The sequence below is a fragment of the Condylostylus longicornis genome, unplaced genomic scaffold, assembly GCF_029603195.1.
Source record: "Condylostylus longicornis isolate FDR11 unplaced genomic scaffold, ASM2960319v2 ptg000144l, whole genome shotgun sequence".
Classification (NCBI taxonomy): Eukaryota; Metazoa; Arthropoda; class Insecta; order Diptera; family Dolichopodidae; genus Condylostylus; species Condylostylus longicornis.
Window position 1 is genome coordinate 238,937 of NW_026578112.1, and position 144,179 is coordinate 383,115.

The following is a 144,179-nucleotide window of genomic DNA, read 5'->3' on the forward strand; positions in this document are numbered from 1 at the left end:
TTATTATTCAAAGATTTTCTTCTTTTCTTCTTTGGTTATTATTGTTATTTTTGTTGTAAGCAAAAGTGCATCATTTGATTTATTACATCAAAACCTTTTCATCTCTCATCTTATCCAGTTCATGAATTTTAAAATATAAATCAAAAATTTCAAATATAATAAGAAAAAGAAAAAGCAAACAAAAAAAAAACACTTTTTTTATTTTAATTTTTGTTTTTTTTTTCTGATTTTAAAACCAAATTGTAATTGACATACAATAAAATAAGAGTTTAAAAACTTAAACGGCTGTATAAGTAATATGGAGTAAGCATAAAATAAAATAATAAATTTATTTGGTTTGGTTAAATTTATTCGGTACAACTATAAGATAATACTTAAAAGGTGTTCTAAAATGAAAATTTTCAAAATTGCAATAGGTTATTCAACACGAATAGTCGAATACCTTCTCAAAAGAATTCTCAATTAAGAAAACAATAAAATTCTCAAATTAATTTCAAAAGACACTCATTTTTCGTTTCGGAGATGAGAAAAAATTTTATAAAAAAAAGAAATTTGTTTTGATTTCTCTCTTGGAAAACATGCTTTTCAGACGTTCGTTCAATTTCTGCAACGCAATAATTCAATTTTCTCCCCATCCCTGTTTATTATTGGAGACCAATATTTTCAAATTAAATTATTTTACTTTATGTCAAAATTAGATCCCGGTAAAAGTAACCATTTTCATTTGAGTAGTTTTATTAGTTTCAAAAGAACTTATTCAAAAATTCAACTCAAATGCAATATTTAAAAGTTTCAAATGAATTTCACTTAAATCTCAATTTTTTCAGTTAGATCGTTCTGACTCTATGATACTGTATGAGCCGATGATACTTCAACTTATGTATGTGAAAATTTTGGAAGAGAATCAGTGCTTTTGTAAGATGAAATCAAAATATTTAATTAAAATATTTTCCAATACAGACAAAATGATTTTAATTCCCGATTTAAAATCTGGGAAATTAAATTTCGAAATTGTACAGCAAGGTATTTTAAATATTATAAACGTAAAATATTATTTTGAATATTTTTGTTACCAAATAAAATATTTTATTAATAAAAGAAAAAATTTCAAAAAAAAAAATATTTTTTTTTTTGTTTTTTGCATTTTACTGAACAACAGACTTTTTAATTTTTTTTTGTTTTTTAGTTTGCTTTGTTTTCGTTTTGGAACGATTCAATGAGAGCTAAATTTCCATTTGACCTCACAAAACCTTAAACTTGGCCTCTTCATGCATTCCAAAATGTTTTGGCAGATTTTCTTTTAAAGTAATTTTTTTTTTTTTTCTTTTTTCAAGAAAACTATGCTACGTTTGTTGCATGAGATTTTTCTTATGATTTTTGTCTTCTCTTATATTTGCGCGAATATTTTGTTTGCTTTTTAAATGAATTTTTTAACAATTTTTTTTATGCGCTATGTTTTATTCAAAAAATATTTAATTTTTTTTTTCCATATTTTTCTATGTTTCCTTTTGTTTTGGAAGATTTTAATTTCCATATTGTTTTTCGCGTCTTATCCAATTACTTTAAAACTTCACAGCCAATCAGGTATTTAACAATTTAACAATAGAGTCAAAGTTAGAAAAAAGCAAAATAGAAAAAAAAGGCAAAGAAGAAATTTAAGAACAAGAAGAAGAAGGGTGTGCGATGATTTGTAAGAGATATTTTTGCTATAGTAGATGTAAAATTATTCATTGTTGCTATTTTGGCCTGTAATGAGAGACATTTAATCACAAAAAAAAAACAAAATGGCAATAAAAGAATGAAAAACCGATTAGCTTTGTTTTGTATCGGATTTGCATTATGTACAAGTGTACATACTTATTATTTTGAGGTTATACCGTTAAAGTTTAGCAGTTACAAGATAAGTAAAAAAAATTGTTTTTGTTTTTTTTTAACATTAAATATGTTATTATGAATTGAAATAAAATATCAAATAAAAAAAAAATTTAATAGATTCCAAAATTTTTACAGTAAATTGTAATTAAATTTAATGTTAAGTTATAAAAATTAATCCTTAATATTTACGGGTAACACCGCAGTGTTTGCCTATTCAAAATTTTTATTCCCGAAAATTATCATTTCAAAAAATTAAATAGGCTGAATTTATTAGATGTAAATGATAAATTCCCTGTTTCCATTAGTAGAAAAAATTACCAACGGGAGGCGTTGATTGAAAATTTTGCAACTTATTTCGAGGAAATTTCACTCCAAATAGTTTAGACTCGAATTCACTCCATAGTTTCAGATTCAATTCCTATAATATTGTGAGTAGTTTTCTTCATCCTAATAAAATTGTTCTGAATTCAAACTTGGATATCTGTACATATGCAATTCAAGATAAAATTTTATAATCCGCATTGCTGCAAAGATCCTATTTTTTTCCAAACATTTTTTTAATTACTTATCCATTGGAACAATAATTGATAATTTATAATGCATACAACAGCGAGACTTGCACATATCAAACTATCAAACCAAAGAGATCAGAGACTATACATTTGAATGCGTTTAATATAACTAAAATTGAAAATTCCGAACTTTCTTATAATATTATTTCTTAAACATTATTCTCAATATATGCATAACTTAAACAATATGTAAATTTTGCACCTATATTCACCTATATCACATACAATTTAAATTTATTATATTTTAACATTAATATTTTAAAATTAAATACAAAAAAAATTATACACATTCATTTATGTGTGTATATCTTAAATTTATGCATACATATTGATTATTATCACCTCCTTTACATTTTAAAATTTTTAAATTTTCATCATACTCATATGTACATACATATGTAGATTCTTGTATAAGTCATACATATAGCATATTACACGTAAATTTCAACAAATTCTTGACAATATATTAAAAAAACTATGATAGCTAGTCGGCTAGTATTACAAACTCGATTTGAAATTTGAATAAGTAATAAATCATATTTTTTTCAAAAAAAAACAAAAAAAACAAAAATATAAATAATAATAAAACTACAAGAACAAAAAAAAGCACCACCTACCACCCATTCCTGTACCAATAACAACAGAATCTCATCAAATATCACGTTTTTGCAGATGTTTAATTCGATTGTTGTTATTGTTGTTATTCTCCTGTTGTGTTTCTCTTTTTCCTTTTCTTATTTTTATTCAGAAATAGCTTAGATATGAAAAGTCGTAACTCTTAACAAAAATGAAGTTTTGTATAATACTTCAGTATCGTCAAAAGAAATAAAACTCAAAAATAAAAAATTAAACAGGAAAGCCTGCAGAACTACAAAAAAAAAAATAATAAAATAAAACAGCGGCATGCATATTAGAACAACGTGTATGAGTATACTGCTGAGTTCCTCTATATATTGCGGTTTAAAAGCGCGCGAATTTCACGATTAAAAATAATAGCGTAATTTTGTTGTTAGTTTTTTTTTTACAAATTTTAAATTTTACATTTTTTCAAATTTACCCATTTTTTTATTTTCCCGCTTTACATTGTAGAAAACCATTCAATATTATTCCTCTATTGTGAATTCCAGATTAATAATATGCTCTCTCTATTGTGAATTAAATATAACATTTTTTATAAAACTTTAAAATTTCATTGCTTCAATTCTATTACTACCAGTTAATAATATAGTATTTAGGATTCGATTGTATGGTTCCATTAATTTTGACAATGTTGTTATTTGGAAAACTTTAAAACTCCGATTTCGGCTCAATTTTGCTGTTAGTGATACTAATTTCTGAAAAATTTTATACTTAATTTTTTTAATTTAACAATTATTAATTTCCTGCATAAATATGCGGTAGACGTCAATGTGTAGCCTATATAAACAATATGTAAACGGTATCTCCATATTTGTTTTCAAAAACGAAAATTATTGACTGATCGGGAGAATTGCACACAATTTGTTTTTCAAATTGTTTTTTATTTTATTTATTAAATGTAAAAAAAAAGGCACATTAATCTTATCATATAATGTCGTGAAGCAGTAATGACCCACAGATATTAGAGATTCAATGAATATTTGAAAAAAAAAACTATAATAAAAAACGGTTCTTATAGTAAATTGATATTTTATTTTGGAATGGTAGTAACTGTGAGTATTTGTATATACAAGTATATATGTAAGTAGTACTAAATTTTTAGTTCATTCATAGCGTTTCTTCAATATTGACTATCATTATGTGTTTACAAAAGTTTGTGAAACCAGAGAGCAAAAAATTCAAATAAATGTGCACAGGAAAGCTTAAATTAAATAAAAGATGTTGGGAGATAAATAAAAAATGTACTATTTTTTTCTCTCTCTCTCCGTGTACATGCAAATACAATGTTGTATATGAGATGACGATAAATTCAAGAGACATTGTTATAAACATGAATATTTTGACACAATTTTTTTTTTCATCTTTTATTTCTAAAATTATTAACATTATTCTCATTTAGTGTGTAGATTTTTTTACCTATAAAAAATTAAATGCTAAAACTGATTGAGCTAATTAAAATTTTTGGCATATTCGACACCGATTTTATTCACAAGATATACTTTCTATATACCCGTACTGTGAGTATAGAACACTTTAATTTTGACAATTTTGTATTCAAAATATTTCAACTAAAAAACCAAGAGTTATTCCTATGAAATAATTGAAAAATAAATAATCGAAAAGGATTCAATAAAATTTAAAATATTTAAATAAGTTTTCCTGAGGATCTAACGCCTCAAGATGAAATTTGTAAACTAGAATATTCTTGGGCTAATAAATGTTAGCAAAACAATGTTAAAATGGATGGTTCGTAACTTTGATAAAACATTTTGAGAAAGCTTGAAGATTTTTAATGCCAATTACAGCAAGTATAGCCTAAACAGCTGTCAATATAACACATTTGTAAACTAAATTTCATACTTGTATATTTTGACTAAACTCTTAAATTTTTAAACTCTCGACAATCCCTTAGTACGAAAAACAATTTGAAAAAATTGCATATTTTTCTTTTGTGTGCAGAATGAAAAAAAATCTGATGTGAGCAGCGTATAATCGACTGCATTGCGTATTTTTTTTTTAATAAAAATTTTAATAAATCAATTTTTATGAGTTTAGCCAAAAGTTTTTGAATCGTCATATTATATTAGTTGGCTACATACTAGACTGGTCGGATATCTAAAAACTACATTGATTATGAGAATAACCAAAGGAATTTCTTTTATACAATTATTGCAGAATAGTTGGATAAATAAGAAATTAATTATAAAGATGAAAAGACTGCACATTGTATTAGTAATTAGTAATATGTTGATTATCTTAAAGATGATCAGAAAAGTGAATTCACAAAAAAACTCCATATATTTGAAAAATGGAGTTAAGAACATGAATCCACGTTTGAGACTTAATTCAACCAAAAAAGTGAATAAATTCACTTAACTCATAAAGATACCATTTTGAGTTTTCTAAAAAAGAACTCAAGTAAGTATTAATCCCATTCCTCCTAAAATTCAAATACCTTAGTGTTCAGTTAGGATCAATAGATCAACCGAACAAGATACTGATATCAATCTGAAATCAGTTTCTTTACAACAGCATAAAGAAACGCGTTGCCATAGAAAACATGACATTTTGTAGACCTTACAATTACAATACTTCCCATACGTTATACAATACAAGCGGTAAACAGAAAACAAATCAAAAGAAGTAAAATGAAAAAGGTGGAAGTGGCATTAAAAGTTTCATTGTTTTTTTTTTTGTTTGTTTTTTGTTTACAAATGCTGGTCTAAATTTTCCATTATGATACTTTTTTTTGAATAGATTTTTGAATAGATTATTCTGTATAGAACAAAGCCAATTCAAACAGTTTAACTGTAAATCACTGAAATGACACACAATTAATATCTTTTGTTTTAAAAGAAGTTCAAGTTTAGGAAATTGCATGTACTTATTCTTTACTTAACAAAAACAAAAAAAAAACCAACAACAAGAATCATAATAAAAGATAAGACAAAAACTTTGCTATGATTTCATCTCTAAATGCTCTAAAAAATGACGTTTTATAAAAGAAATATTTTTATGCTTATATGAATACGAAAAAATAAATTTTTTCTTTGAAATTTATACAAAAATTTTATATGAATGCATTAAAATTAGAGTATAGACACTTAAGACGTTGCATTTACATAATATTGGGCTGATAATTTAAGTATGTATTCTGCCTGTCCACATATAGTATATAAGATCAGTTCGTTCGGCTATAGAGAGAGAAGAATAATAGATCAAAGAGACACTAGGGGGAAATTGTGTCAAATCATTCCACTATGACTCGTGCTGTATACTCAATTTACAATTTCATATTGTTTAGCAACAATTAAACAAACCTAGTTTCAATTCATGTAAATACAAAATTACATAATTAGACATCAATTATAAAATATTTGATATAAAACCATCAACATTTTCATTTCCTATTTTTAGCATAAATATTATATGACCGCCCTCAATTTTCAATTATAAAAAAAAAATTGAAAAATTAATAGAGATTAACAATAACTTTTCCATAAGATTTAGGACTAAATGTTTCAAGGTTTTTAGTTTTGAAGGTAAAAAAATATTTATGCATAGAGAATTTCTATGTAAATTTTCTATGGGTAACCTAAAACAGCTGGTATTTTATTGATGTTAAAAATATTCTTTGTATTCTAAATTAAATTTATACCTATAAATTATTCATTATTTAAGAAAAAGAACAAAATGAGAAAATTAAAATCAAAATACAAGGGACCCACTTTTAGTCTATCTTCACTTTTTTTTTTCTTTTAAATTCTTATAGTACCTATACATTGCTTTTAATGACCATCATTGTTAATTGTTGTGCTTTTTATTTTTCTTCGTTTAATATTAAAAAATATTCTTAAACATCTTTTTGTTATTTATAATGGGTATTTGACTTTTGTGTTAATAATCACCAGTTTTTCAGTGTTACATGGAAACGAAGAAAAACAAGAATGCATAATTGATTTTTTTTTCTACATAGAAACTATAGGATATTTTAAGAGAAACAGAGAAAAAGAAATGAATTTTGTTCATAAATAAAAATTTATTTATTTCTTCTATTTGAGAATCACTACGGAAAAGTTGTTCTAATTTTTAAATGACATTCAAGAATTGATTGAAGTTTTGTCTATGATTGTGCTCAATTTTTTTTTTTCTAATTCTTTATATAATACTGCATCTTTTAAGAGAAGTAATAATTTTACTGAACAATTTCACCATAGTGAATAACTGAAATATTCAGAAAAACTAGTTATTTTGTTAAAATTTGAAAAAATAATTAGAATTACGATTTATTATTAACTGTTAATGGAAATACAACAGCAGACCAGTTGGATGACGTAAACAAAGGACCGAGTTGAAGAGAAAAAAATTAAAAAATTTTTCTCCTCGAATTGTACTTGAACGAGTATCCTACCTCATTCTAAGCGGACGCTATACCAACTGAACTATTAAGAATCTATTTTAAAGTAGTTGTAGGCTATTTTTCCTCTCTTTTCCGTTATACACGTATAATAATTTATCTTCTTATTACAAACACCCCAGAGAGAGTGTTATTCAGTAAACGATGATATATGACATATACCATCATTTAAGGCATAAAAAATGAGTAAAATTTTTGTTAAGAACTAGGTGTCAAATCTCATTTCCGAAACACTTTCCGAAGATCAGCGATTTTAAAAGAATTTTCACGAAATTTTTACTTGTCAAAGTGTCTTTGCTTGTAACTTCCTCTGTGAAAAAGATATAAGCTTGAAGTAAACAGTTTTTGAAAGGGCTAATACAAGGCTTTAAAACAACATATTATTTTATTTCTAATTTTATGTTTTTTTTTCGGAATACCAAGCATGCGAACTATAAAAAAAAATATTTAGTTTTTTCATTTTTTGGTTTTTTAGTTTTCTCTAACCCGATAAATTCGTACAAAATTTTTTTGTAATTTTGATTTTTTTTTACAGAACTTTGCACAGAAGCTTAAGCTTTAATTTAGGCCACTAAATATTAAAAAATCAGGCATAGTACAGGAGATATAGTACAAGAACCATTTCGATGTCATGAATTTTAAGGAATTATAGTAAAACGTAGAAATTCAAATAAATTGCCACTCTTGTTTAATTTTTTATTGATTTTAAAAAGCTATAATTACATATATTGATTAGTGACACACCCTGTATATGTGAGTATGTACCATTTTAAATATATTTTACATAAATTTAATAAGAATATTTACTAATATTATTTACGAAAATTATTTTAATACAATATTTAAGGCTATAAAATTATGAATATTATTTTCATCCTAAAAGTATGCAATATTTTCTTTAATATAGTTACTTGGTGTAAAATAATTGCTATTGTACCCAATAAAATAAATTTGAATTAAGAATAATGAATAGCTTTTATTTAAGTATGTAAATTAGAAATTTATTCTAAATTTATAATAAATTAATTTCTAGAAAATACTAAAACTAGTTATAGCATATAAAACGTAACGGCAATATTTTAAGATATTTAAAAATTAAATTTCTTCCTGAATATTAACAAAAAAACAAGCAATCAAAGCAATATCTAGCTAATTTAAATAAAAATCACTAAGTATATAAAAATATATTATGCAATTTATATAAATATAATTATAATTATTAACATGCTCATAAGTACATAGACTAACTATCAAAATGTATGTATATGTAGACAAACAAAAAACAAATAAAACGTCGAAAAGATAAATATCTAGCGGTGTTGAATCAAATTGTAATCATTATTTTAATGATATTGATGTCATGAAAATGAGCAAAACAGTAAAAGAAAACAAACAAATTTTAGAACTGGGTCGACTTCTTATACATATATTCATATTAAACATACACACATACCTACCTATGAAAATAAAGTGTACGTTTCTTGTATACAAAGTTTTAAATATACAAGTAAAGTTCTTTAATATGAAATAAAAATAAAACAAAAAAAAAAAACTGATTTCGCTTATTTTTGAATCAATAACAAGCCTTGACCATCATACCTAAATCTTTGTATGTGCGATGTAACAAAACTCACTTTAATGATTTTAAAATATACAAAGAAAAAAACAACACTTTTCAACACGTCCGCATTGTATACAATAAGGGAGGTGTTGTGATGGCATCAAATTTCGCATGTCCACTACATAATAGGAAAGCGTAAATAAAATTATTTTTAGAGAGATGTCGTTTTGTTGCACCGCTGCTTCGATCAGTCTGTCTATGAAATGCACTCATATAATATCTCGATTTCAACCAAGGCCCGGTAAACATTTAGTAATGTTTGTATAGGCACATCTTGTCAAGGTTTGCTATAAATAAAGAGAAAAGTGGAAAAAATTATTAATTTTTTTATTATACTCGTAAGTTTTAAATTCCGCCCCCATTTTTCGGCGTCTATTGTAAATGCTTAATTTGCATATTTATGAAAGATTCGGCACTGATTTCGACTGAACTGACTTCGGTTAAACCGATTACAATAAAAATTTTACTTTTGGTTATGACAAGAATTGATCAACTGTGTTAGAATATTTTATGTCCCCGGAACTTTTTACCATATTTTTTCATTTTTGACAATTTTTAAGAAAATATTCAATTCAAAATTATTCAAAGTAAATTTTTAAAGTAAAATTTTTTTTTGGGAAGTATTAGGTTTTCGAAGTCGAACTTTTACTATAGGGACTGATTTTACAATACCATATTTGAGGAACTAATTGGAACTTACTCAGAAATTTTTCATGGAACTCAAATAGTATAAAGTGAACCTGTTCTAAGAAGGAAATATCAATTTTTCAAGGTATTTTAATTAAAAGCTTAATAACGTCCTTAAAATTTGAAACAAGGGTTTAAAGCACTTATCTTATCACTATCTTGTTTAAAATTTTCAAAAAACCAGAAAATTAACTTTGGAGTCGGCTATGTGCTGACCACATCAGATTGTTTTTTTTGTTAAATTTTTCTTTTTATTTTCATTCTTTATCACTTCTTTAACACAAGAAGATTAAAATCTTAAACGACCGACATAGTCGTCGTCAGCCATTTACGTTCTTGTTCAACTGCTTTGCTGCTGTTGTTTTTCTTCTATTTTTAGTTTTCCATCTTAATGATGAACAAAAAAATATAAGAAAAGCATAAAAAAAAAAAATTCTAAATGCTTTGTTTTCCCTCATTTTGCCAAATGGAAAATGCTTTTCCTCTTTACTTTGGTATTTATTGGGACTGTAAGAAAATGGCAATAAAAAAAAAAAAGTAAAAAATTTTAAAACAAAAGAAAAAACATAAATATTACGACCATCACCAATAATAACAATAAAAGTATGTTAAAGCACTAGCATGCTTATATCTTTTACTCTTCTGTATACAATCCGCATAGCATTGGCATTATTAAGATTCCTTCCAACTCCTCCGATATATGCGAATATTATACGAATATTTTTTTTTTTTTATTGTATGGTAGATTAAACTCGCCACGATTTTAGATTAACCGTACAATGAAAACAAATAACAAAATTTTTGACGATCATCAAAACAACGAGAAGCATATTGTAAGAAGTTAAAATTCTTTACTGACTTTTGATACATAAAATAAAAAAAAAGAAGTAGAAAAGAAAATCTGTAAAAAATTAAAAATTTTTTTTAAGCTCAGTCTACTCATACTTACACGTACATATTATATTTTGTGTAGACCATGTACAAATAAATTTGTGCCTATTTCTATAGGTGAGAATCCTATAGGTGTACAAGTGAGTATACGGGTAGATATTGTAAAAGTAAAATAAAAAAATGTATAGTGTTTTAATAGCATAATAATATACGCCTGTATAATATTTGCTCTTTTAAATAAAGACGCCTTCACAATCTTGTAATTGAGTTTTATAGTCGAATAAAATGCAATCATTCAACATATGTACATATACATATAGTATATATACATACATATATATTATAGAGAGTCATATTTTATGAGATTTGATTTTTGGTTATGTTTTCAAATTGAATTGAAGAGAAAGAAAATGAAAGAAAATATTCATTATTTGGGAGCAAAACTCTTTAGTTTTTCTTGCTTTTTTTTCTATAATGATTTTGTGTAATCATAAATTGAGAGATTTAAATTTAAATTTTATGGAAGCCAAAAATTATTATGGAAAAAGAAAGGAATATTTACATACAAGTACGTACTCGTATATAAAGAATGACTTAGAATATGAATTTTTAATAAAAATATCAAAATTTTATAATTTTATTTGAAATAAGAAAATATTGTATTGAATTCACAGCCGAAGGTGTTAAGATTAAAATATTGGAAATGAATTTATGATTTTACAAGCAAACAAACACAAACACAATGGGTGACAAACACAACCATAATTGCATAATTTATATTAAATTTTCCTCAATAGAATTAAATTTATCTTAAGTGTAAGAATCAAACAATTATTGAATAAATAAATTTAGTTATTAAAAATATAGAATCACAATTGCGGTGAAATTTGAAATTAATTTTAATTTTGCAATGTGAGCAACAGTGATAGTACTAAAACAGTAACATTGGTGAAAAAGATGAATATAGTACTTCTCAATAATCTGAAGAATTTTAAAATATTTAAGTTAAAAACTCGAATGCAATATGAAAATAATTGTTTTTAAAATTAATGCAAATGTTATTCTCTGTTATTGAATTAATACCGTGTGTCACACTAAAGCATAGTGAAAAACATAGTACTGTTTTGCCATAAAGTCTAATGTCATTGCACAGGGCATAATTAACATAAAAATCAGAAAAATAAAAAAAATACGATAGAACTACCCAAAAAAAAAAAATTAAAATTAAATATTTGAAAATATTGCATAAAATTAGGATTTACGATTTTCTTTACCGTTTCGTTTGCTTATTTCACTTTCGAAATCTAGATGTCTCTAACACAATTCCAAAAATTAAAAATACACAAAATTTTCATCTGATAATATTGAACTGATTGCATAAATTTAGGATTTTAATTAAATTAAAATTAAATAAAATAATTCAATCCACAGATGTCGCTAAAATGAGAATTAAATGAACTGAATGAATTAAAATAAAAATTTGCATACATTCAGGATATTTTAAAAAATCTATTTTTAATTATATTGCTTCTGTTAAAATTAAAATCAATTAAAAGTAATTTAATGGTAGTCATGAGTTTGAGTTTTGTTCCCATCGTCTTTTACATTAACTCATATTTCTGTAAGTGCCTTTGGGATTCTTTATAATTATTGTAAATAATATGTACATGATATTTCAAAAAAACAAAAATAGTTTTACAAAAATTAATAAAAAGATTTATGGGCATAATTAAAATTTATCTTCTAAATGAATAACAATTTTAGAGCGAAATTTAAAAAAAAATTTATAAAAATCTAACTACAGTATGAAAGTACCAATAAATTTTGGACAATCAAATTATTGAATAATTTTAAAATGAGCAATATTTTTAATTTTGATTAAATAAATAATGATTTTTAAGATATTGCGTATTAGTGTGGTACAAAGTGTCGCTCATTCAATTTTTAGATAATTAAACAAAGTGTAAATATAAGACTTAAGAAGATTTAAGTTAAGATAAGACTTAAGAAGACTTAAGTAAGATTTAAGACAGGAAGCTCATGAATAAATTTCAGTTTTCTTTACCAAAAATCTAATATTAACTAATTTTGAGTTTGATAAGATTGAGCCATCTTTGACTCTGATTTACAGTTCTGTATTTAAGTTAATTACGATATTTGAGTAAATAATAAGTAAAACTCTTTATTTTTTTTTCCAATTTTTATTTTTAAAAACTAATTTTATGTTATACCTTTTCTATACATTTAAAAATTTCATTAAATTTATGTAATATTTGTAGGGTTTTTTTTTTTTCAATAATTTCATATAATTATTCTTAAAATATTTATAAAATTTCTATTATAACGTATAAGAATTTATGATCTTATTTTAAAGGTACAATTTTATAGGTATTTTTTTTTTTAACTAGGAAATTTTTCTTTATATTTATGTAATTTCTTATTTGTTTTAATATTTTTTGTAATTATTTTCAATAAACCTACAATATCTAATACTTACATAGTACAATTATTAATATTATACATTTGTTATTAATGCATTTTAGTTTTATTTATTTACAAAACGAAACAGAGAGTAAGTATTTTCTTAATACTTAAAATTTTTTTTTAAAATCTTGAATTGAATTATCAAAATTAGTATGATTTTTCATATTTTTATAATAAAATTTTGTTCATATTTTGTAAATTTAGCACAATTATTAATATTATTCATATTTTTTACTATATTTCCTAATACAATGAATAGAATTTGTTTCATTTATTTTATTATTATTTAAAATATTCGTTTTTGAACTTGTTTCATAATTATGACTTCTTTAGTTTTGATTTTCTTTATCATTTTTTTCTTCAATTTCTATAAATTATAGTTTAATAATTAAAATCTAATTCTCTTTGAATGCATTCATTTATTTTATACATATTATATTCCTTGATAATATAATAAAAAAATAATATTTTGAAATGACTATCAATGCACAATAATTATTAAAATTTCAAATTAATATTAATAAAAATTAAACAAAAAATATGAAAAAAAAAAAAAGATAAAAAATAAAAAATAAACAATCAATAACCTCAAAAAATAATTAATAATAAAATATTAGTTATTTTTGGTTTTGAAGCTGCAAAAAAAAAAAAAAAAAAACAAAACAACCAAGATTTTGGTTGAAAATTTTCCTGAGTTTTGTTTCTTTTTTTCTTAATTTAGTGAATTAAACCATTAATTTTTTTTATTACTACTATTATTATTAGTATATTGATTTGTTGTTGTTATCATTGATGCTGTTGATGATGATGTTGATGATGTTGATAATGATAAATGCTGATTATGATGATATTCATTTTCAGATTTCCTTTTTGGTATAATTTGATCTTGAAATTCTACATAACCGGATTCATCACTAAATTCTGAATCTGAAATATCACCATTTCCGTTTGTTGTTGCTGTTGTTGTTGTTGTTGTTGTTGTATTTGCAGTCATTAATTTCCTAGATGAAAAATTCTTTCTTGAATGATAATTAGAAATTTGATTATTTGTTTGCCCCTTCATAATATTTGTTCCATTACAATCATTTGAATAATGATTGTTTATAAATTTTGGTGATTTTAAATGATTTGCTCTCATAAATGTTAATGTTTTGTTACTTATTTTTACTTCAGTAATTTTATTATCATTTGAAAGTGAATCTTGTATTTGATTATTACTGTTATTGTTACTATTATTGCTGTTACTCTTATTATTAATTGTTAATTCATCTGATGTATTAGTAATTTGTTGTTTATCATCATTAATATATTTTAATGATGTATCTTCACAATTAGCAGTAACTGTACTTGCAGTTTCACAACCACTTGATATTGAACCTTCATCGCTATCCATATTGTGTTGTTGATGACGGTGATGATGATGATGATGGTGATGATTATGATTTGATTTTTCAATACTATCACCGCTATCATCACTACTCATTGATAAATTTGCTAATTTACGCATTGAATTTCTATGTAATAAATTAAGAATAGCTGTTTGCCGATAATATAATTCATCTTCTTCATCATCGAAATCAATATGAATATTACAATCACTTTCACAACCATCACAACAATTATCTAAATTTTCTAAACTTAATGTAGCTCTTGGTCTTGGACATGGATCTGTTGTTAATGATGCTTCATATAATATTTGATCATCTGATGTATTGTTACCATTACTATTATCATTATTATTAATATAATTATTTGGTAAATTATCATCGTTATCATCATTATTGATACTCTCAGATAAATCAGTTAAACTAGATGTTTTTGCATTCAATTTCATATCGAAATATGATAAAAGTTCTCCAGCCAGCGGAGATGATGTATCATAATTATTGTGACTTAATAATTTTTCTAAATCATCATCATCTGAACCAAGACTAGTTGTTGATTTTGATTTAATTGCATTATTATGATCATCATTATTATTTTCATTATGACAATATCTTCTTAAGTATACTTCATTATCCAATGTTTTCTTATCATCATTATTCATTACTAAGTCTTTTGTTCTATCACCAATCACATCTAAACAGTTATTATTTGATAAATTTATCATTTTTCCATTATCACCAAATGATATTTTATATGCTTTACCAGTACGACGTATTGAATGTCCACGTCTACATCTTCGACGTCCCAATGTCATTGCTGGATATAATGAATCTTTTTGACAGCATGATGGCATTTCTGGTTCATTTGTTTGTTCAATTTCTTCACCTTCTTCTTCACCAATTGCTTCTTCAATTGCCATTAATTTTGGGGCTGATTTTGAACGTTCCATTGGTGGACGATAATTATTACCACCGACACTTAAAAGAATTTTTCTACGTGGTAAACTTGGATTTTCATATACGGAATTAGCTAAACTAAGACGTGCATTCTGTTTAAGAATCTTTTCCCTTTTGAAATCATGTAGAGCTCGATCGAGATTCTCCTAAAAAAAAATTATAAATAAAATATGAAATTAATTATCTGGAAACCGTAATACACTATAGTAGATTATATAAAATAAAAAAAAACTTACTCTTAATGTATTGCATATCTCTTGTGCAATTGATTCTTTACTACATAAAATTGCATGACATCTTAATTCATGTTTTAATTTTCTACCTTCATGTCTATAAATCCAACAAAAAACTTTTGGATAATTCTTTGGGGAACAACAATGTGTTATACGATTTGCCCAATATTCTGTTAAACCATGTTGTCTTGTTGTTGCTTTCAAACCAGATGCACAAACTCGAACACGCATTATAACATCGGGCTTATGATTTTGTGAATAATTTCTCCAAAGTGTATTTAATGGTTTTTCAACACAACCTTCACCTGTAAAATATCAATAAAGAAAAAATAATGTTAATTATAATTATGAATGAATTTTAAAATGTTTTAATAATATTCAATAATAAATGTAAATAGATTAAAAGATTTTTTTTTTTCACTTAAAAAATGTTAAAAGAAATTATTTTGTTTGAAAAATAAATATTAGATGAATAATTATGGCTGCGGCATAATAAATATCTACGCCTTTCTTTAAATATTTTAACACATTTTCAGTATAATTTAAAAATTTCTATGTATTTAACAATACAAACATAATAAATAGCAAGAAAATTCCGCCAAATAAACGATTTAGTTGATATTTTTGCTAAATATTGAAAAAAGTTTTAGAAAATTTGCAAGTATTAACTTAGATTTAAGTACGAAACTGTAATAATGCACAGTTTAAATATGGTGAGAATAGATTCAAACTAAAATTTGAAGACATATTTTAAGTTTTCGGAAAAATAACAGAATTAGGAGTTAAACTCATTGTAATTACTCAATTAATGAGTGACCTTAAAATTTTAATTATTAAAAAAAAATTACCCTTTCAAAGAATAAGTGAATCTCTTTCGAGAATTTCTCTTAAATTCCAGTGCTCTGAATTCTTTTTTGTGCATCATTCACAATAGTAACAAGTTAAAAATAAGACGGTAAGATTTAGAACAATAAAAACTAAATTATGATCGTAACACGAATTTTATAATACAAAATTATTAATAAAAATACAAAAAATAAAAATTAATAATAAAATAAATTTTCTTTTAGGAATTTCGCTCAATACTCTTTTAATAAAGTACAAAATATGCAATACAACACCTAAAATTTGCTCTTTGTGTAAAGAGATCAACTTAATTGCTCGCAAATATTTGTTTTGAATAAAAATGTGTAAATAATAATTACATATGTATGTACGTAGATAGAAATATCTATGTATATTGTAAGAGATTAATTTTTATGTAAATATTGAGATGGGAGTGGATTTTTGAAGGCATAAAATAATACCAAAAAGAAAAAAAATTATTAATATTCAACAATATTCGGAATTTATTACAATTAAAAAAGAAAAAACAATAAATATTTGGAGAGAACGATTTGGCAGTATAAGAATTTAGAATGAAACAGGCACATAAAATTAAAGTTAAGATTTGAAAAAGAGAACATTTTTCATAAAAAAGACAAACGCGCGTACTTATTGTCTAAGTGTACAATAAATTTTAAGTACTGTCCATTGCAGTTTCATTCTTGGTTTTGTTGCTGAAAGATCAGTTTAATGTAAATTTATTATGCCTCTGTAGCTCAGTTGGTAGAGCGTCCGCCTAGAAAGCTGTAGGTCCAGTTCGAGGAGAAAAATTTTTTAATTAATTTTTCTGCCTTTAACTCGTTCCTTTGATTACGTCATCCATCTGTTCTGCAATTGCATGAAGAAATTTCCATTAAGTTAAATTATTAGTGTAATAAGCACATACTTATTAATTTCACAACTATGATGTTGCATTAGTAAAATTCATAATAAGTAAATTTATTGTCTTCGCCAAATATCAATAAATATGGAGGAGATATAAAAATCAATTTTAATTTTTCTACAAGAACTCGACAAGAATTTCGATCCAAGCAGAAGGCAGTGGCAACGCTAAAACAAAAGTAGCAATTAAAAAGGACAAGATAAAATTAATACTCGTAAGCACATTCAATTTATTTAATTTTATTGAAATGTTCTAAGTATGTATAAGAAAATAAGGTAAATTTGTATACATATATGTAAGTAAACTGGTTCAAACTGATTTTTATTATTCTTTCTCTTTTAATATTTTATATACGGATAATGCATAATAATAATAATCCAATATATGTACTTATCGAATTTTTTTTTTTTTTTGATGATGATCTCGTTTTTTGTTTTCATATTAACAAAAACGAATTCATAAATATTCTACACATAAGTATATAGGATAATTTGTAACATTCTTTTGAATAATTTTAGGTGTGGTGAATTTAATTTAAGTACAAAATCAAAATATGTAATCAAAATTTTCATACATACACGTACATACATCTGTGTATAGAATTATTTGGTAGATACGTTTTCAATATTTTATTTAAGAAAAACAAAAAAAAAATTTTCAAATATCGTAAGTATTATTGGAATATTAAAGATTTTAAAGCAAGATTATAATGATTAAGAAAATATTGTGCATGTGAAATGAAGAACATGGACTCATATTTGTAACATAAGTATATTAAATTGTGTTTTCAAATTTTTTTTTTAAGGCTCTTATAAAAAAAATTATTAATCAATATGTATTTCATATACAGTTTCACCCACACAATATTACAAATTATTTTCCTGTTTTGAATATAATTTTTAAAATATTTTAAGAACTAATTTTAAAGTATTTATGTAAATCTGTTAAAAAAAGATATAAAATCTCTTACTTAGGAATAATTTGTTAAAAAAAAATCTCTTTAAAATATTTAAATTTTATTCACTCAAAATAACACTAATCCAGACTTAACCAGTTTTGTATTTTTGCTACAGAAAATTCTGTTACATATATTTGTTCGAAAAAACTTTCTACTGCGCAAAAATTGAAAATAAACAATAGGGAAGCCATGATTAAAAATTATTTTAGAAAATTTTGATATCACCTAAATAAAATATTTATTTTTACACATAACTTGTAAAATTAGTCGCAATTTCTGCAAAATATCACATAAACCTATTGAGAATACGAAAAGTAATTATTATAAGTTAAAATCAATTGATTTATACGATTAATGCCCGAAAAAATAACAATTTTATTTTTTATTCTGCCAAATTATTTATTGAAATTTCTTCAACTTATTTTTATATCATAATCATAAATGATTAAATTTCTATTATATTTATATACTTAATATGAAGAATAATTTAATTGTTTTACTAATTTTTTTAATAACTTGTTATCATTTAGCATGTACTCAATAGCAAATAAATTCGGAATTCGTTATCATTTTATTATACCACTTATATTTAATCCAAAATAATATTGGATTTTTTTATTTTTGTTTTCAAAAGAAAAAAGTAAATTATTATCTCAAACCTATAACATACACATAAGTATATACCTTAATTTTTAGGTCTAAAGAATTTCTGTATAATTGCTTAAGTTATGTTACAATTTCTGAAAAATATTCCGAATAGAAACAAAATTTTCTCATATTTCAAAATTCATAGCTATTAATAATTTTTAATCAATTGCTATAAGTACAAACTAACAACATGTAACCATGTTAGGTACTCAATTTCTAGAAATACTGGTATTTTTTATTATAAATGATTTTTTTAACTACTTATATACATAGTTTGTTACTATAGTAATTAAAATAAAATTATAAACAATTTTGTTAATTAAATTTCAATAAAAAACAAGAGGAATATAACTATTAATTTATAGTGAGTTTTTGAAAAAAAAAATAAATACTCATTAAAAAATTACTTGAATATAGAAGAACTAAAAATTTTTTAAGAAGATTTTAAAAAATCATGTAAATATTGTAAATGCCAATAATAAAACCAGAATATTCGTAAATCAATTAATATTTAATTCTTGTTCAATTAAAGGATTTGAGCGAAATAGAGAGTATGAGCAGTGAAATTTCAACATCCTCTAGGGATTTTAAGAAAATTTTAAAATATTAAATAAGTTTTAAGTATATAGTTTGATTAGAATCTCTTTAAAATTTTAATTGTTTACAAAAATGCAATTATATACTGTTATATACACAAAAATGACTACATTTTCCTAAAGCGGTCTAGTACAATATAACAATATTAATAATAACTGGTCATATTATAATATTTAGCTTATTAACTGCTAATTAACTAATCTATATGCTTGTAACCGGTTATTAACTAATAAATAAACAAAAAACTAAAAATAAAACTAAAAAATTCTAATCTTACTCAAACATTATTTTTTTTTATCTATAATAAGCTTATAATATACAAAAAATAATTTTTTTTTTTGCTATTATAACCAATGGTATAATTAAAGGTAATAAAAAAGTTAAATATTTTTTTCCCTAAACAGCTGTTTTTTATTTTTTTTTGCGGTGTATAATAGCAATTTACTTACACAGTGTACAACTTTTTTTTTTAAGTAAAAATTAAAAAGTGAGGCATAAATAGTTTTTTATGTACTTAATATTTGTTTTTGATAATTAATAGGCTTTTAATAGAATAATTTAAATAATAATAGTGTTAATTGAAATTTAGAAAAAAAAAAAAAAATTTTCAAATTTTTCGAGATATAAAATAAGTACCTATAGCTAATTGTATACAAAACAACAATGATGTCGAATTATTTATCTAAAAAATGGTTAATTATAGAAATGTGAAAAAATTGACTGCATTAAATTCAAAATCATGAAATGAAAATATTAAAAAAATTTTAATTAAAGATGATTAAGAAGTAAATTAAAATTGGGATCAATTATTATCTATAGAGAATTATGATTTATGTCACACCTACACGCTATGGCTTTTCATAAAATTAATGTACGTGAACAAGTTGTTGTAAATCTATTCTGTTAGTCATATCACTTGACGTGATGGTTTGTCACTCAAAAATCTTGTAATTTTCCAAATAAAGTCAATTCCGAAATTCGAAATTCTTTACAGAAACACAAAATTCTTTTTAATAATAACCAATCATCTCAAGTTAATGGGACTAACAACTGAATATGAATGATGGTCTTTTATCAGTATTTGAAAATCATTTACTTAAGTATAGGGCGGAGCATTCAAGCCCTGTGTATATTAATTTCGAAATCAAAACAGAATTTTTAAGCACATTTGGTCTCTACAGCATTAATATATCCCATTTTTTTAAACAAATACAATTTTTGATAAAAAACATAATTTTTTTATTCAAAATACTATAATAATATTTAGCTTTGTTGTTATATTTTAAAAAACATGTGTAGTACATGTAAATAAATATAATTATATTAACAATGTATACATATGTAAGTATGTATACATATGTATACATATGTAAATAAAATATGTATATGTATGTAAATATGAAAGAAAAATCACCGCAAATGGTGCAAAATATTAAAAATCTTATAGAAAAACAAAAAAGAAAAATTCAAAATTATCACCCAAAGGTCATCTTACAAACAAAAAAGTAAGTAAATTACACTGAAAACAAAATTTTATTTTTTCTATTTTAAACTTCATTTTGTATTATTTCGTGTATTAAAAAAAATATTGAAATAAATTGAAATTACAAAGAGTTTACATAATAAATTCTGTTTTAATGTACATAAATATATGTATACATACATACATATGTACACAAATGCAATATACTTATTTAGAATTGTCAAAAATTAGTATTAAGGAATAACTAAAGAATATTTTCAAACTTAAAAAGTAAAAGGGCATTTCCTTAAAAAATAAAAAATTTTAAATATAAAATCATAAATTTACTTTATTTTTTATTTAAAAATCAATTTTAATTGAATTTTCACATTTAATAGCTTATTTTTATTATTTATACATGTATGTAGCTTTATATTAAACTCTATATTTTCAAATAATGTATATTTAAAGGGCCAGGTACAAGAATGATAAGAAAAATAAATTCCCTAAATCGTATTTGTGGTGGTATTCGAATTATTTTTTATAAAGTCTTTAATCAATATTAAAGCTAATAAATGTTACGAGAAGAATTCAAAAGTAAGAGTTTGATTTGAATTTAATTGCAAAAATAAGTGATCAAAACTCATTCATAGACAGAATGACAAACAATTGAGATTATTTTTAAATATTAGTATTAATGCAAATATGAACTGGTTTCAGTAAGTTCTAAAGAATTTTTTTTGAATCATAAAACACATAAAATATTGTTAATGAATTTTGTTTGATGATAATTGGATAGTAACCAAAAAGTCTAAGGAAGCGTTTATATATATCCGATTTTCATCAAATTTTCCTCTTTTACTTATTGTTGAATATGGATTTTTCCTCAAAAATTCATAAATCAACAATAAGTTTTATAAAAATATATTATACACAGAATATAGACTTAAAAATTCAAATTTTAATAACAAGAAAAATGTTATTTTGGACTATATACGTATCAGTGACTTCCAAAAATGGTAGGTTAAACACTCTCTAAGTACAATTTAAGAAATGCAAAAGCACGACGGTAGAAACAAACCAATTAACCAAAATATTAATTATTTTTTTCTTTTTGTTAAAATATAAATACTAAAAAGGAGTTTATCATCGGTCTTACATACTTATTTTTCTTTATGTATATTCATATAAAATGCATACCTTACTTATGTTTATATATACACATGCATACATACAAGTATGTATTTACTTTTGTTTAGTCATTTATCAACCCTTTCACGTTTTTTTTTTCTATTATTTTCTTATATTTTTTTTTTCCTAATAATTTATTACCCTCAGGACAAATATCTACCTCAGACTCGCAATTATTTCAAATAAACGAAGAAAAAAAAGCAAAAAATAAATAAAAAAAAATAAAAAATAATGAAAATAAATCAGGCGAAAAACTATTGCAATTCCTTACATTTACCAATTTTTTTTTTTATACTCTCAATATTTATTAATAATAGAGTTGAACCTATATAGTGTAATAATAGCAAAAAACAAAAAAAAAATATTGAAAAATAAAGTCGAAAATTAAAGATTTCACATAGCCTTTGGCGGCGTCAAATAGTCTCTTCTTTTTATTTTATACTGACTTATTTGTAGTCACATAACATGTATATGGCAATACTTACATAGCTGCTTTCCTTATACTACATATGGAGTAACATTTTTACTTTTAGTAATTAGGTACATATATTTATATACATACATACATATATTCATGTAATATTATGAAAGCGCTATTACAAAATTAAACTGAATCGAATTCCAGTTTACACTTATTTTATAAAATAATATAGTTACTAAATTATTTAGTTAGTTAGTTAGTTAGTTAGGTGGTTAGTTGGTTTACTCAATTCAATTTTATAGACTTATTATATTCGCTTACATTTTTATAGGTTTTCTTTCCTCTTGGTTAAATAAGTATTTATCAGGAGAATTTTTCATTATATAATTATAATAATTTTGTAATACTAGCAAATATCTGTAGAATATTAGTGATAATAAAATATTGTATATATACTTAGTTATTTACATGGATATATGTGTGTTTATTTATTTACATGTATATTGTATATTGATATGTACATATATGCACATAATAGTAGATACATAAATAGATAATTGTATTGTTTTGTTGTTTTTTTTTTATCTAAATTATATTATTTAAAATGACTATTGAAGAAATAGTTATGAGCACAAAATTGTATTTGGACATGCAAACAATAATATAAATATAAGTATATCTGAGATGATCAGAGAAGTTAGTACTAAAAAACAAATTATACTAAAAAAATTTGGCTAAAGTCGAAATTATTTTTACGTAGCATTCTACATCAATCTATATAAGCACTATTTTGTGAAGATTTCAATTAATTACTATTATTTTTAGACCCACTCCAATAGCTACAGACACAGCATTCCCCCTGATATAATGATTTACTTAATATACATTTATTTCGGCAGATGAGGTTTATATTTTTATAGGGAAAACAAATAGGTTCCTTTTTTTAAGTTTTTTATACAGGAGTCATATATCATCGGCAGACTCAAATCGTTTTCAGACCCATTAAAACTTTAACCCAACCCAAAACGCATCTGATAACAACTTCCATATCTTCCAAAAACTAATTAAGCTGACTAACAATTAGATTTGCTTTATTGTGTTTTTGTGTCAATACTACGCGGAGAGTATTTGCAATTGCAGAAGTGTCGTATCAACACTTTAGGCTAAATCGAGTTTTTGCAATTGTTATACATATATGTACTTATATAAATGTACTACTATTGCCAATGAGCCTCTACTTATTTCTGACAAAAGTACATAATTATAGTAATAAAATTGTAAAATATCAGAGTAAAACAAAAATAAATACAAACTTAAAGTACCAGCTCTGGTATATACATATATAGAAAATACGTATTGAAAATTTCATGTTTTACATTATAATTATACGTAAATGTACTTATATATATTCTAAATTTTATAAAAAAAAGTGTTATATATGTTCTTTTGATGGAGATAAATTAATGTATTAAAATGAAATAAGAGCGTGTATAATATCTCGAATATCCTTTTGAGTTTATTATATATAAGTATATACTTAATATATATATTTTATTTTTTCCCGCAAGTCCTTTAATAATTTCTTGATTTCTTTCTTTTATATATATAATTATTAGTAATTAAATTTATAAGATCTTATATATAAGTATAAAATAAAAATTGGATTACGTAAATTTCATTTTGCTTTTAAAGATTAATCATGATTATAGGCTCTGTGTGTAATATTATCAGGGGTCATACTACAATTATACTTACATACATATACATAAATATTTGATAGTTATTTATTTATAGTTAATGTGTGTGTGTGGGTATAAATTTATTCAGAATGAATTTTATTGAAAAAGTAAACTTGATTTTTAATAAATCTGGTTTACCATATAATCTTTTAGAAAATGAAAAAATGAGGAAAATTTATATAAGATAAATAAAAATAATAAATGATATGAATATTAAATCGGTTCTATCAATCATTTTATACTTTTATCAATTGTATAACACTTATATTTTACATACCTAAGTATATATAAATATAACGTGGGTTTTCTTGCTAGAAATTTACCTACATGAAAATTGTGAACTGATTTTGTTACATACAACAGTTGAACTTTTAGAAATTATCCCATAAAGTGTACAGGGTGTTTAAAAATTACATATATATATAATCTCCTGAAGTAATGTTTTTGCTTTATTGACATATTATTCCTAATTATTTCGCTATATTTTTACTATGAACATGAGGAGTCACGGTACAATTTTTATTTAAACCAAAAAATTTTGAAATCTTTGTTATGTACATATTGATTTTTTCATAACTTGTCCTAATTTGGGTTATGTTTAAAACAAAACTCTTCGAAAATTCTGAAATGCTCATATTTTTTTAAACAAAAATATTTAGTAGACTTACAACAATTTGATTTTATGTAAAATTTTTATGTAAGTATAAATAAATACTAATAAAAAAATATGCACTTACATTATGTGCCTATATATACGTACTTGACATACTCTATAAGCGTCATAATAATATAATATTGAATGCCATTTTAATTTCAATTCAAATGTACATACAATATAAAATTATTTAAAAGTATTGAACATTGAGTTTAATTTTTGTTTAAATAAAATTCAAAAAGGTTAAAATATTTAATAATATTAACAAACTATGAGTACAATTTAAAAAAAAAAAAAAAAAACATGTGTTATGTGTACTTGTTAAAGAAGCGAATAACAAGACAGAAAAAAAAATCATTTCAAAAGCAAAGTTTAAGAATTCCATAACAAATTTACTCTAACCCATTCATGAATTATTAATAAAAATGAAAAATGAAAAAATTAAAAGGAAAAAAGAAAAAAATGAGTAAAAAGATTATTGATGATGTTATGATGATGTTATGCTATTTGAAATTGAAGCTTGTGTGAGGTTATGTTATTTATTATTTGAAATAGAAAAAAAATACATATGTGAGTAAGAAAGTATGTATAAAATAAACTTTAATTTTGATAAATTACTCTGAGCTAGATTTTTTTCTTTCTAAGTTACACAAAATGTTAACAACACTATAGATTTATACATAATGCTATTAAAGTATATTTAAACATATTATATACATAAATATGTACAAACAATATTACTGTAGGTTACCAAAAATTATAATGCAATATATCTGTTATATACAATATACATACATGCATATACATAATATGTGTATCGTATTTTCCTTTGATTTTATTAAAAACGTGCAAACATACTGCAATATAGGCTTATAATGTATTCGGTTATGTACATACAATATGTAATTATAACAGATACATGTACCCTATATGTACACATTATATATTTTCAATTTTCAATTGTAATATGAAATTGTGCAAGAATTGTTCATTTGATTTTATATACAAATGAATAAATTGTGTTTGTATTTGTAATTTATTAATGAATAAATTACAAAATTTAAGAGTTTATGGCAAAACTTTTTATAATAAATAAATATTTATGTATTAGGTTGAAAATACGCTTGTAAAGATCCTGTTAAGCTTATAAATTTTTAATAAATGCTTTAAAATATCTAAAATTGTAAATTTCAGCAAATTAATGTATGCCTACAAATATACACACATAATATAATTCTGTATAATTACGTGAAGCTTACTGATACCAAAAAAATTTAAAACCATTTTTAGTTCAATTAAGTTCGATTTTTTATTTTAATAGAATTGAGAATAAAAAGAATTTGACTGTACGTCCAATTTTTCAGAAATAAGTATTTATACTTGTTGTTACTTAAACCTTAATAGAATTAAATACATACATACTTATACACAAATATTTAAGTATAAACCATAAGTGATAAAAAAATTTAATAAGTACTTATGTATCACAAATATGTAAATGAGAAGAAATAATATATGTATAAGTATACAAACATAAGAATCATCAATTTGTAATTTAATCATTACTTATATAGTTGGTTATATAAGTAGTACAGTGCTATTATTCGTACATACATATGTATGTAATATTATTACAATAAAATTTTGAGTTCAATAAAAAAGGTTAAGAAAGAATATGAGTCACGTGTTCTTAATATGTTTTCTCAATGATTTTATATTCTAATATATATACATATGTACATATACATAGATATATAAAATTTTATACACAATAAAAATGAAGGAAAACAAAATTTTTTTCTTATTACTTATACTGCCCTCTTTATTAAACGTAATTTTAGTACTCTGTGTTCGCTGTCATATTTTAATTTCAATTCATCTGACATTTAAATTGAATATTACTTATTGTACATATGTATATAATTATATATACATAATGTATGTTAAAAAATTGCATTGATTTAACATACATATATACAGTATTTATAAATGTAACTATTAAAATATGTATTGTAAGTATGTCTGTATGGTTGTGATTCATAAATTTTTTCTTATGAATTTTTTAATATACACTCTTTTTCCATAAAATACTTAGTCTAATTACATATGTATGTATGTAATTTGCTATTGGATTGATTTTAATTCAATCGATTGCATTGACGTAAGAGAAAGTAATTTTAATTTTTCAATTTTTTCTATTTCAAAATTTACATAGCTACAACACTTGTATGTTCCAACTTGTTTTTTATATTCACTTTTGATGTGATTAATTTTGATTTGATTTTATTGGATTCAATTGTATAATTTAAAAGAAAGCAAAAAAAAAAACAAAAATACTTAATAAATGAATCTTAAATTTCTTAGAATACTAGTTCCAACTTCTTTTTTAAAATAATAATTGTAAGTTTAAATTAAAATATGCATTCATATGTATGTTACTCGTATATGTATGTATGTATAGGTATTAATAAAAAATTTATTTAGTAAATAAGTATACATAAGTAAATTTATTTTAGAATTTTAAAATTATAGTTTAAGTATTAAAATTCAAGAATATATAACAACAATATATATGCACATATACATAATGAGTAAGTTGCACTATGAAATTAAGGACTGAATTTAAAATAAATAGCTTCAAGAATTTTAGTTTATATAATTATTTGTAAATTCGATATCTTTAAATTTTATGAGTTTTCGACTAGAAGTAACTGAGTAATTTCATTAGAAATAATTTTTGAATTAATTATAAAATTGATTTTACTTTGGTTTTTAAGGCATAACAATTTTTTATTACAAGCTGGTATTTGTAATACTTAATTATTTCTTTGCTTTTTGTTATAATTCTAAAATTTATATAGATTTTCATGTAAATCATGTAAAGAAATTATTGTTTAAATGAGTATTTTATGAGATCTAATTTTATAAAAATTAAAAAAAAATTCTTATATATTTTTAAAAATATTTCGAGGAAAAAATTCAAATTATTTACTTAATTACTTATACAATTGAGTTTTGAGTAATTTTGAGTAAAATTTTACTTTAGGACAAATACAAATTTTATAATTTTAATAGTAAACACATACTTGCGGAAATTATATAAATTGGGTTATGCTTAAAATTATAAAATTTAATTCATTATTGGTTTAATATCATTTAATTTTTGATTATATTTGTTGCGACTTTCCTAAAATACATGAAAATAATATAAGAAACTGTTTTTAAAATTAATTACAATTTGAAAATGTATCAAAAGTCTTAATATGTTTGTAAGACAAATATCAGTTTCAAATATCAGAAATTACTCAATAATTAATACTTAATAGCTTGCATGCATAGCTAAACTAATTTGAACTTTTAAAATTAACAAGTTTTTCTTTTTTGATTTTACAACATTCACAAAGCCTTTATGTTGCATTTAATTTATTTGAAAACAATTTGAAATCACAACAAAATTACTAACTTATGTCTTGATTTTTTTTAATTTTGTCTTTATGTAATATAAAATTTTTTATTTCTTTTCTTAATTAAAATATAATATACCATGTTTTACACCACAACATGGTATTAGTGGAAACAAAATTTTGTGTATTTTTCACATTTTTCTTTAATGATTTTATAAAAGTGAAAAATATTACATCACAAATTTTTAGTAACATAAGTTTTTAAATTAAAATAAATTTTATTTAAAAATTAGTTGTTGTACATTAAAAATCAAAGTGAATTTAATTTTTAACATAAGTAAATTATAATATTTAAGACCGCATTATTTTATGATCATTTTTATAAAATTTTACTTTTAAAACTACTAATTATGTATTATGTATGACTATAAAAGTATACTTGCAGTCAAGCAATTCACCATAATTAATTTCACTTATTGTAATTTTGTAAAAGTAAAAAGCAAAAAAAAAAACATTTACAGTAATTTCAAATAATTACTTTGTTATTTAATATAATTATATTCTATGATCGTATATAATGATTAACTGCCGATTATAATATTGGCATGCCTTGATGTAATAAAAAAAATTTGTCTTATGTAAATTTTCATGTAAACTTAATAATTGTGGTAGCATTATTTAGAAAAAGAAAAATCGTGCATTAACAGGAAAGTAAAATGCTTACTTACAAATTGTAAACATTAAGTAAAGTAAAATATTGTCTTGTATCAGTAAACAATTTATTATTAAGTCAACATTATTTCATACACATTCATAAGTAATAATAAGTAATTTATGTTTACTTTAAGCTTAACAAATACTTTCTATTAACAAGTAATAATGGACGAATCTTCCCCTCAAATTGAGTCTTAAAATTATGAACCAAGAAACCTTTAAAAATCAATAGTTTTAGTAATTTCATTTTTATTAATTCATTTAAGAATCTTTTACCACATTAACGATGTTATAAGTACCTATTATAAATATAAAAAATTTCACCAAAAATACTCAGTACTAAACCGGTTTGAAACATTCTACCTAATTATATTTCAATTTAAAATTTTATAAATTCCAATATTAACACCTACATTCCAATTGAATTTTAAAAGGAATCTTATTTCATCATTAATAAACCAATAATAACTCAATTGGTTTAACAAATATTGTATAAGTTTTATTTGATTTTTAATTAATAAATTTCATACATTAAAATATACATATACAGGGTGTGCTTTCATATATGAATTACTATATGTCGCATTGTTCCGAAGTTATAAGCATTTAAATATTTATATTCAGCAAAAATCTGGTACCTTTTTTTCAACAGGTTGTAGCTCGAACACGAGTATATCTAACGTACACCCCATACTAATACAATTTTTTCTTAGAAATTAATCAAAGAATCATCCCTGAAATTGCAAACTTATGTAAATCACCCTATATATGTATATATGTATATATAAACACAATCATGTTTTATTAAAAAAGTGCGAAATTAATTTGTGATTAGTTCATATAACATTCGTTTACAATCGCTTAATAATATTAAACGAAAGTATAATTAAGGTTAATTTATACAAATTCGCAACTCAAAATAAATTAACGTTATACCAGCTTATGTTTATGTGTACATAGATACATATGTACATATGTTGTCTCTTCTTTTCATGTTTATTTATTATTTTTTTGCTATTGATTTCATTTAAAATATTAAAAAATAAAAACCACAAAAATTTTTTTTAAAAATTTCAAAAATGAATTATTATTTTTATTAGGTTCGGTTAACCATAATTAAAACTCATTTTAAAATTTCAAAATAACTATCTACAAATGAAAAAAAAAAAAAAAACAATTAAGCAAAAAAAAATAATATAAGTATAGCGACTTTCAATCGCCGCATACAACCGTAACCGTACTTAAGACGGCCATAATAAAAAAGGAATAATCATCGCTAATATAAAGGCAAAATAATAATAATAATTATTATAAAAAATAAAAATAAAAAAACAAAGAAAAATGAAATTCACAAAAATGTCAATAATTTTTTTTTTTGTGAATAATTAAAAACAAGTTTTGAGCCTGTTGAACCGCAAAAAAAAAAATTTTTCTTTCTTGTTTCAGTACTAATGGAAAACAAATTAGTAGTAGTAACTGGTTGGTAAGCATAAATTTTAGCGGTAGCAAACAAAAATCGAAAATCATGTAACATTATAATATTAATTTGCAGACCTTTGTTAATTATATATATAAGTACAGATATTTATATACATATGTACATATACATACATTATATGTATCTATTATATACTCGTATAACATAATGAGTTGAATACTAATATAGTCTGGACATATATTAGATTTGGTTAGCTAGTAAACAATAAAAAATTAATTTGGTAAAATCATGTAAGAGATTCGATATCAAATGACTTCTAGAAATAGCTTAATCAAAATTCCAATTACATATTGCAAATATTTAATTTGTAATATGTACATTTTTGGATTCGAAAATAAAAATTCATTTACGTACATACATACATATATGTATATATATAACGGCTCTCAAAAATTAAGCTATACTTATAAAAAGAAAACTCGAATTCCATACAGTTCTGATTTACAGGGACAATATTTATTATAAAGAGTTTGCATAATACAAAGTTTTGTCAACAAAAAAGCTACTTACATTCATACATATGTGTTCTCTTTTTCTCAACAATACTCGTTAATAAAGCATCTTATTGTTGTATAAATGGTTTGTTATATGGATATTACTGTGTACATTCATATACATACTATATTAGCCATACATGTTAATTTATGTTATGATCCTTTGCAATCCTTTAAGTATCTTTGAATTCCATACATATTTTTGTTCATATTTTACTAAAATATATACGCATATATGCAGGTATATGTATGTATATTTAATATATGTACATATATGCAAATATTATAAATTTATGATAAGCTATTTTTTTTGCTTTGAAAATATTCACAACTTATTCACTTCAGCAACATTTTTGTATAACAGTTTTAAAAGATTAAATTTTATTGACTTTCATTTAGCTTTATTTTCCTTTTTACCTTAGATACATACATACATATAATCAGTCAATATTTGTCATTTTTATTCTTAATATCTTAAAACTGTCATAAAATACAAAATAAAGTGTCTATGAGCTTTTCTTTTTATCTAATATTATTAAAATTTTATGGTCGATAACCACCTTTTTCCTTCATTTATTATTATCTTTTTGGTTAACCACCTTAAATACTCTATACATACGACAATAAATTTGCTAATTTACTTAACACTATAATTTTTTTGAACAAAACCTCACAAATTAAGTATTATTTACTTTTAGACAAAAGGAAAAAAAGACTTAAATCTCTTTTTCTTTTTGTAGCATTATTTATTGGATTATCAAAAAAAAAATTTCAAATTTGGTAGCGATTTGGTTCAAGTGAATAATTTAAAAAATTTGCTTTTATTAGAGATACAAGAGCATGGTGTGATAAAATTTTGTATTTTTTGTATTTTTTTTTTTTTTGCATAATAATAACCATCATGGTTATACAATCGATTAATGAATCATAAACAGCATTTTTGTAAAGGGAAAAAAAAATAAAGTGACAGACAGAGTAACAGTTAAAATGTTAACAAAACAAAAAAAAAATGGCTAATTATGTAATTTGTATTGAAATTGAAAATGGCAAAAAAAAAAACACAAAAAGTTTTTGCTTTATAACTACGCAAGTTAAGTACAAAAAGAGAATGAATTAAAATAATGAAATCATTAAAATAAAAATATATTTTGTTTTTTTGAAAAATTATGCAAATTAACGCAAAATTCGATTATCAACAGTTGAAGACTTGAAAACTGTGACGACGGATAAAAAATTCCAAATTTATTTGAAATTTAAAATGAATTTTGATTAAAATTGAATTGAAGAGATTTTTTATTTATGAAAAAAATAAATTTAAAATGTTGCATAATTACCAAATCAATGTAAATTATTTTTTTTTCGGGAAAAGCATAAAAATTTAAAAACTTCACAATGATCTCATTTATACAATCATAGCTAATCAAAATCCATATGCTGATGAATATATGTATGTACCTAGGTACTATGTTTATAACATTAAACACTCTTCAATTATATATTATGCGAATGTATACGCGTAAGAATTCATTTTTAGTTTAAACACAGGTTTTTACCTATATTTTCTCTTTCAATGAATACCTACACATTTTAATTTCAAATCTGATTAATATTCATTGTTCTTTTTCATTAATTTTTTAGATTAAGCAGCTATTGCCATAAAATAGAGAATTGCTCTAGATATTTATAATAATTTTGAGCATAACTAAATTTTAATACAAGACAAACCCTATATATACTTCTATAAGTACATATATGTACATAATTTTGTACTCGTAAAATCTTCTGTAATGTTATTAAATATTTTAAAATTCAATTCAATTTAACAGGTGCATAAATTCACAAATATTATCTCTTTTGACAAAATTGTTAAAAATTTTAATTTAAATATTTATTATTTTCAACTTATATATGCACGAGTATGTACATATACGTACATATATAAATATATATACGTAATAACTTTTAATTTAAATTAAACTCAATTCTACTCAATATTTTTCATTTTAAATATGCAAATATATATTAATAAATAAAGTCTTTCTTAATTTCCATATTTTAATAACGTTTTTTAATAATAAGTAAATAAAAAATTCATTATAATTTCAATTAGTTAATCTTATTAAAATTTCTATCACGTTTTCAATTTAACTGAGTACGAATGTATACGTATACGAATATATTTTTAAAAATAATTAATTATTATTTTGAAATTAGTTTACAATAGAATTAATGAAAAAGTTAAAATTTAATATGTACATAGTATAGTATGTACAATATATGTACATATGTATGTAATGAAGTAGAATTATTAGTATAAATAAAATTGTATGTGAATGTTTTGAATTTGAACACAAAATCCAAAATAAAAAAAAAAACTATCAACACTTTTTAAATTTTCATATACCTTTGTTTGATTATTTTATTGTCAATATGTATACGTATGTATGTATGCAAGTGTACATGCACTTTAATATCGTGATAATAATTATATTGAATACACCATATATGCATAACATGAAAATATACCCTCCAATTATGGTTTAAAATCAAATATGTCAGTACCAACTATTGTACACTTAAACTAATTTTTCGTTTGAAAAATTCAAAAATTCACCTGTTGTAATAGCATTCACCTGAGTATAAAATTAAATTATGTAAAAAAAAAAAAAAAGAAAAGGAAAATTGTAAAAAATTGAAAATAAATTGTTAATTTTCGACAATATCATGATCACGATTTTAACTTTGATCGCTTTTCTTTTTTTTTTTTTTTTATGAACTTTACAAAATTATTCAATAAAGAAAATAAGAAGAAGAATTTAACAAATAAGTAAAAATTTTTTTTTTAAAAATTCCATTTGATATTGGTAAAAGAAAAGGTTACAAAATGGTTTTTGTTTCTTTTTTTTTTGAAAATATGATTTGTTGCAAAAAATTGGATTTCATTACAAACATGTAAAAAAATAATTTTTAGTTTTAAAGAAAATTAAAAAGATTTTACTTAAATCAAATTTTAATTAATTATTATCACTGTACTTATGTATTGTATATTAAAACCTCTATTTGGAGTAGGTACGTTCTCGCCTAAATTATGGCATAGCCACTAATTGCAGCACGATCACACTGCTAATTATGCATACAATGCAATTGAAGTGAAAACTATTCACTTGTTAATGTAAAAGAACAATTTGAGAATGATTATGGTTAAATCCTTATTGGATTTGATTTAAAATTAAAATATTATTGTTATGCCATATTCTGATAGCATAAATTAAAAATAATAAAAGTAATAAAACAAAATGTCAAATAAAATAAAATTATTGCGATTGCCTATTTTAAGAATTTTCAAAACGACAATAGAATTCAAATTAGTTGAGTTTCCCCATACATAAAATTTTAGTTGAAAAAAAATTATTTTTAAAGGGGAATTCAATGAAAATATGTTATATATACGATTTACTCAAGTATATGCTTTTAAGTTTTATATGTGTTCAGAACTTGTAAGAGTTACCAAATGGTCATATTAGTATTCAAGAACAACTCTCATATCTCTAATTTTAGTATACGTAATTTTTATTTGTGTTATTTTCTTTTTGAATTTTATTTCAAAACTACATACTTACATTAAATACATATTTTTGGTCTTGCCGAATTTTTTCTAACATAAATTCGAATTGTGACCATCGCCTGAAATTATTTTATTATTCTTTTACTTTTAAGTTTTCGCGACTCGATTTATTCTTATTTGTAAAATATTTCTAGAATATTTCACATTATATTCACTAATTTTTCGGTACTGTTTCTTCTTACTTTAATTTAAAACAATGAATTCAAAGCACTGATAATTTTTCAAATTAAAATTAAAACTATTAAATGTAATTAAATTTACGCTTTGCAGGTTTTTGTTTTTTTTTTTTTTTAAATTACCGCAATAGTGTAATTCTAAGAAATTTTTACTACAAAGAATTCGTAAAAATTCAAAATAACTTATAAAATAATTCATTACTTAGTCGCTCGCTGGTTTTCCAAATAAAAGATAATCTTTGAACAAATAAAGCAAATTTTTCTGTATTTTTCCTGTTTTTTTTTTAATTTAGTACACTTTTAATAAAAAATTCCCAAATTTAATCAGAAATTTGGATACCCACAAGAGTTTAATTATAAATTTAAAAGTGAGCATACCTTTTTTTTATTTGGATTTATGAATATTTGAGCAATAAAAATAAGTAATTAAATTTTAGCGTCTTGAAATTAAGAATGTTTTTTTTCTTTTAAAGATTTACTTATATGAATGTTAAATAAGAAAATAAAAATATTATATTTGCAATCATGTTATCTTATTAAAGAGCTTATATGCATAACATACTCTTGACAAAATAACCGTAGTAGGTGGACTTTGAACAAAAATTTACTTTAATATTATTTGTGCAAAAAAAAAAAAACGACATAAAAATTTGGGTACAGAATGAGTCACATAATGTGTAGTGATAACGTAGGCACTGAAATGACTATAAAAGTAGACTGACTATAAAAATGTATAAAATGTGCTAACTATAAATAAAATAAAAAAAAAATAAAAAATTTTTATATTTCGAAAAGTTCAATGGCATTCCTTTAAGATTTTTTGTTAAAATATTTTTATATGGTTTTATTGAATGTAGAACTATTTATGTATGTGCTTTTACGACCATTTCATATTCGATTTTATTGTTATTGTGGCGTTTTCTTTTCTGGAACATAAAAATTCACAATTCGATTACGGATTTTATAGCACACTTTTAATAGTTTTCATACATTCGAAACTAAGGTAAAGATTCCATATTTAACATGAAAATACAGTTAACATAATATAACATTAAGGTACCGTAAAATGTGATATACATATACATATAGATAGTATAGAAGAGTGAAATGTCGTCAGTGATTTTTAAATAAGTATTTTGTAAAAGGCGATGACATTGCTATAGCGTCTGCATGTACATATGTATATTAAGTATAAGTAAGCACTGTTGCAATTGATTTACAGCTTTACATTTATAAATATGCTATATATACAGGTAGCCCTGGAAATTCTATTTAATTTACAAGTTGAACATTGCAACATTTTGATTTTTCGGATGTAGTCATTAGTAATACCATAAAACTTTTAAAATTATAAAGAAACTAATAAATTTCTTTCAACTTTAACAAACATATTGTAAATTAACATGTGTGTGAACTTGTTAGCGGAAATATTTTCTATATGTATAACAAGTTAATCCTATAATTAAACATGATTTCATAATTGAACAATATATAGGAGTGCCAATAAGTGGATATATCCTAACATTGTGGGATAAAAAATTATTTAATGTACTCATAAATTAATAATATTTGAATTTTAAAGTCATAATAATTGTTTTAAAGATAATTTCAAAGTTTAATATACATAACTAAGTATAAGTATATTGTATGTATTGCAATTTTGAAAAATTCTCATTAAATAGGTTTTGCATTAATTGCTAACATTTATACATATTATAATTTTATTTTATTAAAAATGAATTTATAACTGAGCTTATGTTATTATGCATGTTTTGCAAATGCAGATTTTATATTTAAAACTACCCACACGTAACTTTTGTTAACGGCTATGTTGAATTTATTGTCATTATCATAAGTATGTTGTGTACAAATGTATGCACAAGCGACAATACCTATAGTATTTCTTATATTAAACGATCATTTTAATAACGTATATCTATAGCTTGTATAATTTTTTAAATCCCATAGCTGCATAATCTGTTGTATACCTACAATAATAATTTTCGATTTCGAAATATTAAATTAACATTTTTAATTTTTTATAATAATAAATTTTTATGTTTTTTTTTTATTATTATTGTCTATTATTATAATTTTGCTAATAAGATTTATAACTAAGAATAATTTTTTGTAATTGTTATATGTAATACACACGTACGTATAATAAAGTATATTAAGAAGTAATCATTTTCAATGAGCCCATATAACAGAAAAATTTCAAGGACATTTTAAACTTGAAATATTTAAAAATATTTATTATAAGTAAACAATCATTATTTTATTATTTATCAAAAGCAAAAGAACCATTCTTTAAAAATTAATATTGGAATGTTTACCTATTGATTAAACCTAATTATATACAAGCATGGATATATATATATACATATATATTTATTTATTTAAATGTATCTTTAAAGGTAATTGACTGAAAATAACTGTTATACGGGAATTATAAATAATAATTGTATAAAATTAATGGAATTCGATTTTAATTATAATAACAAAATTAATTTTGGCACACCTTAAGGTGATATAGTACTTATATTGAGTTCGTGAGATGAAAAAATTAAATATGTATAAATAAATAGTGAGAAAAATAATAAAAAAAACATAATCCCTATACTATGCAAATTGTTTGGTCATGTCAAGTGTTTGTTATTTATTTCTTTATTTTTTTTTTTTGCTAATCTTTTAATCTGAATTCCAAGTAAATTCATTTCACATGCTAGATATATGAATGAATTTAATTTAATTAAAATGCTTTCATTTATTTTGCTATAAAGCAATACTTAGTACATGAAACTAAATTGTATACTTACTTCTATATCAATTATTTTCTATAATAAATTGTAATGAAAGAATGTTATTCAGGCAGGAGTTAATATGTAATTGTTACTTCAATAACCAATTACAAATACATATAAATATGTATTTGCATTTAGAATTGATTACTTTTACATATACATAAGTATTCTTAAATGCATTTAACAGTATAAAATACATTTCTTTGGAAAAGAATAGAAATAGAAGCACAACATACAGTGTTATTCTCTTTACTTAATAAAATGAATTTTTGTTGCATTATCGCAGCCACCTTTATATTAATTTCATTATTAGCGAGTAAAACAGTAGTGTTAGTGCAAGTTTATACTGTAAAACTGCGAATATATGATAATTATTACCATATTCTTTAATGAATTATTTATTTAATTAATTTGATATATAAAAACATACTACTACCCACAGTGTCGGCAGTATTATCAGTTGGTGTTTTTATTTATTAGTCACATGTTTAAGAATAAGAAGTTTTTTGCTTTTAGAATAACCAATTTGAAATTTATTTAAATGTACTGTCTTATATTGTAAAGATATTTTAAGCGTGTTGAGATTCTTTACCTTAAAACACTAAATTAGAATTTAAAATGAAAATGTGTGGTCTGTATTGCCACTATTTATTATAATTTCTTAATTACATATTTATATTTTTTTGAATTAATAGCTATTTTTCTATTTTGTTTTATACTAATTTATATGAAAAATAAAATATGTATAAATGTACGTCATATTTCTAAATATAGTCAGTGAAAAGCCCAATATGTAAACAAAGAAAAATAAGCATAAAGAAATAACTGATATCAAAAAAAAAAATTTAATATTATAAAATTGACATAGATTTGATATTAAAAGAGAAACTTTAAAATTAACTTACTTGGTTAGAAATTCTTTAAACTAGAATTTAAAACCCGTTATAGAATTATAAATATTTTAACAAAAAAAAAAAAAATAAGTTCATATTTTTTATGTGTTCTTCTTTTATTTTTTCTCCTTTTTGTTAGAATAATCTAAAGTTGAAAAACCTAAATACCAAACAAAAATAAAAAAAAAAGTTTAATGATTGTAAAATGTGAAAAATATTTATTACGGTAGATTTTATTGTCGTATACGGTATAGTGAATTTATTTAAACGTTTTGTAGTATACCACTATCACTATAAATAAAGGATATAGAAAAACTTATTTTCCTAAAAATTTATAGGATTTTTCAAAAATCACGCCTAGATATTGTTTTAAAATAAAACATGCAAATATTTTCTATAGTGAAAAATTTTATTATTTAAATGCCCACCACGGGCACATTTACAAGCTATCATACAAGAGAATCAAATTGTCAAGGATTTACTCACACAATATTTGCGTTCCATTTACGTAAATGCGTATATTATTGTGATCTGTGCAATTTATCTTATTTTTCTCCGATAGATGGTTTCTAATTTCATAGTATTTCTAATCAACACCAGATGGATTTTGTATTTTCGGAGCTATTTTGGCATATAAAGTCGTCTATAGGTTCGAAAACTAATTCTACATTTAAATATTGCTGCTCAATGTAAATTACTTATCATCATAGATGATAATAAGCACGTATATATTTAAAAATCAATAAAGAACTTTAAAATATTTGATAATTTTATTATAACAATCGTTTTAAAATGATTTTGGCATTTGAGTATTACAGAAATTTTCGCTCTATTTTAATGGAATTCTATAATTTCCAAATTTATCCAATTTTAACTTAATGATCTTAATGTATATTATGTACATAAATGTGGGTATATAATCCAAATAAGTTTCTTTTATGTTTTAGAAAATTGATTGAATCTACTTATATTTAGTATACGGTTGACTAAATAATATTGAGATATGAAAACGCGATTATATCAAATGCATATAGGCATAACATATAGTAAGAGTGAGTATAACAGTTCTAAAACCAATAAATGTACTAATAAGCAAAATATATACATAAGTAAGTAAATATTACCAAAAAAAACTTTTATATGAAACTTTTATATGAAAAATATTTTTATTTTTTGTTTTTTTGCTCTTACACTTTATCTCGTACCTAGTTATTTGTTATTAATATTGTGATTTCATTTAATATTTTATAATAGATGACCTTAATTTTTTGATCGTGAGTAGTTATGAGTTTTTTTTTCTTTTGATTTTTGTTTCTATATAGATTGTACTTTTGTTTCTCATTCATTCTATGCAAGTAATCATATTATATAGAGTTAAGTATTTAAAAAAAAAAAAACAAAAAAATATTTAACAAGTATTCGAAATTATAAGTAAGTATAAAAGAATGTAATATATAAAATACTTAAAAATAAAAATAATTGACAAGATATGTGAAGGTGGTAGGTAACAAATAAAGGTAGAATCGCTATGGAAGTTAACAAATAAGCAACAATAAAAATAAAAAAAAACAAAAATAGTTTGAAAGTTAAATATATTGTGGTTTAATAATAAAAAATAAAAATTAAAAAATAAAATAAAAAAAAACGCCATGATTTTGTTTTTCTTTGATTGAGAAATAGAAAAACAAAAAATTCTTGTTGGTTTTTCTTTTGCAATGTTAAACAAGTAAAGTACGTACATACATATAAACGATTCATATAAGAGTTTTATGCTACAATGACTTGTGAAAAGAATTTAATTTTTTTTCTCTTAATTTTTATTATTTTACTATATTAATTGTACATACTTTAATGTATACATATTCAGCTCGTAAATAAACTCATATGTATACTTATAGGGTGGTTCTATAAACAATGCAACAAAACGTACGTCTATGTACAACCATCGTTTGATTTAAAAAATTGAAAGTAAGTTAAACTTTTGTTAAGAGTTGTTAAAGATAATCCTAAAATTTCGATAAATTAAGCCTAAAATTTCGATAAGTTAACCGTAAAATTTCGATAAATTTTAGGATTAACTTTAGCCACAGGAAATTTTTTCCAATTTTTACAGTTTTGGGCACATTTTTTTAAGAACATATTACTAAAGGTTAAGTTTATGTATACCCATGTTTCTTCAACAAAACTTTAAAATTCTTTTTAAAATTTCAAAATTCGGAACGCGAATGAGCAGAGGTAATGAAGGAAACTGAGCAGACGGTAATGAAATGACAAATTTGTGAAAAAGGCAGGCATGCAATGTTTAGTTTTACAATATTTTTTGATTGCTTATTTTATGTTCCATAGATTTATATATAGAAGCGCGTACACATGCAACTGTATATGATCGCATACAATTAAGCAACAATTTGCAATTTTTTACAAACTGATTTTAGTTTTTAGGTAACACAATCGATTTGAATTGACGTAGTAGATGTGCGAGAGTAGATGTACAAATTTACAATCAAGCAGTAATTGCAAATCTAAAAATTTCATGTCCGTCTGAGCACTAACTTCTGCATCTAAAAAAGAGTTTTAAGTAAATATTCTGAGCATGTCGTACACAATTTTTTATTCTTTCCAAAATCACCCAGTTCATATGTACATTGAATATAAATGATGCATAATGTACTCATACACATACCTATTAGTTATATAATGTTGACATATATGTGTGTACATACATTCATTCTTAAACATACTTGTGCACATGATAAAAGGAAAGAAGTATTATTACTTGGACAAGGTTAAGTCAATTATGTGAGTTTCGTTTTATATTATTTTTTTTTTTTTGGGAATGCCTGCCTATAAGTATGTACACTTACCTTGTTTTTCAAATTGGGTTATAATTGGGATTTTCTTGTATTTGATAAATTTTTAAAAGTATTTTAATTTTTATTTTTTTTTATTTTAATAGTTAAAAAACAAAAAGAAATAAGTATACCTACTTAAATGTAAAACAAAATAGAAAAAAAAAGAGCATACAATTCAATTTACCTATTTGTTGAGAACAAGAAAAACAAAAACAAAATTTTAATTTTCATTCAAGTTTTTTAGGAAGTTCTTGATTTGTATACGTACGGTAAAGTTTTCAATGCATGTTAAAAATATTTTTAAGGTATACATAGAAAATAATATAGGTAAGTATGATTGAATGTAATATATTAGCGATTGTGAGAAACTTTTCGAATACACGTGATTCATACACGAATCTGACAATCTTTTCTGAATTCACATAGATATTTCTATGTAATGTGGGTATGTGTACATAAGATATTCTACTTATGTTTTGTAACCTTAAGAGAATTTGTAAATTTTTTTTTTTTATAATTACATGTATTTGTAATTAAAATGTTTTTTTTTATAAAGTACAATCAATTAAAAGTACAATTTTGATTGATTACAAATATTAAATTTATTTAGTTGTTATACAAACTGACCGGGTATTTATGTGAATAATGTATGAGCAACAACATTTTTGTACAAATTTACAAATCATCAATTGAACTTGAAAGTGTTATTGAAAAATATGTTAATTAATATTGTCTTAAGATAAATCTTTAAAAAATTTGGAAATGCCATTATTTCCTAGGATCATCTTTTTGAAGAGTCTACTAACTTCTAAAGTCCCATAAATCATATAATTTTTTTAAAACATTCAAGATTGTAATCTCAGAGAAGATTTTTAGTCATGAACCTCCCCGTTTTTCCTAACTTCTGCACAGAGAGCAAGTGCTTCAAGTTCGCAGAAAGGTTTTAAACTAAATTCTTACTATTTGTGCAAAACATTTTAGAACTAAAACGCAACCAGTTGTACTCATATTCGATGGCACCTTCTAGGAATATACATTGCAGTTATTCCAGGTTACTTTGCAATTTACTAATTTACTTATGCAAGTACATCTAAAGATAATTAGGGTTGGCCAAGAATAAACTGCAGTTCTCATAAGAGTTATCATATACGAGTAAAATTTAAAAAAAGTTTTGGAATTAAAAATTATTACATTCTTTTTTTGAATATTCCGTAAAAATTCCTTAAAATTTTATAATTTTCCCACGGCAAATTAATGTTTTATTTAATTTTTGTATTTTTGTTTTAAACACCTACGTTTTTACTTCCTGTATTTCCTTAAAATATTTCAAGAAATCACTAATAATTATTTGCTTTTTTCTCATATTATTTGAGTATTTCATGTCGTGTTCATTCCTAATTGTAATACATATATGTATATATGTAACTATATATTACTTGATTAGTAACCCTATGTAGTCAAACTTCTCCCTATAATAAACACATACTGATTTTTCGGGTATTTATTTATGTACTGAAACGACCATACGTGACTATTTCATTACGTACACCATAAACTACAACAAAATTACAAATTATACTTGAAAAAGTAGAAACAAAAAAAAAACATATTTCTGATGAATTTCCTGTGTTCAAAGGAACATGTCTGGGATCTAACTATCACACCTTTCTGTTCCTAATGATAATACAGGTATAAAAAAAAACATGTTATTTTTCCTTATAGCTAACAAGATTTATTTGAGAAATGATTTTATTTATTGTGATTTTTTGTACTTTCTAGAGAAACAATCAAATGCTTCTTTTAGTTTTTTTTTATTTCGGAAGGAAGTGAATTTTACACATACATGGGTTTATGCTTACATTTCAAATTTACTCTATACAGGTAGCAATTTTACTTATAAATGTTGTTTGAATTATTCTGGGAAAATAAAATCAATGTATACGGATCTTTGTACATATTATGAACATTAGGTTTCCAGATGTTTGTACATATACAAGTTTTTTATTAAGGAACTAATTGCTATTGAATTACACTGATACGTTCTTTATACTTGGAAGGAGTTACATTCATTAATTTCGAAGGTATGTACCTTCATACATAAATATTTTTAAAGCACTTTTATGACTTCGAATTATTTTAAAACCTAAAATGTTTTTTTTTTCTAAATTTTCTGCGCACGTTACGATTTTAATATTTTTTTCTCTAGTTCAAAATTTTATCAAAAAAATATTCTACTTTCATTATTTTATTTCTCATCCATAAAGTTAAATAAATATTTAATTTTATGTTGTTATTGTTATACTATATGCATAACCTTAGTTCAGAAAATTTCACGGTCATGATCGTAAGAAAATCATTCTGCAGAAAAAGGTGAAAAATATTCAATAAACTAAATAAAATGTGCTATTTTAGTTAAAACATTTAAACTTAGCAACAATAATAATAATTCAAGGAATGGAATTTCTATATTACGTCGCTTTAGTGCTATTTTCATCCATGCGACATTTTCATTTTCACCTTTCAGAACATGGAATAAATTTTTCTCTCACTCATTTAATTTTAAAGATTCGCAGATCTATTGATACCTATAATCCACTTTAATTGGATTTAGAATAAATTTCGATCCATACCCAAAAAAATAGCAAATGGTACATGTGACATGGAAATTCACATGTACCGGGATCCGAACCCCTCAACGTCTTCTCTCTTTACAAGGAGAACATTTATAAAACTAAAAAGAGTATTAAAAATATTGTAATAATATAAAAATTGTACTTAACATAAGGTTCATAAATCAGTCATATACATAAGTTATTAAAATAAATTTCCGACTTTTTGACCGACAGATCATTTCGTGCCATATTCTCATTTTATTCTTTGAACATAATATACATATATTATGTATATGAAATTAAGTACACATAATATTATTCCAATTACATAGACCGGGTTACTATGCTTACTATGCTTGTGTATATAAGAAACTACATATTTCAATGTTGATTCATTGATGGTGCGAACCAGCAGGTGGCTATACAATATTTTCCCAAAAGTTGATATTCAAAAATTATTAAAAAAAGAAAGAGGAAGTAAACCAATTTTGATTGTTTCTTGTTTTTTTTTTTTTGTATTTGAATCTTTAAATATTTTTCCGTATTTCATTAAATATTTTAAAGAAAACCACCTGAAGAATGAAATAAAAATAAAAGCAACATAATATACAAGTTGCTTGGGTCCATACATTCAAATGTACATATATATTTATAGTATGGGCTTGTAAAAGAATCATTGTCTGCATGAACTAAAATGATTTAAACGTGATGATAATTTGTTAACAAAATACTTATGCACATAGATATTTCAATTTCTTTTCTGTTTTCACAAAATGGTATACATTAGCATTTATATTAGTTTCACGTATACATATAAAATATCACCACAATATTCAATGTTAAAAGTTTTAAGTATTTGGGAAGCACCGGAAGTTGTAATACATATTTATTTTATGATTCCAAAGATATTTGTATAAGGAAGGGTTATAGAAAAAATTAGTTTTCTACCATTATGTTTTTGTATTTTGCTTCAAAATTAAGTACTTATATAGAAAGAAATATTATCTATCGCTTCTATAAAGGTATGTGCAGGAAATAAATATGAAAGCAATGTAGAAATAATTTCTATATTTGTATAAGTACCTACAATGTGAAAAAAAATAAATGAAATTAAATTTTACATAGAATTAATGAAAGCTAAATAATGTCCTGTAAAACTTTACGTTGAAATTTTTGTAATTTATATTTTTTACTATAACAACTGCTGTCTAATCACTAAAATTTCAACATATCATCACATTTCTAATGATAAAACCTTAATTTTGGCTATTTTTTGCGCCCAGTAGCTTGGGCGCCCAGTAGTTTGGGCGCCCAGTAGCTTTTATTAGCCCATGAAATATTTTTAATAATGATGTGCAAAATATTAGCTATTAAGCTCTTCTATCCGTTTAAAAGCCGTCGAAGTTGAATTTTGTAGTTTTTCATTTAATTTGAAATGTAAATATTTAAATTAAATATCGCTTCCCTTAAAAATCAAGTTATACAATTAAAAATTCGAAAACGCAAAAAATTTTATGTATAAATTTTATTAAGTTATTTCTTAAAATTTTGATTTTTCTTTTAAATTAAATCAAAAAAATTACTTTTATCTACAATATTAGTATCTCAAGACTATAGTCTATTTATTAAAAGTTAATTATCAGACCCTTATTTATAATTAAACGAATTAATATTAATCATATAATCATGTATGTACCTATCGAATTTCTTTAACAGTGTCCAACCCAGAATTATCAGAAATTTATTTTAATGTAATAAGAATTTGTAACTAGCTCCTTTAACTTGTATATAACTATAAGTTTCTTCAGCTTTGTATAGGTTAATAGAGATCATTTGTATTTAATTTTTTTATTTGACCTTTTCCTTATTTTGTATCGCAACCGTACAATGAGCTTATAGTATTTGTACTTATTTAAGTGACAAATATGCATATATAGTCATTCTGTTTTTAAAAAACAAAATACTTAAGTATTTAAAAATAAATAAGTTCAAGTACTTTTATTCCAAATTTTATTATATGGTTACTTATCTGTCGGTATTTCTAAATATATTAGCCTTTAAACTTTCTTGCTAACATTATTACATGCATGTGTATACTTTTATACAATAAAATGCATATATGAGTAAAATTGACAGTAAAAGTTATTCCTGAAAGGTCATAGTTTAAAATTTGCATTTTTTTTTTTCTTTTCTATATATGTACATGTATATATATACGTATATATATTTTAAAATTGACTAAATCGATATTTTTATCATTGTTTTTAGTATAAACCAATAATTTCTCTATTAGCAGCGGGTTTTTATTCCTATATATCCAACAATCGTGATTGTATGTAAAAAAAAAAAAAGAACAACATTCAAAATTAGTTAAATTAGTAAGAAAATAGGGAGTTGATTTATTATACTTGAAAATGTTGTTATTCTCCTGTAATTTGTAACCATTATGACTTTTACTTGTTCATATTTAACATTAGACTATGGCTATAACAGAATGATAATTGTAGATAAAAAGAAAAAAAAATTTCTTTTTTTTTTGTTTAAAGAAGAAGCGGGTGGGTACTTGGTACCAATTTTTAAATTTGTTATTTCAGGTAATCATGTATCTTCATTTCTTCTAGGGACTTCTTGCTTTTTGGATTAACTAAGTAATTTTTTTCTTTAAATTCGTGTAACCTTTCATTTTTTCTCTTTGGCCATCTTGATTTTGTATTAAAGAAAATATTTTTTTTGTTTTTTTGGAAAACCATTACAGATTGGTAAATTTTCATTAAGTATAAGAATACGAGCACAAATTTAATTCACTTGTTTAAATTTTTATTTTATTTTTTCGAAAATAAAAATCACACAATTTTTTATGAATAAAATGTAAGTAAAGTGAAACGTGTAATTTTTAGACAATAATAAAAACAATAAAATTACAAGAAAAACACAAAATCTTGTAAAAATATTTAATAATAAAAAGCCAAAGAAAAAAATACTAAATTTGTTGTAAAAATATTAAAAATTCAAAAAAAAAAAAAACAAAAACTGGTTTTTGAATTTATTCACGAATTTTTCTTTTTAATCTTTTTTTCACTACCAAAACCACCCATAAGACAAGTTATTAATAAGTTTGAGATTTTTTTTTTGTCTTATGTGTTAAGCGCATTTTATAAAACAAAAAAAATAAATTGTGTATTTTGATTGGAATTTAATATAAACAAAAAAAAAAAATCATAAAACACAACATTTCATTCATGTCATTTAACAAAAAAAAAGCACAAAAACAAGAAAAAAACAGAAGAGAAAAAAAAACCAATAAAGCAAAACTGTTGCAGCTGTTACTATGTGCTGATGCTGGTAACCAAATATTTAATTATATGGAAAATCTACAAAAATATTTCATTTTTAATTTTCAATAAAAATTTTAAAAGAAAAGTTTAAATAAAAAATTTGAAAATTAAAGTTTTAAAAACAAACTACCAAAAATTTTAACAGCGAACATTTTTGTAAAAAAATTTTTTAAATATTTAATTATAATAAAAAAAAAGAAAAAAAAACAAAAACCTGTAAGATTTTTAAAAACTTTGTGAAAGTTTTTTCTGTAATCATAAAGGTAAGGGTAACCGCTTACAGAATTCATTTTCCTTTTTTTCTTCTTCTTTCGAATTAAAACGACAAGACTTGAATTTAAAACACTCAGGCAACAATTTATCATCAAATATATAGTTTTGGCATAATAAAGATCACATTTTGAATAAAGTAAACAAAAATATAAAATAAATAATCTTCCAGATTTGAATAATAATTTCTTAATATACTTGTAGCTGAACTCATTACTTTTAAACATGCAAACATTTAATTGATATTCAAATATCACTTAAGCAATATTATTGTATGAATTTAAACTTAATTATATATATGTATACATACTTCGAATTACACGTAAATAAATTAATTATATAGTATAATAATTTATATGAATAATAATAAAACTTGTATATTTAAAATAAAAGGATTCTAGGAAAATTGTGTAAAATTATTAATTGCTATTACGTAAGTGATTAAATTTAATTATTTAATTATTTGCAATACGTACATATACGTACATACATACATGTAGGTAAGTGTTACTGATTTTATATTTATAAGTGAATATTTGTATAATGCGAAATGTCAAATGTAAGTCACGTCGACGCGTGATGATTCTGAATAAAATTGTTTATACGGCTGGAATAAACAATTTTGCTTAAATATTTAAAAAAAAATTTGTAAATAATAAAAGACTCTTAAAAATTTCATATTACATCTTGTACGAAAAATAAATTTTGCAAAATATTGATATTAAATGCAAGTACTTTTATATTGCTAGTATATAAATGTAAGTATATAGAGCCTGCCTTCGACTTTGTAGCAAATGGAAGACAAAGATTGACAGTGACAGAACTTTGATAAATCTTATCTTTAGAAATATAAGTACTTGTCGTTTTTCTCATTTGAATGTGATTTCAAAATAAATATGTCGGAATGACGTACATACATAAATGCATTTAACAAATTTATTAAGCTTCTCTACTCCTATGTTTTTTTAATGCATTCATCGTAGCTTCAATTTAAAAATAAGAAATTAAGTAAATAAAAATAAATTTTAAATGTTTGTTTTTCTTCTTTATTTATCGTTATTTTAAAGTGAAAGTAAAACCAATCAGTATTTTATACAAACGTTACTGTGGAAAAGTTCAAAAACCAAAAAAAAATAAAATTTTTTTTTTTATAGTTTTTCCTCTTTGTCGAAAATTTTTGTCTTTTCAACTTCTTTTGTACCAAAATGCGAGCTAAATAATTTTATTTTATATTTTCTTTTTTTGGGGTTTTCAACACAAAATATATGAAGAGAGAAGAAAAAAAATGTGGAGAGAAAAAACAAAACTAACGTGATGGAATTTTTAATTAAATTTTAATATAGCGGTTTTCCTTACCTGTTGTAGCTTTTGTTTTTTTTTTTATATTATTTTTCTTCTTGTTTTTACTTTTCTGCGCTTTGTTTATAAATCTCAATTTTTATCTTATTTTTCGTTTAAATTTTTCATTTATTTTTTCGTTTTTTTCTTTATTTCTATAAAAGGTTCGGTTTAAATGAAATGAAGTAATTCATCAAGTGAATGCAGTAATTTGCAAAAAAAAAACAAAACAAGAAGAATAAAAAAAAAATAATATAAAATTACAAGCATCGCAATAAAATAAACAGAAAATAATAAAAAAAATTAAACAAAATAAATTATAGCGTTTATCAGACCGGTATAACAGGTAACACCTTTCAAAAAAACAAGAAAAAAAAAATATGGCAACAAATTGTAAAGTATAGGATTTAGTTGTGATGTGTTTGTAAGAAGTATGGAATTTCTGTGTAAGTGGAAATTTTAAAACTGATCTGTACCGATTTAAGAAATCAAATATGTAAGTATATACAGTAGAGGAAATAATTAATTAAACTATTTCTTGCTTTTCTGTTACGGATACTACTTTTATATCATATAAAATAATGCTTATAATTTTGTGTTTTCATCCTTTTGCAGTAAAGAAATAAATAATTGTTGATAGAGGAGAAATATTTAAGTTCAAAGTTAGTTATCCTACTATACTTAACTTCAAATCTTACAACAATTTCATGAACTAAATTTTATTTAAGTTTTGCAATACTTTATCAACTATTAAAATCTTTGTCAACTAACAAATTATTTTTTGTTTTTATTCAAATTTTCAATAAAATCAATTAAACTCTATTTTGCCTATTACAAATAAGTACGGCCAGATGTTCACAATTTTACAAAAATCATATTTTAATCTAAAAATTATAATAATCTGCGTAAATGCCATTTAAATGCTTTTGAATTACAAATGATACTTTGAGATGATATTACTTATGATATAGTGTTTATGCAGCTATTTGCTATCAAAAAATTTTTACTCTCCACTGTATATCATCATCATAAACCACTCGTAAAATATTTCACTTAATTTAATAATGTTGGATCTTAACATTTTATATAATATTTATATATGTACATGTAATTTTATAGACATGTATACTTATATATAGATAAAAAAAATGTACAAAAAAATGTAAAAGATTTCAATTTTATTTAAACTATTTTTCTTGTTTCGGTTTGTTTGTTTGTTTGTTTACCATAATTTCCGTAACTTGGTTATTAGGTTAAGGTATTTAAATCATAATTATGTGGATATTGTTTTAGAGAAACGCAATAAAAAAAAACATTTAAATTATAAGTATGTAGGTAAAATTTGTTTAAATTTTTACAATATTTTAAATAGTAAATTATTATATTTATAGAGGAGGAGATGATGATGATGAATTAGCGCATTTTAGATATCTTCCTTTAAAACCAATGCTAAAATTATTTTTTATTAATACTTTATAATAAGTATTTACTTTTTTAAGTTTTTGATGAGGTTTTGTGATTTTTGATTACAAAAATATTTAATTTTTTATTTAAATCAGATTTTCAAGTTCCTCACTACAAAAATAATTTAACAACATAGATTTGTACACAAACTTACACTGTTTTAACATAAAAATTATTCATAATCTACTTTTAATTTATAAAAAAAAAATGCAATACTTAATAATATTGTTCAATTTTTCGGGTTGTTTATTTCAATTTCATAAAATTTGGAATACCGAAATATTTTATGGTGTTATTACATTTCATGATTTGATATAAAATTTAAGGGCTTGAAATTCAAGTATATTAAGTAAAAAATATAAAATACTATTAAAAAATGTATTTAAAATTCAATTAGAAAAAATGTTTAACCAATTTTGTCCCAGTGTGTTCACATTTACACAGATTTTCAAATCGAATTAAAATATTGCTTTTTCAATTAGTGTCCCAATTTGTATAAATTTTCAAATTAATATCGAAATATAATTCTCTTTTATTAAAAAAATATCTTGTTTTTTGTAATCCTTTCTTCCTGAGCTATCTCCGGTAGTGACCCAGGTTGTGGAATAATCAATGCACTACTAAGTGAACACCCCTGGTACACATTTATGATAAAGCTAAAAATTATATTTAAATAAATTGTTACCTTCTCTTTATATGCAATAGAAAATACATAAGTTGGTTTTCTTATAATTTCATAATCAATATCAATAATATTAAATTATTATTGATTAAAATTTTATTTATATAAGTACCTATATACTTATACTACTTATAATCTATAATAACGTATGCATTGAATTTAATAAATGAATGCAAATTGAATTTAATAAATGAATAAAGTTTTGCAAAAAAAAAACTTTGTAATTATTAATTTTAAACTTGGTTAAACAACGTCCAGTTAATTATTAAATATTCATAAGTATTCGGAACAAAAACGTGATAAAATTTCGATATATTAAATATCAAATTCATGCAAAATTGTGATTAAGTGTAACGCAACACTTATAAATAATAAATGATATAAAAATGATAATGATATGGAAACGAAATATTGTTGAGTAAATAAAAAAAAAATAAATAAAATGGCAAACTAATTACTTATGTAAATAAACTGACTAACTATATACATACACATATAAATATATACATGGATATGTACACCTTTATCATAAAAACATAGAAATACTTATGATTATTTATTGTTACCAGATATTAAATGACACAACAGTAAAATCATATAGTAAGAAATATTAAAAATCCTTTGAAATAAATTGTTTTTACGGACAAAATTTATAGAGCCTTTAAATTTTCTATATCATATTAGAAGACCTTATAATAACTGCATAAAACTTGGAAACGAATTTTTTTTTCTTAATAGACCCATATTTCATTTCAATTAAAATTTTGAAGAAACTCAATGAAGAAAGCACAAAATCAGCGAAAATTAATTTTTTTCTCACATTTCTTTTTAGTATTAAAAATGCAATTTAAGCTAAAGGAAACGATCATTTTCATTTAATAAATTTAATATTAAAAAAAATAAAAACCAAAGTAAACAAAATAAAAAAATATACGTTCATTTCTTTCAAAGTCTAAATTTGCATTTAGGATTACGAATTTAAATGCACAAATTCACCTAAAATTATAATTTTATCCCTTAAAACCTCTATGGAAATATTAAACGCCATTACTAAAATTACTGATGATTCTATAATTTTATAATGTTTAATTCATGCTATTTTAAGCAATTAATACTAATTTTGTATATCATTACGTTAAATCTTTTACAAATATCGCATGACAAAATTTTATTTAAAATAATATTAAAGTTAATAACAGTAAGTCTGTTATATGTAAGTCCTTGAAATTAATGAAGGTAGTAATTACGATAGTAAAGTACATGTATTATAATAATGTGTAACGTATATATCAAATGAATTTAGTATGCATATTATTTAAATAAATTTAATTTTATAATTGTACAACGTGCTTTTGAAACACAAAAACCATAAATAAATAAAATTTCAATGGGGAATAATATGAATCCATTGAATTATAGTTTTAATAAACATTTCCTATGTATTTATATTTTATACAAGAATAGTACTTATAAATTAGTAAAAAGCATGAAAATCATTTTGTTATATTGATTTTTGTAAAATGATAACTATTATACAATTGAGTTCGAATTGAAATTTAGAATGCACAGATCATTTGTTATACTTGTTATCATTTGTTCCTATATTTTTATTTATTCATTTTAAAATATTAGGAATCACTTTAATTTATAATTGGAAATTACAATTAAATTCTTAAAAAATGATGTAAGTAATTTTTGTAAATTATAAATTAAAACAACCATGCTACTTTGTCTAGATCCCAGTAATAACTCAACAAATTTATTTATACCCAAAATTTTGACTAACTGTATAAAAAGTTGATACGACTGGGATAGTAAATGAAAAATTTGCAACAGGCTTTAAAAATTCGTTCATTTGCCATAGCATAGAAATTGTTAATAATATGTACTATGATATTTAACTTAGTAATATTGCAACTATTCTCGAAAAATTTAAACTGCCATTTCAAATGCATGACTTAAGTATAACTATACTTGTAGAAAGAAATACAAAAATATTGCAATATTCAAAAAATGTTCAATAAATATCATAAATGAGTGTACCATATATACAATATTTTCTAATTTATATATCTGTGTATATTTATATACATATACTTAAATATTGAAGCGCTCTAAAGTCGCCTAAATCTTTCTTTGTTTCATTCAATCAAAAATTATCTAAATAAGTATCTAAGTACAAAATCAAAACATCTCTATAAATTTCTATGACCATGAAATAATTGTACTCTGAGCTGAGTATTGTATACAAACTTCATACTACATATTTATTATACATGGTGCTATACAGTCTATTTATTATATCTACGAGTATATAAGTATAATATATAAAAATATAAATAAGTATTAAAATCTGTTGATTTTTGCATACAATACTGAATAAAATATCATTTATAATAAAAATGTGCAGATAATTTATAAAAATGTAAGCGATTTTGCTTTTTTTTTCATTTTATTCATCCGCGTCTTATATATGAATTATTATTATTATAAAAATCACCTTAAGCGACAACCATTGAAATAAAAGGAACTGTTTTTAATATAGTTTGTTGTAAAAGTTGAATTCGATACTTAACTATTATAGTTAAATACGTTATAAGTATATGACAACTAAAATACATAGCTACATTATAAGTATATGTAATGTCAGAAATCATGTATAAAATGTATCGATATATGTAAGTATATACATATATTTATAGTTTGTGTTAAAGTGATATGTATGTAGAATTATACATATACTTATTAAGTATTTTTATTATGTGAATACAAAATGCATGAACAATAGGAAGTACTGGATTATTAAATACATTAAGAGAATATTAAAATAAAAATTTTTAAATAATAAATAAAGTTAGTATTATTATACGTATATATATATATACATACAAATATTATAACAACTCAAAATACATTAATTTTGCATTATAACATTTCAGAGAATTTAATTTACAGAGAAGTTATAGATATCGAAGCTCATGGCACAAAATGCTAGAGGTTTTAGTCTTCAAATTATGCTGTTCAGTAGTGCTTTTGGAATTAAATTAAACAGTTTTATATTTATATATATATATATATATATATACAATTCACTAATAAAAAAAACCACCGAAACACACAAGTACTAAATAAGGAAACACCCATGTATTTTCATTTCAAATCTAAGTTATTGTCATACTTAACTTGGAATTCTCGTTTTTTTGTAGTTGCAACAGTTTGGAACTGATCAGTCGTTTAATATTTATATATAACTGTAGAATCCAATAATAACTACTGAGAATATAAATTACAACAAAAACTAAGTAACAAGTTAAAATTAAATACCTAGTTGAATTTTATTCAACCATAACTGTTTTTATAAATATTCAACTAAATTGTAAATGATTATTACTCGTAAGTATAACAATAAAGTTATCTAGTTGCCTTTTTCTCGCAATCGGTAAATATACAATACCAAATACACTTTTGATTACTTAAAGTACATTCTTGTTTAGAATCTTAAAACTTGGTTCTATTTAAATACTTATTGAAATAATAGGTAAATATTCAAATTTTGTTATTAATTAAATATTCAAATTAATTTTTAAGTAAAATTCTTGATAATTACAAACGCAATTCATTTACTAATAATGATTCATTTTAGAACTAATAATGTGAAACCCTAACTAACCCTAAAAAAAATATGTTGTTTTAGTAAAACATTTTGGAATAACTATTTTTGTTAACGTTCCATGTCTGACTACCAGAGATGGAACGTTAACAAAAAAAAATATTTGTTAAATTTTAGAAATAACTGAATAATTAAATATACCACAATTATGTAACCAATTCTTATAATAATTATTGTATGGAGATATATATGTATACATATATGTGCATATGTACATATAAAAGCTTTTGGAATAATAAACCACAAATTATGGAATTTAAATTGGACCTATTTTTTATACCCTGCACTTCGTGAAGGGTATATTAACTTTGGTATGGAGTTTGTAACTACTTGAAGGAGTCATCTGCGGTATGGACATATATATATATTCTTGCTCAGCGTAAAATTCTGCGTCGATTTAGACATGTCCGTCCGTCCGTCCGTCCGTCCGTCCGTCCGTCCGTCCGTCCGTCCGTCCGATCGCACGATAACTCAAAAACGAATAATGCTATCGACACCAAACTTTCACAAGTTTTTTCTTTTGTGCCAAGGACGAACCCTATTGTTACTGGACTAATTCGGACAACGGGTTCGGGTAGCTGCCATACAACTCAAGGAGTTTATTTTAAATATTTCGAAAACTAATAAAGCTATTAATATAAAATTTTGTATACATGTGTCCAATTATATTCTACACATGCTCTAAAAATTATAATGGGATAGCTGCACCGGTTCGGGTGGCTGCCATACAACTCCAACAGCAAATTTTTTATATTTGGCAAAATAATAAAGTCAGATTCGTGAAACTTGGTAGTCATGTGTCCAATTATAGGTCAAATGTATTTCTGAAGTTTTAGAAGAATTGCTTGACAGGTTCGGGTACCTGCCATACAACTCCAGAAGCTAATTTTAAATATTTGGAAAAACAATAAAGTGAGATTCATGAAACTTGGCAGTTGTGTGTCCGATTGTAGATCAGATATATTTGTGAAGTTTTAGTGGAATTGCTTGACAGGTTCGGGTACTTGCCATACAACTCCAAAAGCTTATTTTAAATATTTGTAAAAATAATAAAGTCAGATTCATGAAACTTGGCAGTTGTATGTCGAGTTATAGGTCAGATATATTTCTGAAGTTTTGGTGGGATTGCTTGGCAGGTTCGAGTAGCTCCCATACAAGTCTAAAAGTTTATTCTTAATATTTGGAAAAATAATAAAGTCAGATTAATGAAACTTAGCAGTTGTGTGTCCGATTGTAGATCAGATATATTTGTGAGGTTTTAGTGGAATTGCTTGGCAGGTTCGGGTACTTGCCATACAACTCCAAAAGCTTATTTTAAATATCTGGAAAAATAATAAAGTCAGATTCATGAAACTTGGCAGTCGGATGTCCAATTATAGGTCAGACATATCCGTGAAGTTTCTATAGAATGACTTCACGGGTTCGTGTAATTGCTACATAATAACGAAAGGTGCAGGGTATAATTCAATCGGTTTATACCGACTGAAACGTTTTTACTTGTTTTTATCTGATTTTATTTTCTTTACTGAGTTTATAACTTTAACCCAATTTTTTTTTAAAAATAATCAAATTATTACTTACATATATCAAAACATTTGTATATACCAAAGCAACAAAAAAATCGTTAATACAAACACTATTGCAGAAATTCAGATTAAATTTAGTGATTACTTAAGTACAAATAACTATAACTATTGTATATGTACGTACTTATACTTAATTATTGTTACGGTTTAGTAAAAATAAAGGTAAATACTGATATATGTATATACAACATATGTATATGTTATACTAAGTAGATATTTATAGATGTATGCAATTCCAGTTTAAAAATAAGACTCCGCTTTTTTTAAGTTTTGAAGAAGCTCGTTGCCTAAATTATTTGTAATTTTTACATTGCAAGTACATAAGTATGTACAGTATTAAAATTTAATATTGAAATATGATATACATACATACAACCCATACTTTATGTGGCTAAAAAAAAATTTCATCATAAAAAATATGCTATTTTGATAAATCGAATAAAATTAATAAATATCGAATTGATTAAACAAATAAATTTATTGTGCAATACAGTAAGAATATTTAATTAAAATTCAAACTGATTTTTTTGTCAAATTATTCAAGTAGTAATTATAAGAAAAAATAACTAAAAACTGGTTAAACTAGTTAATAAACAACAAACTAATAAAAACCAATGCTAAACTGTGTAAGTGTTTTGTTAAAAAAAAACTTTTCAAATTTAAAACATAAATCAAAATTTTTAATCAATTTAAATGGCCTAAGTATAACAGTTTACAAACTGTTAAATCAATCAAATCAAATTTATGTGAATTATAAAATTAATATGTGCATATAGATACATATATACATACTATACATAATGTTTTTATCATAGATGGGAATTCGATGTTTTTATACTGTAGGTAAGTATAATAAATCACATATTTGCATCTTCATGGCATACTTAAATTTTTAGCGTTTATCAAAAAACTTAAATTTTTATTTTTTCTTATACAACAAAAACTTAGTCCGAAAAATTTAATAAAATAAAATATTAATGAATAAATTATAATAAATTAAAAATTTTTTATATAAAATTATTGATTATATAAATTTGTCTTTATTTTAAGCCGTATACGACAGCATACTTTTACGAACATATGTAGTTAATGAACACATTGTATTGCAAATTAAGAGTGTTGAATAATTAAATTTTCATTGCACAAAAAAATTATCAAAATAAATACAAAATTTATGGCAGATTATTAAAAAAATTTTCATTAAACTTGATATTTTTCTCACCTGGAGGCAATAGTAGTAGTTTGTAATTCATAATTGATTTCACATGCCAATTGTATTTAAAAGGTCTTGCCAAACTATGAAAATATAATAAGACAAATTGTAAGTTACAGTAATAATTTTGTAAGTGCGTACAAATTCATTATGATCTTTCTGAAATCTCAACAATTTGAATATTTGGCCCTTATTAGCATTTCTCGAATTAGAAAAATCTACAATTATTTTTTATAAAATTAAACATTTTTAACAAGTGTATTAAATTCGGCATTGCAGGACAATGTGCAAGTTACAAAACTTAAGCATAAGAAAATTTAAAGATGAAATATTTAAGTTGATAGTTAATGCCGCTGTAGTTTTCAATTAAGAAAAGTAATTAAGTATGCGAAATCAAATAAATCTATGAAAACAGACCACATAAGTATAAGTGTTCATTATTTCTTAAAATTTGCATTGGCAGAGTATATTACGCTCAATACACGTAGTAAACGTAAAATATTTCAGTGATCTCAATAATAACATAAATATTAAAATATATTTTTTCCCTAAGTCGATAAATTAAATCTATAGAATTTTGCCCTGAAAGATTTATCAATAATCGCAATTATGAACACCATTAAATTAAATTATCCATATAATAATAATTTTTGTATAACTAATTTCATTATAACTTCTATTAATTATTAACTTTTATATATTATGTACTTTATATACATACACATACATGTATGAATGTATATGCAAATTTATAACACTGGTTACATGTAAGTATACTTGCTCATAGTAAAAACAAAATAAGTGACAGAAAAGTTCAACAAATTTATTGGATATAACGATCTGATTTACTTATAAATTTTGAAAGGTTTCCAAAGAGTCTTTTGTATATTTGCAGAGTAACACGTTACACATAAAAAATTTAAAGTGAAGAAAAAAATAACATTAGTTATGTTACCATCATTATAATGGTGAAAGCAATAATTTAACGATATTTCTTTTTTGCTTGTTTTAAACTAATATCTATAGAGAGATGACAAATAAATGCATTTTGTGAATAAATAAAATAGCTAGATACATATTTGTAAATGTACATACTTATATACTATTAAAAAGAAATGACAACGGGCTCACTAACCATCTATAGGATGCCACTATCATAAAATTTCAAAAATATTGCCTACATTATGCACTCGTAAGTAGGCAGTTTTTAAAAATTCCTTTTATAATGAAGGTATTGCAACTATAAGAAAATAAATAAGGAAAAGAAGTAAATGACTAGCTTGGGTTATAAGGTAACAATTAGGAAAAAGAAGTAAATGAAATGGTTTTAAATGAGTATTTGACATTTAATAAGTAAGTAATTTAATAATTTATTAAAAAATTTTTATACTTAAGTCCCAAACACTTTGATTTAAAAATAACAATTAAAAATGTTAATAAGAGAGTTAGTTGCCACTCTGGCACTGAAGATTTTTGTTTTTAACATAAATATGGTATTTCTACCTCAAGCCGAAATTGAATCCCGTGTTCAAGTGACTTTTTGTAAACGACTTTAAAAAAAGTCGAGTAGATTAAAATTTTATCGACTTCCGCGGTTAAATTGCGTGTCTTAAAATTTGAGATCCTTTAATACATTTCACATGTAATTTTCATAATCTTTATACTTGAACTATTGCGTAAAGACCTTGTATTATAATTTTCTAATGATTTTGTAAAGCACCATGTATACAAGTATGTTAACAAAGTTTATATATGTGAACAAAACACAAAAAAAGAGGAAGAGAAAAATAGTACCCAATGAATTCATTAATAATGCCGCTTAAATACCAATAGCCAATATCATAAAATTCAAGCGAATATCCGCACCACAAATAATATTTTGATATTTAAGTTACAGATTTTTTTTTTGTTGTTTAGGCTTAAAGAAATACCAACTCCTATACACGTATATGTAATATGCAATTTTAGTTTTTTACACATTATAATATTTTTTAAAACCATATCATATTTACAATTTCTGCAATATAAAATATAACATAAGTATATATAAGTATACATATCCAGAAAAAATGCGATACTGGTTGGATCATATAGCTGTCGTGTGCCCAAAGATGAAATCATAAATTTCTTAATGTTATGCTTTCCTTTTTTGTAATAAAAAGCATGAAAAAAATTTCTATATGCATATTTGATACATAATCAAGTCCACATACAAGATGTATATAAAAAATTTTAAAATAGTTGCTGCTTTTCCTGCTTTTGTTCAACTTTAACTAGTTGCTATACATAATATGTACTTATAAGTATATCTAAAGAACTGGTGTATATATTTATATAATGTACATAGTACATGTGTTATCTAGTGAGTGAGCTGCTGTTACCATAATCATTACCATCAGTTAGCGTGCGGTTTATATAGATGTATTATAACTGGCCTTTAAAATTTCCTTTTTTTTTTTTCTACTTCTACTTTTCGTATTGTTTTCTTAGACTTTATAATGTTTCCATGTTCTACTCTTATAAAGCTATTATAGATTATAGCTCAGTTCAGTCATTTTTTTTTCTTCTTTTTTATTTCTTTTCAATTTAAATATATTGTATATAATCTATGGTGACGGTCAATTTACAAGATGTGACCAGAGATGGCCTTAATGGCATTTTTCAATAAATTCCGTTTTGTTATACTTTACATTATGTTTCTAGAATTTTTTTTTTCTGTGTAAAATATTCATATTTTTTTGTTTTATTGTAAGTATTTTTTGTTAAAAATATTCATATAAATGTAGTTATATACTTACATATTTGTGTATATGGATATTATACTGTGCAAATTTTTAGATTAAGTATACAGAGCAAATATGCTTCAAGAGAACGTGATAGGCTCATATTTTATGCAAGAATTTTTCTTAACTTGAATATATTTTTTTTTTTATTTCTTTAATATTCAAAAAATATTCATATTATGTGAATATAAAAATTATACCAAATTGTTGTCTGTACCTATGTACCTATATATTTACCTAACATTATTCCTATTTGCATATATACTATAAGCTACTCTTTACAAAAATTATTCTATATACTTAATAAAAAAAAACCACATACAATGTAGAATATTTGGAAATAAACATTTTTTTATGCTTTTGCATAGTTTATTTTTTGCCCTATGTGAATATGGTTCGTATGATTATGATGGTTGGTTGGTGGTGTTCTGTTTCAATCGCGCATATGTTAAGATAACTTTTTGTTTATGATTTCTATTTTTTTTTTTTTTTTTTTGAAAATTATGAGCTCTAGATAACAATATTGTTCTAAAAAAGAAAAAACAAAATATTGTAGAATAGTAAAACTGGATAAAAGAGAAACAAACAAAAAAGAATAAACACTAAATATGAAAAAAAGGAAAAAAAAAAATATTGCTTGTGTATGAAGAGAAGAAAAATCAAACAGAATAGTTGTAGAAGAAGTTTATTGAACTAGTTTTCGAATAGTTACACTTATTCACATATAAGTACGTAGTATGTATATTTATGATATTTTGAATGAATTTATAATTATTTACAAAGATTTTTGTACTTATGTGAATAGCTTATGATCAGTGTCAAACTTCAGAATCATTTTCTTACCTGCGGTTTGCTCAAAAGAATTCTCAAGAACTTTTCAAAACGGGGTTGGTATTAATAATTTATGAGATTTAATTAATAAATAATATTTTAATAATTATAACAATTCATAACAAACTCACAACACAATTTGCTTATGTAAAGAAAATTTTTGAAAATTTAATTAATTACACTTTCAAATTAAAATTATCCTTTAATAAGGCATAAAGAGCTGGTCTCTGTTAGTAAATTAACAAACATTTTTATACTAAACTTTTATTTATACCACTTTTAAGAATTTAGATTAAGTTTAACTTTATTTAAGTACAAATCAAGTAGGTACTTATAGAGATTTAACATTATGCAGTAGATATTTTCGAAATCAGAAAATAAATAAATTTACTTCTGAAAAAAAAAACAATTCTTATGAATTAGCATGACTCGCCACTGATTACAACTTTTGTATTTAAACATATTTTATAATGGCTATATTCATTCAAAAAGAATAGTAAGAAATATTTTTCCATTTTTGTTAAACAATTCAGATTTATTGGAATCTTAGATAAAAAAATCAAAATGGAAAAATAAAAAAAAAAAAAAAGAATTTTTTTAAGACATAAATTTCGTGGTATAAACATAAAAATGTCAAAATTTTTTAATACTTCTTACACAAAATATGGGAACTTTGTAGGAATAAAAAAAATAAGCGTTAATCAAGCTATATTAGAATGTATAGCTAGTTTAACTATAATAGCCTATAGCGTTTAGAACCCTTGAAAATAAATTATGTTTCGATTTTAAATTACACTTGAATTTCGAATAACACTTAGATTTCGAACTATATTTATGGATTACGAGTAAGAGTTCCATTTTAAATTATATTCCAATTTTAGGTTCGAATTCGATTACATACCAATACTCGAAATTCGAATCATATTTCGGTAAAAAAATTATTCGAAATTAAAAAATCCTATCTAGTACATTGTTTGTAGAATTTTTTTAAAAAAATTTCCCAAAATTTATTACGTTCTTATGAAATATTATCTGTGCAATACAATAATCTGCCCTTTGTTTTTTATTTGATTTAACCAAAGTATACCAAAAATTTCCATTAGCCTAATAAGTATGCACATATACGTATATGTACACATATTATGTAGTTGCTTATTTTTGCTTGTAATCAAAATATTCAACCTTTTGGGGATAGTTTTTAAATATAAACATGTAAAATAAACAATAAATAGTTAAAAAGACAAATTAAAAGAAAAAAAAATAAACAAAATAAAAAAGATAAAAAGTATTAGGAAAGTTTTTTAAAAAAAATTAATCTTTTATCTTTTTATCCCAAAGCAATAAAAAATGATCGTCGTTCATTAAATTCCCTTAATTATTTATTTGTACCTTTGTAAGTATACGAATACTAAATTATTGTTTTGTGCATATATGTATCTTTATAATATGTATGTATGTATGTAATATAAATGAGAGAGAAATGAAAAAAACAAAATCATTATAATGCCGAAATGCACTACCCACAATGTGCATGTGTGTAAAAAAATTATACCCAAATATACGTCTTAAGTAATTTAGTACTAGATAAGTATTTATTGAATATTTTTGAATATTTACTTAACTTTACTGCAAAATTGAGGAATATCCAAAATTTTAAGATAACATTCTTTTGAATGAATACTACTTATATGTTTGTATAGGTAATAATTTATTACCAACCAATTTGATTAATGAAATAAATTTTTGTAGAACAAAAAGCTACTTCTCTTGTGCTTCTGCTCTAATTAAAACACGTTTCCTATAATAAATTTATTAATGGAAATTTTATTTTTCTCTTACTAGTCTCTTTTAACATTCATTATGTGGAATATTAATGGAAAAATTCCAAAATTTTATCATTTTACCTATAAATTATACATATACATACACATATATGTATATATATATACAAATATATATACATATATATATATACAAATGCTTTCTTTAATTAGACTAATTTAACATGAACACACACTTTGAATTTTAGTATAGTTTAAATTAAAAATATAAATGTGACGTCGTAAATTTTTAATTAACATAATTAAAAAAACAAAAAAAAAACAGAGCAAATATTTGATAAAAATAAATTATGACTTTTAACACTCGATTACTAATTGCATCTGTATGCCCAAGAAAAATGTAAGTATATATATGCATATGACTATGTCATACTTAATTACATTTATAAGTATGTAGGTAAGTAATAATGTAACACGCTTTTGAATGCTTTGCAAAGTCACATTTGTGATAATAAGTACATTTATAAATTAAAAGGTGTTAGTAAGTATATTGAATGAACCATTTTAATCTAAACATTTATAAAGTATTCAAATATATTTCTAGTTAGAATTACTAGAATTAAAATACTAAGAATATATAATTATTTTGGAATTGCAATTCATAAAAATTTACCAAAATTTAATATTAAGGAAATTTTTTAATGTTACTTTCCTCTACTTTTGCTTATTATTATTGTAAATATATAAATAGAATACCGAAATGACCAATTGAAATCTTTACTCAAAAATATGATCTTCAGGCGTTCAATGTCATTTTGTAAGACTATAAGTAAGAACTTAAGTAAATAAGTACAAAAATATATTCTAACTGCAAAGTATAAGTAATTATTATTGTTCTTAATCCTATATTTTGTAATACCTATGTACTTGCAATATTTTTAAATATAGTTGAACATTCAAAAGTTCCCGTGTATACTTATTTGCGTAACACAACTATAAGTATGTATGAAAAAAATACCAGTTTTTTTATTAAAAAACAAAATATGTACAAAAAAAATTAAAAAACATAATAATTATTTATTTACTTTTAGGTGAGTACATATAAGTACTTATAAATATATATACGAATTACTTTTCATTTACTTACATAAGTATTTAATTCTAAAAGGCAAACATGTGAAGAAGTGAAGTGTAACGAAATGAACTTGTATTTTATTTTTGTTTGTTTCATTCGACTAAATTTATAAACTATAAGTAAGTACATACATGTATTTGAAATAAAAATTCTAAATGTGTCATAAAATTTCTAAAGAAAAACTTAAAAAAAAAAAAAAAGCACTACAACTGCTAATTAAAATTCAACCCCATTAACCTTAGTTGAAATTATAAAAAAGCAAATATATGTATATTGTAGAATTTTTAAATTGAAAACATTTTATTAAAATGTTCTCGAACGAAATGAACATGATAGTGAATAATGATCAGGTATTGAGTAGCAGCAAAAACAAAAACAATAATGCCATGTATTTGCTTATTTGATTGCAAATGAAAGTCAAAAACATTACTTTTCTTTTATTAAGTATTTTAAAAATGTTAAAATATTAAATGTTAAATGTTAAAATATTTTGCCCTAGTCAACGAATTAAGTACCTACACAGTATTAAGCGAAAGTTCGTTTAAAATAAAAAAAACTTTGTTGATGCAATTTTAATGCTTATAGGGTAATAAAATTGTAGTAATTTTTGGCCACACGGTTTTTCACAAATTAAAAGTACTGTGTTACTCTACTTCAGTGGAGTACTTAACTAAGTATCTTCAATGAAGCGTTTCTCAAATCAAATTTGTGCAATATTTAATTTAAAAATTAATTAAAAAAAATATACAAACTTGAATTGTGTTTTTTCTCTCATATTTAAACAAAAAAAAAAATTTATTTTAAACAGAATTCTTATGCATTTATAGAAGGAACAAAAAATTTAATTTTCAATTAATTGAAATATTTAAGTAAGAATATTTTTAATTGACACAAGAATTTTATATTTACTTATGTAACCAAAGAATAAATAAAACCTAAACATATATACAAAGGTATATATACACGTATGTATGTATGTGCACATTCATTCACTGCCGGAAAACAATTCATAACTATTACTACACAAGTAAGAATTTATTTCATGTAGGTACAATAATTTTAATTTAATTTGTTGATGAACTCATGCCACAGCTGCATACTCGTATAGCTTATATGTATTTACTTTAAAAATCTTTTGCATCAGTTTTAAAATAATGAAATTTGCATAAGAAATTTATTCTACATTTCCTATGTAGTCATTCATAGTTAAAGTAGATCTTTTTGAATTATTTTCTCCGACCTTGATGTGTTTTTATATGTTATACATAAGTGTATGTTTTATATACGTACCTATGTATATCATATGCTTAATGTATGAAAAGTCTAGTTTTACATTATATGTACACATATATACATACATATAATTTCAATATACAAATTTGGTATAAATAACCTTCTGATTTCATTACTAATTGAATTCTTATATTGAAAATAAAATAATAATGGGTTAACTATATTTGGAAATAATTACCTATGTGAAAATAATAAGTATATATATATATATATATCTACTTACGATATATATCACAAATATGTAGACATTGATTGTATATAAGTAATTGTTTTGAAAATATCTCAAATTTCTTTGAAATTCTGTAATAATATTACCAACAGCTTTTATATAGAAAGGTAATGAGCAGTATTTGCTTATTTAGTAACAACAATAAGGCATTGCTTATAATTATTAACTTATTAATTTGATTTTTCGAATTTGTTGACTCTTACAAAGGTAAAGATAAAGTAAAATAATTTCTTTTTAAGCCGATCTTGTTCGACAAACTCAAAAATCTTTATAAATTAATTTATTAATTAATTACTAATAAATTTTCATTATGATAAAAAAAAAATTTACCTTTAGCCCATCCAGTTAATACATTTCCTAAATATGATACTTTATATTCTGGATCTGGTGCACTTATTTCAACGCTATGGGTTCTTTTCCACCACAATTTACCTAAACTACGGGAAATTGTACGAAAAGCTTTTGCACTAATATCATTATAATGATCTTCCTGAAAATCTTGTATATTGACTTCATTGTTACCATTACTATTATTATTCATATTATTATTATTATTATTACTAATTTGTGTTTTATTGTTATTATTATCATTATTATTATTATTATTACAATTACATTTGTTATTATTATGACTTTTATTTTCATTAAAATTTGAATTATTTTTATATTCATTTTGACTAATACAATTACAATTTGAATTTATATTATTATTATTATTTATGGAATTTTGTTTCGTTTGATTTAATTTCGTTTTATTTTTCGTATTATAATTATTATAACTAGTACTAGTATTATAATTATTACTATTATTAGTATTGTTATTTGAATGTAAATTTGTTAAATTGATTGCTGTTAAATCATCTTCATTATTTGTGCACATTTGAAAACGTTCAATATTACGATTTTGAGTATTAGTATAATTTGAGGTGTTATTACCGAAATTTGTTTTAAAATTTTTTTTTAATAATTTTTGTTCACATTTATTAATTGAATTAAAATTTGAATGATTACCACCATTTGTTAACATTTCATTATTACAATTAGAATTATTATTTTTATATTTTAATAATTCATTTTCAACTTTTTTTGTATTATATGTATGACCGAGTAAACGTGCTATTGATGCACTTTTACCAAATTTATGCTTAATTGATAACATTTGGTGATCAGAATTTGATTTTTTTAAAGTTGAATGTTGTTTTGTTGAAGAAGTTTTATTATGATTATCAATATCATTATTATTTTCATTATTCAAATTAATATTAATTAAATGATTATTATTATTATTATTATTATTATTAGAATTTTGTTGTTGGTTATTTTGATTTTGATTATTAATATGATGATGATTATTTTTATGATTGCGACCTAATGTAAAAAATGAGAATTTTTCTAAGGTTGATAATGATGATTTAAGACTTGATTTAACTTCACAATCATTATATAAATTTGACATATTTGTTGATGTTAATTTTTTCATTATTGAGCACTTCTGATTATTGGTATTATCATTTTTTGATGTAATAAGCGTTGGTGGTGGATATGTTTTTGTACGAACAAAATCAACTTCGTCTTTGGATTCAATACCATCATTACATGTAGTGGTATTAGTATTATTACAATTATTGTTAATAACATTGCTATTAACATTGATATTATTATTTGAATTATTATTAATTATTGTATCCATTTCTTTATTATTATTTGTTGTATTTTCTAAATTGTTTGTTGTAGTTTCTAATAATACTTGTTGTGCTGTTGCTTGACGTGGTTTTGTAGAATTGCCGGAGGGCAATGAAACTTGTTTTTCGAATTTAGTGCTCATTTTCGAAATAATTTTTTATAATTATTTACTTTAATTAATTTTGTTTCTTAATTCTTTTTATACACAATTTACATACATAATATATATATTTTTATTAAAATTTTTTTAATAATTTTTTTCATACAAACACTTTAATAAAAAAAAAAAACACCTTTTAAAATTTTAATAATTCCAAAAATACTTCTAGCCTTGCGTAAACAAAATTACTTACTTAAATTTCGAAAATCTCAAAATTTACACTTTAAGTTCAGTGTATGTGTATGTGAAATTTAAACCCCGAATTGCAAGTACCAACCTACTTGGAGTTAATATTTAGTTTTAATACTAAAATTCATAAACGTCGAATAGTGCACTTCTTAACTAAGGCACTTAATTTTTTTTTTATTTTAAAAAAATTTTAAATCACTAAAAATAAAATTTTCTAGTGTCTATCTTGATTTTTGTGTATTTAATTTCTGTGCAAAACGCTAAATTTTTCGTTTTTAAATCCACCTTTTATTTTTTTTAAGTCTTTTAAGCATATTTTACTAGCACTAGTATAGACATTTTGTTCTTTTTTTTCTTCTTTTTATTATTTATGAATTCAAAATTTTATCCGCTGTATTTTAAACATTCCGCCGTTTTCAAAGCCGTTTTAATGTTAACTGTTTGTAGTGAAAATATTTTTTTACCTCTTCTAGTCTTCTGTTAGAAAAATTTAAAAATGGATATATTGTATTTTTCAAGAGGTATAAAAAATAAAGGTGATTAATTTAAAACACTTGTAGCGTTATTTACCAATTGTAGTATTGAAGTGTAGTTCCCCGTGTAGTTTTCATAGAAATGTATATGAATGAATTAAAAAAAAAATTAAAAACAAAAATAATCGCAAAGCGACCTTTTATATCCATAATATATACATTTTCATAATACTACAAGTTAAGGAATTTTGTTTTGTGGTCTTGTTAATCTTGATTCTTGTTATTTTTTATAGCTACAGTGCAACAAGCAGAATTACATCTAACATTGTAGCTTTAAAATTTCAAAATTTCTGTACATCAATGCAATACTGTTATCAATCAACATGTTTTTAAAAGAATTTATTTATTTACATAAATTTCTGTTATCCAACGTTATGACTTAAGTTAGTGGATTTTTATTTAACAAAAAAAAAATTAAATTTATGTTATATGTAGTTCGCAATCAAAGATCAGTACCAAATTGTGACTATTGTGAGCTTTAAAGTCGTAATAAGGAATATGATATACGGAATTATAACAGGTATGTTCAGGAAAAACCTAGTCTTTAAACTTAATCAAAAATTTTAAGGGGGTTCCTAACATTTATAACTATCACGTATGTATAATACATTGCTTAATTTGAAAAATATCAAAATTTTACAAAAATTTGTATCTAATGTCATAGAAGTTCTAAATTATGTATGCATGTATATCAAATACGTTCACATATAAATATAATAAAACAATTAATTCAAAAAAATATACAAATAAAATTGCCATTTTTCATGTTACAAGAGAATAATAACAGATTCCAAAATTAATATTGGCTGAAAAATGAAGAGATAAAACAAACGTCATGGCGTTTATTTTTATTATAACATTTTGTTCTGTTAAATTACTAACAGAATACGAGAATGTTGTATTGCGAAAAAAATGTATCGCCATATACTGACTACATGCTCACAATTTTATTATGTTGTGTAGCGCAAAATGTAAAACATTAAGGTATTCAGGTAGACAATTTAAAAGCGGCAACTTATTAGTAAAAGTATTTTCTCATGCACTTACATTACATTGTGTTGCGTATACTGTTTAATGAGTACTTCAGTTATAAATTTAAAAGGTAAAGATGTGAACTAATATTTGTAAAAATATTACATGCAATACTCCAAAAGGTATGTATGTTGTATGTATGTTGTATAACTCAAGTTATATTATATAGAGTACGGTATTTATTACTACAGCAAACTACTATAAAATACCGTAAAATTTTTTTACAGAGAATTGAATGAAAATTTTGTTTCTGTTTTATTTCTTTTCTTCTTTTATTTTTTTAATTTATTTATTATTTTTTTTTCATAGTGGTTTTTATCTAATTTTTATTTTATTTTTATTATTGCAATATTTTTATATTTTATCTTTATATACGTATTTTATTTTTTCTTTTTTATTTTTTCTTTAATAAAACAATTGAAGAATTTACGTTTTTTTTCTCATATTTTCTCGATTTATAATTGTTTATTATATGAATTTATTTCGTATAGAAGGCAAAAGAAAATGTAATTGAATTCCAATTTAATTTTTCCATTGCGAATTCTGGTAATTAAAAAAAATCTTTGTTATTTTAAGTTGAGCACAGTGTTTATTTTTAAATTTTTAAGAGAAATTTTATTGAATTCATTTGTAAAGATACTCAGTTACATAAGTATGTACACATACACTCAAACATTTTTAGTAATTATAGAGATAATCTCAAGAAAATTAAAATAGAATCAACTTAAAATTATTCGAGAAGGATGTAATATAGGACGAATGAAATTAAATGCAAATGAATAAGTGTTTAATACAAAACATTCGAGACTCTTTGCATAGTACCTTTCAATTATAGCGGAGGAGTGAACCTAATCGAGATTCAATTAAGTGCCGAATCTGTTTTACTCATTTAAAATCTTCCTATTTTCGTCTTCTACCATATATGCAACTACAACGAATAATAAACGTGATGCAACAAACAAGGCAGCTTATTATTTACAAATACATTATGGGTTGGTAGACAAATATGCATGTGCTTTAAAATTTTCTCATAACAACACAGTGGCTATCAATTTATATCATATACTTTATGCACTTGCTACAATCGAACTTTTGTTATAAAATAATTTCTTTCCTTAAGTCTTCATGAGGTAGTTTCTTATAGTTTTTTTGAACAACCAATTCTATTAACACTGCAATCACAGTAAATTCTTTACATTTAACTTTATTTTCAAAGTTAAGTTATAAAAATATTTCAACAGTTTCTCTAATTTATTATTATACCGTTTCTCTGAAAGAATCATTTGACTTTATAGTAAAAAAAAATAAAACAAAACTCAAAATTCCCTTAGATATGATTTTTTTTTTCTTAGATATGAACTTTTTATAAAATGTTAAAGTCAATGTAATTATTGTTCCTTCTGAAAAATTGCATTTAGTTCAGTCGGTTTCAATTGATCTCTTTTAACTTTTTGTGTGAAAGAATGAAGAAAATTATTTAATACATTTTTGTTCTTCTTCTAATTTCATTATTATGAATATATACATACATTCATACCTTTTTATTACAATATAAACTTTAATTCATCTATAATAAATATTCTAAAAGAAAAAGAAGAGGTGATACAAAATTCGAAAATTCATTCGTCTGTGATTCCTATATTAAGTACAATAGTTAACATGATTACACAACATATTGTTAATTTGGTATGTTTAGTAATCATATCAATTTTCATTGTTATATACATAAGTATATACATATGTATGCACGCACATGTTACTTCTAACATATGTAAATATAAGTGTGTATAACATATGGATGAAGTAAACGCTGTTGAATTCATTTTTTTTAATTTTTTTCTTTATAGCAAGCATAATATGCAAGCACGTACCCAATGTACATTATGTTACTTATATAGAATACCTACATATGTACGTATAAAAAACCAATAGAAAATTTAGCTTTCTTTCGCATTTTGTGTGCACATATGGAAGAAATTTATGTAATAAAAAAGGAAATGAAAATTCTTTGCAGTTGGGAAACCGTTCCTAATGGAAATGAATAAAATAATTTTAAAGAAACATTTTCTTAATGATTCTTAAATATTTTACCATTTTTGTTAGCCATTTACATTAAAACTTAATGCACATGTACATATGTATATATAAAATGTATATTAAGTAAATCAAGTTAGGTACAATCAGGAAATGTATGACGTTAATCTAATCAACTTGTTTTTTGAAATATATTCAAACAACTTGTGCAGTTATAAGGCAAAAATAACTACATACATATGTACATATTATATTTTGAGAGTTGACATGATTTTCATCAATTTTTTTTTATATTAATTATGGCCTTAAGTATATTATGAAAACTTGAAACTTACCTATTTTTGTTTATAGTTTTATTGAATGCAACAGGTATTTATAGACGAGTGTCATCTCTTTTAGAACACGTAAAAAATATATGGACGATAACTGAAACGTAAACAAAAATAATAAATGTTATTCTTAATATTTTTTACTGAAAAATTACTGAAAGTAGAATTATCAGAAATTTCTTTGATTGGAAATTGTTTTGTTTATGATGTATACAACGCTTTATATTATGCGTATGTATGTAATTATTGATTTCAATCTATTTCTGGGTCCCCTAGTTTTTTATCTGAGTTTATCGGGCACTTAAAAGAGAGCTTTTTTAAAAACTTTAATACCCTAATGAATGAAAGTATACTTTTCTTTTTATGACATTTTGATTGTTAACCATTTGTTATACGCCGAAAGTGCTCTCTTATAAAATGAATAAAATCAAAAATCACAGAGCCACTTTTCAAAATGTCACATGTTACAAAACACATTTCGTGATTTGTGAATAATTTCGCTCTTAATGACTCTGTTGCGATAGTATGACTGTATATTTATTATTTTATTTCGACTAATTTTATAAAAAAAATGCTAAAATTTAAATAACGCGCTGAATGCATTGTTATTACACAAATCAAAAATATCATAAAAATCGTCAAAAACTAATTATGTTATACGAATATTAAGTTCATTTATTAAAAAAATTTAATTTTTGTGTTTTGTGTATGGGGTGTAACCCCTTATATATTGTTTACAAAAATTTTTCTTGCAAAAGTTCAAATAATTAAGTTTGATAATATATAAAAATTATATTAAGTATATTATGTATGTAGGTAGGTATATTACCAATTGTACAATTATAAATGCGAGTCCAAAACAAATACCAATTCAATAATATTAAAATAGCATTTATTTTATCACATAAACACAACTATATTATTATATATACATACATATGTTATCAATTTATTACAAAATTTACATAACATTCATATACATATAATCTTTTCAATATGTATAAATTGTTGGGCTTTAGTTTTAGTATATACAAAAAAATTATACAATAAATTGTTGCTCTGAATTAATTAAAAACAATTTAAAAGCAAAAAAAAAAAAAACATAATGATAGGTGGAATTCACTGGAAATTGTTTAATATTAGACGCATGTTTATCTTTATGCTAATTAGAGTTATTGATATACATGCTATTTTATTTGCTATAATTTTTAATTACACATTATATACATACATATTATGTACATAATGTGTGTTTATGTAATGAATAGTAGATAATATGAAAAAAATAAATTTATAATGCACTTTTTTTTTTTCTATCAAATGCAAAATAATGTATTACTTTATTACACGCAAATGATTTTATCGCGGAGAAAACAAAAAAATCTGAAATGTTCAATATATAAGTACATAATTATGTTAAAAATGTTAAGGTACTTAAAAAGAATTCTTTAGAATTTTATTTATAATTTTAAAATTTATTGAATGAAATTTATATGTGTAAATAATGCGTGCTTATTATATAAAATTATTTCGTGATTAAATTGAGAAATTTAAATTTTAAATAAAAAATAAACGAATCTTTAAAAAGAAATATTAAGAAACATAAAAAATTTAAAAAAAATTTTGGACCTATTTAGGTGTTAAACTAAATTTCAGGACAGAATTGAATGCAGTCAAAAATGTCTTATTTTTTCCCTGAAATACTTTAACCAACTCAAGCTTTTTACTTTTAAATTTGAGCCTACGTTTAGCAAAAGTTAACTTCTTTTTTTATAAATTCCGAAATTTAGTATAATTAGCGTGGCTTCTATTATTACCAATAATTGCCCACAAATTATGTATTAAGAATATTAAGTTTGCAATTCTTTGTTCAAAAATCATGCTAACCTTGTGCCTATACCCTAAATAAAAAATGAAAATCGCAAAAATTTAACGAAATTTTTTAAATACGCCTATATTTATGTTATATTTGTGCATAATGTCTATATATGTGTATTGTGTAAAAAAATAAACCTAATTAAAGCATAATAATTTTTTTTCATTTAATTTTTTTTTAAATTTTGAAATGCTACATCTATTTATGTAGAAAAAATGAATTTCGAAAGCAAAAGTAACAATTTTTTTTTTTTTATAATTATTGTTCAAAAATGATTTTATTAATTACTTTATCCATATATCAAATTCCAAATATTGAAATATGAAATCTTCATTAAAAAATATTTAGTAATGCTAATATTTGTACAGTGATAAAATTTATATGTATGTACATATGTATGAACCTAATTGTGCTACATTTGTTTAAGTTTGAACACATTTTTGAGTTAAAGATGATTTATAAAACGGGTGTAATAAATTTGCTCCTCCATTTGTAATGCTACAATATACTAACACATTAGACAAATATCTAAAGGTATTGAGCAATCATTAATATACGGTAAAAATATATTTGTAAATAAGTTAAGTCCATAAGTTAGATTGAAATTTTGGATAGAGGACCAAAAATTTTGAAATTGTTTTTAATATGTACGTATGTTAATACATATTTTGACTTTCAACTTCAATCATTCAGAACAATAAAACTGATTAGTGCTACATAAATCTAATCTGGCCGGAATAGAAACTAATGAACACACTTTACTTTTATTATTTTTTTTAGAAAAATATTAATAATTATCTCCAAATATTAATTAAATAATTAAATAGAGTGGACTAAATACATAATTCAGCAATATTGCAATTAATAAGCAGGTATATTACAGAATTTAGGTGTATTTTAGGAACAACAAGTTCAGCAGGTGTATTACAAAAAAATTTTGAAATTGAGGTACCTCAGAGCTAACATTAGTATAATTTGAAATTTCTTTCTTTTTTAAAGCCTATTTTCATATATTGTAAATATGCAAGAGTGTCATCATCATCATAATCACTACTACTATCATCATCGTTGTTATAATCAACATCAAGGACAGATAGTCATTTTTAGAATGGTGATATTATCGTTGTAACTAATATGTTTAATATGAAAAAAAAAAAAAAAAAAATGCATAAAAAAGAAAACGTTTTATGTCCAATATACTCATTTGTCTGCCAAATAAAAATATTTTTTTTTTTTATTTCACATTTTTATTATTATTCTTCTTCATTTTTTTTTTGTGTGTGCTGTTATATCCTCACCCATCATTTATAATATTAATTGAGATTCAATCACGGAACTAATTGTTATTCCGAATAAGTAAATCTTACAATAAATAAAGAGAGAAAAAAAAAATTTTGCTTTTCGCGTACGTTATGCAAATAGAAAAAAATCAGAAAATAAAAAATATTTTTTGAGTTTACCTATTACATCTAATTGCACATACATGAGAACATGTGAGTGTATGTATATGTAGTTAAAAATCTTATCACGATTTTTAATTTATTTTTCTTTTTTGTTTTTTGTTTTCAACTTGCCTAAATCTACACTTTTCCACCACCCTCCCTTAGGCCTTGTGTAATTCTTTTCGTTCACCATATCAAAAACAATTTACTGTTTATTGCCTATTTCAATAAAACTGTTTTATTCGATGAATGCATATTGAAACGAATCCAAAAAACAAAAAAAAAATAAGATTGAAACGCGTTTGCGTATAGATGAACTTTTTTTCTTTTGCCATTTTTTATTTTTTAACTTGAGGAGAGCAAGCAGCACAATGAACTCAAATTCTGAATTCCAATAGCCAAATAAATAAATCAAAAAAAAAAAAAATTAAAAATTAAAAGCAAAATTTTTTTTTATTTTATTTTTGGTATTTGATTTCGAAATTCATGTCTTTGCAATTTCATTTCAAATGAACAGGTTGAAGTTAGTTAGACATTTTCAATAAAATGCCAATAATTGAACGTTTTATACAATATAAAGAGAAAGAAAAAAAAAAATTAACAATAAAAGTGTGTAAGGTACCAACTAGTAAGTGAATAGAAAAAAAATTATTTTTCTTTTTCTCTTATTTAATTTTTATTAATACTCGTAACGTAAGGCTGCGCTTACCAAATCATTTTGGAATTATTTGATTATCCCAGCTTTTGTTGCTTTTTAATTCGAATAAAATACCATGTGTTAACTGACAACAATGTTGCAGACCTTTTTAATGACCCGAAAATTTTCATTTACCGCTTAGTTTTAATTAAAATTTATTTTTTTTTTCTTAAAACGCAAATTGAAGTGCACGTATAAGAGAAAAAAAAACAGGAAAATTTTATATGAAAATTTCCTTCAAAGTCAAACCCTATTTTAAATTTTTAAATTATAAATAAATATAATTAGAAATAAAATTTTAGAAAATTAAATTTAAAACGTAAAGGAATTTTATAGTTAATCATGTATACCATAATGATAGTGGACTCGTGCCAAAAGCATGTTTTAAATTACATATTTCAAAATGCTCACATATTTTGTTTAAATATGTATATTTTAATCGACCTTTATTAAAGCATGTTACCTTATATGTACTTATATATGTAATTGTAACTAGTTTAGTTATATGATTACATTGCGCTGATTATTGGCCAATGAATGATGTAGTATGTAAGTACGATTTTAATTAAAAAAACAAATTATGCACTAAATTTGTACCTGCATACGCATGCATTACTTATATGTAATGATTAAGTTAGACAGGCAATTGCTTTCGAAATAATACGTGGTTCCAAGAAAATTGTATAAACCATCTGTAGAATTAGAGGTTTCAATTGTGCAATGGATTTACGCCATAATCTACGCATTCAATTTTTGAAAGCTTTTATAAAAATATGAGCTAAATTCATATAAAAGGATGACTTTATAGAGCATTATTTTTTTAAAAGACGTCAAGACAGAATTTCTTTTAAGTTAAAACACATTGTTGACAATTTATGCATAATGTGTAAATGAAAAGATTCTTCGTCTTTTATTTTCATATTATGTTATGCATAAGTATGTTCATACATTCTGCTTCACATGTGTATGCATGTAATTCCAAATTATTTGTTTAAAATTTGAATTACAAATGGAAAAACAAATTTAATATTCGTACTTTTATTGGTATATATAGAAAATGAAGAAAATATTTAAAAATCATTTAATAAAAAATAAATTATCTTGCATATTGTCTAAGTATAGTGATAAATTTTGCACCTTTTAATAACAATCCAACAACACCTGTTATTTTATGCGAATAGCGTATTTTTTCTATGTTACAAAAATAATAAAAAACTAAAATGATTTTAAAACAAATATCTACTGACATTCGATTGGAGAAAAAAAGAAAAAATTGTTTTTTGTTGTTAAAAAAAAGATTTTTAAAATTTGATTAATGGCTTTTTTCCAAAGTGCGTTGCGCTTGCGTTTACTTTTAAAATTACAAAGAAAAATTATTTATTATTGTAATTTTAATGCAATAAAATTGATTGTTTTTTTTTTTGAAATTTTAAAGATTTTAAAATTTAGATTTGATTTCAACAATGTACAGTTCATCGAAAAATTTTTGATAAAATAAAGTACATACATACAAAATGGTTGGGAAAATTGCTCATTAATCGTATACGTTTGAGCTGTTTTGAAATTCCACAATAATTTCGAGAAATTTAATATCAAGAAAATTTTAAAAAATTAAAAATTTAAATGCATAATTATAAACCTCTTAAGAGTGTCGATTTTAAGAGAGTTCTAGATTTCAATACGACAAAGCATTATACCTAGTTTTCCCCATGGCATAAGATGTTTTATTGTGCGTGTGTAGAAAAAATTGACTTATAAAATGGTGATGCAAGGAAAAAAATTTCCAAAAAACTTATGAGTAATATATTGTAGACCCATGTATGAACTTATTACTGAAAATGCGTCTTGCGATTAAATTTTCAAATCAATATCCTAATTCCATTTTTTCCTATGTATATGAGGTTATGAGGTAATATTATATGATATAAGCTTCTATAGACTAAAGAGATTAAGAAAATTTTTTTATAAAAATTTTATACAATTTTGTTTTTTATTTTATACAATTAATTTCTAGAAATTTCTTTGGTATTATGATGAAATGGACATGTATGAATACATATGAGGAAACAACAAAAAAAACAAATTCCATTTTGGTTTACATATATATATATATATATATATATATGTATGTATATAAATATATGTATTTCATATGCAATATATACAGTTAATTAAAATAAATCACATTATAATTTTCCTTTTCGTCAACAAAAAATAGTATGTAATTAAAGTCTGATGTAATAAGCTCATTGTACAGACTGGGTTGGTCATAATTTAGTTTAACATGTTCTTGTGCAAGTTTAATTTTATCCTCTTAAGTCGGTTATTGAGATAACAATTTTTTTTTTTAGAAATAAATAGTATTTAGCTATAAGATGTACATACATATGTGTAAGTCTGTGAATACATAGAACCAGGCTTGGATAATACTATAAGTAGACTGCTTTTAAATAGTTCCAAGTTGATAGTTTCAAGTACTTTTACACTCAATAGCTAATTTTCTGCTTATATTTAATAACAGTACAAACTTAATAGATTACAATAAATGGCAATTAAAAAATGCTTTGAGATTGAAATGAGTTCAAATAACTGAAATTTGAGCTAAAATAGCAAAATCACCCTAAAATTTATTTCCTCATTTTGTTTTCATAACACTTTTCAGTCCTCTAATTATTTCATTATTTTACATACATAAATATATTGGCACAATAAATAAATAAATTTTTTATGGAAATTTTCTATTACACGTCCAGTTTTACGTAATGATAATCAAACAACAACAGCATGCCTATTACAACAAAGTACATAAATATATGCAAAATGGACTTACATCATTATGCGTTAAATGCATTTGATAAAATTTTTATTTGATTTTTTTTTTTCATTAAGTTTCTTTTTCCATTTTCCACGTATAGGTAGTTATTCACGCAATTTTAATATCAATAGCGTTGCAATAAGGTTGCTAAAATTGCTAAAACAAAAATAAATGAAATATAAACGCTTATATTTTTCTGATTTCAATAATAATAATAATTAATTTAAACAGGTTATCTACGCTTGTATGTACATATGTATACACATACATATAACGGCAACACACATATTTACATACGTAAGATGTTATAGCTTAAATTGATCGCGACAAATCAAAAGAAAATAAGAATTCGAAAATTGTTGTTCGAAAAGAGTTTAGTTTTTTAAGTATTCCACAGTTAATGCAATCAATAAGATATAATTTAAATCTATTTTGAATTGTATGTGGACATACATTAGTATACATACATTAGTATGTTGTTATATCAAATATTTCATTGCATGTATGTATGTATGTCTGTTCATGAAATTGTTGAAGAACCGTTGTTCATTTTTTTTTAAATCTTGTTTTTCCATTTCATTTCTCAAATATTTTAAACTAACTTGTATAAATTATGTGGAGAAAATTGAGTTCAAAAGTGATTGCTCCAATCTTGTTATGCATACTTATTATAATATGTATGTCCATATTATATATGTGTGTATATGTATTTATGTCAACAAAATTGTTGATTTTATTGAGGGAAATATTATAATTTTAAAAAAAATAATGCGTTAACAAAATATTTCAAAAAAAAAAATATAATAAAAGTATATTATGTATGTATATATACTTTTAAATACATTATGTATGTGCGTATATAGAGGGGAAATTGAAAATTGTTAGGTGATACATCATATAATACCAGTTTAAAATAACTTTATTACAATTTTTACTATCCATACAAGTTATGTTTATGTTAAAAGAAAAAAATTATATCATAAAAAAATGTCATTGATTTTTGCATTTTATTTATGTACACATAAACACGTGTATTTATGGTGTTGTCTATTTACATACAGTAATTTATTATATGTATATACATACAAATGATATATTATACAAGTTAAATATAAAAAAATTATTACAAGATATATGTAGGTACATGGACAATTATGATAAAAGTGAAATGTTTTTGTTATCGAAATATTCAAAGTATTGATATTGATTAATTTTATATTTTAAATGGAGCAGGTCATTATTCATTTAGTATAGCAGATATAATAACAAGTTGTATAGGGTAACTGTTATTGTAAAAAATTATTTTTGTATAATATGCGATTTTCAAGTACAAATAATTCTGTTATCCATCCATTCTTCAATTTATTTAGTTTTCCAGAAAAAATTTCATTTTTTATTGAATTTCCATTGCTTTGTATATCAGACAGACATAATTTCAATATTTGTCTCTTTTCAATTATTTTGCATTCCAGACAAGCATGCTTTCATTATTTATCAATTGTGCATAAGTTCCAGGCAGATATGGTTTCATTGTTGATCCGTTTTCTAAACATTTTGCATTCCAAGCAGAAAAAATTTCACTGCTCATCCGTTTTTTAATTATTTTAAATGACAATTAGATAATATGTATGTATAAGCATAATAATATTGTATAAAGGTATATATATATGAAAAGATTGCAAAAATAACTCAATTTCTCGGATATACCATGGCAAAGTAAACGCAACATTTAAGTTTTGATTATATCTATTATATGCATTTACCTTTGAATTATAACCATATAATTTTATTAACGATATTTTTCACACCGCAAATACAAATTTTTAACTTATTCTAATTTTATTCATCATATTATATTTTAATTAATTTATAATGTTTACGTAAAAAAAAAAAAAACAAAACAAGTGAATTAAAATCTCATCAAATAGAAATTAAAATAAATGTTAAACCACTTCCAGATTCATCAAAGTCAAATAAAGTTTATACATACACTTAATGTGTACATGTACTTATGTGCAATTTAATATTTTCCTGGTATAATTAGACGAAAAATTAAATAATTAAATAATATATATATATATACTATGTGTACAAATAGTGATTCAAATATAATAAAGATCATTTTCAAATAGAAAAAATCTTGAACTTATAAACCTGAACTATAAGTGTCATAACTTTTCCCCTAAATTAATTATAATTAAAGTTGATGTTTTTTAATAACAAACCGTATTTGATTAAGTAATAAACTTAAATGATCATGATATAATATAAATGTTCAACTTTTTATAATATTTAAATATTAAATTATAAAACAAGTGTTTTATTATTATACCATTTAACTTTTACATTTCGAAAATTACGTAACATAATAAAGATTTAAAATATATTTTGTAAAACATTTTAGCTAAAATGCTAGATGTATTTGTTTTAGGTACACAAAATGGAACATAGAGAAGAGTGTTTAAAAATTGGAATGATAACATTTTATTAGAAAGAATGTAACTATGTTAAAATCCCAGTTTTATATACGATTCTTGGAAATACTTGAAAATCTTTAGTTCAATCGCATATTTGTGGTTAATTTTTAGTACGTCTAAAACTACGACTCAAATTGCAAAATATTTTTTAAATAAACAATTCAAAAAAGCCTTCGAATTCAAAGCTAAGAAATCTTGTGGGTACAACTCAAGTTGCAATAATAATAAATTCTTTCTTAAAGAAGTTAAATAATTTACCGATAATTTAAAGTGTTTAAAACTAAAATTTGTGAACCAAAGAACCCTTGTTTTAACTAATACATAACTCATGGCAGATTGTGTTTTCAAAAAGAATCCCAAAAACTTTTATACCGTAAAAAACTTATATAGAAATCAAGCTATTTTATCTTATATAGTTTTTCTAAACGCCAGGCTAATAAAAATTAAACAATTTCTGATTTACCACAAGATTTATTAGCTTCGAATTCGGAGGCTTTTTTGAATTGTTTTATTTTTATGTATGTAATACCAAAAAATATTTATTCTGAAATTTTGTTCCAGAAATCAAAAAAATTTGTGAATTTTTATATTTTTAAGACAACAAAAACATTTTACTTAAAATTTTAATTCTATTATAAATTTTATGGTTTGTATTTGTACAAATACTGAGAAAATAAAAATTTTGTATTATGTATGGGCACCTATATGTAATTAAATTTTTTTTTTATCATTTATATTTACACACGCACATTATAATTAAAGCGTTATTGTTCCGGTGATTTAATATTAAATTGACGTAATATCAACCTAATGCAGTTTCTTAACTGTGCATTCACATAAATATAACCAAACGCATTTTATTTTATCTTACATAGAGATCTAATAATATTTCTTAAAGAAATACATAATTAATAAACATAATACTATAACAGCTAATTATTAATTCCGATATACTCTGTTATGACCGTTATAAAACTATTATATGCCAATAATTGCTAATATTACACAATGACATTAAACCTGTCAGATTATAAATGTTATCTTTTGACATTTTTTTGTTTCATTTCTGTATATACCTATTGAAAATATTAAATAAAAGAGTAGATAATTTTTGATTGAAAGCTATAGAATTATGTTCAAATGTTCAACTATGAAAGAAAAATGTTCAACTTCAATATTATAATTGAATGTTAAATTAAAAACAGGATGAACAATAATTTTTGTATTCCGTTTATTTATTGTATATGCAGTTATTTGAAATGCGAAGTTATTTAACAAAAAATAAAAAAATTACCTTTGAAAGATAAAAAGATAACAAGAAAAAATAAAAACTCCGTAATAATTATGCACTTACGATAGCACAAATTATAAATTCATTTAATTAAAAACTCCAGAATTTGCAACAAAACAAGACACCCAACAAAAGAAATACTAAATATAAAAGAATTTTCTTTCATTAAACAATAATAATTATTCCTACAATGAATATAACAGTGATATTATTAAATTTAGTACAAGGTTTTTCAATATTTTTCAATATTACTAAGAAAAATTACATACTAATAAATTTATAGTAAAAGTAAGTACTTCATTTAATAGTCTTAACAGAGAATAATCGAATTTATTCAAGTTCGGTTAATAATCTGAAATAATAAAATTGAGATTAAAAACTGTGACCGAAAGTTAAAAAAATTGTTTTTTTTTTTTACATAAATATCTTTGATTCTTGATTGCGTCGACTTTTAATTCTGCAAAGAAAACATCTATAAAATTTAAATAATCAGGACCAAACTCATGGTACACACCTGACGCTTTTGAGATTAGAACAAAATTAAAGCGAATTGAAGTAAATTTATGACATTATTAAACGGTTGATTGAGTTATTTATAATTTCTGATAACACAAGAAAAATTAGGCTGAGATTTCCAAAATTCAAATAATCATGTAAAATTAAAAAAAAAAACTTTGGCAAAGTGATGTTCCTTATGGAAAGGACTATTAAGGTATACTAATTGTGAAATTATTATTCAAAATAAAATTTTCTTAAAAAATTTAATTACAGAATTTGGAATCATAGTTTTGATTCTTGTGATAGAAGTTACGCCTCAAATAAAAATAAACCAGCACTACAATTAAACTGGTAATAAAAATATTTTTTTCATAAATTTTATTACCGATAATACTCATCACTTATATGCATTAATTGAAACACCCTCAATTACAACCTGTGCAGTCAAATTAAATTAAAAAAAAATTATAGGTTGGTACCTACCACATACGTATATAATTTCTTATCCATATTAGATTTTAAATAATAGCACTATATTTTATTGTATGTACCTGTATGAGCTGTTCTTTTTATTGTTACAGTGTTCAATCTATAATAAATCATCTATTCATTCACTGATTCATTCATTCATTCACTTATACTACAATATATAAGTGATGTGTATTATATTTTTTATAATCATTCATTCATTCATCCAATTGAAAAACTATGTCAATTAAATGTGGTTGAATGTGAAGAATAAAAAAAAGTTAAAATTACTAATATATACGTGTATATGTGCATTTGTACATTACATATAAAATTTATGAGCTAAAACACAAAATCATATGCTTATGCACCATACACTTAAGTTCATACATTCATACATCTGCAATTGATAGATCGCTACGACAACACAACCTATTATCATTTATTAAAGCCGAAATTAAATTTAAAAAAAAAAAAAATTTAATGAAAACTTTTCCGCATTTTTCAAGGAAAATTTCACTTTACATAGAAAATAGCGTGCGGTAAGAAAGGAAGGTAAGAAAATTGTAGAGGGAAAAAAATGATTTTCTTTTTCTTCCTTTTTGTGTAATTTTTTATTTTATTTCATTTTTTTGTTTATAAAATTTTACACTCTTAACTACAGTACTTAGAGAGCCACGATAATGTTGTTTAAAAATGGAAAAATCTAGAAGAAATTTTGCTGAATTTCGACTTTTCAATATTTAGAGCTTTTATTGCCTTTTAAATATTGATAATGCCATTTTTTTTAATATTATGCAAAAATTTTATGTTTTCTGCGAATACTGGAAGGTACCAATTTCAAAATCACTATAAATCAAATACAACCCTTTGTGTTGAATTTTTAGCACTCCTAGAATGGGTGATGAATGTATAAGTAAAAAGCAACACTAAAATTTTACTTATTTAAATTTCTTTAAAAAAAAAAAAATTGCTTAACTTGTAATTTCAATTTTTTCTCTGATTTTATTTCCTCATATTATTAAGAATTATTTTTCACAATAAATTCAGTATGAAATTATAAAAACCTGATTTTATGGCCTAAAATATTAATAAAATTTTTATTTTCTTAATATAAAAAGTTCGCTAATTCTAAATAAATCACAAAATTTGCGACACAATTAGCTACAATTCCAAATAAAATAAGTGCTTCTGAATGTTTTTTTCTTACTGTTCATTGACCATTTTGTAAATATGAGGTGCGGTGTTGTATTTCAACTCCGTTTTTTTTTTTTTTGTCAAAATTAATTTGATTGCATTTTACATGACAACAATTATATTGTAATTAAAATGTTTTATAAGCTTTTATTTTGATTGAAATTGGAGTAAATTAAATTTTGCCACATTTATAAAATAATTATGGAAATATTACACTATTACGGAATACGATTACACGGACTATTTCATATAGAAATTTCCATACACACACATAAGCACTTTTGTATTTTACTTATTCTTGCATATTTTAAATTGTGAATTTAATAATAAAGAATTCGTTAGGTTTTCTGAATAATGAAAAATATAAAAAAGTAATTTAATATTTAAAATAATTTAAAAAAAAAAAAAACAATTCTTTGAAATTATTATTTATTATTTGTGTATAGCACGAAATTAAAAACAATATTTAAACGATTTCTCGCCAAAAATAAGAAATTCATTTAGCTAAAGTGAACATTTCAGTTCAAATCTTTCATATATAATATTATAAGAAAAATCTAAATCAATTGTAGATTGTTGATTTTACAAGTGGGGTAACAATGCACCGCGACCAACATAAAGGTCCTAGGTGTGACACACGCACCGCTACAATACGCTCTCGAAACCCACCCACCTGATGAATTCGAGTAACTTGATTGGTTCCGCAGACCGGACATCGGAGTGAGTGTGTAGTCAGTAATTGAATTGTAAAAAAATTCTTTAACAAAATCAGATAAAACAGATATGATTTTGATCAAAGGTAAATTCAAGAATGATTGAGTACTTGCTTGAACTGTACCTGCCGTATAAATGGTATATACCATTTTAAAATAGTTAAAAAACCAGTCATTTATTCTCAAATTCGCGATTTTATAAGTACTACTATAAAAAGTGTAAGTATTTCATTTAGCCTATTTTCATATTTTTCATGATTATCGCATATCTTCAGCTCGTTTCTGGACAAACAGTACAACAATTTTTACAATTTTTAATTTTATTTGGTTCATTTGAAAATTTTAAGTTTCTAATTTCCAATAAATTAGTTACATAATTCTTAACTTATAAATTTTAGCACTATATAGTCTTGTATTACTAGGTTGATAATAATAATTTCAAAATTTGATCTACTGCCTTCAAATCCCTCAAAAACTTCTTTTCATTCTTCGATTACTTCTTTTTAAGGAAATTTTGTATTGCATATTACATCATACCAAAATTATTTTATTGCACATTATTTCATACATGTATTCGAATATGTTATACGTTCATACATAAACATCACATTAATGCAATTAAAGAACAAGAAAACTTTTAACATTTTAATATTTTATTTTTATATTAAAATCTATATCTACACAATATCTACATGCATACATACATATGTATATCTATATATGTTCAACTATAAATTTAACACAACAAACTAAATAAAATGTATTAAAATTCCAAAGAAATTGTGCAATTTAATATGTTTTATGTTTTTTATTTTATTTATTTTATTTTATTTGATTATTTTTTATTTTTCAAAATTTAGCGTTATAGCGCAAAAATAATCAAGATATGCGCTTATATCAGCACATTTTAATGACACACTTATTTTTTTTTTTGTACATTTCTGTTCCATTTACGTACTATGTGTATATCGCAATTATAATATGAACAGTAGTTGAATTTTCCTGCATCGATGATCAGCGAATAAATTCATTTTTTAAATATAAATTTTTTTTTTGTAATAAACTGGCTTAAATGTTTTCATTTCTTACACAAATAAATACAATATTAATGTATAAGTAGTTACTCTTCGATGGCAGTTATATTTTAAAAGAGAAGTTATAAAATATAAAAAATAACAAGGAAAAAAATAAATGTATTATAACTCAGGTATTATACTGATAGAAAAGGAATATAACATTTTTTAATTTTTCTCTGACGTATTTTCAATGTGAGCATTGATGTTAATCTTTTCGTCTTTTAATATATTTTAACTGTCGATCATATATGAATAGATTTTTTTACCTAATATCTATGTAATAAAAACAGTTATGATGACGATAATATTATATATTGAAAAATACTGTTTTATATACAGTTATTTTATTGCTGAGGCAACAACTTGTGTTTCATTGTACCCATACATACATACGAGTATATGTTTGCATCCTCTGATTTAATGTGAAAACTATGTTTTTATCAAAATAACTTTATTGTATATCGAACATCCATCATTTTATATATTCATATGTATCAGTTATTTTATAAAAAATAATTAATTCTGTTTAATGAAAAAAGATTTTGAATGATAATTAAATAAATTCGGATTAAATGAATGGTTTTTAAAGTAGCATTTTTCCTTTCTTAAACAAGTGAAAAATCCTTTAAAAAAAACAATCTTTTATATTTATTTATTTTACGATATTTATTATACGATACATATGTATTATACGAGAACAAAAAGAATCAAATTATTGCATGCATTTAGGATGAAAGAAAAAAAAATTGAAAGAAGTTTTAACATAATGGTCGTATTCGATAGTTGAGTAAGTGAGTTAAGAGAAATGGCATTTACGATATGCTTCTTACTTTTATAGATATTTGGAAAAGCTTACAATTTCGGAAATTCTATATGGAATTCTTCTATATTTCTTCTATATGGAAATAGGTTTCTAGTAAAAGCCTAGTTTGTGTAAAAAATTTCAGCTTGCTATCTTTAAGGGGTGTATAGAAGTTTTGTAAACAGACACACGAACGGACGAACAGACAGACAGCCAGAGTGAAACTAATAAGACCTTTTGTTACAATGTTCTTTTTTTTCGGAAAAAAGCTAAAAGCATTAAAATAATTTTTAGGTATATTGAAAGTACCTAAAGTTGGTATTAAAATACACAATAAAATTTAATTAATAGTTTTGAGCTACTGAATACTATGTCGTTGTAAAAAATACGTCAAGCGTGTTGCAATTTTCTTTAATATTGTAAGTTATCATTCAGTGCCTATTTTTAATTATAAGATAAGTAAACAATAAAAGAAATAATCATTAATTTAATATTGCTAAACTTATAATACCTACATGAATATTATGTACACCCTATATTTATTTGTAATTATTGTGAATTATGATGTTCATTTTTCGTATTAGAAATGAAAGAAAGCACAATATAGAGGAATGAACTTAATTAAACGAAATTAAATATTTTAATATTATGCTACACGTAGAAGGTTTTAAAATTTATAAAAACACATCCAAGGGTGTTAAAAAGTTTTTTAAAGGATAAAAACTTGCTTCATGAAATTTAACTAAATTATTTTCATTATTAAATTTAAAAATATACCAGGAAAACACATAAAATTAAATTAAATAAATGAAAATATTGACTCAAAAATTTTATAAACTCAGTTTTCGTGTTCTTCAATCTTTTTCAAAAGATCCAAAAGAACAAGTCCAGTCACAATTTTCTCGAAACTATTATTTGTATAATTAAGCAGTTCAACCATACTACAACAAATATATTAAATCTTAAATGAATAAGATTAAATTATTTGTGATATACAGGGTCTTACATTATATGCAACAAATTAACGTAATGCCAGTGTTAAAAAATTAAAAAAATTATTAATATCAAAAATTATAGGTCAAAAAATCATTGTTTTAATTAAATCAGCAGCACTATGAAATTTAAAGAAGCAATGAATTGATGAAGATCAGAAAAGAAAATTTTTTGAGTTAAGTTCCAGATGCCGGGACGTGATTTAACACAAAAGATCATGTCGTCATTGTAAATTAGCTGGAAAATTGTTACAATTGAAACAACTTACCGTTATAAGAGTGGAGAAACCGATGATCGATATGAAAAAAATACCCCACTAATTGCATCCAACACGTTTTGTATAATGATAACAAAAGTATTTAACCTTTTAAGATCCTTTTAATGTGAATTAAATAACAAAATTTAATCTACACTAAAATATGCAGAATAATGCATTAACACTCACATATGCATACATATTTCATATCTATACATGCACTACACAAAAGCTGTTATAATTGCCCATTATAAGCCAGCTATTATAAATACATTAGCAGTTATATAAAATGAATATTATATCGGTAAATGAAATCTTGAAAAATTATTAAGAATGTCGACAATTTAATGAATTTTAGTTTGATTGTTTCTTTGTTACAAAGATTAATATTCTAAGCCAAATGAAAAAAAAAATAGATTTTTTTTTTGTTGAAAAAAACCAAACACATTTTATTTTAAACTTTAAACATAGTTCTTTAACCTCTTTGAACTTTAACAAATTTTATCTCTATAATGCAAACGTATTATGTGTATATGTGTATGTAGAAAAAAAACTTGAATAACACAAGTTAATAATTTGTTAGTAATTACCTGGAATATTAAATTGCGCTTACAAAAAGTGAAAAATAAAAACTTAAGAAAAAAAAAATCCCACAAAAATTTTTGCCCTTTTTTTTTGCTTATTCTCAAGATTGACAAAATAATTTGCTACATCAGATTTTAGTATTAAATTCAAGTTATAAAATATAGCTTGAAAATATAGTGATTGCATTTCCATCTGTAATAGTGTGAAAGATATGGTTTTTGTGAGGTTAGTATATACAATAAACTGGGACATAAATATTTTTTACTTTCCTAATTTCTAGTGGAAGACCCGTTGGTTACTCACGCGACATCTTGTAAGGCCTATCGGCAACCTTCAGATTAACCGCTTTGGAAACCACGACTTAGGAGAAACAAGAATCTCCAAACTATCTACCGCAACTAATTAACATAAAAAACGAATCTCAGAATCGGCTATATCCCAACTCCGCAATATCCTACCATACCCGACATACATCCGTTGTAATAACTCTGACCGCCTATATCAATATTCAGAAATCAACTACCCTATTTTCCAAAAACGTCTTCATCCTTTTCTCATTTCAACAAACGCTCTCATATCCAAAACGCTAACTTTAATTTGCCTTATCTACGATATTCCGGAATTGATTTAGAGGAAACGCACCGATCCATCCACTAAACCAGTCTTAGCAAGACAGTCCGCCATCTCATTTCTTCAAATATTTCGGATTTATATGACTTTAGAAATATAATGCTTGTATTTAAATATTAACGTTTAGTTTACTCGCTGTCATGAGTCTTTAAAAATATTTAAAAATTTTAGATTGTGTCGATATTTCGACACGAGCGACCACTTTTGCGTAAGAGTAGTTCAGAAGAATAGTTATGCTGATTTATTTTGTTGGATGTCTCTAATATTATTATATCGCAAATAAATCTCAATATAACCGAATTTTCATATAAAAATCAGAGTTTCTTTCATAAATTACCCCAAACTATTCCAAAGTACTCGTAGTCCGAAGGTTCAAAATGACCAAAAGTATACAAGAATTATGGATTTACTAAACAGAAACCATCATTCGAAAAGAAATCCTATAGTTTGTGCAAAGTTAAGAAATTTCTTCTCTCTCAATATAATATGTAATTGTTTTTCAGTTTATTTTTCAGAGATTAAATTAACCATAAAATATGTCTTAATGATTTAAATTTAGCTCATATTAAATTCAGTGAATGAACTTAAAGAAAATAAAAAGAAAAAAACTCTTCTCTTTTTTATCCCTAATATTACAGAAACGAAAAAAAAATCAAACTTAAACGTGAAAACTAAATTAATTTGCTAACAATGAGAGAAAAGGCAAAATTAAAATGGAATTTAAATTGAACATAGCCATTATTATTATTTATTTTTCGCGTGTTTAAATTTTAAAATCTAATATTATTTTAAAATTGTAATTTTAAATTGTCAAATTGTGGGAAAGGTTACTCTACTGAATAGATGATGGAATTAAAATTTTTGTTGATTCGTTGAAATTATTTTTGCAAATTTAAAATTTTTAAAATTTTTTAATAAATTTTTAGATTTAACGAATTGGTGTATGTATGTATGTGTTACGGGCAAGGAGAGCGGGTGCGTAATTATGGCATAATACTAAAAGTAGATGATTTTGATGAAATTTTTGCTTCAGTAGATTTAATTGGTGTCTTAATTAATTAATAAGCTTTGTAAGATTTATTTAATTATTTTTTACGTTTCTAAGTTCCACTAACTTATTAACTCCATATATTTTAAGTACATAATTCTATCAATGTATTCACCATAATATATATTCAAACAAAATTTAACTTAATTGTAAGAAAAACAGCAATTGACTGCATTAAATTACAAAACTTTAAGAAGCTGCTAGAGCACTTTTATAAAAACCCTACACATATTTAAAAGTTGTATATGTAGAAACATTCCAACATCAATTCACATAGTTCAGAAACCTTTACAAATAAATTACTCAACTTGACACTGCAAAAAGTTATAATATTTCTAAATTTTTATCCAAAAATATGTTGAACGTTTCATTTTATAAACGATTATTAATAAAGTTACTAAAATGACATTATATAGAAAAAAAAAAATACAATACTACAATATTATCTAATGTTACATGCAGTGCGATAACAAAGTACCAAAAGGAAGTTTTATATTAATAAATTTAATATTTCCGTATAAAAGAAAGACTACAAAAGCATTAATATAAATTATTAAAATTGATGTTTAATCAATAACTTTCACTACACAACAAGTTAAAGGTCAAACAACACAAATCTTTTCCATATTATCTTAATGCAATATGATACGAAAATGTATATTTATTTATGTACTGGAGGGTGTTGAATACTGCATTGAAATTTTAAGGAAAAATTAATAATATATAGATACTTACTTACTTCTGAAAATAATAGAAATTTTACTGAAATTTTATACCATGGTAATTTTAGAAAAATGTATATAAAATATAATTACAATGTATAGTTATGTAAATATTTTTCATGACGATTTTTTGATTGCAGCTTTAGGGAAAATTTTAGTTACGAAGGAAATTTTGTTAATTTTAATTTGAAAACACAAATTACTACATAATATGTAGATAAAAATCAGTTACATATTTTCTTTTCTATAATAATTTCAATTTTTAGCACAAAATAACTTTGATTTAATTAATTGTGTGCAACAGCTTAACCTTTCCTAACTGAATATGTACATATGTATGTTAAACATTCAATGAAACTTATTCACCATATACAAGCGATAAATAATATTTTCATAGCTCCATGAAATAGTCTTTTTAAAAAATTAAAAGTTTTTGATATACAAACTTATACAAAAAAATATACTTGTGTTAATTGAAACTGTAATAAAATTTAAGAATATATTAGATCTCTAAACAATTTATTGCCATTTCTTACTATCTTAATAGTTTTAGTTTAAGATATACGCCCATACAAATTATGTATTCTATCACATACAATATAATTTCATTAATATAATAAAATTTCAGAGCAATTTAAACTACAAAAGACAAGTTTAACATAGACGAGCAGGAATCTCATATAATGTCTGAGATCTTAGAAGATCATATTAAATTTTAATTCAGTTGTTTTAGTAAATGGTAATAAATTTTGCCTTATGAGTTTGTCATTTTTTGCTCTAAAAATTATAATTTAATCTTTCGAAAAATTGTATTAATTTTATAATATATTTTTGACGTTGTCAAAAAATAACTCAACAAAATCTCCCTAAAGCTCCCCAAGGTTTGTCATTTATTAAAAATTAACTATGTAACATACATTTCTTTAATTTTTATCTCGTGAGGGGGCTTGTAATTATTACAAAAAAACGGTATTTGGTATTTTACAAATTCATATGCATTTCTAACGCAATATATAAAATTTTTAGTTCATGTTCGTCGGGGTATAACAGAATTGTTACAATAAACTCTCCACTGTTCTCGTTTTAAATTTGCTCTCCATTTCTTTAATTTTTGCTCTTATTGAAATATTTATTATTAATCTCTTCTTTTGCAAAAAAACGGTACATAAAGCTCATATTTTTGTTATTAGTATAGGTGCCTTCGTAATACGCTAAATGTAGATATATATATCCAAGAAAGTTTTTTGCGTTTTTAATTCGAAATATGCAATATGTATACACACATAATATTGTATTTTTACATATCAAATCTGTATCCTACATGCATACATAATGGACTTTTACAACCATACATACATACTTAATTATTATTACCTAATTCTAAATCAGATCAACTTTAAATGAACTATTTTTCAAATAAATTTTATTATTGGCATGAAAAAAAGCAAAAAAATATTTTAATACTTTCGTTTTTCAAAAATTTTTTTTATCACTTCCTCGATGGTTAATTTGGTTTATTTTTACATACATATGTTGTTATTTTCCCGTTTAACGTGTTCATTAATATAATTTTTTTATTATACATACACACATATACTTATGTACAACATAAGATAAATATTTTTGCCTTTATCACAATATGTAGATTATATGTTATACGAATGTATGTGTATATAGTACAAAAAAATACAAGTATGAATGTATAATTATATATGTATGAGTGCAAAAACTAAGAGAATTTTGTTGGGTGGATGGTGTTAACAAAAAAAAAAAACATAAATAAAATTATAAAAAAAAAAATTAATAATGAAAAGCTGATTAGTTCAGCAGCATTGTTGTTATGATTAATTTCAATTTATGCATAAGTAAGTATGAAAAATTAAAGAAGAAAAAAATATAGTTTAGCGTGCGTTCTACAATCCGAAAAGTGCACACTGTTTTATGTGTCAAAATGAGAACATAAAAATTACATGTGTTAAAATTATTAGGTTTTAAAACGAAGTTAATTTATTAGTTTAGTTTGTATGTAGGTACATATAGTTTTATTTTAGATTTGTTTATTATGATTCGAATTATGATTATACATAATAATATACAAAATTTTAAAGAAATTACAATTACTTTTACGTATACGTAAATTATGTACACAATTATGTTATATGTACATACTTGCATATTATATAAGCACCTACATATGTACATATGTATGTAATATGTATAAATTAATTTTATATAATTTTATCAATCGCTTGTTGTGTAATATCAATATTATCAACTAATAACTATAAAAGTTATACGGGATTCAACTAATATGATGTTATTATGCCTCAATTATTGTTATGTGCGCACAATGCTGTTTCATTATTTTTTTTACATAAATTATAACTGCAATAGCAGCCGTATTTGTAACTGTATTACAAAAAGTATTCCGTTTTCGTGAAGTTCTGCCACAAAATTTTCAAACCAAAATTAGCTCTAAGTACCTATATGTATAAGATCTGAAATGGTATAAGGATTTCGAATATCAACTCAACTTATGTTATTCGGAAAAATAATCATTAATGGGACAAAATAAAAATTACGCAATACAATTGAAAAAAATCTTTTAGTATTTATTAGAATCAAAAAATATTTGGAATATCAAAATATGTTATATGTATAGTATGTGCATAATATTAAATTAAGTGCTCATATGTATTCTGTTTATAATACAATATTATAATTGTTATATTGTATATATAACAGTTATGTAAATTACATATGCATTTATATATAAACTCCTCGAATTATTATACATAATTAATGAAAAATGTCATTTTAAACATGTCTTTTAAAATATATGTACTTGAAGGATTCAAATATTTGTGCAGGAATGGCTCTTAATATATAATTCTTTTTAATGACAAAATAGTACCTGATAACCTTCTGCGCTAATAGATTCATTTACATACATTTACATATTAATATTTTACATTAATTTGCATACAAATATATAAAATATATCAAGCGTTTTAAGGACAAACTTAAAAAATACATTTATTGTTACCTATAAAAATATTTTACTATTAAGAACTGTGTATATACATACATATGTATATCAATAAATTTTATTTTTACCTACATTATCGCGTGTTCACAGCAGAATAATATTATTATACAATATTATTTACGTAAATTGAAAGCAGGTTTCAAAATTATTTTTATTTATAAAAAGTTTCAAAGTTAGATAGACTTTATATACTTAAGTAGGATGTCTAAATATATTCTTAACCAATGTATGTATGCATGTAAATATATATATATATGAATTCTATAAGGAAAGACTTGACATTGCATGATGTACTATGAAAAAATAAATATTATTAAAAAATATAACGCAAAGTCATTACAATAATCGAACAGGTGCTTATATATTTAAAACATATTGTTAGATATTGTGTTACTTATTCATGAAAATTCGTAAACAAAAAAAAAAAACGTAATGACGCATAAAAGGTATTAATTCTTAACACGGTCTATAGTGTAAGTTGAAAATCAATATTGACCCATGTGATATTTTTAAGGTTTACAATTTCATATTTTGTATGTACATCTTGATTATGTTGAACATCGTTTTTTATTGAAAATTTATATTTTATTTATTCTATGGATAATGATATACATACATACTTAGAATAAAAAAACATACATAGTATATCTATGGGTATTTAAGGACACCTTAAAATAGGCTAAGTTAACAGGCTGTTTATTAATACAGGCACTGTCATAATGACTATGACGATATTAGGAAATCTGGTTAATTATTATATAACATGAATGTCGTAGAATGTAACACTTTAAAATTTCTTATATTTTATTTCGGAATTTTATAGTTATATTGCTAAAAAATTAATATTTAAAGTTGTCTTTAATTAATATTATTATCAGAGTTAAAACTCTTTCATAAAAAAAAAGACCAAAAAAAAAATGTCACATCTGGCAACTAAATCCATAATTTATAGATTATTGTTAAAAAAATTTTAAAAATCATTTTTTTTGCCTTTGATACTAATTTTATTTCTTTAAAAGCATTTGGTCAAAATTTTATTAATAATTAAAATAGTTCAATAAAAACATACCTAAACAAAGTTCTTTGTACCTCTCTCTAACGGAAAAAGTATGCAGTTTCAGACTTGATGTTATACAGTGAGTGTTTCCATTCGATAAAAACAAAATGTATCCAATTTCGAGAAAAAAATTGATAAAGTAATCTCGCGATTTAACATTAAGCTATTAGCAGAAAGAAATGTATCTATATTTAGCAAAATTTTCAAATGTAGCCAATTGCGACCTGTTTTAGATTTGAGTATCTTTGTATTCATTCTCACACTGAATTTAAAGCCAAAATGTATCCAGTTGGGAACGCTGACGAAATAAACACATTCACATACTATAAATGTGAAAGTTGATCTTACTTTTTGATAGTAACAAAATTTATTTATCAACGCTATCATAAAATGTTGATGTTATAATATTTGTAATTTCTGAAATAATAAATTTGAAATATTTACGTCGGGACGGCGCGAACGCCATTCCCGGCTATCAAAAATTGCACGCACGAGTTATTCGCATTAGGAATAATCGCGAGGGTCAATCTCATCTAAGTGCAATGACAAGACCTCACCTCGGAGGATCCGCCTTATTGATCACGGAAAACCTCTGCGCCAGGTAAGTATGATTTCCCTACTTTTTATTTTATTTAAGTATAATTTTGTACAACTTTTTATTGTGAGTTATAAAACTGAAGCAAAAATACCAAAAGATGAAAATTAAAAACACTAAACAAATAAACTGATACGGGGTATACAAAAAATTCGTTCAAAGCAAAACAATCAGAATACCCTTTAGTATGTTAAAAGTAATGGAAATAGAGTAATGTAATGTAAATATAAAAGATTTGTATGTTTCTTGAAAGTACATTCATAATAAAACATTTTTTTTCTTCATTCATGCTTCCTTTAGAAGATTGGAAGATAGTTCCAAATAAATAATATACATACATACATACATATGTATGAAGGTAAAAAAGGAAAGAAAGCTTTGGTTTTGATTTTAACTCGTAAATTATTTTCATTATTAAAGAATTACTGAACACAAAAACTTATACAATAATATGTATGCGTGCAAGTATGTGTACCTGTATTAGGGAATAAATTATGTGAAACAGTTTTGGAAAATGTTTGGTTACAGGTATTTTTGTTAGTTATCCTTGACGCTCAATGAGACAACTATATTATTGGTGAAAGGTGAATTTGGCAATATGGCTTTATTGCTTTGCTACTGTTCACTTTACTACTTTTGTAAAATTAAGTAAAGTGGAAAAAAAATTATTTTTACTAACAATTATTTGTCACATAGTTGTATTTTCCTTCAATACTCAATATGAGCACAGAAAAATACAAATCTGTAAACTTCAAAAACTTTTTAGTAAAAAATCTTCCTACTACAATCTATCTTTTTTATTATTTAAGGATATTTGCATAATTTTTATGTCGGGACGGCGCGAACGCCATTCCCGGCTATCAAAAATTGCACGCACGAGTTATTCGCATTAGGAATAATCGCGAGGGTCAATCTCATCTAAGTGCAATGATAAGACCTCACCTCGGAGGATCCGCCTTATTGATCACGGAAAACCTCTGCGCCAGGTAAGTATGATTTACTTACTTTCTACTTTTAATTTATACTATTTCTGACCAATTTAAACCTGTGATTTATAAATTAAAGTGAAAATTTTTATAGAATTTCTTTTAATATTTTTTTTTTCAAAAATCAAAATGTTTGGAAAAAAAATCAAATGATTTGAAATGAAAATGAAAGACAGGTAAACGTAGGCAGGTAGATGTTATATGCGTTTATATGTAATTATGTACATACATATATATACATAGTTTCATATGTATATAAATTTCTTTTTGATAAAGCATTATCATATTCAAAGTCAATAAACATTAAAAATGATTTGTAGTAGTTTTAATGTCGATGACAAAAATTTATATAAAAATTATTAATATGTAACGATTTATATATATGTATGTATGCATATGCATATGTACATGCATATATACATATTATGTACTTACTTGTTGTAGACCTATTAAAATTAAAATGGAAAATCTATTAAATTCAAAGGGTTCGTTTATAATTTAAACTATGTATTTAAATAAATTTATGTAAAAAATCATAATTTAAATTAATTCTTGGCGCCTAATTCTTCGCTTAATTGGCGAATTGAATTTCGCAATAAAAAAACTATTACATATTTTTGTTTGCCTTAACTGTCACAACATGCCTACAAAACGTCAATAAAAATTAGTTATACGTCAATTCCGTTTGAGTGCGTCTTAATCGAACCTGTTTAATTGCGCAAATAAAAGCAACTAAACGGAAATGACGTAATTGTTAATTTTTATTTGACATTAGACGTATCTGTACTCTAAAAAAAAAAAAACAGTTTATTTTTCAAAAACACTAAAAATTTTTTTTTTGGTTCATTTCTGAGGCAGCAAAACCATTAGTTTAAGAACTGACAAAAATATGCTAAAACATTAATGCAATTAAACTATTCCCGCAGTTAAAAGAAGCGGAATTAACCGATCTTTTTGACGTTAAATGTAATGGCAAGAGTAAAGGTTCTTAAAAATTTGACGCACAATATGCAAGCGTTGTTACAATATATCATCAATGTAAAAATTTTGCTCTCTCATTTCTTTTCGTATAGGTTTGAGAGAAAAGAAGATTTTTTTGGTGTTACCGCTTGATGTAATAAATAATTTTCTGCTGTATTGAATTGAACTACAAATGTATTAACAATGTATGTATGTTTCAGTTATACGATGATGTATAGCTGCACATATGTTTTTATACATACATACACATGCGGACATAAGTATGTTTTTATAAAATATAATCAAATTTTAAAAAACAAACCGAAGACAATTTTATAAATTTCTTTTATGGATCTCACGCGATTCTTATTAAATTAATAGTGATTTTTTTTCTGTTTTGATCATTCTCTAGAATGAATGAATCAGAAAGAAAATATTTTTTCTGATAAACAAGAAAATAAAAATAAAGAAAATTTTTTTGTATTGATGATAACACTAGTAAGTCATAGCAACTATAGTTATACATACATAGGTTAAGTACATATTTATTTATCTACAGGGTGATATTTTTGTTTTTTCGTGTTTTTATTTATAGCACTTATCAGGTTTGATTCGATTGCTAACCTTAAATCTGTACAGTTTTACGTATGTATATCTTATTTCACCAGTTCGGAAAGGCTTTCAAAGACTAGGTAGATGAGCAACTGGTTTCACGATATAGACAAACAAACATATGTATGTATAATTAGTTACGATCATATGATTCGACGCCGCTGGATTATTTTCTTTGATTAACCAACCGGCATTGTTTGTACATCTATGTTAAAAAACCTGTTAATATTCGGAGTAAAATATGTGAATAAGAGGCTACAAATTGAGCCACTTCTTCACAAATCTTCTTTTAAATTCGGTCGTCTCAAATTTCTATAGAAAGATTTGATTTTTCATTGAAATTTAATTCTTTTTTAAATGTAAAAATCAAAGACACCCATTCTGTTTACAGATTATAATATTGTGTGTATCATGTGTTACCTATATGAAATCATGCTTTAAGATCTGCCATTAATCATAATGAAATTTCTTCATCAGAAACCTAGATATATGTAATTACATATGTGCAAACACATATACTCGTATATGTATATACATACTTTTAGTTTTTCACGTTATAACGTGATCAATTTAACAATGATTTTACTTTATTTCAAATTAAAAGCAATGAAATTGTAAAAGTAATTAATTAATTTATAGAAAAAAAAAAATGTTTTATTAATATTTTTGGAATTCTTTTACGTGTGTATATATGTACATGTGTATGTATGTTAACATAATACAATGTGAATAAATATGTAGTAAGTGCGAATATTTAAAAAAACATTAAAATGTAATCATTCAGCAATCAATGGCGGTTTTTTATAATTACTGTGAAAATATTTTAAAGTACTTTGTATTTAAACATCGGCATTCTTTGATTATTATTTTTATAAGTTACTATTAAAGAATTTGGAGCTAAAATGGAGATTTAATACAAAGTTGCTTCAATATATTACAACAATTAGGATACCGGAGGATGCTACAATAGAATTCCAGCATCTATACAGTAAAGACTATATCTATACATATATAAAGCCTTTACTTATCATTAGATTAAATAAGTTCTCGATAGCTTTATTTTGTAAAGTTTGTGGTTTTTTTTTAAATTTTTTAAAAAACTTACTCGTCGTATTAATCTTGGTCCATATGTTATATTGGAATTTAATAAACTATAATAATTGATCTTTTTGTATCATTGATAATAAAACTGGATATCCTTGTAAAAATCCCTGCCATTTTTCTGCATTTTGTAGCAATTTCATTAACATGATAATTCCAATTAAAATCTTTATCAATATTGAGACCAAAGAATTTGTAGTAGTCGGCATCATATTCTTGAATCTTCACCATCAAATTTTTTTTTACTATACTTACAATTACTTATAAAACAAAACAAATTAATTAATTAAATTCCACTGGGAAAATTTTAATCAGACACCCAATGAAAGTGTATCTATTATTGAAGTTAACAATAAACTCGCAGTCACGTTAAAAGTACAAGTGAAATATTCTAACAAAAACAATTGCTAAACTAGTATATGAGAAACAGTATAAGAACAAACTTTATTGCATCTTATTTTCTTATATAATATACGGTTCAAGGTGGTACACTATAAGAATTTATTCAAAAATGTTGTTTTTAAAGAATACGAGTATAAAAAAATGTTTGTTTTGCACCTGAAAAGAATTATTAATTTTAAAACTTACATACATATGTACATAATTTTTTTTTGTTTACACAATTGAAAAAGCTTAGAATGAATAAGAAGTTTGTAAAGATCTATATATATGTGTATATATTCGACAATACAGCACTAAACGGACACTATAAAAAACTTTTAAAATCTAGATTTATTTTTAATTAATTTTAAGTACATTTATATGCACATAACCATACATGCAATATTAATATGTATCTCCATACACATGTTACTCTTCATTTTTTAATCTCAATGCAGAGTATGGTACCTACATACATACATACATGCATACATATATAGGAGAACAAAATTAATGAATAAAACAAATTGCCGAAAGCTAATTAATAATTTGCTATTTATTTGTACTGAGATACGAACACGGGTAAAAATATGTTTGCTTATCATTCCTCTATACAATACATTCATACATATATTTCTTTACTATTTACAGTCATCCTAATATTTATTAGGTTTAAAAATGGGTCAAAATAGAACGCAATTTAATTACAATAACACAATGATAAGTTGATATTTTTAATAAATTTAAAAACTAAGTACATACATATGTACATATTTGAAAAATTAAAATGATAGCAATCAAACAAATTTTAAAAATTTCGAAATACATAATTAAAAATTTTAATTAATTTTTTTTAAATTATTTACAATATTTAAAAATTAATTTATTTTAAATATAAGATTAAATTTTATATTTCTAATATTGGCAATATGAGCACAATTTTTTCCTTCAAGTAGAGCCCGAAACATTTCAAATGGTGATGTCAATAATGCAATCATAGCAGAAATTTCTGGTTATTTCTAATTTGTTTTTATAAAATAGTAGTGATCCTATAGATTTATTTTTATCAATAATTTGACAATTTTTCCAAAAGCTTTAAAATTTTATTCTTGTTCATCTTTTCTTTTTATTTATAAATAAAAAAACCAAGAAAGTATTTTTTGACAAACTTAAAAGTGACATTTAAAATTTTCAATTTCAAATTTCAAAAATTATCACCATTATTGTATTTTAAATTCGTTCAAAACAATTTTTTTCCAATTTTTACCTCCCAAATGTTAATTAAATAATTTCTTTACAGCAAGTTTCACTATAGAATCTAATTTTCTATTAGTTTTAATTAGCAAAGGAATTTTTTATTTTTTTTTATCTTATATGAAAAACAAATATTAATACATATATGCTAAATGGAGATGGAAAAAAAAATTATTCTAAAAATAATTTACAAAAAAAAAATTGTTATTCCCTATATAATAATTATTTCTATTTTATTAAATCCTTAAATAAATATTATTTCTTATTATAGAATTTATAAGATCTGTTTCATAAATAACTTTGAAATGTTTTAATCGCACATTATTCATAAATGAGTAACAAAAAATTCATAATATAGTGACGCCGCCGATTTTAAAAAATGTTATTCGCCGTATGGTTTTATTAATTCTCAAAGGTATGTTGAACTTTATTTAACATTTTTTTATTGACTCAAAATTAGAATTTTATTACCGCATGTGTTGTTGTTATTATGTAGGTACATACTGTACCTTCTTTTAAAGAAGGTGTTAACAAAATGTTGTTTTTTGTGTGCACATATTTTTCATAAACAAAGAGAATTACTTTTGGTTTAATACTCAATTGATGGAATACTTTTATAATAATAAAAATTTAACAATATTAATTTAACAAAGGCGTTTAATATGTAAAGCAAATAGTTTTAATATTAGAGAAATGTGCAGATTGGCACATCAAAACAATTGCGTTTGAATTTCAAATGTATTCCAAAAGAAAGTTCATTCACAATATTGTCAATTATTATTCTTGTATAATAGTAGACTCCATATTAAATTCTGAACAATTTCAAGAAGCATTGGTAAGCATTTTATTATTTGAATAACTTTGTATTCATTAAGCGATTTTTTATATAAAAGCTTTGTAGTCGTAAGAACTAATTATGTGGTAGCAAAAATTATTATCATAACTTTTTATCTTTAATAATTTTTAAAAATAGAAATTTTGAAGTGTTTTGTCTACCTACTTAGTTTTAAAATCTATATGAAAATCTTTCGGGGGAAAAGATATTTGAACAATAGATAACTGTTTAAAAGAAGATTTTATCACGTGTTTTTTTTTTTTCAAAAATAATGTACTTAAAAAAATTGTTTTGTTTTTCAAAATGAATTTCTAAAACAATAAAATTATTGATAAAATAAAATTTTAATTTCACTTTTAATTTAGCGTGATTTTTAAAATTATGCCAAGTGTTTTTGATAGCATTTTAATTTTGTTCAGAAATAATTATTATAACCAAAAAATTATTATAGAGCTGTTCTAAAAATAATTATTGTAAAATTAACCTCAATTCTTTAAAAATACATACATATGTATGTAATAATTTTCATTTTTCTCCTACCAATCTGGAGTATACATTATTCCAACATAGTATAAATTTCCAATTTGTTTTTTAAAAAAATTTGAACAAACATACGCATAATTTTAGGTAAATAATCAGTATAAATTATTTGCATCAGCAATTCTAAAATCATATCTGCGTTATTTCATTTACTATTACTCTAGGTCTAGAAAAAATCGCCAATATGTAGTCATCATTATATGTAGTCAAATTCTAAATATTTGTTTTATTTTTGCACTTAATTAAATTGTATGAATCGAGTGTGAATTATGTGAGAAAATTTTAATGAAGTTATTTTTCGCATATACTTATGCACACATACTTAAAATACAATAATACACAAAAAAACTGTAAAATCATAGCTAACTGTAAAATCAATAATGTGACATGATCCCTATATCAAAACTTGTTTTTCTTTTTTTTGACACTTCTTATTATTAATAGTACTTAATTGAGATTGTCAACAAAAACAGCATATAATGTTAAAAATCTAAATAAATAATTTATTTTTGTATTTTCGTATATTTCTAAATTAAATTTAAACCTAAAAATAGAAATTGTATATTCTATTTTATGTGTTATGTGCTCACATAAAAAAGAAAGCCTATAATTGTATTAATAAAAATTAAGTGAGAATTGATTTTTAAAATAAATTGTCAATATTATTTAAAAAAAAAAAAAACTTACTGATGTCACCTACATTTTAGATATTATAGTGTAGAACGAAACGGTTTAAACTGAATTGAACTGAATTCTACTGAAACAAAATGTTATTTATTTAACTATGATAAATTTATTAATATTGTATTGTGGAAATCACGGTAAAATGGAAAATATTATATTGGAAATTTTTAGTATAGTGAAACGTTAAAGTTATAAATAATTTAAATAGGGTTTTTTCCTCTTATGAAAGCGAAAATGACATAAACCTTTGTCTGTATGTGTCATGTATTATAATTATTTAAACTAAATGCAATTTAAAATGGAAATTTTTAAATTCTGTAGTTCGATTTTGCTTATTAAGCTTATTGTCGATCAATTACATTTTAATTATTGTTGTTTACTTTTTGAGACAAAAATTTTATTACAAGAGATTTATATTTTTAAATTTTTAATAGCATTGAAATTCCGAAATCATATTTTCGTACACATGTACATAACTTGAATATTTTTGACAATTATTCAATATGGGATTTCCAAAATTTTACATAACACGTTTTTTTTAATAAATAAACAATATATGAATAAAAAGAACACTCTTTTGTATTACTTTCAAGTTCAAGAATAAAAAAAAAATAAGAAGAATATTGTGAAAATAATAAAAATTTTATTTGAAATTTTAATTAAGAGGCGAAAAGCTCTTGTTTTCTTGGAATTTTTCGAAATTTATTGCTCAAATGTGTTTACCCATTTTGAAAATTTTTTTTTTTTTTTGAAATTCAGAATAAGGAATTTACACATTATTTGCAATTCCATGTTTCTTCAGGCTCTTTTAATTATAAAAAAATAATTCTATAATGAAAAATTATGAAACATTTGAAAAGTTTTTATAAAAATTTTATTGGTTTTATTGTTTGTCGGGAATTATTACAGTGTAAAAAGAATTTAGTCAGTTTAATTTGAAGATTTCCATTATTTTCAGTAATTTCTTCTTCTATATTAAGTTACGTGAAAACGCAAATTATCTGTTAATCCCCATAGATTCAATACACCATATTGTTGTTTCGACTTAATTTCAGTAATTTGCATTAAGTAAAACTTTTGCATGTAGCTTATCTTTTCATTTTACATAAAAATCATATTTTAAGTGTGGCTGGCAAGTATGTTGAAATTGTACATACGAGTACATATATGTATTTCTGATTTCACAATTATTTCACTTAAAATTCATTTATAATAATTTTATTAAAAAATATTTTTAATAATTTCATTCATTTTAAAATAGAAATTTCGTAATTAATAACGTCATACCAAAAATTTTATTCTTCCATTTGAAGAATATAAAAAAAAAAAACTTTTGAAAAACAATCAGAGACTTGTTAATTTTTAAGAATATTTTATATAGAAGGCGTCGTTCTGCTTATAAATTAGCATTTTATATAAACTAATTCTAATAAATCATTAAAATTAAACGTGCTTTTTATTTTTAAACATAAGTTGAATTGAAAGGAATAACAATTTTTGTATATAGAATTTTTTAGTATGATGGCTTGAATTTAAATAAAAATGAAAAAAACTCTCTTTTGTACTTAATTATCTTTAATTAACACAACTTCAAACTGGGGAACCTGTTAAATTCTGAAAATAGAAAATTAAATTTTGAATGACGTACATATTATACAAAATAAACGTAATATGTAAGCGGCTGAGACGCATTTCTATATGTGTACGTACTTACATCATTTTTAAAAATTAAATATTTTGCAAGATATATTTGAATAGGTTTATGAAGGAAATGTCTAAGTCAAAAAAATTGCTTTAAATTTTAATGAATGCGACAGTGCCTTTTAATGTTTTTTAAAAACATTTAAAGTTAAAGGATAACAATGATCATACTTATATTTTTTTTTAATTTACGGTCGTAATAATTAATGTTTTTATTTTCTCAAATCCCGATCTGGTCATGGGAAAAATAAAAATTTTAATAAACTTTAGATTTTTATATAAAATTGTTCAAAACTTGCTTAAAATATTCTTAAAATAATTCCGAAATTTTTGAGAAATTTGTGATTGGTAATTCGGTTTTAACAAATTACTTAATAATAACTTTTATTTCGGTATGAAAAAAAATAATATTTTGTATATAAAATTTTTGAAAAACCCAAAATAAAAATAACTTTATAGATAATTAATTGAAATTTTTAATTGAAGTTGAAACTAGATGAATCTGGTATTTTATAATATTATGTAAATTTATTTTAATAATAATAGCTACATATATGAAATTAAAATAACCACCTCAAGTATATTTCCAGTTATCGGCTCTTTGTAAAATTAACAGTAAAAATTCTGAGCGTAAATTTTGAATTAATTTAGTTAAACCTGTTATAATTTATAAAAATGTAAATAATTGAATTAATAAAATTTTATTTTTTAAATACAGAGTGTCCGATTCCCGATAAGATTTCCGAAGTTAGGTGATGTCCAGACAAACAAAAAAATAAAAGATATATTATAAGGTCTTAAAGCCAAATCATTCGTTTAATTTTAACATTTTTCCTTGTTACTCAGAAAATATGGCAGGTAACTGGTGCACTCATTTTAAAAATCATGAAATACCTAGCAACTTCTAACTATATACGTTTAATCGGTGATTTAATAGGTTTTCAAATGGAACATTTTTTAAAAGAACTGACACATATTCTTCGAGACTTAACATTTTAAAAATGCGCCAAAACAAAAGAAAATGTCTACTATTATTTTTTTTTTCATTTGTACTCATTACAATTATCCCGGCATTTGGAATATAATCTTGCACACTATGTATTCATAATGTTTTATATAAAATTATAAATATGTAATTGATTTAATTAATCAAGTAAAATACATACGTACATATAGATAATTTATTTATGCCGATTTACATATTATTATTATATGTATATGTACATAATGTAAACAATAATAATAACATTTTTGAAGTACAATTTAAATGATTAAGCATATAGGCTTTAAATAGAATTAAATAATTGAATATTCTTGAAAATTAATGAATTAAAAGGTTATTAACTTTCAAAGTTCATTATTATTATTCATAAATTCGGCAAGTGAAATCAATACAAAAAAATTTGATTATATTTTTGTTAGAAGTAAATCAACTATTTAAAAATTACACACATATTAATGTAATATATAGATATAGATATTTTTTATTATACATATACATATTTTGATATAGAGAATTAGGCAGATGTATTAATATATATGTGTATATATTTAAATAATAAATTTATCTAAAACCTCCAGATTTTTTATATTAAAGTTAAATAATTTTCAAAATTTTTACTGCGTGACTAAATGAATTTGTTTGCCTGAATAATTAATGATTACGTTCTATTTATAGAGGTGGAACTCTTCATAAGAGCATTTTTATCTGCACTCGCCTGTATATAAGCAAGCAATTGAGTGTTACGCATATTTATTTCGGTAAGTGGCTTCACATTTTTATATCCAAAATAAAGGTCTAATCCTTATAATATTTAAACATATTTGTAGGTCATTTTATACACCATTTATTAATGGATTTTTGTAGGAAATAACATTACATTTGCAAACTATTCCCAACTATTTTCGAGTAGTTTCACATACTATAAGTATGAAAGCATCAGAATTTCAGATTATCATATTATATGTATGTATACTTTTAAATAAAACGCAACTCAACAATAATTTCATTCACATATTCGCTTAATTTTAATATTGATTGCCATTATGTTTTATTAAGATTATATACATACATATGTATGTAAGTATGTAAGCATATATATGCATGTTGAAATATACATACATATATTTATATGTCAAATATATGCAAAGGTTTTTATAATATTTTTAATTAAAAAATAATCAATAAATAAAAAAAAACTTCGAAATTTTAATTTTTACATTCGAAATCTACCGGAAATTACTCTTTTAAAAAATTAAATTATTTTTTTTTTTTTTTTGGTTTTCTCGCGCTAGTAACAAAACGATAAAAGAAATTATTTTCACTTTCAATTTTTAATAAATATTTTTCATTTCATTACAATTTTATAAATAACTTTTTTAATTAAATACCCACTTCAGATAAACGAAAAAAATTTTCTTTTAAATAATAAAAGTGGTTTGTTACATATTCTGCTGGTTTCTGCTTTTTTTTTTATTTAATAACGCCGTAATTATTTTTTTTTTCACTTTTTTTTAATTTCTTTTTTTTATGATTTTATTATTATCATTATTATTTTTTGAATTTATGTTTCCTACAATGTTCTCAATGTTCGGATTTCCTTCATATTTCTATTTAATAAATTATTTTAAAAAATAGCTAGAGTATTTGTATAAAAAGTGTTAAAAATTTTTATTTTTAAATATTTTACTATTTATTTCATACATATATAATGATGTTACTTATATATGTGTAAGTATGTCACAGAGTATTGCCAATGAATCATATGTTATGCTGGAAATTTTTGTAAAATAGCGAAAAGCATTTTTAAGAGCTAAAATTCGGATTTATATACCTACTTATATTACCACTCAAACGTTACTTGAATTTGTAAAACTTATAAGTACATAATAATAGATCAGCAGTTCGATTATAAATTTACTGTTAAATGATAATTTTTGTTTGTCGGTTTTTCAAAACGAATAACAATAATTCTTATCGATTTTTAATTGTCAAACACGTCGTATTGACCGACAAACTATTGTCGATTGTATGACATTTTTCGCAATAAAACGGTCGAATAAGAATATTCATCAAAAATGTTTTCACAATGTACATACATAAGTACAACCATTTTTAATTATAAATACATAAGTATTGATTACGTAGTAACATTCAACACGAAAATCTACCTTTCGACTCACAATTAAATTGTATGATTAATAATTTCTACACTAAATATTTTACTCTAACATAACAGAAATTTCTTTTAATTTTCGAAAAATTTTCTTTCTAAACAGTAGTAAACTCGTTCAAATTGCTGCTAAATTTGTTGTACATAAGAGTAAGTATGTAACAAGGTTTTGGATCAAATATTTTGTACCATCATGTAATCTACATTAAACACACATACATAAATAAAGAGCTATTTTGTAAAAATATAAAATAAAACAAAACAGAAATTCCATAACATTAATAAGAGTGTAAAATATTATATTGGTTATAAAATATAACCATCGTGTATTCATTTTAATTATTTTGTATAACAAATATGTAATTACATTTAATGACAAAATATCAAAAAAAAAAAAAAATACAAAAAAAATAATTTTTATTTTTTGATTCTTTTGTATAACTGTCGTTGGTGTTAAGATGGAAAGTGCGAGTAAATTTTTAATAAAAATGTACACAGAAAAAAAAAAATTGAAAGTTCAAAACTTTTCCCATCAAAAAAAAATTTTTTTTTTTACTCTTCGGTCGGATTATTTGTTAAAATGTTAATTGTAATTTGTAATTGTAACTAAAAAAAAAAATATATAATAAACACCAAAAGACATAAAAAAATCTGTTTCAAAAGGGTAATAATAATAATGTGATTGTTACCAACTCAGTTGAATGAATAAAAAAAAAAAATTTAATATACACGCCATAGCAACACAAAACGAATAACTTGAAAGCTTGAAGCTAATTTTCATGTTGCTATAGACGCTTTTATACTGATGTAATAAACTGTACATGTACATATGTATGTATGTATGTACTATGTAAATATGTATAAGCGAATATTATTTTTTATGCTTTTGATTTCATAAATAAAAACAAAATTGTTTTCTTTTTTTTTTTTTTTGTTTACAATTTGTTTACTTGTACTATAGAAAATTTTTTACAGCAGCACTAATTTTAATTAGTTGTGTGAAAAATCAATGAAAAAAAAAAAACAAAAAAACAAGGTGCTGATTTAGTACAAAGATAAAAAGAAATGATAAATTTTATTTAAACAAAAGTAGAAAAATCTTAAAAATTATGATTAGTTGTCTTACTTAAAAAAGAAAGAAATAAAAAAAAAAATGGAGCTCTAGTTTTTATTTATAGCATAAAATATTTGGTATAAAACAAGCAATCAACATCACCATGTACCCATATACAATTTATTTGTGTACCTATATATTTTGTGTCTCAGTTTATTAAATTAAAAGACATTAACCAAAAAGAGAAATAAAAAATTGCAAAAATTTTAAAAGTGAAAAGGTGAATGAACTAAATTGGTACTTTGCCAATCTTTTGAATTTAATAATCTGTAAGCATCTATGTAAAAGTAAATCGTAATTTAATGAAAGTAAATTTTAAAAAAAAAATTTTATTAAATTAAAGAAATTTTGCTCATTTTTATTAATTATTTTAATACATTGAATCCAATGCTAACCATAAAATTTAAAGAAACTATAAATTTTCTGAAATTAGAAATTATAATTTTTTTTTTTTTTTCCAAGAAATCATAAATTTATTTTAACATTACTCAGTTGTTTAGCTTTACAGGAGTCTTTCACCGGTGATGTGATACAATGAGTCTCAACGTCAGCTTTTTCTTTTTTGCACAGTAGTAGTTGATTTAAATCTCTTAGCATTTTATAGTTTTATTCAGTAGGACGCTTTAATAAAAAAACATAAGGTTATTATATAAAATTGTAACAAAACCAATTTTATTTTATATGAAATTGAAAATTAAAAAAAATTTTCTAATAAATACGCTAATTAATTCTGTAGAATTAAATGTGCATACAAATAAATTGTTATGTATATGTATCATAATACGCATAAATTTGAATATGTGGGCTAATTATGTAAGATTTTCTAACTTATTGAATTGTAATTAACGCGTTAATAAACTAAATATTACATTAGATTCCACTAATTTGTGAGCACTAAAATATATTTTTCTTAATTGAATTTTGTAATTGAAAAATTTACGATATTCATATAATTATTTACGATATATGTACATAGATATAATCATTTACGACATATATATAATATTTATAACTTACAACGATAAGAAATAATGCCCAAATCAATTTATCAAAAAAACTGAGGTATTGCAATATTCAAAGCTTGTAGAAGCAATTTTAAAACAAAAATGACCAAATTATTTAAATAATTATGAGCGAAAATGTTATTGCAGTAAATTTGCTTCATTATCAAACTCTCAATTCTCTTTCAACATTAATCATACGTCAGATTTCTGTTAACACCACAAAATATCGTTTCATGTCGAAATTTTTCATTTTTTTAAAGTAGTTTGTCAACATTTTAAATACTTTCCCATATTTTAAAAATTTTTACATGCTTCAAAAATAATGTAAAATTAAAATGTAAATTAAAAAAAAATGCTGTTAAAAATTGTTTTAACTGTAATTGATTTGAATCTTCGTGATTATTAAACTAATTTTTTTTCAAATATTTAATATTTTATAATTATTTTTTTTTTATTTGAAATTTCCAATAAATTACCTAGTTAGTTAAATATTTTCACTTGTTTCATATTTATAATTGACTGCATCATGAAATCATTTTTAGCACTTTTCCAAAAATTTTTTTGAAAAAAGTGCTTATTAGTTTCACTCTGTCCGTCAGTCCGTCCGTCCGTGGACACTTTTTTTGTTTACAAAACTTCTACACCCTTGATGATAGAAAGCTGAAATTTCATACGTACATAGATCTTCACTAGAAACTTATTTCCGTAGAACAAAATTTTTACCTATCTCCCCCCCGCTAGAAGTTATACCCCCCCAAAACCCTAAAAATGGCCTTCTTTAAATATTTGTTGCAATGAAACTATAAGCATTTTTGAAATTTTGCAAACGCAGAAAGGCAGTGGCTTGCTTCCCCTGGCGTGATATACTATAGTTAAACTTTAGAAAAACAAAATGGCCGTTCAAATTTACCGTTATCTAAACTCCTTTTTTTCCAAATTTTTGATGTCGTTTTTCTTCTAGACCCCATAATCTAGAACTTTGAAATTTTAGGGGCTTTTAGATATTAACAAATAGTTCATTTTGTTAGAAGAAAATTTTTTTCCATCTCCACCCCCTCTCAAGTTATCACCTCTTGAAATTCGTAAAATTTGAATTTTTGACACCTTATATTTCCGAAACCGCAAGCTTTTCCAAATTTTTATAAACTCAAAAGGCTAACGGTAAATTCCATGAAATTAAAAAATATAATTATTTTTCTTAACTCACACAATTGACCCTTAAAATAAATAAATCCTCATTATGTTAACCCCTTTTTATATTAATTTTTGCTTTATTTCAAAGACTATGCATGTATGCGTCATCCTAAATATATGCAATCCTAGAAATAGTTTTGTGTATGAATGAAAATAATTTTTATAGTGTAATAGGTATACATAGAGTGTTTTTAAAAGCAGAATTTTCACTTGTTGAAGGGAAAAGTGCTACAATACAAACCATTGGTTTGACCCAACTTTATTCTTTTATGATAAAGCGCATTAGAAATACACATACATATGTATGTATGTGTGTGTATAGTAAAATAATTTTAAATGAAAATTTATAGTAAAGAAAGAAAAAATCAAGTTCTCGTTAATCAAAAAAAAAATGTGAAAATAAAGAGGGAAATTGAATCATTTTTCGCGTCAATCTTAAATTAAGCAGAATAAAAGTATTTTTTTTTTCTTCTTTCGCGAATTGCAAGAATTCACGCGATTTTCTTGAGTGCATAAAGCGCATTTAAAATAAAATTTGTAGCTGAACGTATTCTTACTCTCTTTTTTTTTTATCAGCATAAAAATATTTGTGTTATTTTTTTTGTTTTTTTTTTCATAATATGGAAAAGAAAGTTATTTTTCACTTTATTTATTGTAAAAAAAAATTTATGTCCCAATTTATATTTGAATATAACAGAAATGTACGTATGTATGTATGTACAATAAATTTAATAAAATAAAAAAAAATTGTTTAATAAAGAAGCAGATTGTATTTAAAAAAAAAAAAGCAGTAACACGATCGCACCCGTGTTATACTTATGGATTAAAAGATTTCGTGATAAAATTTGCTTTCTTTTTTCGTTTTCCTAATTAGTAATGGGAAATTATGTACATGAGCCTTTTACATAAATCTTAAATTAATTATTGTTTATTGTTCTTTTTATAATATTATTCAATTAAATTATATTTTTAATGAGAAATTTTTAAATTTAAAATAAAATGCAATTATTATGAAATAAATTTAAATATTTTAATAAAAGAAGAAGACGAAAAATAAAAAAAAAAAATAAAAAGTTTTTCTCATCTAATCAAGGTGATGAGAATTATTAAAAAAACATAAAATGCAAATAAGAAAAAATTTTTTCGCAATATGTAAATTTTTACTATAAAATTGTTAACACAATAAATTTATTTTTTTTATTTTTGAAATTGAATGCGTTTTCACATTTCTTTTTGAATAAAATACAAAAATTTATAAAAGAATAATATGGATAAATTTTAATTCTCAGGATTTCTATTCGATTGAAGATCGAGTACCTATAATATATAATTATTTCTTTAAATTTTTATTGTATATTAGTAGAAGAAAAACTGAGTTCGATTCAACGTTTATAATATTATGATCTTCTTCTTGTTTATTCTTCAAATACATTTTACAGCTACAAAGTACTTGGTACATTGTTACTTCATATATAAATATAATTTCTCAAAAATTGAAGCACATATTTAAAGAATTTAAAAAAATAAACATAAAGAGTCACCAACAAGTGTCTGATATTTATTTTAAGCATGTAGATGAATTTCGGAACTTTTTGACTGATAGTATGTTTCTTGATATTGAATTGGATATGAAGTATGTTGACAAAATAACAAAAATTGCACTCTCCCACGACGATCGGTTTTTCGTACGGGAGAGACTCCGGATCACAGCTACAATTGCGACCCAGGCCAAGAAACGTCAAACCGGATACAGATCCTCACTCGCTACAACAAAAACAACTACAAAAATTGCATGCAGTCAGTTAACCTTCAAGGTATCGAATGAATTATATCGAATGACTTCGAATAGTTTTTATGAGCCATTTTTTGAACTCCAAAAAAAAAAGGTTCCCTCCATTTATGTTTGTAATTTCTTGCTTGAATCATCCTTTGATGCAACGTTATGCGATATATTCTGTATTCTTGCTTCAGCCACTCTTATTGAGCTGTGTGTGTTGTAGATTGTAGATTGTAGGTTTGTGCAACGGGGGCAACAATGCACCGCACCCACGTATAAGGGTCTATAGTGCGCCCCCATCCGAGTGCGGGGCATGCCCTACAACACACGCTCGAGACCCACCCTCCTGATGAACTCAAGCAACTTGTGAGGACCAGAAGACAAGGAGGGGGGAGGTGCTGGGAGAGCAAAGCCTCCCAGGACCTCCCCCCTCCTACGAGCAAGAGCATCACACTCCCCCAGGAGGTGCACTGAAGTCTCTCCATACTCCCCACAGCATCTGCAAGCATCCTCATTTTCCAGGCCCAGCCGACTGAGGTGTCCCCTAAGCTTGCAGTGACTCGTCAAAATGCCAGTGAGGACTCTCACCTGGTTCTTGCCCATCCCTATAATTTTCTTAAATCGCTTCTGGTCATAATTTCCCAGGAGCTCTTTGGCTTGCCGCAGCCCCGGAAGACTTCTCCAGCGCTCCGATCGCATTCTTTCTGATTCCTTCCTTAATTTCCAACGAATAGTATGTGGTCCGATCCCGCAGAAGGGCTCCGGCCCAAGAAGAGGTGTGTTTGCCCCCTTCCTCTCTGTGTGTGTTGCGCGGTTATATAAATGAAGTGCATACAACTACTGTTATTGAGCTGTATGTGTTGCGCGGTAATATAAATGTGATGCATGTTATTTACATTAATTACTCTTTGCTTGCGTATCCTATAGTAGGTACCGTGATTTGTTTTGTTATGTTTTCTCATTGTTTAATTGAATTTCAAATTTTAATATTTTGTTTATTTTTTTTCGTTATAACAGATACAAAATACAAATTTCAAAATAAATTATCAAGTATTGTTGAAATTTAAATAATTTTTTAATAAAAAAAAATTAAAAGCAGAAACAAAAGCAGTTAGTACCCTATACACAGTGTACATATGTACATGCGAATTTTGATTTTATTTCATTCAATTCGAAAGTTTTTGTTTTTTTTTTAAAAAAAGAGGTGAATGTACAACTTCACAATTCACTATAAATAATAATGAAATTGAGGGAAAAATATTAGCTTAAATTGATAATATTAACTGTATGTACAGGTATGTATAAATCTGTGTAAATGTATATTGTGTTTAAGGACATTACTTACAATTTACTTTATTATTATACCTATACAAAAAATTTGTTCATGTGAAATAAATTATTTAAATAATTGCAAAATATTTAACAAAAAAAAAGTCAACGATCATGTATGTATGCATTTGCACTTGCTATATGCAGACAATGCACTTGATGTAATGAACTTCATAAAAATTAAAAATGAATTCCGAAACGTTTGATTAATCAATGATTTCATTGAGTTTTATTAATAATCATTCATATTAAATTTATTTTGACTGAAAATTCGCATATCAAGTAATTTTCTTAAAAATTCCAAAATAAGACATGATGCACAGGGTGGTGCCTGTGACTTGATGGTACTCCCGAAATATAAAAATGAGTACTCGTATAATAAAAATGAGTTTTGTAGAACAAAAAAATTGAAAACCTTTCCTCTTTTCTTTCTTATTCTTTTATTATTGGATTTTATTGGATTTTCGTTGAGTCCTCGATATTTGCCTATAGGTATATGAGATGTAAAATAGATTAATTTAAAAGGATGTTATAAACCCCGAATAATAAATTGAAAATACTTAATAATTTCTTAATTTTTAGTTCAATTTTCTTTTAAGTTCGAAAATACCAGAATAATTTTTTTTAATACTTTAATGACTGAATATGAAAATGTTTACTGACTAAAGAGGAACTGTTTTCCTCGGTATTATAATTATAAAGACTTGATTATGTACACAATTTTAAATCATACACACTCGTTTTAATTTTGAGATTCTATGTAGAAAATAAGTTGAAATATATTTGTTTACTTTTTTGTTCCTTCTTCACACCGTGATCAATTACAATTACACTCTTATACACTTTTATGATATTGGGAAGTTAAATATAATAAAACGATTAAGTAAAACGTATATAATTATTTTAAAAATTACTTTGAAATCATTGAGTTAATTTCTTAATATAATAAGTAAACGAAGATAAAATGAGCCATTGAATGAATGGGTCAAACCAATAGTTTGTATTGTAGCACTTTTCCTTTAAACAAGTACCTACCTACCACACTATTAAAATTATTTTCACTCATATACGAAACTATTTCTAGAATTGCATATGTTTAGGATGAGCGATTTATGCATTCTTTAAAATAAAGCAAAAATTAATTCAAAGAGGACTTAACATAATGCTCGATTTTAAGGGTTAACTTTATGCGTTTATAGAAATTTGAAAAAGCTTACGTTTTCGGAAATATAATGCGCCAAAAATTCTAATTTTACAAATTTCAAGAGGCGATAACTTGAGAGGGGGTGCAAATGGAACTAAATTTTTTTAACCGCCATTTTATTTTTTTAAAATTCAAGTATAGTATGCCGTGAAAGAAGAAGCAACCCACTGCTTTTCCGCATTCGTAAAATTTGAAAAATGCATGTGGTTCTACTACAGTAAGTAGTAGAAAAATGACATTTTTAGGGTTTTCGAGGGGTATAACTTTTAGAACGGGGGAGATACATAAAAATTATGTTTTACGAAAATTAGTTTCTGTTAAAGATCTATGTACATATCAAAATTCAGGTTTCTACCTTCAAGGGTGTAGAAGTTTTGTAAACAGAAACACGGACAGATGGACGGACGGACATACGGACAGAGGGAAACTAATAAGCATTTTTTTCAAAATTTTTTTGGAAAAGTGCTAAAAACAAGATTTCATTGAATGTATACGCGTGACATAATGTTTAAAGGAACACTAGGAAATGAATGATTTACAAAATAAAGCAAACATGAACAGCTTATATGTAAAGCGTATCTTATTTAAATATAGTCAACTCATAAATTATTTTGAATGTTTTGAATTAAAATGGAAAAATTACCGTTCTTGACGAATTTATAGGGTTTAAACTGTATATGTCATTATAGTCGGATTTTAAATTTCAGATTCATCAATATAAATGAACCAAAAATTCATCTTACCTATTAAAGAAAATCTTTCTCTTTTAAATCTTAGGCTGCGCAAATTGTACTTATTAAATTTAATAAACTTTGTACAATTTGTAAATATTAGAACAACAATCACTGCGCGTCTTACAAAAAATGTCAAGTAATGAATAAACAAATACATATGTACAAATGTATTTAAAATTAATTATAGGCTAATTAAGTTATTTAAATGATGATTGGCTCTAAAACACTCTTTTCTTATAAAGTTATTAGGTAAACTAAGTGGATAACCACACATGTATATAATAATGTAATAATTATTTACAGTTAATGTTAATTAAGAAAGAAAAAAAAATTCTTTCATAAATGATTATTACATATTTTGTATTTTTAATTGACTTTACTAAAACTTGTACTTGTATATGTGTACACGTGTACATGTAAATTGTATAGAAAATAAATGAAATGCAATTTAATAATAATTACTTTAATTAAATATCATAACTATTAATGAAAATTCCTGACAAATTATAACAAAAATATTCAGTTATATACATACATACATTTAGAAAATTATTATAAACAGGATAAAGATGCTCATAGAGCGTTATTGAAAATGATGACGACTGAGACTGAATTTTATATAATTTGCAAAAATTAAAATTTTCTATCATGTTGCCTGTATGATTTTGAGACCATCATAGATTTCTTAAGATGAGTTTTGCTGAAGCACAAATTATAAATTACTCGCCTGTCGGTATTTACAGCAAAAAATAACATGTTTGACAATATATATTTTTATATTAAAATTTCGGTATATAGAGTTTCGAAACATTTTCATAGCGGAAAATATGTATAGCATTTTATGGTATTAGTTGAATATAGCAATATTGTGACGAAGACTGTAAATGCGAATTATTTTAGTGCCCCCCACACGAGTTAAATTTTTGCCCGTTTTAAATGAATAACATCAATTTCCTATTAAAAACCTTAAAAAACCTAATATTGTTAAAGGTATGAGGAACGTCTGTTCCTCATACACAAAAATGAATGTGATTAATCACTACAGTAAGCTCTTAAACTCAAATATCACAAAATTATTATTTTCTTTTTTAAGTACTTATTATCTAATTCTCTTTAATTCTGAGGACATTACATGTTTGCATCAATATATTGCCTAATAATTTTTTTTTAATACCAAAGTGATTAAAACTTTTTATTTATAATAAGATCCCATCAAAACAATAAAAAATTAAAATATGCTCACATTATATTTATTAGATTGACCCATCCTCCCTTAAGGCATTTTAATTTAATCACAATACTAAATTTAGTACATTGTATGTATTGGCATCGAAACATCAATTGAATGCACAGTTACTTATTTATCGTAGTAAAAAATAGTTAAAAAAATTTTTGAAAAAAGTTCAATTCATTTTAAAAATAACAAGCAAAAAAAAAAAACCAAATTTTTTTCATGTCCAACTCAAAATAAATTAAAAAAGAAGTCATAATGCAATTTTTTTAATAAAATATTTTTTTTTTTGGTAAAACAAAATTTCCGTTAATTTTTTTTTTCCATTAAAACGTGATACTATGCTATCAGATTGCATAATATCGCCTAAATATGTGTTTTTGTTTGTGATGAAGAGTTATGTGTGAACGAGTCTTCAAGCTAAAAACCATCAAAACTTATATACCTACTATATTTTATAAAGGACGTTTTTCCTATGCCCATAAGTATAATGTGAAAAAAATACATATAGTAAATAGTGAATGGTAAAAGCTAAAGTTAATACAGAACGCGGTATACCTAAAGATCAATTGCATATTTAAATAAATGTTGAGGGTGTCCTGTGAATTTCTATAACAAATATACAGAAATAGAAATTGTATAACGAAAATATGCCTGAGTACTTATTAATTTTTATGCCTCAAAACATTGTCATATGTAATTCTTAAATATTCATGTAATGTAATTAGAGCTAAGAATGGTGCAGAAAATTTTTCACCTTTATATTAATTAAATGTGTTGATGAATATTATTAAATGAAGAAAAATACTCTAGTTCTTTTTATTAATGGACTAAACTTAAAGAAGATTTTCTTCTTCCAAGCTTTCTTTTTATTCTAATTTTTTAAAATTTTTCATTTCTTTAAGTCTGAGACACCCACCTGTTTATTAAAATTGATTTTGTCTGACATTTTTTTTTTTTTTGAAAATGGACTAAACATTTTTTACCACCCAATCTTAAAATATCTTCTTCTTTTAAATGTTTTTAAAGTAGTTGGTAAAAATTGCTTTAAGCTAAATGATCTGGTTAATTTTTAATTCTTATATCATATAATATACATACACACATGTGCACATTTTATATTTATATATATTTTTACTATTACAAGGTGATTTCAGTACATTGAGTATTAAAAATAAAAAATACTTTTTTAACTACTTAAAAAAAATAGATTGGATTCATACAGTATCATCGGAATCCAACACATGTTTCAGATTTCAGTCAAATTGTACTCACTACCTATTAAAAAAAACTGACAGATCCTGAAGTAGCTGATTATTATTACTCAAATTCTCTGGATGTTTAATTTAAAATTTCAATGAGCTTGAGCGAAACACATTTGTAATACTATAATTTTTTCTAAAAATTGAATATCGATGCCAAAACTGTGAAGCCATGCAACTGGAATTTTATAGATTGCCACTTATGTGGTGCCGTCGATATTCTATGTCGAATTTTTATATATACTTGACAATTAAACAAATAAAGTTGAATACAGCAAAATTTCAATTCACTCTGTATATATAAAATTTTTTTGCAATGATGTGAAGAAATGCTGGTCACGATGATTATATCAAAACAATATAAAATTTGTTTAATGATAGAAACATGAAAAAAAAAAAACTTTGTACGAATATGTATATGTTTGCATTCAAAGTAGTCAACTTGCTTGCATCTTTGTCAAAATGGTTAAGAGTTTTCCGCTAAAATCATCTAGTTGTACAAAATTTTTAATGAGTTTTTTCGCTCGCTTTTAATCTTACAACTAAAATGAGCTAACAATTTGCAATAAAATGTTTTTACTATGAATACATAATACATATGTATGCATAAGAATACATCCATGTATGTATGTATTCTTCATGTATATATTACGTGTACCTGTGTTTTTCTTCAGAAATGATAATTCAAAATAGTGACTATTGGATACCTTTGGGCGTAAAAAACAAAAACAAAGCAAAAACATATTTTTATTTTTTTTTTGTTGTATAAAGTCTTTTTACTGTTGAATGTTTATGTTGTCGCATTGATTTGATTAAAATCGCTTTAATTTTTAGTTTTTCTCGGTTTTTAATGAAAGCCTCCGGGTACATCAAGCAAGCAACATCAGATATATGGTAATTCGAAATTTTCATTGATTAAGAAAATAAAGGAGAAAATGAAAACAGAAAATAACGCTTCTTTATATTGTTATGTAACAAGCTTGGTCATATTACAAGAGATTCGTCATACAAAAAAAAACAAATGAAGAATGCATTATTTATGTTGCAGATAATTAAGGTTGACCTAATGCGAATTGAAAGATAGAATATGTTTTTGTTTTGAAAAAAAAAAAACTCATCGGTATTTATTTCTCATCTTTATATGATGAATTAATACTACCATTAATGATGTTGCTAACAATGATAATTTGATAAACTGGTATTTAACTCTCTTGTATGCAAGCACGTACTTAATACATAATGTGTATGTATAGTAGATATACATATTTTGAATATTATGTTTAATAGGCTTGAACAGTACAAATGCCGAATGAGTGTAAAATTTTCCTATAATAAAATTTCATAGTTTTATTACTAATAGTTAAAATTATTAAAATAATTTATTTTTTGCTGCAATGTGTGGTAATTTGGCAATATATATGTATGTAGACTGTAAACGCACACTGGCAATTATAAGAGACAAAATTTAATCACAGTGTTTGCGATCAATTCCAGAATTATAGTAATATGAGAGGGATGAGAGCAAGATTCCGCTTTGAAATTAAAAAAGGAAAAATTGTTTGTTAATTTGTAAAACAGTGTGATTTCAGATAATTAAAAAGGAAATAAAAATTCTATTTATGGTCATCAAGTAATTATAAATTACAATGAAAATCTAATATCTAATTTAAAAAAAATTGTTTCAGGAAAGAAATGTTATATGTACAATGGCCTACCCAATTTGAATAAATATAATTAAGGCGAGAAGCACAACACGAAAATATTTAGGCAGCAGATTTAATTTTTACTATAGAATTTGATCTATTTTTTACAAAAAATCAGACGTATAACATTCTTCTTGCTTAAAAGTTACGTTATAAAAATGTATCGTGATAATCTCTTACTTTCTTTTCACTCGATAAGTAATATTGTGAGTAGATTTGTAAAAATTTGATACTTACTCGTATAGAGAGAATACGATTTCAAATTTTTCCGAAAGCAAACTAAATGAGAACTCACGTCATTTATCGAAACTGTTAGACTTTAAACAAAATAAATGTACATATATAACGTAAGTACGTCAATGGTTAAAATTCTGAAATTAAGCTTGGTTAGCTTGTTCATCAAAATAATAAAATTATTTTTATTAAATTTATTAAATTAGATAAAGGGATAAATACTCCTACAAGCATTCTTATACACATAAAGACATGATATATTACATAGGAACTCTTATTCTTTTTGGGTCAACTTTATTATATTTTAAATTGACGACAGAAAACAGGTGAACCAATCCTGTATTGATTACAAAATACAAACGATTTAACAACGTTTTTCAATTAATCAAATCGACATTTTTGTTTTGTGATTCGAGGAGAAGGAAAGATAAAAATATTTATTAAAATATTTTAACTTATATTTTATAGTTTAATATAAATTTATTTTATTCAGAGTCTTTCTAATGAAATCCCTAATAAATTTCAAAAGAGAAAGAAATATTACAGTTTTGCTCCTTTAGCATACAACTATAATTTTTCACTTTACTTTTAAATTAAATCGTGATCCAATTCTAACACATTCTCTTCGGTTTCTTTCTATTTATTTTGAATTTTTCTATATTCAATTATTATTTTCTATGTTTTTTTTTTACTGTTTTCAATTTAAATTCAATTCTAGGTGAAGGAAGTTAACCTACAAAATGTATTGTAATAGAAAATAAAGCAACTAACTTCTTATTGGACCATCATTTATTGAAATTGATTGTATGTATACTTTCTTAACAGTGGGTTTTGTTTTTTCTTTATTATTTTTATCTTTATTTACAAACAATCCAAATACTAAATCTTTTACTAAATGGTAAGAAAAAAAATTTATTTAATTTTCCAGCAAAATTTAAAAGGGTGATCGCATTGAAAAAAAAAACAGAGCAAAATTATTAATCACAGCCGCCTGAATTTAACATTCGTAAGAATTCTGCTACTAAGTGAGAAGTCCTATGAAAATGAAACTGTAAACTTGTTGGCAGCTTGTGATTGAAATATTTCTAAAGATAGAAATCATCAAATCCGAAAATATCAAACCATTACTCACATATTTTTGGAGAAGAAGATGCCACATGCTATTAAAAGTTGCAGTCAGAAGTTCGAATAGAAAAATTAAATTTTGAATATTTTGATGATTTTATTTTATCCTCAAAGCATAAGCTTTAGGATCAAATCATCAAAATTTAGCATAAAATCATATCTAGCATAAGCTTTAGGCTAATTTATTAAGATTAAGATGTTTCTTTTATAATTCAATAACAAAATTAAAATTTGACTCATCCAAGAATCGATTTTAGCTGAGTGCAACATGTGGTATAACTTTTTTTAAATATCGAATCTAAGTTGTTTTATCTTTAACTGAATAAAACGATTGCCCCAAATATAGATGGTTAGTTACTAACCGAAACGAAATGAATTTTATCGTAACATTTTTTTGTTTTATGTTAGTTAAAATTTTTGTACATAAAAATAAACCACAAAAACTAAAAAGCATTCTGTTATAGCCAGCTGCAGGTTGTTGCATTTTTAATATTTTTGTTTTTCTTTTCAGAATTGGCAAAAAAAAAGTAAACAAGGTACAAAAGCAGCTATGAAATAAAATGAATTCTCAGATTTTTTTTTATATACCTAGGTTTAATTTTACTTGATTCGTTTTATATTTTGTAGGTAACTGAATTCTTTGTACATTCTACTATAATTGAAAGGTGAGATATTTTATTATTTTGAAAAAAAAAACAAAAATCCTAATATTGCATAGACTCGTTACAGTTATAGTCATGATATTTAGCTTTAAATCGAGTCAAATAATAATAAAGACCATTACTTTTTTGATAATATTGTTTTGATTTCATTTTTAAACAGGGTGCTGCTCTTTACTTAAGTGTTGACTATTTAACAAATTTAGCATAGAAATCTTATCAGTAATTGAACCATGATTTTGTCTTATGTCTATAACTACGCCGTATTTATACTTTTGCTTTTAAAATCAAAACTGATACTACGTTGAAAAAGAAAATTCTGTATGAAATTGAGTAATTCGTAAATTATTACAATAATGTTACTCTGTTCGTGCTGTGAATGTTTAATTTCTGATACTTTTGCATAAAGTCTGCTTAATCATTTGATATAATGACATGATGATATATTGCAGAAAATCAATCAACCCACAAACGTAAGTAACTTAATGACATTGTAAATTAAGTAATCGCGATATTAACTTGGTATTTAAGTTGATAAAATCATGTTTAAACTTAAGCTTTTAGACACATTCACTTACCAGTCTGCGGTGTTTCTGGTAAAAAAAACTTAACTACTTATGAATTTATATTATGCTCGCTATTTAAATCCCCTTGCTATGATTCCAAGTCATTTGAATTTTATATTACAACTCTGAACCTAAGACACTTGCAACTAAAACTAATTGATGACGTTTTGCAGTCAGCACAAAAAACAGGTATTATTCCTAGACAGGGTTTAATTTAGGCTGTGAATTGCATAATTATATTATATTATATAACACAGTTTTTAAGAAACTAAGAAGGAAACTAAATAAGTTAAGATACCTAATCATATCGGAATATCAATTAAATTAACAAATACGAATGTTACAAATGGCATAACCTATGAATTCTTGACAAAAAAATGTACCTGTGCATAAGAAAAAATTATATTGTTTTTAGTTTTTTTTTTTTTTGCAAATTATGTGTGCTACATATAATGTATGGTTGTACATAATGTATATACATACAGCATGTAAAAATCGCCGCATAAATTTATATACATTCACACATTATATATGCTCTAGTATAATATAAAAGTCACAAATCGACGTATCACACTATTTAATCAATTCTTTACTATACGTATGATGTATATATGTGTATATATATATATCAATGTAAATACACTCATAATTATATAATAGACCTGCATATATCTGTATACTCACATTTTAAATGCAATATTCTTATAAAAATTCCCTAAGGCCTTAAAAAGGTTGAATAAAAATTGAATAGTTGCTTTTGTATTATATTCGTAAATGTTATAATTTTAGTACCACAAAAAATCACTTCAAATGAAATCACACTTTATATGAAATCATTTAGAGTAAATCGTGTAAATGAGTTTAATTTAATGTCAATTAACTGTGATATGAAATGAAAGAGTTTATCTATTTCATCATGCATTCAATGAATCATTGATTTTTTTTTAATTGAAATTGGAGGTTCATATTTTACATATTCGAGTACATTATCGGGCATACATATACTTGTAGAATTTTGTTAGTGGGAAATTTCATTAACTTAATAGTAGGATTAATGTAAGGAAAGCATTGACATTATTGTAAAAAAATGGATAGAAAATTTTTTGGAAAAGGTTTTGATTAGTTAATAGTTCAACGATAATTAAAATGTTTTTATACGAAGGGATCATGATTTTTAGTTGTGCCCCCGTGGAAGCTCTAATATCTGGGTTACATTCTTAACTGGATGGAGGTAAGTAAACATATATTAAAATTTAATCTATTTAATACTCAGTTATTCATTAAAATTTTCATTAAAATCCAATTGGAAAACTGGATGAATTTTAAAATAATTTATAGCACATAACCTATAAACTTGTAACGACTGAACTGTAAAATACGTAATTGAAATTTGGATTTTCGGTACAGCTTAAACTCGCTTTAAATTACATACCATTCTATTTTGGTGGACCTTGGATATTTGAATAAATTTTTTGATTTTGTTATCGGTTTTTTGAGCTGCTTAAAAATTTTCAAAACAATAAAATAAACCAAAAAACACAAAATATTATTTTATAAAATCAACCAAACATTTTCTGAACACCTTTCTGAACTATAAATATGATATTAAACCAATGTGGAAATTTTGTTACTCCATAATGCTTGTTTTAAATAAACAAAACGTTTTCTAGGTCAGTAATTTTTTGGAGAGTTCAAATATATAACAATACACATAAATACATACAAAATATGCATAGGAGTCTTATATTGTGCACATACACTATATGTATAAATTTTTAAGCTAAAATAAAACCAACAAAAATCAAAACAAAACTAAATTGAACATGCTTTTTAGTGACTGTGGTTAAGAAATATAGGGTTTGGTATATAAAAAAACCTAATTCTCTATAGAACCTATACAGTACAGAAGTGCAATTATATCTAGTGTATATTTTAATTTTGGCATTCTAATGGTCAAAAACATTATTACCATAATATGATATTTTGCATGGTTTTCAAAGAATATTTTTAACAACGATAATTTAAAAAAAAAATTGTTTTTAGAATTTAAGATCATGATAGTTTTAGTTTTACAAAATAAAATAAATGGTATGTGGAGATAATTTTAAAAATATTTTTACCAGCAGCACAAACTGTTGTCATTTAAACAATGTTGCATTAACAATAAATATGGAAAGCATGTTATATTTTCTTTAACATTTTAGTTACAATATTTATAAATTTTATCATCTATATAATATTAATACTTACTATAATAAACCAAAATAACATTTTATGCATATCGAAATATGGATAATTTTTTTCCAACTAGTGAATTAATTTAAAGTTGCAGAGCATAAAAATCAAAGACAAGTAACAAACATCCACAGATGCACTCTTGTTCTTGAAAGTATAGCACCGCTGCAAATTTAAATCCAGGTAGTACTAATACAGATTCAGTTTTCCAGCTCTTAACAATTTAATTAACAATATTGATATTCTTTTTATTTTCCAATAGTGATCGTGTTTAGTATTTTGTGCGGTGTTAATAATTTTATAAAACGCTTGGATCCCATCGAACTCTGAAACTATTCCGGAGATGGTCAGATTGAGCAATCTCAACTTGACAACAGCCAATTGGCGGGTGGCAAAGTTGGAAGAAAAAATAGGCGTCTATCGGCAGGCCTTCATAATAATAAATACGAAATCACTGGCTCCTCTGCAGAAGCACAGATTCGTCCTTAATTACGGGTTCTCTTCTATAACCCTTAAGGTATATAAAACCGACACGAAAATGGAAGAGGCCCAAAAATAGGAGGATCGACGGAAAGATCCGGAATGGTCGTTATCGGTCGTCAGCTTCTCCAAAAAGGCGCCAGAGGAGTCGTCTGATTAGCCCCCACTTTCGCCAGAAGTTTTAGAGTGACGGCGCCGGAAAGGTAAGATCATGCATACTAATTAAAAATAACTTAAATGCTTTTCTACTATCTCTTTACAGTATAATAACGATTTGACTGTTAGCCTTGAAGCCATTAATGGTATTTTTCCTCTCCTGATTTTGGCGAGCGTTGCCTCGCAAATTCTGTAGAGGAAGAAAGAATTTTTCTAAAAAAATGTATTTTGAGTACTATCCTTACATTATGTAATAGAGGCTCAGAGCCCACTTTCATTAACAAAAATTGGCAAGAGGTTATAGATATAACCTTTGAATCGAACATTCTTGCTAATCTGATCACGAATTGGAAAATATCAGAAGATCATTCCTTTTCTGAACATCGTTATATAGAATTCGAATTGGTAGTCAACCAGGCTCTCTAAGCGATCTCTTGGGGCAAAAAGCACATCCCTTTTTGAGACGGCTGGGGACGTCTAGGAAAGCGTGTCCGCTAACTCGGTAAAGAGGAAAAACAAAACCACAACAGTGGTCCCAGAAGTTAGATGTTCTTCGGAATCAATGTAGCTGTCAATTCATGTATTTTCAAAGTGCTGTAGCATTTGTCTTTATAAGAATTTCTTTTTCATATAAATTTTTAATATTACTAAAGATCAACTTTTCCAATTAATTAGTATCATTAGTTATTAAAGAAACAATGAAAATTTCTTTCTCTACCTTTCCATAGTCATGAAGGAAGAAACCCACATAAAGAAAACTCATCATGTGTTCGTAAATTTGGTTGACCGGATGTTTAATTTTAGTTATCACCAATAAATTAATATGTTTAATTATCATATTATAATCGCTGTGTTTTATAATTATTTTACCATATCTACAGTAAACTTTTATATTAATTTTAATTGTACAACAACTATATAGCTTTTATATTTTATTTGCATATCTTTTGCTGTAGCAAAATTTATTAACTATTCATTAACCGCATGGACACGATTACATGAAAATGTAAAAACAAAAATAAAATGGAAAAAATAATTTTTTTCTTTATTTTTGAACACGATTGTTCGTTCATTAATTAGAAAAGGTGTAACTTGTGGGTAGACACATTAAATGAAAATTAATTTAATTGAAAGAGGAAGAAAGGAAAAAAAAATTTTTTAAGAATTTATTTTAACATATCGGCTTTCAAAGTCATTAATCATACGTACATATTATTATGTGTTTTCAATAACCCATTCAAATTGAAAAATTCAATTAAATTTAGAAAAATAATTACATTTTTTTTTTATTGCGATTTAAAGAAGAATGAATAAAAATGTGTGCTATCCCAACAATTACATAATTTACAGTAATTTAAAGGCCTTTAAACTAACGTTGTTATTGGTTAATAATATAAAGAATAGGATGAGTTTTATAGATTTTTAAATGAAATCAACATGCTAGTATTTTTTTTGTAAGCTGTAAGATTAGAAAGAAATACACGTTTCGAAGAAAGTGGGATAATCAAATTCAATAATTAAATTTCTAGAGTGAAGTACAGTTTTACACAAATTACATTTAATTTGTTTGGTCCTTTCATAAAACCCGCCTGAGAAGTAGCTCTTAAATCAGTAAATACTTCAAGATATTTTCTAGAAATTTGCAAAATGGAAATTTGCAAAGAGACATCGATCTCCTGCAGGAATGTGAAACGGCGAAAGGAAACTTTTGAAACGTTTCTCTCTTATTCGAAAGGACAATATAGGCAGTAGATTATCATAAGCTACTAAAGTTGATTTTGAGATTAGATCTTAAAAGAGAGTTTTAGCTAATTCTATTTTCTTTAAATAAATAAATGTACATTGCATGTACTTTAGTGAACCTTTACTTAACTTCTAATAACCATATTTCACAATTAGCTCACGAATATTTAATAATTTCATGATAATAAACATAATATACTTACATTTATTTCTAATTATCAGATCTACATTACTTAAGGTAAAGATATCAAGAAGAAATGCATATTAAATGAAAATATTGAAAACACTTCCTTGATTTCACATACATTAAATGATGAACTCATCTAGAAGAAATCATTTTGTCAGATATTTTCTATATTTGTCATAAACGAGAATTTCTGCCCTACCTTCATTCGCAATAAAAATTCAAACAGCTTTTGTAAATTTCTGTTTCAATTAATTTTTGTTTTAAATCAAATGAACCGACCGATATGTGATATTTAAATTTTCCGCAAACCTATAAAACAATCAAAAGAATTAAATTATCTTTCACTATTTGTAACAATTTCAATAATAAAATAGAAAAAAGAAAAAGAAACATAAAATACTTGTTTAGAATTTAAAGTTTAAGATATTTTGTATATGTATTTAGAAATCATTCTCACCGTGGCAAACATAATTGACTTTGAGTTATAAGAAGTTTTGCATTGACTTCCGTGTATGCTTACATAAATGAATAACTATTCCACAATAGCGTGCAATATGGTTTTAGTGTAAATATATAAAACATTATAAAAATACAAATGTGAAAAATTTTATAAAAGCCCCATATGGAATATATTCCAAGGCTTAGAAAATGTACCAACTTGTAAATTTTCCAAGGCTTATTTAATTTATTATTTAAGAAACGGAAAAATTATAAAACTACTGAAAAAAAACATAGAGGGTTGCATGATTTAATTCTTTCCCAATATCTTTTTCGAACGTAATTGTCACTTATTAATAACTTTTCGTCAATTTTAGAAAATGTTCGATTTCTTTGCGTTTTAACACAGTGTTCCATAGATAAAAACCAAAATTATTAAATTTTTAATATTCAACATAGGTCACAAGTAGCACTAAAATATGGAGCCTTTTTGTATAATCAGCTTTCTTTAAGCCGTTCACACTTTTTGATTACAAATCTTTACCTCTTTATAGCAATTTTGTTTCTGTTTAGAAAGCACAAATTTCTCTCAATATTTCGCTTGTAGCATAATAATATTACAAAATAAACGGAAACTTGTCCAAAACTGTCATTATAATCTTAACTTCTTAAATGTTCTTCTTGAAATTATAGTTGCTGGTCCAAATAGTTATTGGCAATAAATGGGCCCACTATTGTTTTGACTAGCCAATACATTTTTTACAGCCAATGATTTTTCTAACTTATGTTAATTTCATGTTATTATTTGTATTAAATCCCAAATTTTATGTTTGTACATACTTATATGCAAGTAAATATTTAATTTTTCAATAGAATTATACCTACATTGAACAAACTTTGTGTATGGAAGTAGGTTTAAGCAAAAGAACCTTTTTTTATTTAATATAAAATTAAATAATAATTAAAAAATTATTTTCCATAAACACAACGTTATGGGAAAATTAATTCAACTAAAACTAAATTATTTTTTTCTAAAAATGTACACTGATTATTAAAATTTTTTGAACACGCCTGCATTCAATATAAAGTTCTTGTAAATACATACGTACCATGTGTCACAAATTTAAATTCCTTTACATTAATTGAGGTCAGGGTTGTATTAAGATAAGCAATCAAACTTTATATTATGACGTTGAACATTATGAAAATTTATAAATTAACATACGTTATCATTGTAAAAATGTGGTTGTTTTGTTTACCTATTCTCTTTTTATAGACAAGATATTTTGGTTATTACTCAGAGAATCTTGAGTTGCTAATTATCGTCACATAAATAACAACTTAATTAAAACAGCTATTAAAAATTAATGATCTACTGAAATAACTTATTAAGAGGAAAAACGTAACCCGACACTGAACTTTTAAAATTATTTAATAGCAAAATTGCAAATAGTAAAATCACAGAATTAAATTCTGATTTCAATTTATTTATAAGCAGCAATCACATTAATGTGTTCTCAATTGGTTAATCTTATAGCTTAATAAAATAACAACAAAGTAGCTTGTATAATAAAACTATAGAAAATCAAAAAAAAAACTCAATTCGACAACGTGTTCTTAGTTCAGTTGTTTTGTATTTTTTATTTCTATGGTATTGAAACAGAAAGACGTAAACAGAAAAACTAAAATTAAACGACAATCGCCCGTGGGGGAATTTTAAGAGATTTTTCATTACAGATAAAATTCCTTCTTTTTTTTTTGTTCTTCTATTAAATGACTTAAGATTTAAAATATAACAATATATACAAGAATTGTAACCATTTTATAAATTATACATATGTACATACTTATGTAAGGTAAAATACTTTATACATAAACTGTACACATACCTAAATTTAGTCATATTGACATTTATGTGAACATGTGTAACGAATATTTAGCACCAGATTTTATTGAATAATTTAATATAACAAGTATACAAAATGTGTTTATCGCACCCTCTATGATTTAATTTTGTAATATTTTGCAATTTTAATAATAAGCTCGAATGGCGTTTTCGTTACTCTGTATTTTTTAATAATGCCAGTCTTAAGATGTGGTTTTTTAACTGAGAACTGTAATATCTAACGTAAGTAAGAAAAAATATTTAAATTGACTGTTGTTACTCTTCGCAAACAGGCGCTTTTAGGTAAGGAGAATGAAATGCATAATATGTCAAACATTGATGTAAAAGTCGTCGAATAAACACTACTGTTGTCAGTTTGTTCAAATTTTCTATTTAGTTGCATCCGCGACAATTGTGAATAACATGGCGATATTCAATTGGGACTGCAAGTATGTACCATTTACATATTTTATTATGTAGATATTTATTATACATATTAAAATTTTTTTTTTTGCAAGATTTAGTTTAATCTATTAAAACCTATTACACAAAATGTATATTAAAGTAAAAATATAGATATTGAATTAAAAAAAGAATATTACCGCAATATTACCAAGAAACTCATTTATGTAACTCATGTTATATTAAATGAGCATATACAATGGATACAGTTTATTAAGTAGTTAAGTTTTATGTTTAAATATATGTATATATATGTATGACTATTTATACGTATAGCACTACAGAACTTTTCTTAATCAAAAAACTATTAAAGTTTTCTCAAACTCGTATATAAATATAAATGGTTTTATCATGTGGGGGGCATACTTATATTATATGTATATATAGAAAATATAATATGGAATTTAGTTGATCAGAAAACTCAAATGCACTATTTAAAAAAAAAAAATAGGTAGTATGTATTGCTTGTATAAATTTACGTAATTTTTTAATATATCCAGGTACATACAATGTATATATGTATATATATATCCCAGATACATTTGAAAGATAATATCTAAAGCGTGGGATTTTTAATTGAATTCCATTTAAATTGTTAATATTTAGTTGAACATTATATTAAATAGCATATACATATGTAATAATAAGTAAGCATGTAGATAAGCAAAGCACATAAACCTTAAAAAAAAATTCCCGTAAATTTTTATATTCTACAACATTATTACATATTAATATAGAATTTATTTTAATATATTATTCAAGAAAGACAAAAAACCTGAAGAATATAAAAATAAAATTTTTGATGATTAATGAATTATTTAATCTATATATTCTAATTCGGCTTATTGATCCATTAGATCACAAGGTCAAATTAATAATATATTAAATTTAAAAAATTATAAAATAGAAATAATTACGCCTTTAGTTTTTGTGTACCTACGAGTATGTGCTATCGATTAACCTTTCAGTTTTTCAATTTTTAACGATAAATCACAATAATTTGAAAAAAAAATATTAACTTTTTTTTTTATTTACTCCTAATATCATTAAATTTTAAAACTTTTGCTTTTTAAAATTTCAGCGAAAAAACAGCAAGTATAATCAGAATTCAAATCTTATTTTCATACTCTATTTATTATTTTCTCACGCGCAAAATTCAAACTCCGGAAAATATATTTATTTATTTTAATTGAAATGAAAAAAAAAGTACGGAATAATTTATGTGCTTACAAGTAGCATATAGTGTATACGGATAAGACAAAAATTTGATGTGATCAGCATATAACCGACCGAAAGGTGTATTGTCTAATTTAGCGAAAATGTTTCTTGAGATTATGAAAAATGCAACTTAAAAAATTTGTTCATATTTTAAGGGGCAAGTAAACTTTTAATTAACATACCTAGAAAAATTAAAATTTGGCTCGGACACAAATTTTATGTCATACAAATTTGTTGAAAAGCACGTCAGTTATTGCCGGCAATAAAATCCTAGCTCAAATATTAAATTTCAACAAATTCTGATGAAGAAAACAATTTGTGAAAAAGTTTCTTTGTAAAAATATGTTAAATTTACAATTTCATTCTTTTAACATTCTGAATTTAAATATCAAGGGAATCGGCTGATTATTTCTCTTCATATAAGCAAAAATGTAAATTTGGGTCAAAGAGCCAAGTTGCTGACAACTGATTTCTTTCAAAAGTTATTCTGTTTCTCGTACTATCAGATAAAGCTTACATATAAAATTTCAGGAAAATACGCTTCTGAATATATTTCGAAAACCGTAAGATCGGCTTGTAGAAAAGATCTACATCCAGAGACCTGATATATCTCAAAAGTTGATTAAATGGTCTCATTCCAAAAAAAATCACCAAAATTTATATTTTAAAGTAACCCCAGATTTATATTTTGGTGAAAATCGGTTTGGCCAAACTTGAGATATTGATCTGAACATACAGACTGATAGATAGATATAGACAAAAAGAAAGACCGACAGACCAACATCCTGCTATAAATAGTTTACTTACGCTTTTCTACCACGAACAAGTGCATTTTCGTCGAATACTCGGCGTTTTACATACTAAATTTGTTCCCATCACATAACCTCTCTTATTGTATGCAATACCGTCGATAAAAAAATGATAGAAGTTAAACGAAAATTGTGTGGTGTGAATTTTTAATCTTTTAGTCAAATATCTATACACACTTCCTCGGATATCAAAGCCTATACATAATTATAACGTTAACATGCTCACATATTATTACAAATTAATTACACAACATCATAATATAACTAAAAGTAGCCTCTCATTTTTTAAATACATGATCTGATTAAGAAATAAAAGTACATATGTATATCAAATATTGTTGTAGATACAAACTCATGTAAATTTTATATTTACATAAGATTCAATTGCAAAAATAGTAAAAGTACATATGTGTTTCAGATAATTGATGATGTGATTTGAATAAAAATGATTGATTTTTAAAATATCGTAACAGTTATATGGCAAATTTTTCTTTTCCTTTAAAACAATATACACGTGCAGGTACGCTTTTGATATTAAATACAGAAACAAGCACTTTGGAGGACCCGGAAGCCTATAATTATCATGGAAATTTTTTTTTTAGAACGCTGCGGGGTTAAGGCAAGGAAAAACCATATTTAATGGTTATTAAGTTTTATTGCATTAATTGTAAGTTTTTCTTTTTTAGCACTAACGTAATCGACCCGAAAATCAGACCATCAAATTAACGTTTGATGATAATGGCTAAGATAACTCAACAGGCGCCAAGAAAACTAATACCAGTTTTCCATGTAAGGGCTCATATTTCAAACCTAGAATACAAAATTTTTATAAAGAAGGCTTTCCGAATAAAGATTTTTCATATAATTTCTAAAATTTAGAAAAACTGATATCTTCGTCTTCTGATACTTCTTTTTGCGAAAAGCTGAACTTTCAAAATCTCGCCACTGTGTACGGTTTCCAATTCTTACTATTTCATTTATGTTACAATTTTATAATGAATTAAAATTCTTTACCCGCAAATTAATTGAAAAATTGTTATATTTTGAACATTTCACAAAACGCAAGACTATACGCTAAACAAGTATCTTTATAGCTTAGCACCAATTAATTAATCACCAGAAATTTCATGGTAATTAAACATCTTTACCGTATATGCAAACACAAATCCTGAATTTGTTATTAAATAACTGGATATCAAACGTTTCCAGCTTCAATAAATGAATTTAATAATTTTATTTTTTCTTACACTTTTAAAAAAAAAAAAAAAGTCGAATTATTGAAAGAGTTATTGAAAGAGTTATAAGCGAACTTTGATCCTGCATTTTTTTCTGTTTCTTTTTCTTCTTATCTTTGTAATATCCCTTTTTATCGGTTGTCATAAATTTTTCAATATACCATTTTCAGAAAAACATACAAATATATTGCATATGCATAGATACATATATACGTATATAGTTGCTAAAATTACTATAAGTTTCCACTAGAGAAAGTGAAATTTTTTACATTTTATCTCCATAAAGAATCATCGTTGATGTAATCATACCATTAATAGTTGGAAAGAAAATTGCAATATGGAATCAGGAAATGAAAATTTGAAATATTAAAAGATGCTCATTGTAGATATGGTCTGATCGACTTTTAATAAAAATTATGAAGTATACTGGTATATTGAAGAATATGAGTCTTTTCTCAACTTTGTTGAAAACTGGAAATTATAAAAAATCTCAAGTTGATTACATGTTAAAATTAAGGATAACTGAAAATAGAGCGTGATTGAGTTCAAGACTTATCTTCAATAAAACTGAGTCGGTATAGCACTCTTTATTATTATATGCAGTTTAAAATTATACAAAAAGTTTAATGATTTATGTCGGGCTCTGTCAGAGTACAATGTCTATTGTCAATAATAACCTGTTATGTTAAATGTAATATTTCACATGATTTTTAGCGTTTATCGTATACGTAGTTCCCACATCGGTGCTTGGTATACAAAAATACACAAACATTATGGGATGAGTTGATAACAATAATAATAAAACGGTACCCTGTAATTTTAAAAATCAAAATTTAACAAGAACATATTAAAAAGATTAGTAAAAACCTTAACAGTTATTCATTAATTAAAAATTCTTGAATTTACTTAAGAATGTTTTTTGTCAAATCATATTAACACACATACGTACATTAAGTTGTTTTATTAAATAATTATACACATTTTGGTAATGCTTTTTAAAATATCATTTCAACTGCACTTCCCAACCTTTCAGCAGCCCAGATACATAAGTACATATTTGTAAATTCTGTTTTACACATTATTTGTGTATTGTTGTATTCAAGGAGTTATAAGTACAAACTATACTAACTTGAGTGTACATATTAAGGTAAAAGTTAAGAGAGTATACAAACATAATCGAGGAAAAAAAAAGTGAAAATTGTCATTTTAATTTTAATAGTATGCATAATTGCATTTCCATGGTTGCAACAGTCACCGGAATCAAATATCGTTACTATCTCTCTCTCCCTCTGTATTTCTCCCTTTCATATTCACACATTCTCCTAATCATAATACATTGGTATAAGAGCTAAAAGTAATGAACTGTTTGATAAATATAAAGGAAATATGAAAACCCACAGCAGCACCATGTGAAAAAAGATATTTTGTATAAATTTTTTATTAATTTTTGCCCTCTTTTGGCGTTTAATATCAATAAGACAAAAAAAAAAAAATGTGTGCATGCATTCAATGTGAAGTTTTCAGTGGTGAATTTTTTTTTTTTTTTAATTTTCTTAACCATGTGTTCTTGAAATTTTTGTTAAATTAAAACTTGAAGTAGAAGAAATATATCGTGAGGTTAATGCTATAATTAGATAACTCGAAAATTTTATATTCTTAGATAATTAATTAAGACGTCATAAAACCGAATGGTCTTTCATCTGCGACCAATATACAATCTGAAAATGATAATATGCCAAAACAAGATACTATCTTTATGATAAATTATAATATCAATAATTGCCAGTTATCTAGTTGTAGCACGATTTGTACAGAGCATTGATAGAGGATTATTTAATTACTCAATTTTAAATACCGAGAATATCATCAAAATGAACTCTATTAGAAAATTTTTTACAGAAAAATCGAAATCCGGGAAATAAACTAATAATAATTTTGCTAATTTCAATTTGTTGAACCAGAACATTGATGGACAGTGGCCGACAGAATTTCTTTAGAAAGTATTATTGTCAGAATGTTTTTATAAATCTAATTTTCGGACTTAAAGGTACTAATTATTTTTAAATGAAGTCTTCACCACTGAGACTTCATATCATTTTATATTTATAGATATCAACTGATTGCATATATACGTATGTAGTTAGTATACACTAGAAACTATTTAAGTAAAAAACTACTATACTTTGTTACCTTACTTTAAAAGCAAAATCTTTTTTTATTGTTGAAGTTTTAAAAATTTCTTTCCGCGTAACTGGTTTTTTCCCTATATGTTTGCTAACAGTTATTTTTAAACAGGTATAATATGTATAATTTTTATATATCTATATATGTAGTTTAAGGTATGCATTATCAATATAATGCGTCGCATTTATACAAAGGTTACAGTTATATTTATTCAATACATATACTGCAACTCTTTTGGGATTTACAATACAAGCATATTTAAAAAAAAAAAAAAAAGATTTTTTTTTTAGTAAATTCTTTGTTAAAAAATTTTAATTCGAAAAAAAGTAAAATAAAACGGTGGCTAATGTTGACAAATGATTAAAAGTGCTTTTAAGTTTTTAACGTTATATAGTTATATAGTTACACATATTCTGGGCTCAACATCATCAACATCATTTAGTATATTCATATATGAAATGGTTGAATCTAAAATTCATTAATATGCATTCATCGTTAACGATAAAATTCCATTTACGTATGCATCTCTATAGCAAGTAACAAACCTAGGTAAATATGAAGCTTTCACTTATGATTTTCATTTACAAAACTAAAAGTTTTTTAAATAAATACATACTTGTTAAAATTATAATAATTAATTAAATAGCTACTGTGTTTGATGAAGAATCGAAAAAGACGGTCCATCAATAAACCATTTTACACTAAACATTTTGGTAAGGGATTTACAGATTTAATTTCGACATTTTTGACTTGAATTTCGAAATTATGTCAATGTCAAATTGTAGATTTGACGTATTCTTATTATTTAATTGAATGTAATATTAATTTAGTGAAATCTAATTATTCTGAAAATTAAAATAAATAAAAATTAATTTTCGTTAAGAAATAATTTTTGCAGTAATGTATGGTGTACAAGGACGTGGAAAAATTATTAACTTTTAATTAAATTTAAAGAATAGATCCTATTATACTAAAATTAATTATGGATTTTTTTAAAGTTTATATCTAGTTTTATAAATTATATGATTCGAAATAATCTCATCAATTATACAAGTCGCCATTGAAACGCTTATTGCATGCTTAGTGTATTTGCCCTTTTGTGACAATGCCTCGAGGGCCTTCAAAGATCGGTTAAGCCGACCAAGCTGTGACAATCAAAAGGGGCATATCGTGTTAAGCTTACCACACTGTGTTGGGATTACCATGAAATATGAAAAAAGAAAACGATATGACGGATAATAGAGTAGATTAGATAACATTAGATTGCTGATTGGCAGGGGTACCTCAGACCAGGTCACTGCAGCCTAAAAGATTTATTGTAACATTCCAACACCTATAAAGCGCCAGTCAGACCTATAATTCCCACAAAATTACAGATTCGCCCAAGCACCACCTTCCACAAGTCCGAGGGTGCCATCACATATCCGCCCAAGTGAACCGATCGCCTCCCAGCCAGTGCTTCACAAAGCAGATACTATGCTCTGCCGTGTCATCCTCACCATTCCAAAATCTACATAAATGGTTCCAAAGTTTTCCTAATTTGTGCAAATGATAGCCAAACCTGTAGTGGCCAATAAGGAGGCCCACAACCAGCCTAGCCTCCCCTTCCTAGACTCCAACAGCTCCTTGGCTCTTCCGGAAGACGAACCAGGAAGAAAGAGCTTCCACTGCCTCATTCGCGACGACCGATCCCGGCACTCCTGTTGGAGGCGCCTCATTCGTTCCGCCCCGTATGGCTTCATATGACAGATAATAGAGCAATAATAACAGTTAATATACATTCTTCAATGGGTTCTTCAATCACTCTCATTCTTCAAGAACGGTATAGAGTTTAGATGACAGTTGCTGAAGATTAAATTAAACAATAAATACACCTCACTTCCACTTTCTCATAGATTTTTACTTTCCTTTTATTTTGAATTTTCATATTAATCAAGTTTTGATTGTACGGTAAGCAAAAGAAGGAAAGTGCTTTTCTAAACAAGTCAATTTTGCACTTTTAACCTTAAACTTAATAGTATAAATATATATGTACATACATATAAAATAAATGCATTTATGAAAACAAAGTACATAATTTTCATTTCAATTTCACCAGAACCTCTGCAAAAAAAAAAAACAAGGATTTTTAATAAATATGTATGTATATAATTATATTATGTATCTAGTAAAATAACAAGTAATTTCACGGAATATTACGTGATTTACCTTGATTTTTTAATCTTATTCAGAGTTTCAAATTTAAAATCATATTATTCATATATGTATAAATTACATATGTACATATACATGTACATGTATCACACATGAATTCGTAAAACCACGTAAAGGACATTATCATTCCAGGAAATTTAAACTTCCTTTATCGAGCTTGGAATCATTAAAATTATTTTATATTTATTATTTTTTTTTTCCTCATCTTTTCATTATTATTACTTTAAATGTTATTTAAATTTAAATTCTGAGATTTTATAAAGAAATTTTAAAATTATATTATACTAATCTATGTATATTTACATACATACATATGTATATTACGTATGTATGTAATGCAGGTTTATTAAACTTTTTGTTTTCTTTTGAAATTCTTAAAAATTCTACGAACATTTTTTTTATATAAAACAGCGTAATTTTCGTCGTCATAAATATTAAAATTTTTACCTTAATTTGCATAATACTTAGTTATTTCATCTTCTAAACGCTATTAAAATAAAGCGTTGTTTTTTTTTTTTTGTTATGTAACAGTATTCACAATATAAATCATAAGAACATTATAAACTTAGTCATGAAATAAGTTCTTTATATGCATAAGATTACTGATATACATATGTATGTATGCTCATATTATTAATACAATTTAAATAAAATGAAATATTATGTTAGTAAATATTTACTCATATATATATGTATGTATATAAAATATAATATATGATTTCCGGAAGTATTCACTGTGGTATAGTAGGAAAAACAAAAAAAAAGAGGTTATTTTATATGAGTATATACGAGTATGTTGTATATATGGCAATTAATGATTTTACTATTGAATTCACCTACGTGCTCAGTCATCATTTAATATTGTAAGCACACAAAGAATTTATGATGTATTTTTTTGATTTATTCTCAATTTAATATACAAACGTATATGAAATTCCTATAATTTATTTATTAAAATATTTGTATAAGAAGATTAAACATTATACAACTACATAAAAAGCACGTTAAATTCATACAATCAGTTTAAACTCTGATGCTAAAATTATACTTCAACTCTTTGAGAACTCTATGTATGGAATGCAAATATTCTTAACTACCTACTTTTTATTATAGTACTAGTAAGGAAGGAGGTATGGATTGTAGCAGGTAGGAGGAATGGATTGGTATCAAGGGGTTCTGGTTAACTATAATAACATAACATTAATACCGTGAGAATATACTGCTTCTATCGAATGGAATGCTCCATTATCTGAAGGACTTCTTGTAGTGTGTTGTCGGTATACCTCAGACTCTACCCTGTCTTCAAACTTTCAAAACAAAAGACGTTAGATTAATCGATCCAAAATTTTTTGGGTTTTCATGACTCTCTCTCCCGGTTTCGGGATGAAGATCACCCTCAAATATTTCCATGATTTGAGTACGTGGTAGAGTGAGAAGCAGCTTTACTTTTAAAAACTTTTAAAATGCCACGGAACTATAAGTTTCCTAGTGTTTTGCAGCGTTGCCGGAACTATGTCATCCATTCCAATGGCCGCATAAAGTAAGAAGCTGTCCATAGCCCAGAAAATTCTCTCACCAATGATGAGAGATTCCATGTCTTCATACGGTATCGAGTTCACCACCAGTCGATTCAACTGAGTAGTTCCTGGAACGGATTTGAATATTTTATACTTTATTACTTCTTGATTTATATTGTAGGATAAATTAACGAATACATTAAACTTTTAATTACTTGGAAAGTGTTAAATTAAACGTGTAAGGCAATATATTCGACAATATATCATGGCTCATATGTATATGTATGTACGTAAAGAAAATATTTTACGTTGAACAAATTCAACTTAAAAACCAAATACCTAAATGCGCATTTAAACGAAAGTGCCAATGTACATGAGATTTTAAAATTTTTATGCATATCTAGAGTAGAAAATAAATAATACACATATAGAAATTTAAGTGGGTTGCATGTTCATTTATAATAATAATTGATCAATAATTTTATATTCACAAATAACAAAATATAAAAGTCAGTAAAATATTGAAGAATTCAAAGTAAAAATTTGCATTTCCCTTTAAAATATTTAAGTAAAAAAAAATAAAAAAAAATAAAAACGTAAAAGTAATCTTAACAGTAAATTTTTTAACAGTATTGTTAATTGCTGCTATTATATACTACCAAGGCGATTACTACCAGTATGTTGACCTGCTCGAATCTTACCTGACTAATAGGGTATTTCTAGTTAAACAGGAAGAGGAGTACTCTTCACTTAGGGATATCAAGTCGGGGGTACCACAGGGCAGTATATTGGGCTCGATATTATACTTGCTATACACGTGTGATATTCCTGAGTCGGAAGGAGTGACAACAACTACATTTGCGGATGATACAGCAGTTATCGCAATTGAACGAAATGAAAATGAATCTACACAAAAATTGCAAAGGCCCAGTGATGAGATCTCAAAATGGACCAGAAAGTGGAATATAAAACTTAACGAGGTTTTCCGTCCGCAAACACGGCGAAGTATTTGGGAATGACGTTGGACGCGAAGCTCAGATGGAAGGAGCACATAAAGAAAAAGAGATCTCAACTAGAGGAGGAATACAGAAAGTATGAATGGGGAGGCGTTCTAAATTGACAATATACAACAAAGTTTTGATATATAATCAAATATTTAAGCCTATCTGGGCTTACGGAATTCAGTTATGGGGCTGCGCTGCGCAGACTCATATCCAATCTATACAAAGATTTCAAAATAGAGTATTACGGGACATTGTAAACGCCCCTTGGTATGTCTGTAATGCCGATATACACAGGGATCTCACGATCCTAAGTGTCACAGACGAAATTCGAAAGCAAGCAGCCAATCATAAAATGCGTTTATCCAATCATGTCAACATCGAAGCGGCTCGATTGGTTGACAATCAAAACTTTGTTAGGAGACTTAAACGTACGGGACCTCTCGAGTTAGTTTAAGGCTTTTTATCCGGAACAATGAGTACTTAGTACGCTATTGTGCTAGATCAAAAGCTTGTAAATAATCAAAAAAGTTACAGCAAAATTAATGGTCAGTCGTTTCTGACTAGTTTTATAGTTTATTTTGAGGAGGGTGTTTTTTAGTGGATTAAAGTTCCACACTACTGCTTTTTGTCTGGCAGTGTCTTTCGAGATTTTTCACCCTTTCTCTACAAAAAAAAAAAAAAATTATATACTGTTAAATAAACAGTTAGTCCGTAATAAGTTTTTTCACTGCCAATTTTTAGAAAAAATTTTAAAATATATAGGATGAATTACGAAAATTATTCGAAACAACTCAATACAGTTTAGTATTTTTTTTAGCATTATTCATGGGGCCCAAAACCGCACTGTCACCTCCTAGTGGTGGGCCCCGGTAATGGCGGAGGATAAAGGGGTGATTGAAACGATCAAAGTTACGTTCGTGTCGTGGTCATGTCTCGCGGCGAGCCTCTTGCTTTGTGAGTTTCAGCCCTATATCTATACGTCAGCTGACGACAGGCGTCCCAAGTCAAGGTGGAACAGCATATGCCGATGACTGCGTGGCTAAGGGGGAGCTTAGTCGTTAGTATGCGGACTCTGGATACCAGGCGCCCTCCAGTTTAAATGAGCCTTCCCATGGTATGCCGGGCTCTGCCATGGGTGACTTTACTTTCCCGCGCTACTCGTGGGACAGAAATGGAAAACAACAACAACAACAACAAGACAAATAACAACAGTGACAACAACAACAACAACGACACTAAGGACAACATACAACCACTTAGTGCTCAAGGGTCTTCGGAACCAGAGCTTCTCTCAACTGACGCAGAGGAGGAACTCCTTCTCACGCCAGTGGAGGAAAAGGCGTCGCCTCCGATGGAGACGGATAATCAGGATCCTCTTGGACCTATTATCCAAAAAACTGAGGAGGACCTGAAAAGGTTGGACATCAGGGGAAAAAAACAATATTTCTCTGGTGCATCCAAGCGGCGTATCGCGGCTTATATCAGGGATGGCATGTCCCCAGAAGAAGCTCGCAGATACGAGAAGGAAAGGCTGGAAAAGCTGAAGGCCTGCGGATCGGTTGTTGTGGCCGACCATCCCCAAAAGAGGGAAAGGTCGGAAAGCAACACCCCTGATGCAGGGCCCTCAAAGAAGAGGTCGATGAAGGGCAATGTTGAGGAAAAGGTCCCTGGGAACATTCCTCAACAAAACCCGAAAATGACTTCTTATCGGGATGCAGTAGCACAGGTCAAGGTGGCCATCACTCATAGACTGCATCCAGAGGAAAGGCTATCCGAAGTCCAGATGGGGAAAATCAAAGTAGCCATCATGGATGAAATGGATAGGGTTGTGGACTCTCATCCACAATTCACTGCAGCGTTGCAAAGGGACGGATGGATATCCGTAACATGCAACAATCAAGACACCAGGGAGTGGATAACCAGTGTCTGCAGGAAGATAAAGCCTTGGGACGGTTGCGATGTCGTGGTACTGGATGGCGACAGCATGCCCAAACAGCATGTCTGCGTCACCTACGTACCAAAGGACGAGACAACCGTCAGTCTCTCCAGGGACAAATTTCTAAGTAGGATAGGGAAGCAAAATCCCAGCCTCAAGATAAGTTCCTGGAGGGTGCTGAGGATGGATAAGGAAAAGGACGGGGGCTGCTCCATCACCTTTTCCGTGGATGATTCCGGATTGGAAGATCTACGGAAAGCGGAGTTCCGACTTTTCCTGAATTTCTTCCGTGTTACCGTTCGGGTTAAAGGAAGAAAATCCTCTCAAGGTGCTGGCGGCAGGGCAGGACAAAATAAAAAAACCAGTGCCCACCGCGACAACGACAACGACGAGCACTTCAGGCCAACCAAAAGAGCCAAAACTCATTGGAAAGTCTGAAGTCGCTCCGAAAATGGCGGCAAGGGAAACGGAAGGACCATCGACCAGCACGCCAAATACAAGCGTCCCGGGGGAACCAAAAGGGCTCAAGCCCATTGGGAAGCCCGGAAATGCTTCGGTATTTGCTGTTGGAGGGGCTAGCGTGGCACCTGGGGCGGCAAAAGAGGCTGTGGCAGGGCAGGCGCCCACCAAGATGTGTAAAAAGGCGAAAATGGGAGGTAAGGCTCATGTAAAGCCTTTGTCTAAAGGGCCAAAGCCCATAGACAAGAGCCGGAGGAAATAATATGGCTGTGAGGTGCATCCAAATAAATCTACAGCATGCTAGGGCATCTACTGATGTTCTGGCTCATAGATTTATGAAGGATCACCTCGATATCGCCCTTATCCAAGAGCCTTACATAGTGAAGGATCAGGTTAAGGGCCTAACAGGTGAGCTATTGTATGATAATACAACTGGGGGCAGGCCTAGGGCTTGCATCTTGTTTAGTAAAAAGCTAACGTATTTTCCCATTCCAGATTACTGTTCTAAGGATCAGGTAGCTGCGT

The 144,179-nt window shown here is 24.5% G+C and overlaps 1 protein-coding gene and 2 non-coding genes across 3 annotated transcripts; all 3 read right to left on the reverse strand.

The window, feature by feature from the left end:
* Nucleotides 1-13,500: 13,500 nt before the first annotated feature.
* On the reverse strand, nucleotides 13,501-68,378 carry LOC129615675 (putative uncharacterized protein DDB_G0286901). The gene is made up of 3 exons (XM_055531000.1): nucleotides 66,213-68,378; nucleotides 15,765-16,066; nucleotides 13,501-15,674 (listed from the first exon to the last, which is right to left on the reverse strand). The coding sequence occupies exons 1-3, from the start codon at nucleotides 67,705-67,707 to the stop codon at nucleotides 13,920-13,922; spliced, it is 3,552 nt and encodes a 1,183-aa protein (XP_055386975.1). The 5' UTR covers nucleotides 67,708-68,378; the 3' UTR covers nucleotides 13,501-13,919.
* A 27,600-nt stretch (nucleotides 68,379-95,978) lies between these two features.
* LOC129615693 (U1 spliceosomal RNA) lies at nucleotides 95,979-96,143 on the reverse strand. The gene has a single exon (XR_008697477.1). It is a non-coding gene; the product is annotated as a U1 spliceosomal RNA (small nuclear RNA).
* Nucleotides 96,144-96,958: 815 nt separating this feature from the next.
* LOC129615692 (U1 spliceosomal RNA) lies at nucleotides 96,959-97,123 on the reverse strand. Its single transcript, XR_008697476.1, has one exon. It is a non-coding gene; the product is annotated as a U1 spliceosomal RNA (small nuclear RNA).
* Nucleotides 97,124-144,179: the final 47,056 nt, after the last annotated feature.

What these genes read in the sequence shown, in the direction of transcription:
- LOC129615675 (XM_055531000.1), bottom strand. Translation starts at nt 67,707, where the DNA reads ATGAGCACTAAATTCGAAAAACAAGTTTCATTGCCCTCCGGCAATTCT. An exon ending in ATTAACTGGATGGGCTAAAG is followed by an intron (nt 16,067 to 66,212) that starts GTAAATTTTTTT and finishes GATATTTTACAG; the next exon opens with GTGAAGGTTGTGTTGAAAAA. An exon ending in AGATATGCAATACATTAAGA is followed by an intron (nt 15,675 to 15,764) that starts GTAAGTTTTTTT and finishes ATTTTTTTTTAG; the next exon opens with GAGAATCTCGATCGAGCTCT.